This window comes from Rhamphochromis sp. 'chilingali' (assembly GCF_963969265.1).
Source record: "Rhamphochromis sp. 'chilingali' genome assembly, chromosome: 10".
NCBI lineage: Eukaryota > Metazoa > Chordata > Actinopteri > Cichliformes > Cichlidae > Rhamphochromis > Rhamphochromis sp. 'chilingali'.
The window spans coordinates 4,378,556-4,522,734 of NC_137937.1; the positions used below are offsets into that span (position 1 = coordinate 4,378,556).

At 42.6% G+C, this 144,179-nt stretch overlaps 3 protein-coding genes and 1 long non-coding RNA gene across 4 annotated transcripts; 2 read left to right on the plus strand and 2 right to left on the minus strand.

Moving 5' to 3' along the window:
• Window positions 1-1,322: 1,322 nt before the first annotated feature.
• LOC308403907 (glutathione hydrolase 5 proenzyme-like) lies at window positions 1,323-26,572 on the plus strand (the record flags this gene model as incomplete). Its single annotated transcript, XM_080893702.1, has 13 exons — window positions 1,323-1,473; window positions 9,417-9,579; window positions 12,973-13,100; window positions 13,175-13,282; window positions 16,650-16,827; window positions 16,916-17,076; window positions 17,304-17,450; window positions 17,959-18,089; window positions 19,027-19,211; window positions 19,316-19,407; window positions 24,058-24,164; window positions 26,126-26,236; window positions 26,318-26,572. 13 exons carry the CDS (start codon window positions 1,323-1,325, stop codon window positions 26,453-26,455), a joined length of 1,800 nt encoding a protein of 599 aa, XP_080749828.1. The 3' UTR covers window positions 26,456-26,572.
• A 2,394-nt stretch (window positions 26,573-28,966) lies between these two features.
• Window positions 28,967-31,939, minus strand: LOC308404240 (putative nuclease HARBI1). Its single transcript, XM_080894186.1, has 4 exons — window positions 31,293-31,939; window positions 31,104-31,216; window positions 30,907-31,018; window positions 28,967-30,826 (listed from the first exon to the last, which is right to left on the minus strand). Exons 1-4 carry the CDS (start codon window positions 31,723-31,725, stop codon window positions 30,447-30,449), a joined length of 1,038 nt encoding a protein of 345 aa, XP_080750312.1. The 5' UTR covers window positions 31,726-31,939; the 3' UTR covers window positions 28,967-30,446.
• A 38,264-nt stretch (window positions 31,940-70,203) lies between these two features.
• Window positions 70,204-118,719, plus strand: LOC308403908 (glutathione hydrolase 5 proenzyme-like; the record flags this gene model as incomplete). Its single annotated transcript, XM_080893703.1, has 13 exons — window positions 70,204-70,260; window positions 70,460-70,554; window positions 103,400-103,527; window positions 103,602-103,709; window positions 111,143-111,320; window positions 111,409-111,563; window positions 111,792-111,938; window positions 112,073-112,203; window positions 113,072-113,256; window positions 113,423-113,514; window positions 116,685-116,791; window positions 116,961-117,071; window positions 117,158-118,719. The coding sequence occupies 13 exons, from the start codon at window positions 70,204-70,206 to the stop codon at window positions 117,293-117,295; spliced, it is 1,632 nt and encodes a 543-aa protein (XP_080749829.1). The 3' UTR covers window positions 117,296-118,719.
• A 14,907-nt stretch (window positions 118,720-133,626) lies between these two features.
• Window positions 133,627-139,352, minus strand: LOC308403487. Its single transcript, XR_013972914.1, has 2 exons — window positions 135,892-139,352; window positions 133,627-135,809 (listed from the first exon to the last, which is right to left on the minus strand). It is a non-coding gene; the product is annotated as an uncharacterized lncRNA (long non-coding RNA).
• Between the last annotated feature and the right edge of the window lie 4,827 nt (window positions 139,353-144,179).

Sequence of the window (144,179 nt, forward strand, 5' to 3'; positions counted from 1 at the left end):
AGGTACGAAGAACGGGCCCCAGGTCACCTCAGGGTGAGTGCGTGCCTGCTGATTTTATCAATGTTTTTGAGCACAGTGTATCAGACTTTAATTTAGATCTCTTACCTACCATACCCACGTGCATGAGTAATAATGATGATGATGACGACGTTACATGCATAGATTTAGAAGAAGGTTGTATAACAGATTCTCAACTAGCAGAGGCTTATGAAGCCTGCATGGATACCACTGGTGTTCAACTTTCTGACCAGAGTTCTAGCGACCCATCAGCCGATAACATGTGATAGAAGCTAAACTTAACCAACAACAACAAGCATTTTTAATGTCTGACTTTTAAAGCCCTAGCCATGGACCCTCTTAATAAGTTATTCAAACACAGTAATGGTACCGCTAAGCCTGTTAGATGGTTTGACTTTAAGGTATTTAATCAGCGGACTGAAGAAACTTTAACGAAATGTGATATTTTACACAGAAGACTGAATAGTATGCGTGTCTGTGAGAACGCAACCCGTGCCAGACCATCTGACGATGCTCCTGCTGTTTCTGCTGCTCCTGCACACATCAGAGTACATCCCCATTCCTCTAATGTCATCACTATTCCTTCTGCATGAGCCCTCCAACACTGACAATGTGTTATGTGTTAATCCTTCACAGACAAGAGCTGCCCTTACCAAACCTGCACGGGCTTGGTAAACACAGTCATACCTGCTTCTAATGCAAGAGAATTGCGTGAGCGTATTGATTTTAGAGACATAAGCGTGGATATTCCAGACCAGGTACCAGCAAGGGTAAGAGATTGCATAGCCAATGTCATAGACAGGGCAGTGTCTGGCTCTCAGCCAGGCAAATGTTGTTTTGAGAGGCCCTTCCCTGGCTTCTGATGTACAGACTGTTTTAAATGCTGAAGATGAGTACAATGACATTTTCTTGATGAAATAGCGCAGGCCATGCAGAGTAATGATGGTTCTATAGTTATGACGAATTAGTTTATTGTCACAGTAGCGCAGAACAGTAACGGTGGTGCCCGTTTAAGAGTGGCACGCATACCATATGACAACATACTGTCAAAGAAAGGTAAAGATTTGTACATACCAAACAATGCCGCCAACAACTTGTGCTATGTAATAGGCATTGGACGCCCAAAATTTCGTGGGTACACATTCATAGCACAAAACGCACCTGGCTTTGATAACTACATACTTCTGGAGTACTTTGTCAAGCAGGGCATAACACCCAGTATCACAATGAGAGGGAGCCGTGTGATTTTCATGTACAACATGGATTATGACCAGTGATGGATCGAGTCATTCAGCTTCTTGCCCATGGGACTTGCTAAAATACCCGTCGCTTTAGGTTTTGAAGACCTGGAGAAGGGTCACTTCCCATACAAATTTAATACAAGAGTCAATGAGTATTATGTGGGACCCTACCCAGACCCCTACTTCTACGGCTATGACAGGATGTCTGAAAGTGGTGAGATTTATGGAATGGTACCAGACCGTCTCCCAGAATCTCCCAGTCTCCCTCTGATTTTTCCATGCTAAATTGAGGCGTTATTGTGTTATCGATGTTGATAACATGCTTGCTCTTATCTATGATGGTGCATATGTTGACCAGAATAAGATGTTTTCTAACTTCTCTATTTGAATGGCTTCAATATGTAGCCCACACTACCAGCACAGTGGTAAAACACGTGCTCCGAGGAGCCAAACAGAGAGTTGGTCCATATTTTGTGGATGGTTTTGACCCCACAAACAATACGGCTTATGAATTTGCAGGGTGTTTCCACCACGGGTGTGTTAAATGCTACCCCGAGAGTGAGGTTAACTCTGTCAGCAAGGCATCCTACAGATTGCTGCATCACGCGTTTTGTGATAAAGTGAATGCATTGAGATCACAACACAGTGTGAACGTGGTCGTGATGTGGCAATGTGAATGGGAGGCATTGAAGTACACAGCCCCTGCAGTTACGGTATTCTTGCGCACATACAGCAAGCCGGAACACCTGAACCCCCGAGACACCCTTTTTGGAGGGTGCACCAACAGCATGAAACTGTACCACAAGACTACTTGTTATGAAAAAATATTTTACTATCATTTTACCAGCTTCTATCCCACAGTGCAGTCTAAAAATATTATCCTGTCAGGCACCCACACATCATTTACAACAACTTTGACAGGCTGGAAAATTATTTCAGCTTTGTTAAATGCTCAGTACTCCACCTAGAGGTCTGTTTCACCCAGTCCTTTCCTACAGATGCCACAACAAACTGATGTTCCCACTCTGTAGCATGTGTGCTGAAAAGCAGAACCAGCAGACAGCATGCCTGCACACTGACAGTGAGAGGATGTTGTCGGGCACATGGGTGTCGTTTGAGCTTGAAAAAGCTCTTGAGAAAGGACACAGGATTGTTTCTATGGATGAGGTGCTGCATTTTCCCAATAAGAGAGACGCATTGTTTAAAGCCTTTTTAAAACTTAAACAGGAGCCTTCAGGCTATGCAGAACATATTAAAACTCCTGATGACCAGCAGAAACACACTGACGAGTGTTATGAGGAGGGAATAATGCTAGACTCGACCAAGATATGTGTAAATAAAGCTGTTAGAAACTGTAACAAACTTCTGCTAAACGCGTTATGGGGGCGTTTCAGCATGAGGGCAAACATTCATCTGAGTTAATCACAGACCCCTCTAGATTCAGCCAGTCAGTGTTTAGTGACCAGTATGCCATGCGTCAGTTTAGTTTCATCTCTGATGTCGTCATGGTGCAGTGGTGCCATGCTGGTGGTAGAGCGGCCTGTGTGAAGGATGTTAATGTCTTTGTGGATGCCATGACCACTACACATGCTAGACTGATGCTGTATGATTTGCTAAACAAGCTACAGCAGCTCGTGTTGTAATGTGACACAGGCAGTGTCATTTTCACAGCACGCCCTGGCGACTGGATGCCGCCTCTAGGATCTTTCCTCAGGGATCTCACAGGTGAACTAGATTCTGGAGAAGGGGGTGCGGATTTAGTCGATAGTCGAATTTGTGTCCGCAGGGCCAAAATGCTATGCATATCACACCTTGCAGGTCAAGACACACAGGTTAAATGTAAAGGTGTAAAACTCAATGTGCTAAACTCAAAAGTTGTCACCCACGACTCCTTGAAAGGATTAGTCCATGTGTTTGTAGCCAATCAGACATCATACGCACACATAGTAGCTGTATCTGATACTATCAGACGTGATAAAAAGATCTTTCATTTGAAGAGTGAAACCGCTGTGAGGAACGTCAAAGCTGTCTACAACAAGCTCCGTGTGTTCCCAGACTATACAACTCACCCTTATGGATATTAAATTAGATTAAGGGTTTGATGGCAGACTGCAGCACCCTTTTAGCATGGTCGTCAGTGGCCTCAGTAACTGCAGAAAGATTTTTTTTTTTTTTTTTTTTGGTCAAAAACATTGTTGAAAATTCTTCCAGGATTATTTCACATAGTATTGATAGCATTGTGTATATATATGTATGTATATACTCATGCTGGCAGCCGCTATATAACCATTTTCTTCAGATAAGAGACATTAACTTTGTGATATGCCTGAATCTCTGGCTGATGATACCCTCCTACCTACAAACAAGAACAATTTGCTAATTATAGATAATTTAATGAATGATGCCGCCAATAATGTAGAAGTACAAAATGTGTTCATGAAATATGTGCATCATAGGAATCTGAGTTGTATATATCGAGTTCAGAATTTTTTTATTCACGGAAAATCCAGTAGAACCATTTCCTTGAACACTAACTTACCTAATTTTGTTTAACCGCAGAGATAAATATGCTTTTAGGTAGGAAAATGTTTCCAGGTAATACTAAATACTATGTAGAATTATTTAATGATGCCACATCCGCAACATACGGGCATTTTAATAGACTATAAAGCCAAGACCCCGGACTATTTGAGACTCAGAACCAATTTACTGTCAGACCATCCTGTTGTTTATATCCCAAAGCAAAAAACACTGAAGAGGTGAAAGGATGGCATTGCGCATGCAGGGGAATCTGTCTCTGTTGGAACTGATATACAAGTCACCCCCTAGCCTGCGCAGACTTTTTATTAGTAATGCAAACATAGATTTCATTAATGCATTGTGAGATAGCCTTTAACGTACTGCAAGGCAGATCATTAGTGCAAACAACCAAAAAAGAAAAAAGAAACAATAATCAGACTGATCACTGACAAAAAGATCAAAACTTTGAAAAACCTTTCGTAACCAGACTGATAGCAAACAGGTGAACATGGAGCATGTGCAAAAGATGTTTTTGGTACCCCAACATCAGTTGGACTTATGAAAGCAGCAGCAACAGCATGCAGGAACCATCAGGAATGGAGAGCTTATTTTATCAGTGCTGAACCACTCGCCAGACTTGATTTCTTACAATAACAAAGGTGAAATTGTTGTTGATAAACGCACCATCCCGCATTCTCACATTTATGATCTGATTAAAGCATTGACAACTACACACAACATTTATGAGGGTTTGAGACTGTTAAGGAAAATGTTATAAAACACTTCTTCAGTAAAGACTCAGAGAAGAGAAACACACAGAACTTCTTGCTAGCAAGGGCAGCCTCCAGACAGAGAGACTCGCGCCAAGAAACTGCCCCAGTCTTTATTTATACTTCTGTGAGTGTATGTGTGTGTGTGTGTGTGTGTGTGTGTGTGTGTGTGTGTGTGTGTGTGTGTGTGTGTGTGTCCTGCTGATCAAAGGGTCATATAACATAAAAGCACAAAAGGTACATCCTTGGTCATAAAGAGGGTAGTCTCCCCCACCCTAGATGGTTCACCCTAGATAACACGGTGAGGAAGTCCAGCAGTTCATCTATATCTAAAGAAGGCACTTAAACTAAAACAGACATAGCTACGTTAATCCTACCGTAAAACAATAAAACAAGGTACGACCTCTCTCATGCTCCCAGGACGTGGGGGTGCATTCCTGGAGTGCACACCAAGCCTTTTGTAGCCTGCTAGAGATCACACATCCTGTCACTACACAATTGATTATATGCCTCTAAGTATACATGGTTGAATATTTCCTAATACAAATAACTACATGCAGTATTTTACCATATGCAAACTTATATCACTAAAAGATTATACTGACTACTAAATACAATTTATCATTGACAGAGACCTATTGGCTGGAAAGAATACATGGAGCAGACCGTCGAGGCTTAGTACATTAAAAAAAATAAAATAACTGGATTTTAATTCAGAGCCTTTTTTATGATTAGAATGTTGGGTTTTTTTCCCTTTATTTCTGCTAAAAATGTTTGTTGGATGTTTTTTATTTCTGCTAAAATGTTTGTTGGTTGTTTTTCACTTATTACCACTAAAATATTGAATTTTCTTTTATTTCAGCTAAAAGTTCCTTCAAGTTCCTGGGTACAACCATCTCCCAGGACCTGAAGTGGGAGACCAACATCAACTCCATCCTCAAAAAGACCCAGCAGAGGATGTACTTCCTGAGACAACTGGGGAAGTACAGTCTTCCACAGGAGCTGCTGATCCAGTTCTACACTGCGGTCATTGAGTCTGTCCTGTGCTCCTCCATCACAGTCTGGTATGGAGCAGCCACTAAACAGGACAGGAGCAGACTGCAGCGGACTGTACGGGCAGCAGAAAGGATCATCGGCACCCCCCTGCCCTCCAGCCAGGATCTGTACCTCTCAAGAACCAGGAAACGAGCAGGGAAAATCATCACAGACCCCTCACACCCTGGACACAGACTTTTTGATCTGCTGCCCTCTGGCAGACGGTACAGAAGCCTGCAGACCAGGACCACCCGACACAGGAACAGTTTCTTTCCCCTCGCCATCTCCCTTCTTAACAGTTGACCTGTCACACTGCTCCCACTGCCAGACTGCAACTGCACCTTATGTACATTTTGTAGTATTCATTCCACCTCATTCAGTTCTGTATTTTATGTATATAAGTTTAGATTCGTTATTTATAGTTGGTTTACACAGCTTTGTGTATGTATGTGTAATGTGTATATATAGACACGTGTGTGTGTGTGTGTGTGTGTGTGTGTGTGTGTGTGTGTGTGTGTGTGTGTGTGTGTGTGTGTGTGTGTGTGTGTGATTTACATTGCTGTGCTTGAGAGCCACCATCTACCGGAACCAAATTCCCTGTATGTCTGCACATATACTTGGCCAATAAACACGATTCTGATTCTGATTCTGATAAAGAGGGAAACATATCATCATGTAGAATGGACCCACTATCGTTGTACCCCATATACCACACCAAAACATCACTTTTGTTGTTCCAACAGTCTTGGAGGGATCCATCCAATGTGGGTTAGTGTCAGACCAATAGCGGTGGTTTTGTTTGTTAACTCCACCATTCACACAAAAGTTTGCCTCATCACTGAACAAAATCTTCTGCGTGAACTGAGGGTCCTGTTCCAATTTTTGTTTTTCCCATTCTGCAAATTCTGTGCGCCGATCTGGGTCATCCTCGTTGAGATGCTGCAGTAGCTGGAGTTTCTAAGGGTGCCATTTGTGAGTAGCTAATATCCACCGAAGGGATGTTCGACTAATGCCACTCTCCAGTGACATGCGGCGAGTGCTACGCTGTGGGCTCTTGCTGAATGAAGCTAGGACAGCCACTGATGTTTCTTCATTAGTGACAGTTTTCTTGCGTCCACATTTTGGCAAATCCAACACTGAACCAGTTTCATGAAACTTAGCAAGCAGTTTGCTGACTGTAGCATGGGAGATGGGTGGTCTCGTAGGGTGTCTTGCATTGAAATCTGCTGCAATGACCCGGTTACTGCGTTCACCAGATATCAACACAATTTCGATCCGCTCCTCACGTGTTAACCTCTTCGACATGTCAATGGCTGTGAACAAAGAAAAACTTGCAAATAACTCATGAAAGACTAAAGTTACGTTGAAACCAAGAACACCATTGTTTTTCTTGTGATATTACCAATACGTTTGATGTGTCACATGGCCCTCTTCCTATTGAAAAAACAAAAGTTGTATCCAAGATGGCCGACTTCTAAATGGCCACCATGGTCACCACCCATCTGGAGGAGTTTGCCCCCTCACATATACTAATGTGCCACAAACAGGACTTTAATATCACCAACCATTCCCATTTTATTACGGTGTATCCATATAAATGGCCCACCCTGTATATTGGTCTGCTATACAAAGGTGAGTCCCGTGCAGAAAAGACATATCAGATTTTTTCAGTTGTGTAAGCACCTTTTTGCACTTAACAGGGTGATTCATAGACTTAATGTTCCAACTTACAAAGTTGGCTGCATAACCCGTAAGCTTCGCCTGTTTATTGACAGCAGCCATAGAGTTATCTAATCAAAGAGCAACAGTAAGAATGTGTATGTGTGATAGCCACTAACGTCTAATCACATATATGTGAATTAACTTATATTTAAGCTATTTTACTTTAAATGTAAGTGATTTTTTTTTTGGTGGCGTATTCCCTGCCCTATCATTTCTTTCCTGCTTGCAGGCTAGTATTGTGCCAGGAATAGAAAATAAAAGCAGTCACACCGGCTCTTCAGGTTGTTTTGTTGCTGTAATTAATTTATTATTAACAACAATATAAAATTATGCACAAAAGGAATTACTAATGTAAAAAAACGTGGTTTTGTTTATATATGTTTATATATAAATATATAGGGTGGCCCCTAGAGACAAAGCACGTACAAAACACATTTCTAGCGTTAACTGAACTTTCAAAACAGAGCTACCTAGATCACTTAAATTACACAATTGAAAGCATATGTGTATTGTTTGTGTATTTATACACAAGCACTCATATATATTCAAATAATTCAAAAAAGTGTTCATTTACCTTTTACTACCAGTGTGTGAATGCGTGTGTGGATGGGTGGATGACTGGATGTGTAAAGCGCTTTGGGGTCCTTAGGGACTAGTAAAGCGCTTTACAAATACAGGCCATTTACCATTTTACTACCACACACCAAATCCGGTCGTTGGTACTTCCTGGCTTGTGAAGCCACTAGGTAACAAAAGCTCAACACTGTGCCCTAGCATCCTGGAGCACTTTTGTTGTCTTTTGTATGTGCTTTGGAGTTTTTACATGTTTTGGTGTTTGTATGTGCTTCGGGGTTTGTATGTGCTTTGTCTCTGTCTTAAATATACTTTTATTTATTCACTCCACATAAAATGTAATAAATAAATCATATAATACAAAAACCAACTATTTACATTTCAACTTTTAACTATTTAAATTTTCAGCTTTTTCCTTTTAAACAAATTTAAAGTGAAACGACACAAAACACTGCAAACCACAACACAATTAAATATAAATGAAAATCTGAAAACAAAAAGAACATGCACATTCTCTGTCATATGGACCTGCATGAATAAACTTTCTGAATCCTTTATCATCCGCAACTGAAAATAGTTGTGGATGATTACTATACCTTTCTAATGGGACGTTGTTGTCCCTGGCTCTCTTTCTCTCTCTTTCCCTCCCACTCTGTTCCTGTGCTACTGCCAGTGTAACTACCGCCCCTCCCCCCTCTGCCCAGCGCAAAGCACAAGACTCGCGTGCGGAGTGAAGCGGAAAAAAACTGCGAGAGAGAGGGTGAGAAAAACAAAAACCACGGGAGCCGGCTCGCGTCGTTCACTTCAAAGAGTTGGCTCTAAGAGCCGTTTCGTTCGCGACCGACACATCACTAGTGGGCAATCTTCTTCTTATCATAGGACTTTGTGTGCCTTCACCTTGAAGCTTCTACACTGACGCCTTTTATGGCTAAATACTGTCTAGACATCTAAATTGGTACGCTGTTCACTATTATACCTAATATTATTAACTGGCGCTTATGCTTTGCTTGACGTTTTACTTCCCTTTGGCATATCATGTGATTCAGATCTGCTGGGAGTTCTTTTTTCTAGCTACCGCCACTTCCTCTGATTGCTCTTCACTTTGTTTTTCACTTCCCCCTCTGCATTTGCAGGTTGTTGTTTTTTTTTTTTTTGAAGACTGTGCAAGAGCTTAAATAAACAGTTCCTGCCAACGTCCACTGTGTGCATCTTGGGTCCTCTTCCTCGCACTGCACACTGGCTCTGAGTGCTTTCTACAATTTCTTATAGGTTTCTACTGTAAAAGTGAGCTCAGTAAAGATTGTTTATCCACACACAGTGGATACATAAACTCTTGTTTTTTGTCTCTTGTCTCGCTGTCTCCGTTATCCAGGGAATCAGCAAGCGGTAAAGTTTCAGATGAAGTGAACCGACGGTTAAGCAGAGAAGAAAACAGTGATGTCTGTGTTATACAGGAACTTGGAGGGGTGGCAAACAGGTATCAAAACTGCTTCCTCCCCCAAAGTTCCTGAACGAGTAAAACGCGCAATTTGTGTAGGTATAATTGTAGGTGCTCTAGTAGCTGGTCGAGTAGCTTTTGATAACGGATATTGGAAAGGTAAAAGTGAGTGTGGCCTGTCGGACAAAGACCCCAGTCCTAATTGCCCTTTCTCAAAAGCAGCAGTGGCCGCTGACTCCGGGAAATGTTCAGAGATTGGACGGTGAGTACCATTTTAATACTCAGACACATTTTTTTTCACATTACACATAATATTATGCACTGTTCCAAATGCAGACTTTAGCGCTAAAACATCTTTAAGAACTGCATAACCCGCGTCTCATCATTAAGGTGTGCAGTTGTTTTTATTTTCTCTACATCTGCTTACAAAATAACTACTCATAACTAAATTCTAATTTCTCGTTCTTTTACGAAACCAATATGCCATTTCATGAAAAGGCAAAATTCAGTATGTAAAACAGGTCAATACAAAATCTTCACACTATTTCCCTATTTACGAGACATTCTGACATATCACTACTTTATCGTGAATAAAGCTTCCATTTAAAAAAAAAAGAAGAAAAGAATAAAACAAACAAAGAATAAAAAACGAAAAAACATTAAAAGACTTGTTAGTTGCTTTCTTTGAGTTGATTTGTTAAGAAATGCCATTCTTTAGGTTCTCAGATGGCGTTGATAGTCATAGGTCATAATGATAGTAATGCTATTTATAACTATTTAAAACTATGTTTCTTACTAGTGATGGGAATTCGAACTCTTTTGAGAGAGCTGGTTCTTATGGCTCTAAGAGGGTCAAATCTTTTGTTTCTGAAAATAACTTATTAGCAAAAACAAAGTTAACCCTTACCTCATCCTGGGACCATTTTCAGCCACTTGCTTGTTTCAAATTCAATCCATTTCCACTGTGTTGAGTGGAATATAGCCAAACTTGCCAAAGGATTTTTTTTAATTTTAAAATTTCAGTCTGAATTTCTTAAATCAGCCTAAAATGGCTGAGCAGCAAAAATCCTCACACTCATCATCCTAGGGACCGTTTTGGGCCCATTGACAACCATTATAAACGCTATTTTTCATTCCAAAATAATTATAACATAAATTAATGCATTTCTTTATGTATGGATGTTGAAGCAAACCCATGGCCTTGAAGTTGTAATTTTTTTATTTGTTCACCAGGTGGCGCCATTTTTTCACTTTTGGGCAATTGAATGAAATGGAGTAAATTTCCGTATTTATTCCACAGACTTTCTGCTCAATAAATGATACTTCTGTGTCACTAACAGTCTTAGACAACGGTGTGTATGTTTAAAAAAATAAAATAAAAGTCTTTATGCCTAAAAAAAGAAAAAAATGACACACACACACGCGCCACACACACGCACACACCTTTTTTTCCGTTTTTTCTCTTAGGCCACAATGCAATACAAACACAATAAATATAAAAGCTGGAACCAAAACCAAATTAGACTTTATTATGGCTTCAAGCTCATTTTTCAGTTCAGTAGCGGTTGGAAAAACAAGCAAGTACCCCGGAGGTAGTCAGTTTATTGCTCGGCGCGCACCGCGGATGCTGGCACACTGGCACGCAAATTTAATGGTAAAAAAAAGCACCTTTGCCACTCATTTTAAAATTGGGAGCGAAAGGGAGATGAATGAAACAGTAACAGGGTGATTTTTGAAAAATTGAAAAGTATTTTGGTCACCCGCGGACACTGATCCGCCATTGCCTTTGGCGATGCTCTCCGCCATCGCCGATGGCGAAGCGCTGTTCGCGGGTGACAAAATCCCCCCCGCATCAGGATTATGCAGGGAAATACTAATGTTTTCGTTATTTGAAAAATTAGTACCGTTACATTGCCAGTCAGTTTGAGGGTTACAAAAGAAAACGATAGGTTTATTGCGTTGGATCGGACATGTCGTGTACGTAGACCCCGACAAAACATGTAACATGTCACGATGACGCAGCGAGATATGGGATGTTTTGGTTTCATGAAGAAGTAGTAACTGAATGCAACAGCATTACCATTCAGTTTGAGGGTTACAAAACATTTTATATTTAGTATTCTCACGTTCGGACGGGGTTATTGTAATAAACAAAGGACATTTTGCCTGATAATTATTTATATCCTGCTGTAACTTTTCTGTATAAAGAACTAAGCCCTCCAAAGTTTCAGGCGTAAAACGTCATAATAAGAAGTGTTTGTGAACTAAAAATAAAAATTGTGGAATACTGTTTGCGCGTGATTTAGACAGCCCAGCCTGTGCTCCCGACACAGGGAAAAAAAACTCGGCCAGGGACACTCACCGCGGAACACCGGGACCCACCGCAGCAGCCGGCTGCAGGCAGCCGGCTGGAGGCAGCGGAAATCATATTCTTCCTCGATTCCCAATAACATAACTGTTCATATTCATCCTTCTCAAATAAATGTTTTTCTGGTTCAAAGTGATCTTGTATTGTTATTAACATATTTTTGTAATTTAATTTTAGAAAACAACGAGGTAATAAGCACTTAGTATGTGAAAACAAAAAACATAATATACCGTTTTATTATAATCTACTATGGTGCTGCAAAAAATAATGCTGGATCAAAACGAATGTTGGTGCCAATCTTGGGACCATCTAAAGGCCTAATTATAATAACAGTCAAATATTACTTCAAATGTATTTTATGGAAAATATTTAAGTTTTTAGTTTTTTTCGGCTAAAAAAACAGTGCGCTCATGTAACGAAACTGGGGTTTAAAGGGTTAAAAACCCCGAAATATAATTAAAACTTTATATGAATATTTTAGGCAGAAGTAGTTTTAAAAGACTGACTCATTTAAAGTGGAAAAAAATATTAATATATAACATTTTTATAGCACTTTTTGGGGCGGGACCGTTTTGGGTCCCTAGGGTGATGAACGTAGGTTTTTCATGTGTAAAATAAATTGCTAATGAATAAAATATACATTGTATCAAATGTTTATTATTTTATGGCTTAGTGTGGAGGAAGCCTAAATTGCTTTTCTACTGAAGCTTAGCACTCAAAGTCTTAGTTTCATCAGAGAGCTTTCTGCACAGCCTCACAATCCTTCCAGCATCAAACCTTATGCAAAAAATCTTGGTGTGCTATTTGACATATTTAACTTAGTGTTTAAAAACAGCTCCATCTCTGCTCCAAATTGAAATGAGAACTTTTTTTTCTGTGAAAGATGGTGAAATTGTAATTCATGCTCTCATTTCCTCCCACTTGGATGACTGCAAATGACCTTACACTGGTCTCAGTCAGTCCTCTCTGCCCTGTCTCCAGCTTGTCCACAGTCCTGATGCTAGGCTCCTCACAGACAGATGAGAACATGTTTTTGTACATTTAAAGATCTTCCTGCTTTGTCTGCAAACAATCAGGTTAATTTAATAGTGGGATGTGAAGAGATTAAAATTGAGTGAACTGTGCATCTCTAGCACATGCAATAACAAAAAAGACAACACATCGTTGTGTTATTCAGTCATGGCAATTTAATTGTGGGATATTACAGTTTTGATGAAGATTAATATTAATTTAATTGTGCACACATGATAACAATAACACTAAAGTGATAATGGTGAACTGTTTCAGGGACATTCTTCAGAAAGGCGGCTCTGCAGTAGATGCTGCCATTGCTGCGCTGCTGTGCACCTCCATCATCAACCCACAGTGCATGGGGATTGGAGGCGGGGTCATATTCACAGTGATGGACAGCTCCGGTAACAAGACACCCTCGCTACTCTTTGCTCAGCTCTGCTGTGGATTAATGTAGTAATATGTCATCTTTTCAAAGGTAAAGTGAAAATCATCACCTCCAGAGAGACTGTCCCCAGCAACGTGAACTCTGACCTGCTTAAGTCGTGTCCTAAAACCACAGAGTGGAGCATGAAGTGGCCGCAAGGTGGGCTATTTTTCTGCCATAATGCTAATATTTATAATGGTTTAGTCTAATCTGCTCTTGGACTCACCTTTATGCCACAGTTAATTTATTCTGTACAGGTGACTGCTAATGCACACTGTGAGTCATTCCTCATTGTTGTTTCCTCAAGAAAGAAAAACTGGGATAATAGAAAAGAAAAAAGAGATAAACCAAACCACTACAGACAGTTTGGCTGTCAGCAGTTATTAAAGACAATGAGTCAGTGTCCTATATGACACTATCAGAATAATCTACCATACATTAACAACATGAAACACATGCTCCTTGGTTTCAGAAACAACCAGAGAGATTGAAGTAGTCAGGTTTTTCTCCAAACAGGTCTTAACAGGTCTTTCTCCAAATGATACACAAGATGTAACACAAAAGTTTTAAAGGTGTAGCCAGTTATCTGTAGAGGTATTTTTTAAATTCAGCACCATAGTCTGACAAGACAAACTCAAGATATGAAGGATCATACCTTTGTTTTATCATCTGAGATAGGGTTCTTGTCATCAAAGAAGCGAAGGAAAGAGACAGTATGACAGGTATCTTATTAAAATGTCACCCTCCTCCTCACCTCTAACCTCATCTCCTGAACTAAAGTCAGGACTCTAACACACTAAGGAGTACATAAACATTATTATTTAATTACTGTAAGCAGACTGGACAATCAGCACTTCCAACTCCAGGCAGTCAATAATGAACCAGTTAAACAACAACAGCTTGTTACAAGCTAACATTAAAGCAGGCTTGGACTGGACAGAAAGGAAACACAATCAAACACAAAAGCACAAGAAAATTTATTCAGGAACAAAAACATAAATGATCTTATACCTCTTTAAAGAAATAATTAACAAGTCAAGAGAAATTCAAATACTGAGTCAAAAAACCCACAGTTTTATTTGCCAAAGGATTCTAGCTGCTCCACAGTCCTGGGTTCTTTTTGTCATATCTTTCGCTTCATGATGAACCCGATGTGTTTTTTCTTGGTCGGTTTGAACTGCAGGCAGGCCATTTTAACACCCAGGTACTTCTACTGTGAAGCCATGCTATTGTAATAGTCTGCAAGAAACTCAAGATATGAAGGATCATACCTACGTTTTATCATCTGAGATTGGGTTCTGGTCACCAAAGAAGCGAAGGAAAGAGACAGCATGACAGGTATCTTATTAAAAAAAAATCTTGCTGATGTCAACTCGATGGGAGCATAAGTTGCTGTAAGACCTGTATACACCTTTCAGCACTGATGGTGCATTGCCAGATGTGCAAGAAGCCAATTCCATAGTTTTGAAATGGACTTTGGCCCAGAGAAGACAGCTGCATTTCTGGATCATGTTCATATATGGCTTTCTTTTTTGCGTGATAGAGAATTTCAATTTGTGGATGGCACACTGAACCATGAAAAACTAAGTACATGCTTACTGTTGTGGCGTGGTGGTCAGGGGATGTTATGATTAAAATGCAAGAGCAACACCTAGGGGACTTTCAACCCTAGGAAATATAAAGAGAGAGTGTTGCTTGCTTAGGAATAATAAGCTATTGCAGCCCAGAGCACAATGAAAGTTGACTGTGGCATGGCCTCAGTAGTGTCCTAATGTGTCCTATTATATTACATTTGCACCAAATTATGTGTGTTTTAACAACAAAGAGAAATATGACATTAATGATTTCTAAACTCAAAGTAAGCCTTAACCACACGGTTTTTTACATACTTGAAATAGAATTGTTTGTGCAAAACTACAAATTTTGGTATTGCTCTGATAAATAGTAAGTAAATTAAGAACAGTATTGCCAATGCCAATATTTTTAACCTTTTTATCTCTAACGTAATCAGTTACAAACAGAGACACATTTAAAAAGTACAGTTTCCCTCTGAAATGGAGCAGAATAGAATAGAGCAGCGGTTCCCAGCCTTTTTTTGCTGGACCCCCCTTTGTTTTACAAGAAAATGTGCGCCACGTTATTGTTTACATGAGATGAATTGCAGAATGGCAGATAGAGACAAAATACTGTTGCTGTTAATCTGACTATCTGCAGGTTTTACACGCTTACATATACACATGCAGTTACTGTCCCTCCATTTAGAAAGGCAGAGGCTCACGGTGTGATTATTTTACGTGTAGTTGTTTTTTTTTCCTGTGTAATAATATTCAACATTGCTATCAATACTGAATATTATTACACAGGAAAAAAAAACAAACAAAAAAAAACAAAAACATTGCTATCAATACGGGCAGCACGGTGGCACGGTGGTTAGCACTGTTGCCTCACAGCAAGAAGGTCCTGAGTTCAATTCCACCATCAGGCCGGGATCTTTCTGTGTGGAGTTTGCATGTTCTCCCCGTGTTTGCGTGGGTTCTCTCCGGGTACTCCGGCTTCCTCCCACCGTCCAAAGACATGCAGCTTGTGGGGATAGGTTAATTGGATAATCCAAATTGCCACTAGGTGTGAATGTGTGAATGAATGTGAGTGTGAATGGTTGTCTGTCCCTGTGTGTTGGCCCTGCGACAGACTGGCGACCTGTCCAGGGTGTACCCCGCCTTTCGCCCTATGACAGCTGGGATAGGCTCCAGCGCCCCCCGCGACCCTGAAAAGGATAAGCGGAAGCGAATGGATGGATGCTATCAATACATTTCTCAAAAAGTTCCTCCCTGTGCAAAATGGGTTGAAAAACATAAACAACTGTGGGATACAGTTTGTCCGGGATTTGAACCGAGGAAACAAATCGTGGCAGGATCAGCCTGATATTATTTGGATCCCACTGTAACTTTACTGTATAAAGAGCTAACATCTCCGAAATGTCAGGAGTAGTTAGTCATTACAAGAAGTGTTTGTGAAGTAAAAATCAAGAATGTGGGATACTGTTTGTCCGTGATTTGAAGAGCCCAGTGCGTGCTCCCGACACAAGGGAATCTAATTCTGTCGCAGAGACCTACCTCGGCACTTGTGCAGGTGAAGCCAAAGGGAAGATATGCTTCACCATATTTTCTAGCATTTGGCTTGGAATGAAGTTGGTTTGGATATTCAGCGATGCTTCATCTCCTGCTTTGCGTTTGTGTGGGAGCCCCTTCAAAAACCTGTCAATGATGCTAGCAGTGTCCAAGCGTTCTTTTTTTATTTTTCTCTTTTCAAACCGCACCCCCCCCCGCCGACACGCAATGGCTCTGCGCCCCCCACAATGGCGGGCCCCACACTTTGGGAACCTCTGGAATAGAGTATTTACAAAGCACCAAATTATAACAAATGTCATCTCAGATCAATAAAGGTCAGGACCTTACAGTTTACCCAAAACATGAGCAAATGTATGTGGGACTTTCCAGCCCTGACTACCCATTATCTGTCTAACCAGGTAGCAGATGGATTGGGGTTCCTGGGGAAATTCGAGGTTATGAAGCGGCACACCGGCTTTATGGGAAGTTGCCCTGGGCCGACCTCTTTCAGCCGACCATCAAATTAGCCAGAGAAGGATTCCCTATTCCTTACTACCAAGGTCAACACATCCCACGCATTGGTAACACGTCACTACGGTATGAAAAACACCCACAATGTGATTTCAAAAATACAAAGAGCAAACAATGAATGTTTCAGCTTTATTTCACTGTCTTTGTCTTTTAGGGAGTTATATTTAGATAAAAATGGGAACCTGCTTAAGACCGGTGATACTGTGAAATTTGAGAAACTGGCTGACACTTTGGAGATGATCGCAAACGAGGGACCAGATGTGTTTTACAACGGAACAATAGCAAAGAATTTAATCAGTGACATTCAGGATGCAGGTATTATCAGACGAGTTTCATCCTGCTCTCTTTCTGACCGTTTTCTATGTCTGCCAGGCACAATGTTCTAATTACAAATTAGAAAATTAATTGGTTCTATTAAAATCTAACATGATCCCTCACAGGCTGCACTGTGATCTGTCTCGATCCATTCAAAGTCTTGATTATGAAATGCATCGTGTTCATTTTTGCTCAGCAGAATCATTTGTTTCACTGTTTTTGCTCAGGAGGAAAACTCACACTGGAGGACTTAGCATCGTATCAAGCTAGTGTGACTGATCCGTGGAATATTTCTTTGGGAGAGTACCAGATGTACTTCCCTCCGCCCCCTTCAGGAGGAGCCATACTCAGCCTCATTCTCAACATCATGAAAGGTTCCTGATTGTTGCTTATAGCATGTAGAGTTTGTTTCAAGGGCGTAGATTTAGCATGGATGTTGTTAAGTACTTAAAGTCATATTCTTCTATTGTCATGATTGTATTTGAAGCTATTTTTATTTTTGTATGATACCTGATTTATATGAAATATGGCTGAAGTAAACTAAAGTCTAAAATACTTAGTCATTTGTTTAATAGTAATTTGGCATTACATAATTCACATATAAAACTATGAATTGTGATTTTACATGGTTTAAAATGTAGAATAGCATATGTAGGCAAGTATATTTCTCCTTTTTTTTTATCAAGAAGCAAAGACAAAAAGGAAAAAAAAAAGAAACGGGTCAGGGTTCAGTGGTTGAATCATCCGTCCCAACCAATGCCAAAATCAAATCTACGCCCTTGGTTTGTTTCATATAAGAAAATGATCCTTATCAATCTTTACAATTGTGATACACTAAGAATGGATGTTTTAAATTTAAAAAAAAATTACTTATGTTTTCAGGATACAAAATGAATTCAGAACCTAAGACGACTGATGACAAGATTTTGTTTTATCACCGTTTTATTGAAACTTTAAAATTTGCCAATGGATTAAAGAAACATATCAGAGATCCAAGGTTCATCCCAGATGAAGTAAGTATCTCAAAATCTTACAGATTTGCACCTGCTTTTTGACTAAACGAGTAAAAATAGCAATACCACATGAGTCTCTGCTCTGCCTGAACCCTGTGCTCCACCCCCGCCTGCAGCTCATCCACAAACCACATCCCACCACAGTTGGTTTATGCACATTGATACTGAGTTGTAGTTTGATGCAATATTCCCTCTAATTTTTCACGTGTCTGAGCGAACACACAAACTCCCTGAGCGATCCCTTGGACCACTGTGAGTAACATTAGACATGTGCAGCATGAATCCATTCAAGTTACATAGTTTATTAAAATGATCAAATTACACCATTTACATTTATGTTAGACTACTTTTAATTAATTGCTTTAGCCCACTTACAATGAAAATTAAAAAACAGTCTTGTTCATCATCTGTGTAGTATGTTAACACTATAGGAAGTAAAAAATAACTTGAACTCCAATTTTGAAAACACAACTTTATTCTTTTGTTTTGTTTTTTTAATATAAAGCTCTGACTTGTATTATGAGTATGAGTCTGTGGTCTGGGAGAGAGTCCTGTAACTCTGTCTGAAAGATACAGTAAATAATGACCAATGTTGGGCAATTAATTATATAGTTACTTCTTAAAAAAGTAACTGAGTTTTGCAAACAACAAAGTTTTGTGCAGCTATTTACCTAAAAATGCAGCCAAGGTGCATCAAATCTGGTGCAGAATAATTAATTACACCTTCACCTCATATCTGGACAGCATCAGTACCACACATTGGTCTGTGCTGGTTGAAGATGCTCCTGCTGTTTCTGTCACCAGCAGCATCAGTGATGCATCAGTGATCAAAATTCTGTTAATATTTGGCTGTAATTGGTTAATTTTCTTGATATCAATGTATTTTCTGTAATGTATTTATTTATTTAGTTTTCTTAATTCTCTGTATTTCACACAGATGGCAAAGAATTTGACAGAGGATAGCTTTGCCAACCACATACGGAGCTTGATCAGCAGCGACAAGACTCATGATCCCCAGTATTACGGCAAAAACTCGTACCTAGACAGCATCGGCACCACACATGTATCTGTGCTGGCTGAAGATGGATCTGCTGTGTCTGTCACCAGCAGCATCAACGATGAGTCAGTACCTGCATCATTCTGTTTCACTGTTAGAAACCAGCTGACTTTTCCACAACAGTGTCACAGGATTTAGACCTAGTTCATTTAATGTTTACTCTTTACAGATTTGGGTCCAATGTCCTCTCTTCAAGCACTGGAATCATCCTCAACAACCAGCTCTCTGACTTCTGTGGTAGAGCTGATAACATTTTTCATGGTAAGGGATCAGCAGGATTCCTTCTAAATTTAATCTTTAATAACAAATATTCTGGACCTCAATTCGGATTTGTATAGTGCTAATTTGCAGTTTTACTTCATCTACTAAACTAATGCATTAAGCATGGTTAATATAACATATACTTGATAAATATGCACGTTTGTACATATTAGCACGTTGGGGGGGGGGGGGGGGGGGGGGGGGGGCGCAAATGTACGAAATTTGAAAGAAAAAACAACAATATCTGGGGAATCTAATAGTACCAAAATAGTACCATTGAGGAAATAAGAAGAGAAAATGGCATTTCATAATTCATTGTGGCGCATCATGTTTGGTTGAACATGAAAATGGTCAACAAATCTGCCAAACTGAAGCACATCATATAAATTTGGATTTGAATTGCATTTTCTATTTAATGTCATAGCCTGCTGAAATGTTTTGAAGTTCAAGAACAGGCACAGTTGAGCTCTGAGTGAACTTCTATAAACACAAATTACATAAGCTTTCTAAATCTGTCCTTTCTTCCTCACCTCACTCTTCAGCTGGTCACAGCAGATTCAATTCAATTCAATTTTATTTATATAGCGCCAAATCACAACAAAAGTCACCTCAAGGCGCTTTATATTGTACAGTAGATACAGAGAAAAACCCAACAATCATATGACCCCCTATGAGCAAGCACTTTGGAGACAGTGGGAAGGAAAAACTCCCTTTTAACAGGAAGAAACCTCCGGCAGAACCAGGCTCAGGGAGGGGCGGGGCCATCTGCTTCGACCGTTTGGGGTGAGAGAAGGAAGACAGGATAAAGACATGCTGTGGAAGAGAGACAGAGGTTAATAACAGATATGATTCAATGCAGAGAGGTCTATTAATACATAGTGAGTGAGAAAGGTGACTGGAAAGGAAAAACTCAATGCATCATGGGAATCCCCCGGCAGCCTACGTCTATTGCAGCATAACTAAGGGAGGATTCAGGGTCACCTGGTCCAGCCCTAACTATATGCTTTAGCAAAAAGGAAAGTTTGAAGCCTAATCTTAAAAGTAGAGATAGTGTCTGTCTCCCGAATCCAAACTGGAAGCTGGTTCCACAGAAGAGGGGCCTGAAAACTGAAGGCTCTGCCTCCCATTCTACTTTTAAATACTCTAGGAACAACAAGTAGGCCTGCAGAGCGAGAGCGAAGTGCTCTAATAGGGTGATATGGTACTACAAGGTCATTAAGATAAGATGGGGCCTGATTATTTAAGACCTTGTATGTGAGGAGCAGGATTTTGAATTCAATTCTGGATTTAACAGGAAGCCAATGAAGGGAAGCCAAAACAGGAGAAATATGCTCTCTCTTTCTAGTCCCTGTCAGGACTCTTGCTGCAGCATTTTGGATTAGCTGAAGGCTTTTCAGTGAGTTTTTTGGACATCCTGATAATAATGAATTACAGGAGTCAAGCCTGGAAGTAATAAATGCATGAACTAGTTTTTCAGCGTCACTCTGAAACAGGATATTTCTAACTTTAGAGATGTTTCGCAAATGGAAGAACGCAGTCTTACATACACTCAATATAAACGCAACACCTTTGTTACTGCTCCCATTCCCCATGGGATGGACGTAGAGACCTAAAATTCATTCCAGATACACAATATAACCATCCCTCCCAAACAGTGGTCACAAATCAGTCCAAATGTGTGGTAGTGGGCACATCTGCCATATTGAGATAATCCATCCCACCTCACAGGTGTGCCACATCAGGATGCTGATCTGACATCATGAGTAGTGCACAGGTGTACCTCAGACTGCCCACAACAAAAGGCCACCCTGGAATGTGCAGTTTTTTGCGCTATTGGGGGTCTGGGGACCCAGAACCGGTCAGTATCTGGTGTGACCACCATTTGCCTCATGCAGTGCAACACATCGTCGCATGGAGTCTATCAGATTGTCAATTGTGGCCTGTGGAATATTGGTCCACTCCACTTCAATGGCTGTGCGAGGTTGTTGGATATTCGTGGGAACTGGTACACGCTGTCGTATACGCCGGTCAAGCACATCCCGAACATGCTCAATGGGTGACATGTCCGGTGAGTATGCTGGCCATGCAAGAACTGGGACATTCTCAGCTGCCATCTGCCCTGAACAATGTGAACCATGATTCATCCGTGAAGCGCACACCTCTCCAACGTGCCAGACGCCATCGAATGTGAGCATTTGCCCACACAAGTCTGTTACGGCGACTAGCTGGAGTCAGGTCAAGACCCCGATGAGGACGACGGGCATGCAGTTGAGCGTCCCTGAGACGGTTTCTGACAGTTTGTGCAGAAATTGTTTGGTTGTGCAAACCAATTGTTCCAGCAGCTGTCTGGGTGGCTGGTCTCAGACGATCTTGGAGGTGAACCTGCTGGATGTGGAGGTCCTGGGCTGGTGTGGTTACACGAGGTCTGTGGTTGTGAGGCCGGTTGGATGTGCTGCCATATTCTCTGAAACGCCTGTGGAGACAGCTTATGGTTGAGAAATGAACATTCAATGCACGGGCGACAGATCTGGTTGACATTCCTGCTGTCAGCATGCCAATTGCACGCTCCCTCATTGCTTGTGGCATCTGTGGCATTTTGCTGTGAGACAAAACTGCACATTCCAGGGTGGCCTTTTGTTGTGGGCAGTCTGAGGTACACCTGTGCACTACTCATGATGTCAGATCAGCATCCTGATGTGGCACACCTGTGAGGTGGGATGGATTATCTCAATATGGCAGATGTGCCCACTACCACACATTTGGACTGATTTGTGACCACTGTTTGGGAGGGATGGTTATATTGTGTATCTGGAATGAATTTTAGGTCTCTACGTCCATCCCATGGGGAATGGGAGCAGTAACAAAGGTGTTGCGTTTATATTTTTGTTGAGTGTATTTGTTTAATATGTGCGTTGAAGGACATGTCCTGGTCAAAAATGACTCCAAGGTTCCTCACAGCGTTACTGGAGGCCAAGGTAATGCCATCCAGAGTAAGAATCTGGTTAGATACCATATTTCTAAGATTTTCAGGGCCGAGTACAATAACCTCAGTTTTATCTGAATTAAGAAGCAGAAAGTTAGCGGCCATCCAGGTCTTTATGTCTTTAAGACATTCCTGCAGTTTAACTAATTGGTGTGTGTTATCTGGCTTCATGGACAGATAGAGCTGGGTGTCATCTGCATAGCAGTGAAAATGTATGCTATGTCTTCTAATGATGCTGCCTAAGGGAAGCATGTATAATGTAAACAGAATTGGTCCTAGCACTGAACCCTGTGGATGATTGGCCCTCTCTGAGCCTGGTGCTGTTGGCGGTTTCTTGCTGTTAAAAGGGAGTTTTTCCTTCCCACTGTCACCAAGTACTTGCTCATAAGGGACTCATCTTAGTGTTGTTTTTTTGTAAAAAAATGGCCTGGCCTGTATTTGTATAGCGCTCTATTGAAATGGGTTAACCTTATAATATAAATGTGGTATTGTGATTTGACAGCATATGGCTATTTATATCAATTTATACTGTATATAGATAGGGCAGCACCCTGGCGCGGTGTTGCCTTATAGCAAGAGGGCCCTGAGTCCCACCACCTGTGTGGAGCTTGCATGTTCTCCCACAGTCCAAAGACATGCAGTTAGCTGTGTTAGGCTCATCGGTGAATCTAAATTGCCCATAGGTGTGAATGCAAGTGTCACTCTGTGTTAACTCTGCATCAGGCTACCGACCTGACCAGGGTTTACCCTGCCTCTCGCCCTATGGGATAGGCTTCACCCCCCACCCCCCGCAACCCTGAGACGGATAAGCCAAACATAATTGATGGATGAATCTATAATAACTGATCAGAGTGTGTTCAAGGTTCTGTATAATTCAGTTTGCATTAGCTGTTGTATTTCCACTTTAACTTATGGTCAGCTGGAATAAATTGTGGATGGAGAAAATTTCACTTTGGTCATAAAAATTCTAAATAGCGAGTTTTAAAGGAATTACACTGGATCACCATACAGCAGGAAAATATGAGAAAGTAATATGCATTAATTTTTAAGGGAACTGGGACAAATTTACTAAGTGGAACAATTTTTTGTAATAAAAGTAATATGTAATCCACGGTGAGCTAACAGTGTGCTATAATTTATATACAAAGTCCTAACCGGTTTACTTTAGTAATAACCAGCATTACAAACTATTCCACAATATAAACCTGAAATCTGGGTAACAGCGTACCTGTACGTACAGAAGAACACCAAACATTATTAACTGTTAGATCATGAACGGCCCCTGCTTTAATGAAGATACCGTTACTGTGGCATGTGGGGAAATTCACATATTGTTCAGGTTTTTTTTTTTCTAGCACATTCAAACATTAACACCTATACAGTCTCATTAATAGCTGCTTTGACAGACATTTCACTTTTGATTGATACAGATTCTGTAGAGAGTTCTCACTTGTTGTGTATGCATTTTCATCATTTGTTGTTGCAGAGGCACTTCTAAATTTGTTTGTAGGGTATAAACACATCCAGGTATAAAAATACTGCATGAAAATACGGTCACTGATTTGTGTGTGAAACATTTGTATGAATGATTTATGCACGAATATGTGGGTACAGACGGAATTCTGTTTTCTAGTTTTGCTATTTAGGGTCTTTGTTGTATTTCTCAGGGGAGCGGCCTCCCTCAAATATGTCCCCATCTGTGCTGAAGTCTCAGTCAAAGACGCTGATGATTGGAGGGTCTGGTGCTGAAACGATTCCACCGGCTGTGGCCTCGGTATGTATGCATGGTACACACACAAAAGTGCCATTACATACTAACCTCCTAAGACCCGAACGCTTTCATGGCATGCATTTTTAATTTCTCTTTGCTATTGGGCTGATTGGGACCTGATGAATGTAAAAACAAAGAATTACATGATTTTGTTTTTTACCTGATTTATGTTTCTGAGAAAAATGAGATCCACATATGAGGACGTTCGTTTTAAATTTTGATAGAACAGTGGCAGTATAATGTCCTCGTAAGTGGATATCAGACCCTTGTAGGACAAAATTTAGTTTTTTGGTCAAGACAAGGAGGTTAAAATAAATAAATTGATATGGACTGACACCCGTCTTTGCCGTTAACGCTTTCACAAAATTAACATACTACCCAAGTTCCTTTATTTATTTTTATGTGTATTCCATGCTACCTACTGTCCCGATTCGAAATGTTGAGGAATATAAGAAACCACCAGAGGCCCAGAAGAGTGCAGTCAAAACAATGGATTTATTGAACACGCGTGGGAAGACACACACTGCAACAAATCAGCGTAGATCTCCGTCCAAAAATACACTTCAGAATGTTTTTAATACATCAGGGTTTACGCCCCTTCTTGCGTCAAATAAACATCACATACATCAGTTACAGTAAATAGTCAATTTAAAATAGCTAAAAACAGACAAAGAAGTTCCTCTTTCTATCACATTCTCCATACATGGCAATTAGTTTCAAGCCCAGATGGTCCCTATGGGCTTGTCCTCTTCTTGACTCATCTTCTGTCACCTGTTACTAAGCAAACTCAAATGCAGTTAGAAGCTAGATGACTTTCAGGCCTTTGGCCTGGCCTATCTTTAAATCATGTGTGTGTGTAAGCGTATGCGCAGTTTAACCACCTGTTGCTCCAAGTCACTTACACAATAGATCGCGCCAAACGAAGCTTAAGACCTTTAAATAGACTGAGCATCAACTCTATATGAGCACAACCTGCAATGTGTGTATAAAATGACTATAGCTGCACCTATATTTTATAACACTGAATAAGCATATCTCTGCATTTATTTGGAATGGCAAAAGTCCACGAATTTGTAAAGATTTCATGCAGAGAACTAGGCCAGTTGGTGGATTAGCGTTACCAAACTTTCAGTCTTATTATTGGGTAGCAAATATACAAAATGTACTTTATTAGATGAGTAGTTTTACTACAGAGATTCCAGCTTGGCTCCAAATTAAGTCATCCAATTGTGGCAAAACATGCCTATCAGCTTTGTGGAGTTCAGCTCTCCCATTAGAACTGTACACCTATAAATGTAACCCTTTGTTGTATGACTCGCTCAAAATCTGGGTGCAATGTAGGAAAAGGTTTGGGTTACACTCAATGTCAATTAAAGCACCTATCTGCTCAAATCATCTTTCCACCCTTCATGATGGATTCTGCTTTTAAAATATGGGAAAGTAATGGACTTAAAAATATCAAAGATCTTTTTGAAGATGGAATTTTTGCCCCATTCACGCAGCTCCTGAAGCAGTTCAGTGCTCCTCTGCAGCGTTTTTTCTGCTATTTATAAGTTCACCACTTTGTAAAATGTCGCTTTCCTTCTTTTTTAGAATTACCCGAGGAAACTTCTTTGTATAAAATTATTAATATATGAGGTTTACATGAGGTTTTTGCATTTGGAAAAGATGAGATATACACTGGCAAGTTCAACCACCACATTTCTTAAGGCATGGCAGCCATTTCTAATGTACATGGAAACATTTAAAATGACCACCTTATCATGACCTGGTACCAAACCTCTGTATCACTATTGTAGTTACTTGTACACTGTGTGTCCCTTATACGTTTTATTTTTGTATTTCAGCTGTAACTGAAAATAAATTTATTTAAAAGGAAGCGTGCATCATAGTAACAAGATTCTTCACCCTAATTTATCCTGTAATCATCACTTTCTCATCTCAGATGTTTTTTTCTCTTCAAGGCGCTCATGAACCACCTTTGGTTTGGAAAGAGCCTTAAGGAGGCAATTGATACTCCTGTTGTTCTTGTAGACTCTCAAAGTGAAGTAAAACCTGAACCCAAGCTTGAAAAGGTATTATATTCAGTGTATTTAAATGATAAATTAAGACATTTTACACCTTTTGTTCCATCTGAGTCTCTCTCCTCTTTGCAGGATGTAGTTGATGGTCTTGAAGCTCTGGGACATAAAATAGCAAAATTCTACAACACAGTTAACGCTGTGGAAAAGGCGGGCAGCTGTATCTCTGCATGGTCTGATGAAAGGAAAAAAGGTGAACCAGCTGGTTACTGAGACCAAGAGTCAGTGATGTTAGTTATACAGCATGGCTTTAAGGTTATGGACACTGCTGTAGCCACAACATTGGACCTTTATATTCATCTGTTCCCTGATAATACATTCATGCTTCACTCATGTTTAAAAACGTTTGTAATATTGAAAACATAATGCAATGATCATATTAATTAAAATCCAGAGTTTAATGCAAAATAGTGCAAAGACAGAATTGTAAAAACTAGAAATGATATTGTTTGTCTGAAAAGTTTGAAATCAGTCTTTTTTTTTTTAATAAAAACAATCAATATGAGCTTTTAAATATTTGTTTATTTTGGTTCTTGATACATATTGATTCTGAACACAACAATATATAATAGGCTATAAACAAATTTAAAAACTCAGGTTGAAATGTGAAGTCCATGCCTATGTTTCTTTAACTTGCTTTCTTTCTAAGCAGCAGGCCAGCAGGAAGAGACTGACTGCAAAGATGTTTGGTTATATAAAATTCTGCTGGAAAAAGATCTAGAGACTTCATGTTCAATTCCAACAGTAAACAATTCATCCGACTGGATTGTCCAGAAGGGAGATAAAGTAGGGTACACTTTATGGCAGACCTAAGTTATTCATTAATTGATTTGTAGTTTAAACAAAACCAATATAACAAATACACAAACAAAAAACAAACAAACAGCATAACCTGTTATTGTTACTGTCAGGCAGCGCTATGTGGCAGGCAGGAGATGAGGACTCAAAAGGCAGGACTCAGACACAAGGGATGAACTCAAAACCACAGCTTTATTTGCTGGCACGGGAAAACGAGCATACAAAGCAAACTAAACTAAACTAAACTAAACTGGGAAATAACAAACTAAACTCACAGGGCGACACAGGGCAATCCACACAGCATGAGGGACAACACGACACTGACTCAGAGAAACACAGGGTTTAAATACACTGGGAAGTAACGAGGAGAATGAGACACAGAAGGAGGGCACAGCTGGGAGAAATCAGAACTGACAAGACAAGGAAGCAAAGTAGGACACATTCACATTAGACACGGACCTTCAAAGTAAAACAGGAAGTATAACACAGAGACGCGAACTTGACACGGTGGAGACAGCAACTAAGAAACACAGAAACATAAACCATAAGGCAGAGGACAAGAAACTAGACTCGAGGGAGTAACAAAAGACCAACCATAAGAACATAATTCACAATACAGAGTGACAGAAAACACAAGAAATTCAAAACATGCCAACCAACAGACCAAGAAACATGGACTTTACACAGAACAGAGGGGGCACAGAGAACAGAAAGCAAAAGCAGGTCAGAGGAAACACCGGAGCCCAAGAAAATAGCCTAAACACAATTCAGTTCAGGGGGCCAACCGTGCGGACGGCAACGGCGGCGACGTGGAAACAGTTCAGGGGGCCGGCCGTGCGAAAGGCAGCGGCAGCGACGCCGGTGAAGGAGACAACAGAGCTGGTCCGGAGGCTGCCCACGACGGCGAAGGCATCTGGCTAGAGGCCCAGAAAGTGGCCGGTGATGCTGAGGTGCTGGACGTACCTTGGACGGCAGTGTAACAACCGCAGGACCAGGCGAGGCAGAAGCAGAGGCTGGACCAGGCGAGGCAGAAGCAGCTGAGGATGGTGACACTGCAGGTGACGGCTGAATGGGCCCCTCGGACCCTCCAGCGGAGACGAGGAAGTGCTGGCCGGGCTCTCCAGAACCCCCAGCGAACACGAGGAAGGGCTGGCCGGGCTCTCCAGAACCCCCAGCGGATGAGGCAGGTGGTGGCGTGGGAGCCGCGGAGTGCTGGATGGGCTCACCCGAGCTTCCAGCAGGAGCTAATGTAGGGCTAGAGAGTGTGGGGACCCCTGACTGAACATTAGGCTGACTAGGTGGGTGAGTGTGTAGCTGACCAGGGAACTGAAGTGCTACAAGGGACTGAACTGAAGTCTGCACTGGCACAGGGGACTGCACTGATGGCTGTAGTAACGGTTGTGGTGAGAGTGGAGTAGGTGGTGGAGTGGACAACTGAGTTAACGGTGACTGGGCTAATGATTCAGCTAAAGAGTGCATTAATGGCAGGACCACAGGTTGAATGACTGACTGAGCAGCAGCCTGAATGGCTGAGTGTAGTGATGGTTTTGGTGGAAGAGAAGCAGGTGGTAGTGTGGATGATGGAGCTAAGGGCGACTGAGTGGCAGACAGTGTTGGGACTAACGCGTTATTAAGTAACGCGTTACAGTAACTACGTTATTATTGTGGTAACGAGCACGGTAACTAGTTATTATGTCAAAATCAGGAACGCGTTACTCGTTACTGGGATTTAGATAGGGTCGTTATTCGTTACTTCGTGTGGTGGCTATCGCGGAGCTTCGACAGATTCAGTAACATTAGCAAGTGGTGGAGGCCAGCAGGTGGATGAGAGAAAGGGGACGCAGGAGGAGGAGAGACCCGAAGCGGCCGCCCGTCCGAGTGTCAGGTGAACTGAACTTCAGGTAAGACGTTATGACCTGGGCCCTGTTTCAGGAAGCCGGTTTAGAAAACTCAGAGTGAAAAACGATACGCAGGGTTGAGTAACCCCGAACTGTCCAACTCGGAATATTCGGTTTCAGAAAGGCTGATAACAAGTAGTTCAGTCAACGCGGAGTTGCTTTAACCCCAAGTGAAGCGCGCGGACGAGGATACATAAAGCCCTGATCAGTGGAGCACAGATTAAGTGAGTCACCATGGAGACGGAGGGAAAGAAGGCGCGGTCAATGTATTTTACAGCGCTTGAGGCCGAAATTCTGATGGCAGCATATGCCGATAACATGCAAATTCCGCGGAAAAAAGTAACACAGCGACAGCTGCAAAAGAAAGTGAGCATGCATGGCAAAACATAGCCGACAGAGTCAATGCGTGAGTGTTAATTTAAACATTGATCTAGGGATTTCCACCCATTTAACACGTTATTTTATCATATGTTATTTTATTTGTTATTTTATACATTTTATTTTGTGACGTGATGTGAGCGCAGGTGCAACCCAACAGGCCCCAAACGTTCCTGGCAGCAAGTAAAAATGAAATATAAAAATATAGTCCAAACAGGTAAGGTGTAATTGTATTATGAGCCATAGTGCTTGGTCTGTTTGTCCCATGTAAATCAATTGCAGTTAGAGGCTACATTAATTTTCTGTCTGTAAGCACTTATTGAAATTATCTGAGCACATTACAAGTACATATTTGCTTACTCTGTATGCTCAAATGTGGCCCGTTATAGCCAACAGAAAAAAAGCGGAGGCCCGAAAAACAGGTGGGGGTCCTCCACCACCACCACCACTCACAGAGGCTGAGCAGTTGGCCCTCAGCCAAAACAGTGGGCGCCCTGTGGCCGAAGGCATCTCTGCGGGGACATCCTCTGAGTCAATAACCCCGCAAGACACAAGTGCCTACATAGGGGGTAAATTCAAAATAATACATGATGTGCATACATCCTTTCTTCACAGTCACCTTTGCAGTGCTACTCATTCATTTGATAAACTCTTTACCATAATGGATTATTTTGTAGTGAAGTTATTTTCCTACTGATTTTGCCTTCCCTCAGTCTTGGTTGTCTTTGAGAGCATAATGACAATGAAGTGTAAGGTGATTGGTATGTTTGTTAATTGCCATTTGGTCCCTTGTAAGTTATAAGTGACCTGTATAAACCTCATATTCTATCAGTTGATGGTGATGGTGTACTGCATCTGGTGCAGCCTCCTGTTGAGCCAGACCAACATGCAGTTGTGAGTAATACTCCACAGATTATATGAGTTTACAGTAGAACAGCAATGTTGTCTATTTCTTTACTACAGGAAAATAATGAAGAAACATTGACAGCTGTTACAGAGGAGGAAGCAACAGAGACACTTTATGAGGTTTACATCTTTTAATACTTTGTGTACAGGAAACACAGGTGACCAATAAAGCCAGTTGAACAAAAAATCTGTTTATTCTTCTTTCAACATGTTGAGGTGATGGGTCAAAGGAAATGATTGTGACATATGGTGTCTCTGACTGCTCTTCCATCTTGTATGTCCGTGGGAGGGTCAGGATGTTCATGGTTTGGATCACTGCTGTTTGGTTCAGAAGGACAGTGTTCTCCTCTAATTGTGGCAATGTTGTGAAGAATCACACATGCCACAATAATGTCACATGCCCTTTCTGGGGTGACCCTGAGTCTTTGCAGGCACTGGAACCGGGCCTTAAGCATTCCGATAGTCATTTCAACTCTGGCTCTTGTCCTGCAATTAGCCAGATTATATCGCTGCTGTGGGCCCGGTTCAGGGTCAGAGTAAGGGGTAAGCAAATAGGGTAAACATGGATACCCCCTATCACCAAGCAAGTAGCCAGTGAACTCTCCTAAGACAGAAGGATACACTTCAGTTCAAATGTCCCTGAAGCAATTGGTCTTTATATATTTTAAAGTATTTTCAACTCACCATGTCCAAATTTTGTGCTCAGTGTACATTCACGGAATATTTGTGAGTCATGGACAGAGCCTGGCCACTTGGCTTCCACATTTGTGATAATGTTGGCAGCATCACATATGATCTTCACAGTGCAGAGAACACAAATTAGCATCCATTACTATGATGAAATAATTTGTTAGTTTGAAATGCTACAGGGAACTATGTACCTGTACATTAATGCTGTGGAAAGACTTCCTGTTCACATAGTCTCCTTCATTTACTGAAGGAGCAATGATTGGAATGTGAGTACCATCTATACAGCCAATCACGCCTGGGAACCCTGAAAATAAATGTAAAATTTAAGTAGTAGTTCAAGTATCACCACATCAGAAATTAAGTTTTGGTCATCCTGATACCTGCAATTTTGTGGCATCCCTCTTTGATGAATCTTGTGGGTCTATGACCGGGGAACACCACAAACGTGTACAGGAGACGTTTCAGTGCAACTGTAACATTCCTGACTGCCCGACAGACGGTAGCCTTGGAAACGTGCTCAGCGTCACCAATATTATACAGAAAGCTCCCGTTTGCAAAAAACCGAAGTGCAATACAAATAATATGTACAGAACTGAGAGCATGTCCGCGATGTGTCACATGCGTAATATATGGCCTGAGGATGTTATCCAAATAAATTATAGATTGTGCTGAGAAACGGTAACGTTCGCACAGACAATCATCAGGAAATGATAAAATGTCCAAACGCGCTCTGATCACTCTCTCCCGGCGGAGAGCTCTGCGGAGAATTTGGGCTTCACGATCTACTGGCTCTTCAAGGAAGGGACACGCCATGTCTGACACTTCCTACTGTCAGGTTTCCGACAAAGGGGCGGAGACAGTCAGGGTTAGTTGTAGTAAACCTGCTAGGGGGCAGGTTAGCTTCACGGCGTGTGTCGTCATAGTGACTCACTCAGGCTTCAGCTGAACTCGCTTTGTGAAACCGAAAACCCAGAGTTTTCGTTAACTCAGGGTATACTTACTCAGTTTTTCCACTAAACCGGCTTCCTGAAACAGGGCCCTGCAGTCTATCTGGGTCAGATATAAACCAAGTTTAGTTGGAGTTTATTTTCGTTGTGCTGACTTTTTCGTACTGCGTGCTAGCTAGCATTACGGGGTTTCTATACAGCTGGGTGGTGCTATGATGTTAATGATGTTGAACTTTATTTTGTTCATACGGATAATTATTAGAGTTGCCAACCATTCCCTAAAGAACGGAATCGTCTCGTATTCAGAGAAATTATTATGCGTTTCGTATTGAGGTCAAAAGGAACAGTTTGTCCCGGACTTCAGCTACAATGAAAAAGACACAAAGCTGGAGTTATTCTGTGTCTTTGCTGCACAGCTGCCTCTTCTTCTCTCATTCTCTCCCCTCCCTCTCCTGTTGCTACTTTAATCATGAAACTGATCAGTGATCAGCTGATCGGCTTTTCCCTCTTGTTTATTTATCGTCCACTTTGCGCCAGAAAGAGGAAACCAGCGGATGTCGCGTTAAACAACAGCAGCACGTTTGATCAGCTGTTGTTAGAATTTATTTAATATTAATTTCTAGTATCAGCTGATGTTTGTTGGAGCCACAGCTGTAAAGCTGCTGGTCATGATATTGGTTTGTATATCTGGTGAGTGGGAAACCAGATGAAACCAGGAGATGTCCTTACTCAATCATCAGAGCTGAACAGGTGATGGAGAAACAGGTTTACCTTTTAGGTGACATGAATGAGTTGAAGGGAAGTTATGAACTGTTTCTGAGAGACAAATAACACCAGGATCCTTTTCTATGTAGCTGACAGCTGGTAACTGTGCAGGGGCGGATCTAGCAAAGTGTTGCCAGGGGGCAATTTTATTTATATAGCGCCAAATCACAACAAAAGTCGCCTCAAGGTGGTTCATAGATACAGAGAAAAACCCAACAATCATATGACCCCCTATGAGCAAGCACTTTGGCGACAGTGGGAAGGAAAAACTCCCTTTTAACAGGAAGAAACCTCCGGCAGAACCAGGCTCAGGGAGGGGCGGGGCCATCTGCTGTGACGGGTTGGGGTGAGAGAAGGAAGACAGGATAAAAGACATGCTGTGGAAGAGAGACAGAGGTTAATAACAGATATGATTCAATGCAGAGAGGTCTGTTAATACATAGTGAGTGAGAAAGGTGACTGGAAAGGAAAAACTCAATGCATCATGGGAATCCCCCGGCAGCCTACGTCTATTGCAGCATAACTAAGGGAGGATTCAGGGTCACCTGGTCCAGCCCTAACTATATGCTTTAGCAAAAAGGAAAGTTTTAAGCCTAATCTTAAAAGTAGAGATAGTGTCTGTCTCCCGAATCCAAACTGGAAGCTGGTTCCACAGAAGAGGGGCCTGAAAACTGAAGGCTCTCCCTCCCATTCTACTTTTAAATACTCTAGGAACAACAAGTAGGCCTGCAGAGCGAGAGTGAAGTGCTCTAATAGGGTGATATGGTACTACAAGGTCATTAAGATATGATGGGGCCTGATTATTTAAGACCTTGTACAGGGAGTGCAGAATTATTAGGCAAATGAGTATTTTGTCCACATCATCCTCTCCATGCATGTTGTCTTACTCCAAGCTGTATAGGCTCGAAAGCCTACTACCAATTAAGCATATTAGGTGATGTGCATCTCTGTAATGAGAAGGGGTGTGGTCTAATGACATCAACACCCTATATCAGGTGTGCATAATTATTAGGCAACGTCCTTTCCTTTGGCAAAATGGGTCAAAAGAAGGACTTGACAGGCTCAGAAAAGTCAAAAATAGTGAGATATCTTGCAGAGGGATGCAGCAGTCTCAAAATTGCAAAGCTTCTGAAGCGTGATCATCGAACAATCAAGCGTTTCATTCAAAATAGTCAACAGGGTCGCAAGAAGCGTGTGGAAAAACCAAGGCGCAAAATAACTGCCCATGAACTGAGAAAAGTCAAGCGTGCAGCTGCCAAGATGCCACTTGCCACCAGTTTGGCCATATTTCAGAGCTGCAACATCACTGGAGTGCCCAAAAGCACAAGGTGTGCAATACTCAGAGACATGGCCAAGGTAAGAAAGGCTGAAAGACGACCACCACTGAACAAGACACACAAGCTGAAACGTCAAGACTGGGCCAAGAAATATCTCAAGACTGGTTTTTCCAAGGTTTTATGGACTGATGAAATGAGAGTGAGTCTTGATGGGCCAGATGGATGGGCCCGTGGCTGGATTGGTAAAGGGCAGAGAGCTCCAGTCTGACTCAGACGCCAGCAAGGTGGAGGTGGAGTACCGGTTTGGGCTGGTATCATCAAAGATGAGCTTGTGGGGCCTTTTCGGGTTGAGGATGGAGTCAAGCTCAACTCCCAGTCCTACTGCCAGTTTCTGGAAGACACCTTCTTCAAGCAGTGGTACAGGAAGAAGTCTGCATCCTTCAAGAAAAACATGATTTTCATGCAGGACAATGCTCCATCACACGCGTCCAAGTACTCCACAGCGTGGCTGGCAAGAAAGGGTATAAAAGAAGAAAAACTAATGACATGGCCACCTTGTTCACCTGATCTGAACCCCATTGAGAACCTGTGGTCCATCATCAAATGTGAGATTTACAAGGAGGGAAAACAGTACACCTCTCTGAACAGTGTCTGGGAGGCTGTGGTTGCTGCTGCACGCAATGTTGATGGTGAACAGATCAAAACACTGACAGAATCCATGGATGGCAGGCTTTTGAGTGTCCTTGCAAAGAAAGGTGGCTATATTGGTCGCTGATTTGTTTTTGTTTTATTTTTGAATGTCAGAAATGTATATTTGTGAATGTGGAGATGTTATATTGGTTTCACTGGTAAAAATAAATAATTGAAATGGGTATATATTTGTTTTTTGTTAAGTTGCCTAATAATTATGCACAGTAATAGTCACCTGCACACACAGATATCCCCCTAAAATAGCTAAAACTAAAAACAAACTAAAAACTACTTCCAAAAACATTCAGCTTTGATATTAATGAGTTTTTTGGGTTCATTGAGAACATGGTTGTAACATGGAGTAAGTGCATATGAGAGCACGAGGGTGGGAATGGATGTTTGTATCTGTGTGTGCCTGTATGTCTGTGTCTATATGTCAGGTTGGGTATCAGACGCCACCTCTCTGGGGACATCTCAGGCCCTCCAAGGTTTGGAGGCCTATCTCCCCCCACCACCACTTCCCCTGCCAGTGGCGGACTCCCTCAAACATCGGTGCGTTGGTGGTTCTTTGTGTCTGGGGATGGGCGTCCAGGTACACGCCGGCTCACTCCTTGGCGGCCGCTTATCGGGGCCTGGAGCCTGGGGCTCGCTCGGGCCACTTCAGCTTTGATATTAATGAGTTTTTTGGGTTCATTGAGAACATGGTTGTTGTTCAATGATAAAATTATTCCTCAAAAATACAACTTGCATAATAATTCTGCACTCCCTATATATGGATAATAGCAAACACTAAAATATATTTTTTGCAAGCAGCAATCAATTTTGTTCACTCAAATTTAGCTTTTCTTCGCTCAAAATAAATTTCTCCACAAAATGCCACACTTGTACTTGCATTTTTTTTTTCTTTACGTGCGTTCAGAATAGTGGCACAAAAATAACGCCATAGATTACAGGCCTGTGGCACTGACTTCCCACGTAATTAAGAGAGTCTAAAGGTTCATCCATGACCAGCTCCAGCCTATCCGATCTTTAAGTGATGACGTGATGAATCCTGCTTCTGGGGCCAAAGTACTCTGCATTTAATAAGGTTGTTGTGTCCTCTCGTCAGACCCTGGACCCATCCTGCCTGCTTAGGTTGTTGTGTTTTTAATGGTCCATTTACAGCATCCTGTCATCCGAGTGCATTTGCAATACAATACAATACAATATATATATTGTAAAATTGTAATACATGTATTGTATTGCATTTGCCCCTAGCTATTGGGAACCCTCACATTAACTTTTATCAAGTTGAATAAAAGTCCTCCGTTCGTTAGCGTTCGTCCTCCAGCTTCACCGTTTATGTTATGCTAACATAGCTGTGTCGCTAGTGATCACGTAGCACTTCATTATATACCAGCTAGCCCAACTTCAGTAACCCTACAAACGTCACTGCTGTTTACTTTCCTGTCCTCATTTATGTCAGAAGTGATAACAGAGCTGTGCATTTTAATTTGTTTCAGAAATCCCTCAGTCAGAACATTGTATATTATATTTAGATGGAAGCTAGCGAGCTAACTCCCAGCTAACTTCTAACTCTGTTAAATGTAATAAATTCTGTTTTCGTGGATGTCTGGATGTTAAACTTAATTGTTACACCTGGTAAAGTAACCACACTGACCATTTTATTACAGATTAAAAACTGTCTAAATTCTTTCAACTCTCAGTAATGCTGCAGTGATCGTTTGACTTAGGGACTTGCAGCAGAGTTTGGGCCCAGACATGGCTAATGGCGTCACACTTAAAAACCGGATTCTCATGCTACAAAGGAGCCCCTTCAGTTCCCCCACCAGCCCCGCCTTGGAGATGAGGACGCCATCGTCTACCTGCTGGATCAGCTCTCTACCCTCTACACCACAGACTTCAGCCACTGCACAGTGCACTCTGCAGTGATTGGCAGTGTTGGGAAGGTTACTTTTAAAATGTATTCCACTACCGATTACAGAATACATGCCCCAAAATTGTATTTTGTAACGTATTCCATTACGTTACTCAATGAGAGTAACGTATTCTGAATACTTTGGATTACTTAATATATTATCATGCTTTTTACAACAACATGAATGTACTATTGCTGTGTGATTTATTACTATTTATTACTATTACTGAAGGTTATTCGCCATACCAATACCAACTAGATTTTTAAATCTAAATAAAATGAGCAACAGTAGGTTGACATCAGGTAAGGCTGCACTTTTTGCTGTGATTTCGTATAGAAAACTATTCCACGCGTATATAAAAACAGGTCCACGGCTCCAAACCGTAGTAAAGGGACCTCTGGCTAATACGTTGGGCTAAGTGTCGGGCTCGTAGCTAGTGATGTGTGATACCACTGATTTCCTTTCCGATCCGATACCAAGTAATATTCAGGGTGGTATCGACGATACTGATCCGATACCGATACTTTGTACAAAAACTCATTTTATTTATTGTATCTCAAATTATAGCGTCATAATGATTACAGGACATCAGATTTCTTGTTCTTACCACTTAATAATGCAGAGTTCATCATATAGAAATAAAAAAAACTGAAGTTGTGCTCTATTTGAACACCTTGCCTGCCTGCATCACTAAAGGACTCCGTGAGAGACGTCACCTGTCCCTGTCTTCCTCTTCAGTTCATCTCAACATACGCTCGTCATATTCTGTGATATGATTTACTCTGAGGTGTTTGACAAGGTTAGTGATGTTGCCACAACCATACATGCCAACCCTCCTGATTTTTCCGGGAGAATCCCGAATTTCTCCCGATTTTCCACCCAGGCAACAAAATTGAAAAACCATATGCAGAATTCATAGCGCGCCCTAGCCAATTCCAGTTTCCAACAATGGCGGCAGCGACTTAGTTTTAATATTATTCTTATTTCTCTTTCTGGGTCGCAAAAAAACTTTTAACATATTTTCAGGTTTCAGGTTTTCAGAATGTAGCTGTGTAAACTTTAAATATCTGAGCCGATCGACACATCGTTTTCAAACCCCCCTGTCTTTCGCTACTCGGGTTAAACATGATATATAAGTCATTGATAACTTAAAAATGCTATTGTTTGGCTTTTTCAGTGTTTTATTTGTTCGTGAGTAAATCGGTTTGGCTGAAATTAAAGTTATTATATTAGATTAAATTTAACTTTATTAATCCCTCAGGAAGGTTCCTGCGGGGTTTTCACACAGCTGAATAAACGTTAAACAGAAAACTAATTAAACAAAGTGTGAGACGGTCGAGAGTTTACGCCAGCGCCCTGTTATATTTTAGATAGCAAGGAGCAGACGGCAGAGTTTCACTCCACCGAGGGAGCTCATGACGTATACGTGACGGCTTTCTTTAGACCACGAAGGCCGGGTCCTCAGGTGGAAGCAGCCTATGAATTTGGACACCCCCGCTGTTTCCGGGCCGGCCAATAATAACGGTGACATTTAACGTATTTTATCCGATAAATAAACACTGTAAAATGTATTTATCCCCCCCCCCCCAAATCAAATCAAATCAAATCACTTTTATTGTCACATCACATGTGCATGTACATTGGTACAGCACATGTGAGTGAAATTCTTGTGTGCGAGCTTCACAAGCAACAGAGTTGTGCAAATACAATAATGTAAACAAGCAAATACAAGAATGGCTACGTCTGAAACTAATAAATATATGTACAATATATAATAGTATATGCATTTCTGGATGTGTATACTAAATATTTTCTACGTGTGTGTGTGTGTGTGTACACATATTTTACAAATTAAATAGAGTAAACAATAAATAAAATATATAAAAATATACAGAGTTGAGACATGTGCAAAACAGTGGCATTACTGTACAGTGTGTAGTGCATAATGTTGAAGTTCCAGTAGTGAAGCTGAGGTGTCTATGACGTGTTCAGCAGTCTGATGGCCTGGTGGAAAAAGCTGTCTCTCAGTCTGCTGGTACGGGACCGGATGCTGCAGAACCTCCTTCCTGATGGAAGTAGTCTGAACAGTTTATGGCTGGGGTGACTGGAGTCCTTGATGATCCTCCCCGCTTTCCTCAGGCAGCGCTTCCTGTAGATGTCTTGGAGGGAGGGAAGCTCACCTCCAATTATCCGTTCAGAGCACCGCACTACTTGCTGGAGAGCTTTGCAGTTGTAGGCGGTGCTGTTGCCATACCAGGTGGTGATGCATCCAGTGAGGATGCTCTCTTTTTTTCTTTTTTCTTTTTTTTTTTCTTCTTTTTTCTCTTCTTTTTTTTTCTTTTCTTTTTTCCCCTTTTTTTTCTTTTCTCTTTCTTTTTTCTTTTTCTTCTCTCTTTTTCTGTTCTTCTATTCCCATGTTGTTGCAGTATATTAATGACTAACCTTGTATTGTGGATGGATTATCTCAGTTGTTCTCCTGACTGAAGTTTGGTCCGTTTACAGCAACCTGCCATGCGATTGCATTTGTCTCTAACTATCAGGAACCTTCACGTTAACTTTTATAAGTGGAAAAGTGTTAGTGTTCGTCCTCCAGCTTCACTGTTTATGTTATGCTAACATAGCTGTGTCGCTAGCGATCACGTAGCACATCATTATATACCAGTTAGCCCAACTTCAGTAACCCTACAAACGTCACTGCTGTTTAGTTTCCTGTCGTCATTTATTTTGGAAGTGATAGTAGAGCTGTACGTTTGAATTTTTTCAGAAATCTCTCAGTCAGAACATGCAATATCATGCTTAGGTAACTAGCGAAACTAGCGAGCTAACTTCTGCTAGCTTCCTGCTAAAATCTAACTCCGTTAAATGTAATAAATTTTGTTTTCATGGATGCCTGGAAGTTAAACTTCATAGTTACACCTGGTAAAGCAGCAATGCTGATCGTTTTATTAAAGATGAAAGAATTTAGACAGTTTTTAAACTCTCAGTGATGCTGCAGTGTTCGTTTGATATTTCATTTTCCTATCGTTGCCTAACATTATACCGGTATTACCGTGAATGGTATAATATGGCCCAGCCCTATTCTGTTGTAGCGCCATCATCAAGACAGTATTGACACATTTTCTAATGTTAGATGAATACAATTAGAATGCACTGCATGTTTCCTTTCTTCCAGAAAAGTTCACTGTGAAAATGCCAGAATCAAAGACGTGCAATCTGCTGTGTCCTCCCAAGTTCATTGTCCCACTGAAAACCCACACAGCTCCTGAAGGGTATGAATGCTATATGACTTGTGCTATAAAAGGGGATCCAACACCTCATGTCACATGGCTCCGCGACAGTGTCAGTCTGAATACAAACACTAACTACCTAATCTCCAACACCTGTGGAGTATGCTCTCTGCTCATATTGAGGGTTGGCTCGAAAGACACCGGGGAGTACAAGGTTGTTGCAGAAAACTCTTTGGGAAGGGCAGAGTCTGCAACTAAACTCACAGTCAGAGGTAAGCCTTTCAAAGAGACATTTTATGCCTTTCCTCATTTGCTGTCATAATGAGTGTAATATACTGATATAGATATAGATATATCTATATCAGTATATCAGATGTATATACTAGTATGATGTAAATCATCTCTTCATGTTTTAAATAATAAAGGAAAAATAATTCCTGTGGGCAAAATGCTCACTTCAGGCTCCTCTCACCAGTTTCAAACAGTTTCTTTCCAGAATGTGTTTATTTTTGCTTTACCTTTTCTTCACAGAATAATTGGACACACCGAAGATGGCAGACTTCCTTTATAATGCCAGCATAAATCAAGCTCATGATAATGCCACATTGTTTGCAGTTAAGTGAGAACTGTCATGAATGAAACCTTTGTTGTTTTTTAAATTATGCTAGTGATGCCTTCCTTATTTGATTCACAAATTCAAAACAAACATCATCTAAAGTTAAAGTAACAATAAAGCCTTAGGCCTGCAAAAATTGCTTAAATAAAAGTTACCAACATGTGTCTATTTTGATTTCAAGGGTATAGCAGTAATGAAATAAAATACTGAAATATAACTGTGAAAACTATATACAGTTTTTATCTCTGCACAGCACTGATTGTTATTAGATTAGTTGCTATTAGTCCGAAGGTGATGAAACAACTTACTTGTGTCTTAACAGATTTTTAGATGCAAGGATCTTTGGCTTGTATAGTAGGTGTTTGTAGAAGACCCCAGAATAAAACTAATATGAGAAAATATATGAACTGACAGGATATTTACATTACAATGACACTGCTGTCATGAAATGACATCAATATGAAAATTGTGTGAGTTTGATGTAAATAAACATTTCAAACAGCATCGTGACGTGAATTTTTAATGTGACCTGCAAGTCACTTTGACCTGAAAATAATAATAAAAATGTACCGGACAGATTTTTGTTACTATAGACTATTGTGGCCCTGGGTCAAGCCTCAGCATAGCAGACAAGTATTGAAATTCATGTGTGTTGTTCACATTCATGAAACTTTCTGAATAATAACTTATGTCCAGTGTTTCTTATATTACATTTTTAAGCATATTTTGAAAGGCTCAGCCATCATTCCCATTCCAAGTTTAGAGTCAATAAGAACTAGAGGCTTAGGTAAACCCTGAGCCATACATAAATTCTGAATGCAGGGTGACACAGCTCAGTTTCAAATACTGAAATTAATATAAATGCTAAATCTGCTCATATTCATGCTCAGCCTAAACCTGCAATAAAATAACTGTCGCTCATTGGTACCCTAATTTTAGAATGAGGTTTATCTTGCTTTGTTTTGATGAACAAATAAAAATGTATTCCTTTTCTTATATGTTCAGATACATATCAGATAGCATACATGTAAGATCAGACAATGCCAAGGCGGCTCCACCAGTGGCACTACAACCCTCTGTATCAGATCCTATAAGACAGCACAGAAGCACCCTGCTGCCATTCTAAAGTTGACTTTCCAGTTTTGAGGATTATATTAGTGAGCCTTAATGCTGCAATTTATCTGCTGTCACCTTTTCAAGAACTTATAGGAATCCAATACCAGGGCTTAAGTCAGTAACCTCCAAGAACTATGGTAACAAACAAAAGTAAAAAACAGTGGTTAAAGGTTGTTCTGAGGGTCTTTGAAAGGCTTTACTGCATCTCAAAAAGAAAGCCCAGACTCAAGAATCATCTGAAACCTAGCTGACAACAGACAATGGAAATTGAAAATACGGTAAGTAAAATGACCAAGAACACTGTGATGATCGTGTCCACAAACACACAATTGAAAAACTCTAGTATTACTAATTATATTTCACAACCATATAAATCAGATACAGAATAAGGTTTAATGCTGCCAACTTATTTTCACATTTAAGATTTCTTTTTTTTTTTTTTTGGCCTGTCCCGTTTGGCTCTTTTGCCATCAGAATTGTTGTCTAAAGGCAAAGAAAGATGCCCAACGGATTTACTTTACCAAATTGACCATCCCAGCCTTGCCGTAATGGTCCATTTGATTCACCTTTTATTGTTTATTTTATTTTCACTTACTGAATACGGGACAGACTTGACTGGGGGAAAGAAGGGGAGAAAGAAAGAGGGAAAGAGAAACAGCTGAGAAGAGGGACGGGGGAGAAGGGCAAAAGACAAAAACCAACAGAACGGGCAGAGAAAAAAAAATGCATATATCAATCACCTGGATCACCTGCTGAGAAAGAAAAAAGAAAACAAGCAGAAGAGAACAAGAGTAATAGAATAAACAACATCACAATGATATATGGGAATATGACAGTAAATACTAAATATTAAACATTATTGTGCAGCACATAAGATCAACAGAACACAGTGTGCTTTGAGGTAGGAGCCAAAAAGGGTGTAGTTTGTGGGTGTGGATGAGGATGCTCTCAATGGCACAGTGATAGAAGGTCCTGAGGATGCGGGGGCTCATGCCGAATCTTTTCAGTCTCCTGAGAAAGAAGAGGCGCTGCTGCGCCTTCTTCACTGTTTTGTTTGTGTGTACTGACCACGTAAGATCCTCAGCCAGATGTACACCAAGGAACCGGAAGCTGCTCACTCTCTCCACAGCAGCGCCGTTGATGGTGATGGGGGTGTGTACTTCTCTGCACCTCCGGAAGTCCACTATCAACTCCTTTGTCTTTGCGACGTTGAGGGTGAGATGGTTGTCTTGACACCAGTGGGTCAGGGCGCTGACCTCCTCCCTGTAAGCCGTCTCATCACTGTTGGTGATAAGACCCACCACTGTAGTGTCGTCCGCAAACTTCACAATGATGTTGGAGCTGTTAGTGGCTGTGCAGTCGTAGGTGTAGAGTGAGTACAGAAGAGGGCTCAGTACACACCCCTGTGGAGCACCAGTGTTCAGTGTGATGGGGGATGAGGTGATGCTGCCCAGTCTGACCACCTGGCGTCTGTCAGACAGGAAGCTAAGGATCCAGCTGCAGAGGGAGCTACTCAGTCCTAGATCCTGCAGTTTCCTGTCTAGGGAACGAGGGAACGATGGTATTGAATGCTGAGCTGTAATCTACAAACAGCATTCTCACATACGTGTCTCTCTTCTCCAGGTGTGACAGGGCAGTATGTAGTGTCAGGGCTATGGCATCATCAGTGGACCTGTTGTGGCGGTATGCGAACTGTAGAGGGTCCAGTGAGTCGGGTAGTGCAGAGCGGATGAAGTCCCTGACCAGCTTCTTGAAGCATTTGCTCACGATGGGGGTCAGGGCTACAGGTCGCCAGTCGTTCAATGAGGAGATGGTGGAGGATTTGGGTACAGGGACGATGGTGGCCATTTTGAAGCAGGCTGGGACTACAGACAGAGAGAGGGAAAGGTTGAAGATGTGCGTGAACACTCCAGCCAGCTGAGCCGCGCATGACTTGAGGACGCGGCCGGGAATCCCGTCCGGACCAGTAGCTTTGCGTGCGTTCACCTTCCTGAAGCACTTCCGCACATCCTCCTCAGACACAGTGTGCGCACTGACGTCATCCGCGGTGCGCACATGGTGTTCATGGTGTTCGCTGTGTCGAATCTAGCGTAGAATACGTTTAGATCCTCACACAGAGAGGTCGTGGTCTGCGGTGTGCTGGTTTTCCCTCTAAAGTCCGTGATCGTGTTTAGTCCCTGCCACATACTCCGAGGGTTGTCAAACTGTTGCTCCACCCTGTCCCTGTACTCACGTTTGGCTGCTTTGATCGTCTTCCGGAGTTGGTAATGTGCGTGTTTGTAGTCCGATGTGTTCGCGGAGGCAAAGGTGGTGCTCCGTGCCGCGCGAACATCTCCGTTAATCCAGGGTTTTTGATTTGGGAAGGATTTAACTGTTCTGGATGGGATGACATCTTCTACGCATTTCCTGATAAATCCGCAGACTGAGTCTGTGTACTGAGCTTCCTGTTTCAGCTTCTGCCTGTAGGCGGGCAGGAGCAGGATGGAGCGGTGATCTGATTGGCCGAATGGGGCGCGGGGGAGGGCTTTGTACGCATCCCGGAAAGAGGTGTAGCAGTGGTCGAGTAGCCGGTTTCCACGTGTGTTGAAAAGGATGTGTTGATGGAGTTTTGGTGAGACTTTCTTCAGGTTTCCCTTATTAAAGTCTCCGGCTGTGATAAACGCTGCCTCTGGGTGTGCGGTTTCCTCGCTGCTGATCGCGCTGTACAGTTCCCTGAGTGCTCGGTCAGTGTCGGCTTGTGGGGGAATGTAAACAGCCGTAATAATCACTGCTGTAAATTCCCTCGGTAGCCAGAATGGCCGGCACTTAATCATCAGGTACTCCAGGTCCCCAACAGCCCTTTTGAATGTCTTCCTAATTCTGAGGTCTCAAGGTTGGCAAGTATGGCCACAACACCTCACTTTTTTGCCATATGTATCGCAAACCACGTCTCAGCTGTTTGTGGAGGTAAAATACGTCTGCACAATTACGCTCAGCCATTGTTGTGAGTGCGCACGCCAAGGGGCTGCGAGACATTTATACAGCCGTATTTCGCACATGACTATGAAAGGCGGAAGAGGAAGTAGTTCCTTTGAATGTAGACAATCCGAATGTTATAGTTTCTTTCCACTGTGTTCCTGTTAATGATAAACTACAAATTTACCCTAAATTACTAAAATATCGATATTTTAATGTGAGAATCGATTCTAGAACATAAATGATTGGTATCGGAGGAATCGATATTTCAGGATCGATCCGCACATCACTACTCGTAGCCGAAAACTAGCTTTACTTTGTTGTCTGGGTCAACTTTGCTAGTGAGAGACAGAGAGAGGCGATGAAAGGCTGCTGCAACGGAACTTATTGTTTCAGAGGAAAACACAAACACAGTGTACAGTCGAGTCTTAATAGCTTACTTACAGCGGGGCTCGTCAGGCACTCTTTTTGGCTGCAGTGGTTGTTATTATTATATTTACATGCTTCCATCTCCTGCTTCTGGTCGGTGACAACTTGTACTGATCGGCTCTCCTTTTTCTCCCTCCCTCGCGCTCACGGGCGCATAACGGGTATGGCAGTCCATTCTCCCTGCAGCACGGACTACACTGCTCATGAGGATACATTCTTTAGAGCTATGCCTTTAACACTCTGCCTATTGCCTTCATATTAAATCATTAAAAAAAATTTCTTCATGTCATTATGGGGGCCGCAAATAGAGATGACATGAGCCGCCAGATTGACACACAGGTATTAGAGCCTCTTAATCCGCGTTTTGTTTAGGTTTCCTTCAGTGTGGAATTACCAAAAATAGAGAGAGCATAGCCTAATATATGAAACGGGAAAACACCGCCGTGTAATCCATTTATTTCAACAAAGCAACTGTATTCTGAATACTACCCTTTTAAACGGTAACTAACGGAATACAGTTACTCATATTTTGTATTTTAGATACGTAACGGCAGTACATGTATTCCATTACTCCCAAACACTGGTGATTGGATGCATCAGTGAGGGTGATGGTACGATTACTGGGCTGTGATTGACTCCTTTGGTATGTGGTACAAGCAGGATCTTTTGCAATTTGACAAAGAATTGATTGTAGGAGGACCAGAAAACCTGTGACACCTGTTTCACTCCAGGAGGTTGCTGAGGACATTGTGGAAGACTATAAATACCTTGGAATACACACAAAAAATAAACTGGAATGCACTCTATAGAACGGGCCAGTTGTCATTTCTATTTTTGGAGGTGGGTGAGGTCTTGGTCTTCATACAAGAAAGTAATAAGTTCCAATAGTGACCAATAGGAAACCACCATACTCCCATTGAAAATGGGGTACACAAGATTTATTTTTCCTCCAAAGAAGACTAGTGGCTGAAGACACAGTTCTGGCTGGTTCAGATAATATTGATGTAAATATTAAGCCTCCACCAGGGACCTCTCACAGTTCAAAGACCCTAGACAGCACCTTCCCCCGTGACAGCCATTGGGACTGGCTGTGATACAAAACAGCTGTGTGGTCAGAGCCCATTTCATCGCACAGTGCCGAAAAAAATACGGGTTTTTACAGATAGTGTTTTGATGTAGTTGATTGAGGCAATGACATGGTAAAATAAATTGTAAATGGCCTGTATTTATATAGCGCTTTACTAGTCCCTAAGGACCCCAAAGCGCTTTACATATCCAGTCATCCACCCATTCACACACACATTCACACACTTCAGTAATTACATCGCTCAGGTCAGGACTCAGCTGTCTAGATGCCAGTGCTTCGCAGTGTATCATGCAGTGCGTCCACTGCACATTTGGGGAGATGCGCTTGATGAGCGGTTGCAGCCCTCCTCATTTCCCACCCATAGCATGCGCCCTGTCTGTGCAGATCCCCACACAGTCTTCCCATTTTCAGCTCTGCCTCTTTCAAGTAAGATTATATGATTGTAAAAAGCTCTTCTGCAGTAGCTCTGTCAGGAACTTGTTTGTAGAAAAGTAATTCCTCCCTCATCTCCATCAATGAATCTGAAATACGTTATCAGGAAGGGCGTAGATTTGGCATGGATGGAAGGGACATGTCCCCACCAATATCCAGCAATTATTGAATTGTCCCCACCAATAATTTGATCTCTTCGAGTAAAGAAAAACAAACCCGATAGAAAGAAAAAAAACCGATCTGTCAACGTCTCATTCACCCAGTGGTGCAGAAAGAGTTAAATTACGTTCTCTACTGGAGTCCTACGTCATGTGACAAATATGGCCAATATGATTGGCTGTGCCTTTCAGGGAGCTCTGTTTAGTTTTAGCAGCGGCAAGCCTGCGCTATGAGGAGGACGGCAGCAAAGAGGAAGAACCTGGATATAACAAAGTATTTTTCAAAGAAACCTGTCAGTCACTTAAAGTCAAGTTCACTCATAAAATGTGTCCATCTTAATAACGTTACAGGCTATGCTAGGCTTTGGCCCACATCAGTCTAAAATTGTATGTAACCATGAATAACGTGTTTTGGAAACTAACTGCACAACAGGCAGCACTATTAGTTCTCTCAGTCTCCCAGAGTAACATTTCTAATTTGGATTGAAACTGTCAGAGAAAACGGCAGCGTCGAGCAAGCCAGGATATTAGTTTACAGAGGCTGTTAAAATTATGTCTAACGTTAAAATGTTGGTGACACAATAATTTCATCTTAATGGCATTGACATATTCATAGGGTTAATTTTTGAGACAAAATATCATGAGGTAGTCATGATTTTGCAAATATTCCACCTTGTAGTGCAGTTTGCAAAAATTGTTTTAAAAATGCACTCAGCCTACAAACATTACTGATGAGTCAAGATCTGCACAAATTGACAGAAACACTGAAGCAGCTACACATTTTATTCTTATTGTCATGTATGTCCTGTTTGTTAGGTGATAGAGAGCAATGGTGATACAAGATCACAGGTGAAATTGGATGATGACTTGGTGGTTCATTACTGTATTTGAAGCACATGTGTGACTGCATGTACACTCAACAAAAATATAAACGCAACACCTTTGTTACTGCTCCCATTCCCCATGGGATGGACGTAGAGACCTAAAATTCATTCCAGATACACAATATAACCATCCCTCCCAAACAGTGGTCACAAATCAGTCCAAATGTGTGGTAGTGGGCACATCTGCTATATATTGAGATAATCCATCCCACCTCACAGGTGTGCCACATCAGGATGCTGATCTGACATCATGAGTAGTGCACAGGTGTACCTCAGACTGCCCACAACAAAAGGCCACCCTGGAATGTGCAGTTTTGTCTCACAGCAAAATGCCACAGATGCCACAAGCAATGAGGGAGCGTGCAATTGGCATGCTGACAGCAGGAATGTCAACCAGATCTGTCGCCCGTGCATTGAATGTTCATTTCTCAACCATAAGCTGTCTCCACAGGCGTTTCAGAGAATATGGCAGCACATCCAACCGGCCTCACAACCGCAGACCTCGTGTAACTACACCAGCCCAGGACCTCCACATCCAGCAGGTTCACCTCCAAGATCGTCTGAGACCAGCCACCCAGACAGCTGCTGGAACAATTGGTTTGCACAACCAAACAATTTCTGCACAAACTGTCAGAAACCGTCTCAGGGACGCTCAACTGCATGCCCGTCGTCCTCATCGGGGTCTTGACCTGACTCCAGCTCGTCGCCGTAACAGACTTTTGTGGGCAAATGCTCACATTCGATGGCGTCTGGCACGTTGGAGAGGTGTGCGCTTCACGGATGAATCATGGTTCACATTGTTCAGGGCAGATGGCAGCTGAGAATGTCCCAGTTCTTGCATGGCCAGCATACTCACCGGACATGTCACCCATTGAGCATGTTCGGGATGTGCTTGACCGGCGTATACGACAGCGTGTACCAGTTCCCACGAATATCCAACAACCTCGCACAGCCATTGAAGTGGAGTGGACCAACATTCCACAGGCCACAATTGACAATCTGATAGACTCCATGCGACGATGTGTTGCACTGCATGAGGCAAATGGTGGTCACACCAGATACTGACCGGTTCTGGGTCCCCAGACCCCCAATAGCGCAAAAAACTGCACATTCCAGGGTGGCCTTTTGTTGTGGGCAGTCTGAGGTACACCTGTGCACTACTCATGATGTCAGATCAGCATCCTGATGTGGCACACCTGTGAGGTGGGATGGATTATCTCAATATGGCAGATGTGCCCACTACCACACATTTGGACTGATTTGTGACCACTGTTTGGGAGGGATGGTTATATTGTGTATCTGGAATGAATTTTAGGTCTCTACGTCCATCCCATGGGGAATGGGAGCAGTAACAAAGGTGTTGCGTTTATATTTTTGTTCAGTGTATTTGGAATGTCTCACTGTTATTTATCAGGTGACAGAGGCAGCTCTGCCATGTTGCAGCTCGGACAGAGGTGAAGAGGCGAGGTCGCAGGTGACTGACTGATGATTTGGTGCTATAGATTAACTAGTATTTATTATCATGACAGTTGTTAGGCTGCTGATGTAAATTGTTTCATTAGTGTATATTTGACAAAGAATCTGAATTGACATGTCTCACTTTTTATATGGCACGAATCTATGTGTTATTTTATCAGGTGGCAATATGTCCTAGTGCAGTCAGAGGGGAAGAGCCAAAGCCAAAGGTGAGGCACATCAAGCACAGTAATAATTTTAATCTGAGGATAAAACGCATGTACTGAGGCTGAAAGAAGCTTCAGTGCTCTCAGAAGACTAAAAAGATAGCTAAGGTTAACAATGACTCAAATGAGATTAAACAATGTTGCTGTATGCCATGTCCACCAGGAGAGACTGGACAGTATAGATGTAAAACAAATATGCCAGCAATTTATCTCAGTTAACGAGAGGAGAAGGCATGTGTGTGGCCCCTTCACATAGTGGACATTGAGTTGTTGTGTGGGGCACCAGTAGTCCATGTCTGTTGCTGTAACAGTTGTTCATGTTTAGAATAGAAAATCTCAGCTCACTGATTTGATTGGGGCAGTAGTGCCTAAACTGTTGCATAATTTTGCTGAGAGATCTTATACTTTGTGGTAATCTGAGATGAGTATTTTTATGGACAAAAACCACCAGGTCATTCAGTGTTCCCTTAGTGCTATAAGATGTCATGGTTGGTTGTGTGGCAGGCAAGCAGAAATGGTGGACCCAAAATTGCAGGACTCTTGGAGACAGGAATAAACTGAAAACGCAGCTTTATTGCTGGAGGAATGATTCACAAAATAAAACTTACAAAAGCAAAGAAAAACTCTAAACTGAGGTGCTGGAGGACAGGACATTACAAACACACAGCAAGTTGAGGGTACGACACAACGGGGAGCACAAGAAAACACAGGGCTTAAATACACAGGGGAGTAATTAGGAAATGGGCAACAGGAGGGAGACACAGCTGGGAGAAATTAGGCTAACGAGACAGGAGAAAGGTAAAACTGAACACATTGACATGAGACATGAACTTTCAGAATAAAACAGGAAACTAACAGACACAGAGACCCAGAACGGACACTGAACTTGGCAGGCAGACTCACGAGCAGACACAGTGACACCAAGGACAGACAGAGGGAACACAGGCAGGCATGAAACAAACACACTAACACATAGCAACCCTAAACAAAAGACAAGGCAGAATAAACAAGAATATAGAAGAATATAAAGAAACACAAAACACCAAGTCCTCAGACTCAGGACCATGACATAAGAGATGTTGGTGTACTATAACTGAACTAATGTTGTTAAGTCCTTAAAGTCATATTCTTTTATTGTCATGACTGTATTCGAAGCTATTTTTATTTTTGTATGATACCTGATTTATATGGAATATGACTGAAGTAAACTAAAGTCTAAAATACTTAGTCAGTCATTTGTCTAATAGTAATTTAACATTATATAATTCACATATAAAACTATGAATTGTAATTTTAAATGGTTTAAAAGCATGTAGAATAGCATATGTAGGCAAGTATATTTCTCCTTTTTTTTTTTTTTTAATCAAGAAGCAAAGACAAAAAGGAAAAAAAATAAGAAACAGGGCAGGGTTCGATGGCTGAATCATCTGTCCCCACCAATGCCAAAACCAAATCTACGCCCTTGGTTATCAGTAAGCAGTCTTTGTGACTGTCAGTGGCTTGATCCATCTGCAGAGAAAAGCGGCTGTCACGCACCATTGTTCGATAGTGAAATATGTACCTTTAATCTTGAAACTAGAGAAAAACTAGATAATTTTCACTTGTTTCATTGCAGATTATTTTCACTTAATACAAGATGTTTTACCTTGAAATAAGTGAAAAAATCTACCAATGAAACAAGTGAAAAATATCTAGATTTTCTTTTGTTTCAAGATTCACTGTCTTGAAATAAGTTCATATATCTTACTGGAATGTTGCTTTGTAGCTGATTTTGTCTTATTTTAAGTGTAATGAGATATTTTGACTAGAAACAAGACAAATATACTTGGTAAGATTTTGAGTTTTTGCAGTGTACTCTTAAAGGTACGACCAAAAATTCCACATTTCTTTCTCTTCCTCTTTCACTTCCTCTTTCTCTTTCTCCAGTAGAGTCATCTTAAGCCTATTCAGCACTGCTATTCAGCACATATAGCCAGACAGAGAGTCCATATGTCACTTGCTGAGCTTTAAATTAACTTTTCTCTTATATGACGGTTGTCGGTTCGAGTTGTGACAAGGAGCTGTTTGCTTTGATTTTTCCAAGTAATATCAGTCTTTAGTACACGGCTCTAAACACACACATATGCAACAGTCCTTTCTACACTGGCCACAGTCATCAATGGTATTTAGATTTAATTTTAGCATTAAATACATTTTAGATGTCTTAATGCAGCGGTCCCCAACCTTTTTTGCGCCACGGACCGGTTTATGCCCGACAATATTTTCACGGGCTGGCCTTTAAGGTGTCGCGGATAAATACAACAAAATAAAACTAGTACCGGTACCGAAAAAAAGAAGATTTATTCATAACACACGTGAAAAGACCCAGGAAAACCGAGTTAACGATAAAAACGATAACAAAATAACGCTGAAAACCGATAAAAACCCTGAAAACCATACATATCATACCTGAGCCTCAACTCTCGCGGCCCGGTACCAAACGACTCACGGACTGGTACCGGTCCGAGGCCCGGGGGTTGGGGACCGCTGTCTTAATGCTTTGTCCCAATTTTTGGTAAACTTTGTTGTTCTGATAAAAATCTAAATAAAGATTGAAGTGAAATTCTTGGTCACCATCAGCATTTATGACTGTCCAATTTGACTAAAAGTCAATGGCACCTATTTTGTTGTTGAAGTTTAGGAATATATAGGAAGATATATTGATTTGTGTTTTTCAAAAACAATAACATTTCTCTGTTTTGCTATGTATATATTGTCGTTGCACTATTTCAACTGAAAATTGGGGTATAAATTATGTGATCACTGAATTCTCTTTTCAGTGTACCCAACCTTTTCAGACACATTGTCGAAACAAGAGTTTATGTATCCACTGTGTGTGGATAAACAATCTTTACTGGGATGATCTGATATCCTCGTGTTGGTGTTGTTCCCAGACCATCATGAAAATGTTGTTCCAGGTTCAACATTGCAAGTGACCAATCACATTGTTGTGACGTTATTCTTTTGCGCGCCAAGCCATTCGTGCATTTATGAAATTCCAATGTTGCAAGGACAATATCAATTCTGCTTACTGTTTATTAAAGGGTTAGGGTTAGGGTCCGTTGATCGGCGGACAGAGGCGGTTTCACGCAGCTTAAGTACAGTTTTTTGTTTTACGCCGGTTTTTCCCGAAGTCGCAAAAGTATGACGTCACAACATTCTGATTGGTCACTTGCAATGTTGATCCTGGAACAACATTTAGTATGATGATCTGGGAACAACACCAACACGAGGATATCAGATCAACCATCTTTACTGAGCTCACTTTTACAGTAGAAACCTATAAGAAATTGTAGAAAGCACTCAGAGCCAGTGTGCAGTGCGAGGAAGAGGACCCAAGATGCACACAGTGGACGTTGGCAGGAACTGTTTATTTAGGCTCTTGCACAGTCTTCAAAAAAAAAAAAAAAAAAAACCTGCAAATGCAGAGGGGGAAGTGAAAAGCAAAGTGAAGAGCAATCAGAGGAAGTGGCGGTAGCTAGAAAAAAGAACTCCCAGCAGATCTGAATCACATGATATGCCAAAGGGAAGTAAAACGTCAAGCAAAGCATAAGCGCCAGTTAATAATATTAGGTATAATAGTGAACAGCGTACCAATTTAGATGTCTAGACAGTATTTAGCCATAAAAGGCGTCAGTGTAACAAAACAACCTGAAGAGCCGGTTGGGAGCCAAAAGAGCCAGTTCTCTAAAAAGAGCCGGAAATCCCATCACTATTGCCCACTCATTAAACCTCTGATTCAGGAAGAACTATGAGTCATTAAGTAATAACCTCCAGCTTGCACTTGAGACGTCTTGATGCATGCTCAATCACCCATCAGTTTTGAAAATATTTTTGTGATTTTGTTGTCAGCAGATTCAACTATGTAAAGAAAAAAGTATTTAATAAGAATATTTGATTCATTCTGATCTGGAATGTCTTATTTTTGTGTTCCCTTTATTTATTTGAGCAGTGTAATATAACTCAGTGTTGTAAAGCTTCTTACTTTAATTACCCTTTTCCTCACTGTGCTTGTTTCCTTTTTTACTTTCTCAACACTGGGACAAATTCCAGAGATTCGCTCTGGAATTTGTCCCTTAATTTAACTCACCTGGGACACATTATATAAGGACTGCACTCACTTTCAGCCCAATCTTTTCACTCCCACATGGGGCAGCAGCTGAGGTGAGTTTGATTTGGTCTTCTGCGTTTGAACTAGGGATGGACCGATCTGATATTGCATATCGGTATCGATCCAATACTGGACTAAATTACTGGGTCGGATATCGGAGAGAAATAAAAAAAAATGTAATTCAATCCATTAAATATCACAAAAGCTCCTCACAAAACTTGCGACATGGCGTAACCCAGCTCATGACCTTAACTGCTAAGGCTTAGCACATCGGAGCAGTATGTGTCACGTGATAGAGCGGCATGCGAGACCTGTCAGCAGTCTGGATGAGCATTTGGAGCCTCGCTGCCAAACCGGCATTTCATCTCTGAGAAAGGTCTCCCAGAGAAGTAAAGCAAGTGTGTAAGTTCATCTCTAAATGTTTGCGAAGCATTCCCACGTTAAGCTTAACAACCGATATATGGAGCGACTGCCTCTTCTTATCTCCCCCTCCCTCTCCTGTTACTACTTCAATCATGAAACTGATCAATGATCAGCTGATCGGCTTTTCTGTCGCAAGTCCCGTCTCCCTTGTTTGTTTATCGCCCACTTTGCGCCAGAAAGAGAAAACGGCACGGTCCAGCAGCACGTTTAAGCTTGTTAAGCTGTTGTTAGAATGTATTTAATATTACTTTCTACACCAGGATCCTTTTCTATGTAGCTGACAGCTGGTAACTGTGCAGGGGCGGATCTAGCAAAGTTTTGCCAGGGGGGCAGGTAGGGCATTAACAGGGAAAGAGGGGCACAGAGACATACTTTTCTTTCTTATTTTCATTTCAAACGTTTAGCTATTAATTGCGATTAATCGCAATTACTTGATGGTAAAATGGCCTGTATTTATATAGCGCTTTACTAGTCCCTAAGGACCCCAAAGCGCTTTACATATCCAGTCATCCACCCATTCACGCACACATTCACACACTGGTGATGGCAAGCTACATTGTAGCCACAGCCACCCTGGGGCGCACTGACAGAGGCGAGGCTGCCGGACACTGGCGCCACCGGGCCCTCTGACCACCACCAGTAGGCAACGGGTGAAGTGTCTTGCCCAAGGACACAACGACCGAGACTGTCCAAGCCGGGGCTCGAACCGGCAACCTTCCGATTACAAGGCGAACTCCCAACTCTTGAGCCACGATCGCAATTACACTGGCTGCAATTACACTTTTTCAGCTTTATATTTAATCTTGTAATAAACATTTATGCAATATAATGAAGTAAATGGAGAATAAACAAAGAATGTATGCTTAAATTTAAAGAGAATTTGAATAGTTTTTTTCAGTCTTTTAGCACAGGTTCTCCGGTGAAATGCAACTTCTTAAAAAACCTATATACTAATAGGTAAGTATACACTGATATATATATAAGTGCAATCAAACAATTAAAAATTCCCCAAGAGTGACAGAGAGAGAGTGTCAATGTTTACAGAGTTTTTTGTTAACATGAATATTCAAGATGTTCAATAAACGTGTTAAGTACGCATATTCCCCCTATTTCGGGTCACTTTTGCTGGTCCAAGTCCGGATAAATGAGTAGGGTTGGAATTGTGACATAAAAAAAAACAATAATTGCTAAAATAAATTTCATTTGTCATTCTAAATAAATTCTAAATGCATTTAGGACGTTTTTTACTCTCTCTTCGACAATGTTATTTCTCTCTCCAACAACGTAGGTTACAATTACATTAGCATGACCAGTTATGCAAATTGGGTGATGACGTTATTTTAGGACAGCCAATAGCGATTTTTCCTTACTGACGAGTTGGCAACACTGGCCCGGCCCATGCAGCAGTATATTAATGACTACCCTCGTATTGTGGATGGATTATCTCTGTGGTTCTCCTGACTGATGTTTGGTCCGTTTACAGCATCCTGCCATGCGATTGCATTTGCCCCTAACCACTGGGAACCCTCACATGAACTTTTATCGAGTGGAAAAAGCCCTCCGTTCGTTACTCTGTCACTCTGTAAAATCTGAACATTCTTGTCTAAGATTTAACATGTCATAAATGGCATGTCATTTATGACTCAGACTGTTGTTTTCTCTGTGACCCGTTATCATGCAGGGAAGGAGCAGTTCTTGCTAGTGATAGATAAGAGCTGAACAAGCAGTTTCACTCCGTACCAGGAAGAGAAGCCTCTCCTGGCACACACACACACACATCCACATTCCAATGTCATGAACGAACACACCTACTGTTGTATAAATAAAGACCAGAGCAGGAGCAGAGCGCAAGTCCCTGAGCTCCCACTTTCGGGTGCGAGCGCTCTGTGACTGCCCTTGCAAGTAAAAACTGCAGCGTGTGTGTCTCCACTCTCTGACTCTCAGCTGAAGAAGTGTCTTTAGAACACACTTGTCTCTATTCAGTTTAAGTCAATTCTTTTTAACTCTCCACAAAAGTTTCTCCAGCCTTTTATCATGTTGTTGTCTTGTATTTCTCCAAACTACGAGGTAATCTATGTAGACTCTGGTGCCTTTCAGCCCTTTGATCAAGGATTCCATTGCCCTGTGGAAGATTTCTGGTGCTGATTTAATTCCAAATGGGAACCTCAAGAAACAATGCCCAAATGGTATATTGAAGCTAGTGTACCTGCTGCTTTCTGGGTCTAGCCTCAGCTGCCAAAATCTGTGTGACGCATCCAGTTTGCTAAAAAAAAAAAAAACGTAGCTCCTGCCATTTAACTCATTATTTCCTCTCTTGGGGAACTGATAATGCTCTGGGTTTTTTTTTTAAATATTATTTAATATTTTTTTCATTTGGATCTTTGGGATCAAGGCAGACTCTTACTAGAGTTCTCCCAGACTCGTTCACTGACACCCATTTGAGTCTCTTTCAAGCTCTTTTTTTTTTTTTTTTTTTTTTTTTTTTTTTTTTTCCAAAACCTGCCCGTAGTGGAGCAGGCACTTTCCTTGGGGAATGCACCACAGGTACGGCATCATCCTTGAGCTGGATTTTGTAGGTGTAAGGTAAAATTCCATGTCCTTTGAAGACTGAAGGAAATTTACTGATAATGTCTGAACTTCCTTCATTCTCTTGGTGTTCCAGTCTTTTGACTTGTTTGGCTACTTTTATGTCATCAGTAATAATCTGATATATCCTCTTTACTAGTCCTAAGTCCTCAGATGTTTTATCTCCTAAAAGTGACTCGTCCATCAAGCACAATGATGAACAAAATGTTATGCTGTTTGCCTTTTGCCGTCACTTTAAGTCTGTAACCACCTTTTGTTTGTATTGGCTGGTTATTGTAGGCCTTCAGCGGTGTGACTTTTTCTATAAATCTTCTAGGCTTCCTAGTTAATGCCTTGAAATCCTTCTCATTGATCAAATTAGCTTTGGCCCCTGTGTCAATTTTAAATGTTACCAGTGTCCTATTGACTAACAGTGGAGCAGTCTATCTATCATCTGTGACTGAACCAACACTTTGGCCAGTGTTAATTCTTGAAGACTGTGCACTGACATCGTCATGTGACACCATCTTAATGAAAAATGTTTCACTTAGATCATCACTGTCATCTGTGTCTTCCTGCACAGTGTGTACTTTTTGTCCCTTCTTCTTGGAGAGACGTAATGGTTTTGTCCTTTACATTTTGCACATTTTTTTTTTCCATATGCGGGACATTGTTTTGGTCGGTTTCTCTCCACATCTCTTGCAAGTGAACATTTTATTGTCATGTTTTGTTTTTGTTGTCATTGGTTTTGAATTTACCCCATGGCTTTCTTTTAATCTACACTACGTTCACTTCCTCATTTTCTTGTTGATCTGCTCCTTGAATAGGCTTTCTAAAAGTCAGTACATGTTGCGGTGCTAGCTTACTGACTTGACTGATCCTTAAAGCATTTTCTAGCATGCGTTCTGTTTCCCTCAACAGTTTTTCTGAGCTTCTTCTCATTAGTTCCAAACACTATTTCATCTCCTATCATAGTCTCTGCGATCACCAAAATTACAGGACGGAGCTTTAATCAGAAAAGTATCAAATGACTCACCCTGGTGTTGTAAGCATGAGCGAAAGACGTATCGCTCGTACATTTTTCCTTTGACAGACAGTACTCGTCAAATTTCTTCATGACTTCATCAAAGTTATCTTTGTCCTTGGGCTGAGCAAACACAAGTGATGTAGACCTCTATTGCTTCTGTGCCGGTGATGGTGAGCAGCATGGCTATTTTTTCTTTCATCTGCCCGGCGATCCACTCCAACAGCCGCAATATACAGTTTGAACTGCTGTTTGAAAGTCCTCCAACTTGCAACCACATTTCCAGTCAGTTTCAACGGACTTGGCAGTTTTATTGTATCCATCTTGTTGTGTTTGCTTCTTATTCTTCACCCAAATCCTGGTACTACGTAATGTTCTTATTCCTCCCCACATAGCAAAATTGGTATGGCTCGGATCTGGCCCACACAATGTGCTTACACATGGCCCACATACCGCAAAGAATGAAGGCCCTTTGGTGGCCCAGATCTGGTTTGCCAGAGGTAATCAACACATGGGCCAGCACAAGACCAGTTGCAGACACACTGCTGGCCCTGTGCTGGCTCAGAACCGTTTCAGCTCTGGCCCCCAGATGTCAGCCTAATATGTACCTTACCTTACCTCGAGCCAGGGATCGAACCATTACGCTTCCGATCAGTAGGTGACCTGCTCTACCTCCTGAGCTACAGCCACCCAGCGATAAACCTGAGTAAACCCTCACTAGATTTTGGATAAAGTGTACACTCACAAACCTGCATTGAAACATTGGCTAAGATAGCAGTATAGTATTGCAACTTTTGGGTCTTCTAACTTCCATCATTGCCAAACCTGGCCCACATCTGGTTGACATACACCCAGCCATGACACCAGTCAGTCAGAAGTGCCAGCTTGATGCCAGATCCAGGTCAGACCTGTTTTCTATGAACCTGGGCCACATAAACCAAACCACAATCGGGCCAGATGTGGCATGCCATCACATAAATGGTGCCATCTATGCCAGGCCTCGCCCACATCTGGATGACATACCACTTACCATGCCAGAAGTCAGCCAGCGGTGCTGGCTTGATACCAGATCTGGGCCACACCTGTCTGCTATGTGGGTCTATGAATAAACTGGTGAAATCAAAAAATGTGACTCTCACAGTGCACCCGGTGCTCTCCAGATGAGAGAAGGCCCAATGCACTGTGTTCAGTTTTGCTCAACAGAATCATTTGTTTCAATGTTTTTGCTCAGGAGGAACACTCATACTGGAGGACTTGGCCTCTTATAAAGTCGCATTGACTGTGTTATGGCCCTAGCAGGGCCTCCTCCTGAAGGTGCCTGTGTGGGCGAGTCCTTCAATCTCTTCTGCCTGAGGTGCCACCTTTCTCTTTTACACAGCTGACTCACATCAGTAATTAAAGGGATTTAAGCTCAGGGACAGGTGAGCTCTTGGCCTGTTTTTTTTTTTTTTTTGTTTGTTTTTTTTGGGCGTCGTTCCAGACCGTACTCCATACCAGTTGGTGGCGGTAATGCACCTTTCACTTGTTTGCCAACCGCCAATATAACTGTAAGAAAGAAAGAAAGAAAGCTCTTGGCCAGAGTGCCATGTGAATGGTTACAGCTAGTGAGCTGTGTGTTTGATGGTTGCTGCTAGTGAGCTGTGGGTGTTCTGTTGCCACTAACAAGCTGTGCGTTTGGGGTGTTTGCAGCTAGTGAGCTGCTCTCTCTTTTTGATTTACGTTTTACTTTATTGACCAACGCTTGAGATTTGTTTGTTTCCTTAAATGGTGATAGCGGCTTGTCCGTCTCTTTTAGTTGAGCTACTTTAATAAAACTCTTTACTTTAACCATTTTGCCTCTGTCTTTTCACCAATTTTCAAGTGGTGTAACAATTGACAGAAATGAGTAGCAAACTTTCTAAAAGCCCAAAGCTCAACCACTAGAAGCTCTGCCCTGGGGTTCCACCAAGAGGAGGACCCAGGGCAGACCCAGAACATGCTGGAGAGATTATGGCTGTGTCCCAATTCAGGGTCTGCAGCCTTAAAGTACACAGCCTTAACGGTCCTCAAGGGCCGCGTACTCAAAGACCGCTAAGGCCGGAAGTGCGAGTCGTGTAGGCTTGTGAAAAGGGACGGTCTAGCCTCCGTCGCGCTGCCCAGGTTGCCTAGCAACCATGACACTAACCGCTGGAAATGTTTCATACAGCTTTGTTTGACATAAATGAAGGAGAACATATTTTGTATATTTGTTTCTACATGAGCTCTGTGTGATTTGTTTAGTATCTGAGGCTGAGACCACGGGACTCTAAAACGTGATTGTTGGGCTTCATCTCTGTACTGAACAGTCATTTTAAGTTTAGTTAGTAAATAACAATTAGCTAATGTTGTTCATGAGGCTAAAGTCATCTCACTTTGGTAATGTAAATATAATATGGCCAATATTATAGTTATTATATTAATCATTATTAGTCATTACAGCAGTGAGTTTGAACTCAGTGTCAAATACTGAGTTTCAGTAAAGATTCAAGTTGCATTTATTTATATGTCCTATTACCTTAAATCTTCACTCAAAGACAAGTATCTGTGACAGTGTATCTGTAGATGTATTATATATAAGAGACATATTGTTCTTTTAATATGTTGGCATTACTAAATTTGGCTCAATGCTTACATATGTGGAAAAAGAAAATGTTCGAGCTGTGATAACTGTTTCTGATAGAATGAAGAGTCGACTGATATATTAAATATTCCTTTATTGGGTGAGAAAATCATACCATGTCATAACTGCTTTAAGTCATACAGAATAGATATCAGAGCCTTAAACAGGCTGACTTCTGCTAAATGGGTCAAACTGGGCAGAAAGTCTACAAACACATAACATCCTTATAGAATATGATGTAACACTATAGATCAACTTACCTCAGAATATATAAAGCATATAAACAATTACAGCAATATGATGCAACAAACACAGCAGCTACTGATCCAAAATACTCAAAGCTTCATAGAACTGAAACAAACATGGACATTTATGATAAACACTTTAGGTTTCTGAATATCAAACTTGTTTCTGCCTTTCATAGTGTGTAACTTGAAGGCCCTGAGTACTTTCTCCCACACTGAAAACACTGGGAGGATAAAATTATTTGAACATTACCTAATAAGATTGATTCAGGACAGACAGTTATGTTAAACTTTTCTAGCAGTCCTTCACAAACAGGGAACAGTCTGTCTATTCTCTCCATCTGTCAGCTGCTGCTGGCTCTTCCTCCTCCTCTTCCTCACACACTGCTGAGTTTGTCCTGGTGGATCATCAGGGATGCAAAGCCTCACAGATGATGTACAGCAGTGGGTCCCTCAGTCTGTCCTCACTCTGGACACTTGCAGTTGTCACACATGGAAATCAAATGTGTGATAAGCTGCAGGATTCAAACACAAGTGTAACTTATAAATACATGTTCATACTTTTATTCCACGATCAGAGAGAAAGAAACAGAGAGAGAGTGCAGGACAGACAGACAGGTGGCAGTCTCAGGTGTACACACTGCTACAAAACAGCACAAGAGAAGGAGGATTTAGTGTTTGTGTTATTACGAGTGCTAAACAAGAAGAGTTCCAGATGGTACAGTGGACACATGTGTGACTGCTGTGATTAAAGCATCTTTCTTTCAGCTTAACGAGTGAACCGTCAGCTCGTTCAAACACACGTTAAAGTCCGTTTGGCTCGACACCAGCGAACAGAGGCAGCAATATAACATAGCTAACATTAACAGTGCAGTGAATCCTGCTTGTGCTGTGATATTCAGGACTGCAAACCGAGCAGCATTCACTGACTTTCAGCTTGTGTTTGTGGATATATGACTGACTTTAATTATCCAAAAAATCATCACATTCTCTGTAAGAATAAGGTCAGCTATTGAACGGTGTATATTTTAAAGTAAAGGCTTTAAAACCAAGTTAGTACAAACATCACTAATGTCACATAACTTTCCCGACACGTGACCAACAGTAATGTTTTAATGTTCTTCATTATGAAACATTTGCACATAAATAAGTGACATAATATTCACTACTTACTTTTAAAAGTTTACTCTTTGGCTGCTCCGCTTCCACCGTTTGTTTTGGGGGGGGTTGGGGGTTTTTTCAGCAAAATTATCCACACCCACCGCCGTGCTATGAAGTCTGGGATATGTTGGGCCACGAAGTCTACACCGCCACATCCTTAAAATTCAGGGAAATCAAGGACGCATTTGAGATACAGCCTATAAGTCGCAGCTAGACTGGGAACGCCTTGGTGTTCCCCTGGACAAGCTGGAGGAGGTAGCTGGGGAAAGGGAAGTCTGGGCTTCTCTGCTTAAGCTGCTGCCCCCACAACCCGCTCCCACAACTCATCCCCAGATAAGTGGAAGAAGATGGATTTTCTTTTCTTTTCAGTATTGCTTATTGTTTTGACATTTCTGTATTTTCTGTAATGTGTTTGTTTTTGATTCTCTGTATTTCCTACAGATGGCAAAGAATTTCACAAAAGAGAGCTTTGCTGATGTCATACGGCAAAAAATAACTAACGAGACTCATCAAAACGATTATTAGAAAATCACCTCAAATCGAGACACCACTGGTACCACACATGCATCTGTGCTAGCTGAAGATGGATCTGTTGTGTCTGTAACCAGCACCATCAATAACGAGTCAGTACCTGCATCATTCTGTTTCACTGTTAGAAACCAGCTATCAGATATTTTTCTTTCTTTGATAAAAATTTAATATTTCTTTTGTTTACAGATTTGGCTGCAAGGGCCTCTCTTCAAGCACTGGAATCATTCTCAACAACCAGTCTGACTTCTGCAATAGAACTAATAGCATTTCTCCTGGTGAAGAGATGCTTTCTACATTTAATATTTATATACAAGTAATCAGATGAGGAGGGCAGATTATTTCAATACTAATACCACAAAGAGTTTAATTTTTTTTCCTGAAATTATTTTCCTGAAATTCCTTATTACATTTCTTTAAGTAATGTGTCAGCTCACCTATCCATATAAGCCTTTCATAACTTTCTGACACATATTCCACACATTAGGGTAATAAAGGTGTTACTCAGTTTGGGGATAGTAATTTAGGAGTCAGTCAGCCAGTTTCAATTGCTGTGATATTGTGATTAATATTCAGTTTATAGACTTGTAACAGCCGGGCCTTCATCATTTATTCGTTGCTCATTGTCTGTATGCACGGTAAGAGGGACTTCTGAAGTTGCTCCTAGAGTTTTAACAACTTCCCATATGAAATTATTTAATCACTGAAGTCCAAGTCAAGTCAAAGATCTTGGTCATTGGGGGGGACCGGTGGGACTATGATCACAACTGCACTGGCCTCAGTATATGTCCATAGTAATCACACAGAGTGCCATTAAGATAAACTGGCACAGACTAATGCCCATCTTTGTTGTTGTAGTAAGTGTCATGGTCGCAACTTGCTTCATTTTAATCCATCCTGTAGTCCTCACTTTCCCCTCGCTAAGATTGATATTCTTTTATTTCTCTCCAAGGCACTCATGAACCACCTTTGGTTTGGAAAGAGCATTAATGTCATGAACTGGCTGTGTGGAGGCAGATGAGGACCCAAACGCAAAACTCACGGAGGCAGGAACTGAACTCAAAATCACTGCTTTATTGCAGGGTTCACAACGAAACAGAACTAAACTGGGAATACTAACAGAAGACCGAGGGAACACAGAAAGACACACAGGTTCGGGGAGGAGACATTGACGACGCGACACTGACCTGATGGAGACATGCACATAAATACACAGAGGGTTAACGAGGGAAGTGGGAGCACACGGGGAACACAGCTGACACAGATAATCATAACGAGACAGGGCAGGAGTGAACACAACATGTTCCTCTTCACCATCTACACTGCAGACTTCTCCCACAATTCCACCCAGTGCTTCCTGCAGAAGTTCTCTGATGACTCTGCAATAGTCGGCCTCATCACTGATGGGGACGACAAGGAGTACAGAGGTCTGACCCAAGACTTTGTGGACTGGTGCCAGCTGAACTACCTCCAGATCAACGCCAGTAAAACCAAGGAACTGGTGGTAGACTTCCGCAGGCACAAGCATTCTCCACTGCAACCACTGAACATCCAAGGTATGGACATTGAGGCTGTGGACAGCTACAGATACCTTGGTGTTCATCTGAACAATAGACTGGACTGGACTCATAACTCAGACGCCCTCTACAGGAAAGGGCAGAGCAGGCTGTACCTGCTGCGGAGACTCAGGTCGTTTGGAGTGGAGGGCCCACTCCTGAAGACCTTCTATGACTCTGTGGTGGCTTCTGCTATCTTTTATGGTGTGGTCTGCTGGGGCGGCAGCATCTCTGCTGGGGACAGGAAGAGACTGAACAGGGTGATCCGAAGGGCCAGCTCTGTTCTAGGATGTCCTCTGGACCCAGTGGAGGTGGTGAGTGACAGGAGAATGGTGGCTAAGCTGTCATCACTGTTGGACAACATCTCCCACCCCATGCAGCAGACTGTGACAGCACTGAGCAGCTCCTTCAGTGGGAGACTGCGGCACCCACGGTGTGGGACGGAGAGATTTCGCAGGTCTTTCCTCCCCACTGCTGTCAGACTCCATAATAAAGACTTTAACTGATCAAACACACACATCCACACATATGCAATAATACTAAGTGCAATAATCCTTTCTGTCATCGTTGTATTTTTACTCAGTTGTATATAGCATTTGTATTTGTATTCTATTTTTATCTTATTGTATATTTATTTTATTTTATTCTACTGTATATAGTATTTTATTTTATTCTATTCTGTACAGTTGTGTACTGTATTTATTCTTATTGTATCCTAATTTTTGCCTCATAACTTTTGCACTGTCCACTTCCTGCTGTGACAAAACAAATTTCCCACGTGTGGGACTAATAAAGGTCATCTTATCTTATCTTATCTTATGACGCATACTGACGAGAGACTGTCAAAGTAAAACAGGAAGTACACAGAGGTTCAGACAGGAGGAGAGAGAGCACGGGGAGAACACAGACATAACAGGCTGGGGAAAACATGGAATAAAACACAAAGAGAGACGAGGGCTCACAGATACACAGGAGGTAACCAAATAAGGAACATCTTAACTAAATAACCTAGGAACCAAGGCATAAATAGGGAACAAAATACAAAAACTAAGAATACTGGGCCAACATGGCCCAGGACCATGACATCACCCCCCCCCCCCCCCCCCCTCAAGGGCTGGCTCCCGACAGCCCAAACCCGAGAACCAAAACAAGACAAACAGAAAACAACCCACCCAGGGCGGGAGGCGGGGGACCAGGACGGAGGGAACGAAACCAAACAAAAGACAAGGAGCACGAGAACAAAACTGAGTCCACAAATACACAAAAGAGTTCAAAACAGGGAGGCAAAAGTCCAAAGAGGCCAGAAGGTCGACTCGCGAGGTGACAGCACAAAAGTTCAGTTCGGCTCTTCCGGGGGCCGGCCACGTGAAAAGTGGCAGTGGCAGCAGAGCGGGTCCGGAGGCCGGCCGCGTGGAAGACGGCGGCGGCTCCCAAGCGTCGGGCGTACTGGTTGAGGCTTGGTGGGCACAGGACCAGACGAGGCAGGACCAGACGAGGCAGGACCAGACGGTGGCGTGGCAGCCACAGGCGAGGGAGCCGGACCAGGCGAAGGCGATGCGGGAGCCGGACCAGGCGAAGCTGAAGCCGAGGCCGACGCTGGACCGGGCGACGTTGAAGGCGATGCAGAGGCCGGAACGGGCGTGGCGGGGGCCGGACCAGGCGAAGCGGGGGCCGGACCAGGCGTCGCTGAAGCAGATGCAGAGGCTGGACCGGGCGTGGGTGCAGCTGATGCAGAGGCTGGACCGGGCGTGGGTGCAGCTGATGCAGAAGCCGGACCGGGCAATGGCTGAACGGGCCCCTCGGACCCCCAGCGGAGACGAGGAGCGGCTGGATGGGTTCTCCTGAGCCGCCAGCGGAGACGAGGAGCGGCTGGAGGGGTTCTCCTGAGCCGCCAGCGGAGACGAGGAGCGGCTGGCCGGGCTGAGCAGAGCCGCCAGCGGAGACGAGGAGGTGCTGGAGAGGTTCCCCTGAACCCCCAGCGGAGACGAGGAGGTGCTGGCCGGGCTGAGCAGAGCCGCCAGCGGAGATGAGGTGCTGGAGAGGTTCTCCTGAACCCCCAGCGGAGACGAGGAGCGGCTGGAGGGGTCCTCCTGAACCCCCAGCGGAGACAGATGCAGAGCCAGCAGGTGCGGGGACCTCTGGCTCAGCGGACGCTAACTGTAGCTGCACAGGGCACGCAGTCGGCTTGGGATGCAACGGCTGGGGCTGTGCAGGGCAAACAGTCTGTCCAAAGTCCGTCAGTACCACGCAGTCCTCAGCTGGCGGAGAAAGCCCACAAAGGCTCCCAGCTGAGGTTGACAGTGTCTGAGCGGGTTGCTGAGCTATGAACTGAGCTGGTGACAGAGGTAATGACAGAGCTAATAATGACTGAGCCGTTAACTGAACAGGCAATGGAGTAAGACACTGAGGTGGTAACAGAGCGGATGACTGAGCAGGTAATGGAGCTGATAACTGTGCTAGAGACTGAGCTGGTGACAAAACAGGAAACTGTGCTAATAACTGAGCTAATGACTGCGCTATGGACAGAAGTGCAAGTTGTAGTTGTGGTTGTAGTGATGGTAGAACAGCTGGTAGTTGAACTTGTGATTGAGCAGCTGACTGGCTCTTGGCTGCTCTCCTCCGGGGAACAGGAATGGGTGCTGGGCCTGGCCGAACACCAGCCATCCCCACCCGAGGAACAGATACGGGTGCAGGGACGAGCTGGGCTCTGGCTGCCTTTACCCTGGGGGCCGGTGTAGGTGCAGGAGCTAGCTGGACCTCTGTCGCTTCCACCCGAGGAACTGAGACGGGTGCAGGAGTCGGCAGGGTCACGGCAGACCTCACCCGGGGAACCGGAACAGGAGCAGGCAAAGGCTGGGTGTCCATCAACCCCACCCGAGGAGCAGGTACGGGCGCCGGGATGAACGGAGCCTCTGCCAGGCTGGGGACAGAAGCAGGGACCAGCTGGACCTCAGCCACCCTCTCCCGAGGAACTGATACGGGAGCAAGGGAAAGCCGGGCCCGCGCTGCCCTGGTTACAACTGGAGTTGGAGAGCTGAGTTCAGGAGCAGTAACAGACACTGGGAAAACCAAGTTAGTGGAGCCAAACACAGTTTTAGCAAACAGAGACTTATGGCTGGCCACTTTTAGCAACTCTGCTGTTCTTAAGCTGTCCATGTTAGAAGTAGCAGTCTTTAAAACAGTCATTGTACAGAAGGACCCAGGCCTAGCAAAGTTAGAGTCCGTTATTCTTGGCTCAGAGGGGCCCGTTAGAGAAACAGAAGCATTCTTATAGACTGTTTCCAAATACGCTGGTTGGAGAGCAGCATAGTCCAGGAGTGAAGAAACACCGTCCACAGTCTTATACACAGCAGGTACAGGGGTAGGGGAGTTAACACAGGTGGTGTCCGAAGCAACTGGGTGCGACACTAACTCTGAAACATTCAATCTGAGCTCCCCTAGCCGTTTACTCATGACGGACGGTAGCTTGTTTCCCTTAACCTTAACAATCGTGATTGAATGCACAGTCTTAGTGTTGTCAACACCTGAGTTACCAGACTTCACATCTGCCATCGTTAACTCGAGGGGAGCAACATTCTTTAACCCTGGAGAAACAGATTCAGAGCTAACAGACAAGGCAGGGAAATCTAAATGTGACAGAGGGTCAAAAGCAACCTGAAGAACAGAACGCGCAGCCTTTGAAGGTTGGAAGACACAGGTCAGTTTCCAGGTGGTCCCCTCCGGTTTCAGCAGGAACCTCAGGACTGTTTGTTTTAATATTTAGTTCACAAGTATGCAACCCAAAAATAGTCTTTTGCTTTTCTAAGGTGAGATTATCAGTCTGTGTGTTAATTACTGCTGACCTGGGAGGAGCAAAGGAAAAACAGTCATTCTCAAACATGGGCGTGAGGGTAGGTAATGCAGACTCTGGATTAACTGACCCAGAATTACCAGACACAGAGTTAACGGTCTCTGGGATGACGCACACAGAGTTTACAGTCCCAGAGTTTTTTAAGTCAGCCTGAACAGCAGTCTCTAGGGGGGCAATGAACTCAGTCTCATGCTTAATAGGTGCAGAGGTGAACTTAGAAATGTTATGAAGCCTGGAAACACAGTCATTTTCAAACTTACTGTTCATCTCTGATGAGTTACAGATGTGAAAAACTGCGGACTCAGGAACAGAATATTGTCCGAGTCGGTCCGACTTGGAAGTGGCATGGAAGAAACAGTCAGATTCACTCACCACCGGAGTTTGCTCAGTAACTTTAGGGTGGCGACGGCGTGAGCGTCGTCTTTTCCTGGGAACTGTGCCGTGAGTTCCCGAGGCCGTAGACGCAGGCACCTCAGAAACGTCGGCTGACTGAGCCGATGACGGGCCGGGCTGCGTTGAAGAGACACGGAGCTTGTGCAGCTCCGAGCGTGGAAGTCCCAGGAAGAGCGCAAAGGACTGCAGCGGGGATAGGCTGCTTGTCGGAGGCACGAAATCCCTCCTCGGCCGCCGAGTAGCCCTCTTCTTTGCGCGGGACTTGGGCGGCGACTGGGGAGGTGAACCGGAAGTTGAGAAGGCCGGAGGAGTTGTGGCAGGCGATAGGCTGAATCCTCCAACTCTTATCACCGTGGGACGATGTGGGGAAAAGGCAGCAGCGTTTGCAGTTTGGAGGCTGCGCGGCCCACCTAGAGCCAATCGAGTCCCATAAAAGGCAGACTCGCGCTCCCGGGCATGCCGAGCCTCCTGCCTTCTCCTCTCGTTAGGGAAGGCAGGGTCTGCACGCTGCCGGTTCCGTAGGGAGTTTGCTGGGTCCATTACTGGTCTCCTATTAAGGAGACAATTGCTACTCCAGTTGTTTATGTTCATTTATTTCATTTCATTTCATTTATTTATAAAGCACATTTAATAACAACAGAGAGTTGACCAAAGTGCTGTACAAAGTAGTAAAAGAAGTGAAGCAAAGAAGTGTGTGTGTGTGTATGTGTGTGTGACACTGTCATGGTCCGTGGTCCTGTGTCTGTGGAATGCGTGATGCTCGGGTAGCCACACCCCCGGGCTGGGCCATCACCGGCACACCTGCTCTCCATCACGGTGACTACACGAAGATCTACTTAACCCGGCGCTGAGGATGCTCCACGCCAGTCCGTTAGTCACCCCACAGTGGTTTCGACTCGGCATCTGCCACCTGCCTGTCCTCCGGCTCAACTGGATCATTCGGTGCATCATCTGGCCCATTCGCTATCCCCACGGACTTCCTGCTCACGGACTGCCACACTTCCCTCCCAAGCTCCCACGGTCCCGATCCCGGCTTCCTCGTGTCATTGTTTCCCCGGGTTTTTAGTTTCTTGTTTTGCTCCCTAGTTTTCCCGGGTCGCCTTTCGTTATTACAACAAAGTGTCTTTTCTGTTAGCGCGGAGTCTGCGTCTGGATCCTTTTGTGCACGCGCGCCGCGGCGCATGACAGACACACACACACACACTCACTCACTCTCTGTCTCTCGCTCTCTCTCTGTCTCTCTAAGAGAGTCAGTTATGTTAGACAGCATAGCTTTAAGTGTCAGACCTTCCTGCATTAACAAAGCCACAAAATCTGTAGCAGATTCTGTACTCCTGGAAAATATTTGAACAAGTCACCGAATATCACTAAAGATGATCAAGAAGAAACAACAACCCACATGTTTGACTGACATTCTTTCCCTCTTCTGCTCAGATTATTTGTGCACATTCTCATCTATCTTGTACAATTTCTTACTTGTTCTTCCATTGTAAAAGTCAGGACAATACAGATCATATACTTATAATTCAATCACATGTCTAAAAAAGCCTGGATATACTGAGAGTATAAATCAATGATCAAGTCATTTAAATAATTAATTATTATATAATTAATTATTTAAATGTAATTTAAAAAGTGCATAGACAACATTGTAAAAGCTCAGAAATGTTATTTTATTTCTTGAAATTTTTAGGTAAACACTCATATATTGGCTGTACAATACATACTGACCATCGGCTATATTGTTATTGTTATCATAAATGTTGCTATTTTGCAGTTATGCATTCCTGTTTTGATTTTGATTCCAGCATGTTTCAATATTGGGATGAGGCACCAAAAGACTGAAAATCTATATAATGCAGTGCAGATACAACTACATAATTTCCAGTTAGAAAAGTGACAATGCGACTTAAACTTGCATTCTTTCTAAGCAGCAGGACAACAGGAGGAAAATCATCTACAAAACTGTCTGGTTGTATTGAGGTTTTGCAGACACGTGTGTGTGTGTGTGTGTGTGTGTGTGTGTGTGTGTGTGTGTGTGTGTGTGTGTGTGTGTGTGTGTGTGTGTGTGAGAGAGAGAGAGAGAGAGAGGATTAAGGAATGAGCGGGGCACTAAGGGGCTACTAATCCAAAAATGTCTGACTATAAAATGTTTTATTTAAAAAAACAAATTGTATTGAGTGAAGTGTGATTGACAAACACAGGGTTTTGTGGGAAAAAGTGAGAAAAAGTATTCATATGTATATAAAGTAAATAAAGAAATTCATGTGACTGAATGGTTGTCAGGCCCTGCGACAGACTGGCGACCTGTCCAGGGTGTACCCCGCCTCTCGCCCTTATGACAGCTGGGGTAGGCTCCAGCGCCCCCCGCGACCCTGAAAAGGATAAGCGGAAGCGAATGGATGGATGGATGAATGGTTGTCATTGTAAGCCCATCACAGACTAGAGTCACCAATATTACAGGTTAACCCCGTATCACCGCAACATCGGCACTTCATGGTTCCACTGGTCAGTTCCACAGAGAGAGGCAGAGGAAGCAGCGCTAAACATCGTAGAAGGTAGCTCTGCTTACCAATGAACAAACACACGTCTCCGCTACGCTACGCCTACCAGTACCCACAGCGGATATATGTGCGCATTACGTCACTGTGCTATCTTGGAAAATGAACAAGCTGTAAACTTTCAGACGAAGTGAATTACGTAGAGAAGAAAACAGCGATGCCTGAGTCAGGAGAAGAAAGACTAGGATGCAAAAATATGAAATGCTGGGTTATCTTCTTAAGTGTACTCTTAATTATTGCTGCAATTATAATTGGTGTAATTTGCGGAGTATGTTTTTTTTACCCCGTCGCGCAAGGACCCTGATTGCACGTTCTCAAAAGCTGCAGTGGCCGCAGACTCCGGGAAATGTTCAGAGATTGGACGGTGAGTAACATTTCAAACTTCTGACACATTTTTGCTTTCACATTACGCATAATATTATGCACTGTTCTAAATGCAAACTTTAGCGCTAAAACATCTTTGAGAATGGCGTAACCTGCGTCATCATCATGGATTTATGTTTTTTCTATATCTATTTACAAGATAACTACTCATAACTACATTCTAATTTCACCTTCTTTACAAAATCAATATGCCATTTCATAAAAGGCAAAATTCACTGTGATGTGCATATTACAGGTCAATGCAAAATCTTCACGCCATTTCCCTATTTACGAGACATTCTACCGGACATGTGTGAGTGCGCGCCTGCGATCTTTCTGTCTGCAAACACAATAGCAATAGTTTTGAATGAATTCTGAGTTGTAAGGCTGCACAGTGTGGTATTATTAAAATTTATTAAAAATTTCCATCCTTCCATTATTGTTCAAAAATGGAGAAATAGCCTTATAACTAAGAAACCATTATTCTTACAAGTTTGGTGTATTGTCAACAGTGTTGGTCAAGTTACTTGAAAAAAGTAATTAGTAAATAATTACTGATTACACTGGGACAACCTTTAGCACTACTCTCCCTGAATGGCTGACTTGGTCCAAAAAAAGACATGTTGGAGGATGTATTTACGATCAGAATGCTCTCTGCAGTAGTGACATCATGTAGTATGAGCAGATATTGTTCTCCACATGTCCCACAGGGCTTCTTCAGAGTGCAATTTTCTGGGGAATGTCCGCTCCCACATTTCCAACATCATTTTTTTTCCTTTATCCAGGTGGCTCTGGCAGTACAGGTGAGTGTGGCAAAGTCAGCATAGGCACTGAGGTAGTGAAGGGCTTGAAACGATCCCTCTTCTTCAAGTGTGGTACAGTGGCAGGGCTAGGAGAAGGATAAGAGTGCTTCGATGCCTGCTGACTGCCAAGCAGAACAGTAGGAGGTTTGGCTCTCTGTTGTTTCACTGCTTTCCGATGCTTATACTCAGTATGTGCTGGTGCAGCTGGGAAGGGGCCTGCGATTTGGCACATGCAAAGTCTGGACCTTCCTTTCCAGCCACTCAGCTAGATTAGGTAGAGTGTATATAAGATCACTGCCACTTTGGATAATTCCTCGGTTAAAGCAATGTTCAGCAATTGGAGATTATGTATTGGAATTTCAGGAGCAGGACCACGCCTCCAAACACGCTCCTTCCGGTTGTTATCTATTTAGGTTCCCCCAGTTCATCAAGCTGTTCATTCTCGTTTATGTGCAAACAGGGTCCATTCTCAGCGAATACTTTTAAGCACAGCTTATCTCACAGGAGTAACATAATTTCACTCACCCTTCCATTCGCTACAATCGCCCTCTCATCCGTCAGCCCATCAGACGAACAACTACTCAAGCTCTCCGTTCATCGCTTTTCCTCTGGCAATCCAAGAAACACACCGAACTTTACGGCAACGTTTCCGAGAGACCGAATGCTGACAACCTTATAGCAGTTTTCTTACCACCTGACATACGGTCTGCTACGTTGATCCATCCAGTTGTCTTATCTCCGCTAAATCCAGTTATGAAGTAACTCTGGCCGCCCACCACTTCAGCAAAAGCCAGCAGGGTTGCCCACCAGCAAACCCATAACTTCTCTCACATTGCTCCGAAATGGTCCCACAGGCCGGCGCAAGTTAGCCGGAAAGCCGACGGACATCAGCGCCAAACCCAGAAGGCACGCCATACCCACGCGCCCAACAAATCGCCGCTCCAACAGCAAAAGCTACAGCATGCTTTGTTATAATAATAAATGAATAAATAAATTTTTATTTATATAGCACCTTTCAAGACAGAATCACAAAGTGCTGCACATAAGATTACAAGTCATAAAAAGATTTAAAAAGAGAAAATAAAACAGGCAAAAAATTAATCAAAAGCAGTTTTAAAAAGGTAAGTTTTGAGTTGTTTTTTAAAAACAGCTACTGAGTCCACAGTTCTTAATGCTTGGAGGAGAGAGTTCCACAGTCTAGGGGCCACAGTGGCAAAAGCTCTGTCACCCTTAGTCCTCCTCTTAGTATTTTTTATAGTAAGTAAGCCCTGATCAGATGACCTCAAAGACCTGCTTGGGACATAGGGCTGTAGCAGGTCAAAGATGTAGGCAGGTGCCAGTCCGTGCACAGCTCTGTAGGTCAAGACCAGGATCTTAAAATCAACTCTAAATTTAACAGGAAGCCAGTGTAACTGAGATAATAACGGTGTCACATGTGAGTACTTGGAGGATTTTGTCAAAAGCCTAGCTGCAGCATTTTGCACAACCTGCAGACGATCCAGAGAACCTTTGCTTAGACACATAAACAGCGAATTACAATAATGCAAGCGTGACAAAATAAATGCATGTATAGCAATCTCCAGTTCAGCACGAGATAAAACCGGGCTTAGCCTAGCCACATTTCTCAAATGATAAAAACAAGACCGAACCATAGATTTCACATGCCCATCCAATGTGAGACTCGAGTCAAAGGTGACACCTAAATTCCTGATAGAGGATTTAACATAAAGTGAGAGAGGACCAAGGGCTTTCACTATCTGCGATAGAAACCTATCAGGGGCGCATACGAGGACTTCGGTTTTCCTCTCGTTGAGTTGGAGGAAATTTGCAGCCATCCAACGTTTGATCAAATCTAAGCAATCATTCAGACGCTGAAGCTTAGATAAATCCTGGGGCATAAAAGAAACGTACAACTGAATATCATCAGCATAACAATGATAAGAAATGTCCTCAAAAGAGCTCATTATATGCTGGAGGGGGAGAAGATAAATTAAAAACAATAAAGGCCCCAAAACTGACCCCTGAGGGACACCATAAGTAAGGGAGGTAGAGGATTACCTAAAAGATTACCTAAAATCGGAGACTGCCACAGAAAAGGATCGGTGATGGAGATAAGAGGAGAACCACTCTAAAGCAATTCCAGATACACCAACCCATTTTTTTCAGCCTTTCAATGAGGATGTGATGGTCAACTGTGTCGAAAGCTGATGTGAGGTCCAGCCACCTTCCAGCACCAGGTAGCAGGGACGAGCTCAGCTCATTGCTCCTTCCTCCTAACAGAGGAGGTGGCTGTAGCTCAGGAGGTAGAGCTGGTCACCTACTAATCGGAAGGTTGGGGGTTCGATCCTGGCTCCTCAAGTCTGCATGCCAAGTATCCTTGGACACGATACTAACCCCAAGTTGCCCTCCGATGCATCCATCGGAGTGTGAATGTGTGTGAATGTGGTTAGACAGCACTCAGTTTAGAGTCAGTGCTTGTGAGAATAGGTGTAATTGGGTGAATGTGGCATGCTGTATAGAGCGCTTTGAGTACTCCGGGAGAGTAGAAAAGCGCTATATAAGAATCAGTCCATAACATCATTTAATGCAAGCTGGAAATCTGTCGCTAGCTCCATGCTCTACTGTTTCTCCATCGCCGTGATGTTTTCCATCACTCCTTTCGCTAAATGCTCAAGCAAGTTTGCACTGGGATGCCCGGTTCTTCCCTATCCGTCATTCACAAACGCAGCAGGAAGCTTCCTACCAGTGAACTGCCAGTTTCTCAGCAAAGACAAAAAAAAAAAAAAAAAGGCACAGAGTCGCCAGTTCTCCATCCCTCGGTAGCAAAATGTAGCATGCTTCGGCATCAAGTTGCCAGGTTCCCTGCCTCTCATCCCTCCTCGGCTAAACTCTGCAGCAAACGTCAGCACCGGGTTGCCAGGTTCTCAGCCACTCATCCCTCCAGTGCTAAACTCTGCAGCTAATGTCGTCACCGGGTTGCCAGGTTCCTCTATCCCTCATTCACAAAAGCAGCGGCAAGCGTCGACCATCGGGTTGCCAGTTTCTCAGCATAGTTTAAAAAAAAGGCACTGGGTTGTCAAGTTTTCCTTTATCCCTCATTTAAAAAAGCAGCAGCAAGGCTTCTACCAATTCGTTGCCAGTTTCCTTTCCCTCTATCCCTCCTTCGCAACTTGTGCTATCCCCCATTGGCAAAATGTAGCAGCATGCTTTTGCCACTGGGATACCAGGTTCTCTTCCTCTATCCCTCCTATGCATATACAGTAGCAAGCTTTGGCACCGGGATGTCAGGTTCTCTTCCTCTATCCCTCCTATGCAAATACAGTAGCAAGCTTTGGCACCAGGATGCCAGCTTCTTTTCCTCTATCCCTTCTTTGCAAATGCAATAGCAAGGTGGCACCGAGATGCCTGGCCCTTCTTTACCCCTCATTCTCAAACGCAGCAGCAAGCTTTCTAATATAGAGTTGCCAGTTTCTCTGAATTTATCACAGCAAAAGCAGCAGTGAATCTTTCTACCGTCAGGATGTCAGCTTCTCCGCAGCTAGCCCTCATATGCTAAGCAGCAGATGTTTCGGCACCAAAACGTCAGGTTCTCTGTCTCTATTCCTCATTCGCAAATGCAAAAAGCTCTTTGCACCAAGATGCCAGGTTCCATTCCCTAAGGAGCTCACCCTTCCGGTACTGGATTGACAGTTTCTGCCATCAATAACTTGCTCAAAAAAAAAAATAATATCCTCTCACCAGGATGCCAGTTTTTCCATTTTGTCCAGTCTTCCACAAGAATCAATCAATCAATTTTCCTGTAGACTCCTGGTGGATCATAGGTCCGCAACAACACCACGCCAACGGACTTTGTTCTGTGCCTTCAGCTGGGTCCATGCCATTCCAGCGGCCTTCACTTCACTCTTGACAGATCTTCTCCACGTCTGTTTGGGTTTCCCCACTTTCCTTTTTCCTTGTGTGTTTCAGTCCAGTGCTTGCCTTTTGACGTTGTCAAATGGTTCTCGAAGTGTGTGGCCTATCCAGCCCCATTTTGATGTCTTGACTGACCGGGTTCTGGCTGGTTCTCTTCCACAAGTCTCTGTTTGAGATCTTCTCAAGCCATCTGATGTTGAGGATGTGTCGCAAGCACTTGTTGATGAAAATCTGTGTCTTGCTGGTAGTGGTGTTGGTCACCCGCCACGTCTCGGACCCATACAGGTGGACTGCTTTCACATTGGTGTTGAAGATGCAGATCTTGATGCACTGAGATAAGGCTTTGGAGTTCCAGATGGGTCGCAGGGTGTTGAATGCAAGCCTTGCTTTGTTGATCCGGCTCCTAACGTCTTCATCTGCGCCGCCATCGCTGTTGACTATGCTTCCTAGGTAGACAAAGCAGTCGGTTTCCACCAAGTCTTCTCCCTGTAGCTTGTCGAGATGAAATATTATTTTACATCCATAATCTATGTTACTATTCATAATCCTTATTATTACTGTTGCATCATTTATGATTTATCATTGTTATCATTTCATTGACACATTTATTGAAACTGGTGAGGTTATATTAAAGTCTGTATTTCAGGTGTTAGCATAAGCACATAATAATCTTTCATTGCAGGTGCAACTGTAATCATGTTATACACATATTGCATAATTAAAGGGTTGAAGCTCGGTTAAGTTAATTAATGGTTTGAAGCTACGGGCAGCGCGATGTCTGGCCGATCAATGGAGCAAAGTTCAGCTATTGAAAGGTTGCCTACATGTTTACAGTATAATTTACTACATGTTGCCTGTGTGCATTCAGCAGGCTGCACTGGAGTTTGCCTGGTAACAGATGACGTAGAGGGAGGTCATGTACTGAGGTTAACGACACAGACACATAGCCTGTCTGGGTAAACTGATTGCAAGTGTTGTTTAAGTCTAGACAAGTAGAATAACAGGAAGCATCTGGAGGAACAGAGGAAGTAGCGGTTCCTTTTTAGAATATGTCCTCGCTGGAGTTACTGGTCATCATAAGTATAAATATTACACCCACCTATTGTCAGGGGGAGATGGAGCCTGATGTTTTGCAGAGCCTATCTTCACCACCTATATGTGTTTTAATAAAATCATTTGTGTTGACCCACTATGGACTTTCAGTCGTATGTCTCTTCCTCAAAAATTCGAACCGCGACAAGCTGCAGTGGATGTTCTTGTCGGTTGTTCAACCGCATCACCTCAGTTTTTCTGACATGCAGCCTTGCCTCACTCTGGTTTTCACTATGAAGGGGTTGGTCAATTTTCCATTGTGGATGATCTAACAGGACGAGTCTTCATAAAGCTGTTGGATGATGTTGATGAGCTTCTACGGGATTGCGTAGTGCTGCATCAGTTTCCACATGGTCTCCCTGTCAATACTGTCGAAGGCTTTTTCAAAGTCGACGAAGGTTGTGTACAAGAGAGACTGCCATTCGATAGACTGCTCGATGATGATGCACAGAGTGGCGATTGTCCCAAATTCGAAATGTTGAGCAGCAGAACAAACCAACAGAGGCCCAGAAGAGTGCAGTCAAACAATGATTTTATTTAAACACACGCGCGGGAAGATGTCTGCTGCAACACATCAGCGTCAATCTTCGCCCCAAAATACATTTCAGAATGTATTTAATACATCAGGGTTTACGCCCCTTCATGCATCAAATGAACATCACATACATCAGTTACAGTAAATAATCAATTTAAAAGAGCTAAAAACAGACAAAGAAGTTCCTTTTTCTATCACATTCTCCATACATGGCAATTAGTTTCAAGCCCAGATGGTCCCTGGGGGCTTGTCCTCTTCTTGACTCGTCTTCTGTCATCTGTTACTAAGCAAACTCAAATGCAGTTAGAAGCTAAAGAAATTTCAGGCCTTCGGCCTGGCCTATGTTTACAGTTTTTTACAGCCGCTAGGACACATTTCTCAATACTTAGGTCACTTTTGCAAAACTCTTCACACAATTCTCCTAACTGACCTTCAGCTTGGCAAAGCAGTTCATTTCACATTCAAAATGCACTACAACTACCAAAACACTTTATTCAGGTCTCAAATAAACTCATTCTTCCAGAACACTAGCAAAGGTTGACAGCCGACAAACACACTTTGTCACCCACAAAACAATGACCTAAAAAACACTAACAACATGTAGCATTACACAGTGTTTTCTTGTGTAAAACAAGGACACATCTCTGTTTATAATTTCAATATATGTTACTGGAATGAATCAGACATCATGCAGAATTCGTTAATATTTGTTTATGTATTTTTATTTTTTTGCACTAAGTAATCCCAAAATACAAGAATTTGTATACACACCATCCACTGATACACATACAATAGTAATGCTAATCTACTCGGTCTCCTCCATTTGGCCACAGGTTCTCATCCACATCACATCTTATGTCATCTAGGGCAACACACCTAGGAAATAATCTTCTGCCATGCCAGAATTGAAGGAGTTGAAAAATTGAAGGAGTAACACCTGTGTAGATGTTCATCTACAATGAGAATCAGCTGTGGCTGGTTAAACTGCATTTTTAGATTTAAAATATGTTTCAATAAAATATTGCTGTTGGATTTTGCTGTCTTTTTAAGTTTTGCATTGTGTTATTGTTTTGGCCATAAGTTTAACAGTTTTGAAAACAGTATGTAAATACATGCAAAATGTCCTGTACGTACAAAGATTTTTGGCAGTTTTTGTGTCTGAGTGAGAAAATAATTCATGAAATTTGAGAGATGTAGTCATTGAATGCATTTTGTGCCAAAACAATGATAACTGATCCTCAGTTTAGCCCACATAGACTTCTGTTGTACTCACTGTGTGAGGAGTTTTGCAAAAGTGACCTAAGTATTGAGAAATGTGTCCTAGTGTCTGTAAAAAAAACTGTAAAGCATATATGTCTGTAAGCGTGAATGCTGTTTAACCTTCTATTGCTCCAAGTCACCTACAATAGATTGTGAAAACATCGCGCTCCACAAAGCTTGAGACCTTTTATTGACTGAGCAGAATACACTTCTTAATAAGCCCAAATGCAATGTGTGTATACAATGATTATAGTTGTACATGTAAGAGAAAGGTTAATCTGAGGCCAGCAACTTTAATAAACATCTTAATGCAATATCAATGCTGTGGGTTATATTATTAATGCAAGGTTAATGATGAAAGTTGTATTGTAGCTGTAAAATAATTTCTGCATTCCCACATTCCCTCTCTTGACATTTTGAAAGAAATGTCACCACACGCCATGTTGTGTCACTCCTCAGCCCATTCGGCTGCTTCTAAGTCAATTAATGGCATCATGGTCACCGGAACCACCGCTCCGGGGTCCACTGCCCTCGCTATGACCTTCTCCAACAATCCTCTGGCACAAGGAATGAGACAACACCCACAGGTGACAAAGATCCCCAAAAAAGTGGCAATAGAAAGCACTGCAGACATAACAAACCCCTTCTGTTGAGTGTTGCAGCATCGACAGCGATCAACTCGAAGGAAAATTACGACGGAGGCAAAAATGTCCTTAATATTTTGGGAACTTTATTCCTCATCAACACGCAGCAAAACTTTCCTCATGGGTGCCATTTTCGTTGTGGTATACTTTTCTTCTTAGGGGCGTGATGACGCAGCATCCGTGCTCTTACAATGAAACAGTGCCTCCTTGTGGTGACAACTAAAATACTGTCTCTGTTAAACCACAGTAACCATAATGCAGTTAAACTCTGTACAACATGAGTACACACAATGAATATCTTAACACCCCCTCTTGTACTCAGGTTGCTGGAATCTAAAGAAAAGTTGTACAATAAACGATAAACAGTTGTACAATCTCTACCACACTTCCTTTTTCTTTTTCTCTCTTTTTTTCTTCTTTTTAAGCACCAAACATAACGTCAGCAAACTTAGCAAGTTTTAGCTTAGAAACAGGTTTGGTCATAACATCTGCAACCATTTCTTCAGTGGTGCAATATAACAGACACATTTTCTCTTCATTTACAATGGACATTACAAAATGATATTTAATGTCTACATGTTTGCACCTCTGTCGGCTCACAGGGTTTTTAGCCAGGGCAATTGTTCCCTGGTTGTCCTCGTACACTATTGTTTGAGTGTATCTGTAGTCATCTATACCTTTCGAAAGCTGTTCTAAATATATACACTCTTGCATTGTGGAAGCCAGAGCCATATACTCTGCTTCACAGGTAGAGAGCGCCACAGTGGGCTGTTTCTTGGTCTTCCATGAAACTAAAGAACTGTTGTTACATAGACGTACACAGTAACCAGTAGTGCTGCGTCTGTCAGCAGTGTCACCTGCCCAGTCAGCATCACTGTAGGCCACTAGACCCAAATTTTCATCTGTGTTTCTTCTAAAACACAACTTCTTATCTTTGGACCCTTTGAGATATCTCAACACGTTTCAGAGTTCCCCACTGTTCCTCTGTAGGCTCATGGAAATGTTGTGATAACTTGCTTACCACAAAACTCAGGTCAGGACAGGTACCTGATGCGAGGTATATAAGACTGCCTACAGCCTCTCTATACATCCTCACATCTCTTATCTTAGTAGCACCTTCTGTGTAACACAACTTCTGATCACAGGGGGTTTCTCTGGGTTTACAGTTCTGCATGTTAAACCTCATCAGTATCTTGTTGACATAGGTTTCTTGTGACATTGTTACACATCCATCAGACTGAGTGAAATCAATACCCAGAAAATGCTTAAGTCTGCCCAAGTCTTTCATCTTAAATTTGACTGAAAGCATTTCTTTCACATCCTTCATTACCTTTTCATTGCCAGCAGCAATTATCAGGTCGTCCACCCAGATGATCATAATCACCATGCCATTTTTTGTCTCTTTGGTATAAACACAGTGGTCTGCTGGGTTTTGCCTGAAACTGTTCGCTGTTAGGTATTCATGCAAGATCCTATTCCAGTTACGACCAGATTGCTTTAACCCATACAAGGATTTTTGTAATCTACAGACTAGCCCTTCTCCCTCTTCATAACCTTCTGGCTGATCAATGTAGATTTCATAATCAATGGGATCGTGTAAATATGCTGTCTTCACATCCATTTGATGGAGTAACAGGTTCTCCTGCGCTGCTTTCTGTAACAAAACTCTTATGCTGGTTAAGTTGGCTGTTGGTGAGAATGTCTCTCCATAATCTATCCCCAACTGTTGGCTGTAACCCTTGGCTACGAACCTTGCCTTGTATCGGTCGTTTCCCTCAATGTCACTCTTAACGGAATAAACCCACTTCCCCCCCACTGTTTTCTTTCCCTTTGGCAAAGTGGTTAGGGTAAAAGTGTCATTTTCCCGTAACGAGTGTATTTCTTCATCCATGGCTTTGATCCAGTTCTTTGAGTTAGCTGATTCTATGGCTTCCTTAAATGTGTTTGGGACACCACACACTGCCCTGTAGCAGTAGTCCATGGTAGTGTGGATCTCATCGCTGCCACTGTTGGCAGCTACAAAGTCATTTAAATGTCCCGGTTTTCTTCTCTCCCTAATAGGATACCTTTTGTTGACAAATCCATCACTTGTCACACTTGTCCCTTTTCGTTCACGCTCATCAGGTATACCACTTTGTGGACTTTTGTCTGTCACAATAGGTTCTGGAACCTCCTCATTGTCCTTGTCACCTTTCTCTGAAGGTCTGTTAGCCATAGGCTGTCTTACTCTGCTACAGTCATCATTTAGTTCTCCCTCATCTGTCTGTGTTTGTCTTTCTACATTTACTTTGCTCACAAACTTAACAAGTCTATGATTCTGAACATTCTCAGTTTCGGGGTGGTAAACTAAGTAGGCAGGACTGTTTTTATTATAACCTACAAAGAAACCTTGGACACATTTTGAATCAAGTTTCCCCTTGTCCTGTTTGTATGCATAGCACACAGACCCAAATTTCTGCATCTTTGACAGGTCTGGCTTTTTACCTGCCAGCATTTGGTAGGGTGTTTTCCCTGTTCGCTTATTAAAGCATCTGTTCCATGTTACAGCAGCAGTTTGAATGGCATAGTTCCATAGGCATTTCGATAGCTCACTCTCAATTAGCATGCACTTGCCCATCTCGAAAAGAGTACGCCACCCCCCTCTCGGCTGTACCGTTCTGATGGGGTGAGTACGGGGCTGATGTCTCATGCTTAATGCCATTAATGCCACTCTTGCATTGTGGAAGCCAGAGCCATATACTCTGCTTCACAGGTAGAGAGCGCCACAGTGGGCTGTTTCTTGGTCTTCCATGAAACTAAAGAACTGTTGTTACATAGACGTACACAGTAACCAGTAGTGCTGCGTCTGTCGGCAGTGTCACCTGCCCAGTCAGCATCACTGTAGGCCACTAGACCCAAATTTACACACAATGACTATCTTAACACCTTCCATTGTCCAAACACGGATGTCATCCAGCTCTCCAGCGGGTTGTCAATTCCTGAGTGTTCATGCAGGGTTTTAGACAGAGTTTTCAGCCCTTCCAGAGCTCGAGTTACTGAGCCATCTGGGGCAGTGTTGTTGGGGATAAAGGTACAACAGAGGTCTCCAAACATGGCGCACACGCCCCCTTTTTCCACCAACAACATGTCAAGGGCCATTCGATTTTGCACTCCCATCAGCGAAGTCGGACCAAACTGTTCTGTAAACCCCTCCATGGCGTCTCTGGTTAGGTTAGAGAGTCTCAGCAGTAGTCAGTAGTCTGTAAATGATCGATCTTGTCTAAATCCTGCCTGCTCTGATCTCAGTCTCTTGTCCAGTGCTTCCTTCAGTCTCTCTAAGATGATTCTGGTCAACACCTTGCAGGGGATGGAGAGCAGCATAATTCCTCTCCAGTTGCCTCACTGGGATCCGTTGCCTTTCCTGGGGAGCTTCACCAGGTACCCACACTTCCAGTCAGGAGGCACTTGCTCCTGTTCCCATATCTTCACTAGGAGAGGATGTAGCATCTCAGCTGCTGATGCCGCGTCTGCCTTGTGAGCTTCTGGAGGGTTGCCGTCAGGCCCTGGTGCCTTTCCTTATTTCACGGACTTGAAGGCTTTGATGGTGGATTTGTGTTGATACAGAGGGGCTCTTCTCCTTGTGGTATGTCAGGAACTGTTTGCGGTGGTGGTCGATTCAGGATCTTTTCAAAATGTTCCACCCATCTTCTTCTTTGTTCTTCGTCACTTGTGATGGTTTTTCCATTCTTGTCCTTGACTGGCTTACTTGGGTTGAAACTCTTTCCTGGCAAGGTCTGGGTGATCTCATACTCTCGCTTTATGGTCTTCTGCTTGGCTGCTGTTTCTGCCTCTTCTGTCATACTTTCCACAAATTGTCTTTTGTCCCAACTGGCACTCTTCTTAACTTCTCTGTTCACCTCCCAATATTATGCTCTGAGGTCTGTTTTCTCATGTTGATTTTGACATCTGTTAATTTTCTGCTTCACCCCCTTCCTCTTCTCTATCGTCTCCCATGTCTCTTTTGTCATCCACTCTTTCTGCTCCCTCTCCTTGTTCCCCAGGACTTTGGTGCAAATGGCCTTCCAGGTCTTCTTTATTTCTGTCCGGTGGTTCTCTATTGTCTCTTCAACCAGATCCCCCAGCGCCCTGAATCTGTTCCTGACTTCACAGTTAAACTCTTTTGTTTGCTTGCTGTCTTTCAGAAACTGGATGTTGAACTTGTGGAGTGGTCTTCCTGAAGAGTTGCAGAGGGATCTCAACTTGGTCTTCAGTGTTGCCACCAGCAACTGATGGTCTGAGGATGCATCCGTGCCGCGCTTTACTCTGACGTCCAGCATACTTCGCCTCGACTTGCGGTCGATGGTGAAGTGTTCGGTCTGGTTGTCAGTCTTCCCATCTGGCAAGGTCCAAGTGGTCTTATGGATCTTCCTGTGTGGTGTAGATGATGCCACCTATGACTAGGTCATTGAAGGAACAGAAGTCTGTGAACAGCTCTCCATTCTTGTTGCAGGTGCCTATGCCGTGTCTGCCCATGATGAGTTCTCTGTCTGTGTTGAAATCGGCATAGTAGTTATCGCTACCTTATTAGAAGTAATTAACCTGCGCACAGGTGTTTAATTCGAGTGCCACTGCAGTCAGCTGTTGAGTGCACCAACCAAACATCATTGATCAGGTTTGCCCTGCTCAACACTTGCTCAATCACAAACAAATCGTTTATTTTACATGATCTTTTTATAAAGGAATCTCTCAACTTCATGTGTTTAACTGAGACGTGGCAACAAAACATGGATTATATACATCTGAAGGAAATTTGAAAATCATCGGAACTCCACGTCTTTCGGGACGTGGCGGAGGACTCGCTGTTGTGCACCAGGACAGATTCACATGCAGACTGATGAATTCAGATTCCTTCACTTCATTTGAGCTGCAAATGATTAAGGTCGGCTCTTTGCAAACCTTTTATTGTATTTTAATCTACCGACCCCCTGGACCTGCCGGAGTCTTTCTAACTGAATTTAACGACCTCCTGTCATCCATTATTAAATTGGAAAAGGTTGTAATGTTGGGAGATTTTAACCTTCATATTGATGGTGCATCCTGTAACATGGCTGCTGACTTCATGACTATCACAGAGTCTTTTAACTTTAAGCAGCATGTTTCTGGTCCCGCAGATATAAAGGGTCACACATTGGATTTTGTTTTCTCCTTGGGTTTAAATGACATTTGTGTGGAAGATGTCCATGTGAGTGACCATAGCTGCATTTATTTTAACTTGTTTCATTTGGAGCCTCCGGCTCCCAAAATAATGATTGGAAGGTGAATTATAAACCAGAACGCTACCAAAATGTTCTCTGGCATGTTTAACGCTGAAATGACTTATGATTTGGACTCCCTTGTCTCATCTTTTAATAATCAGTGTAATTTTATTTTAGACATGGTGGCACCTCTGAAAAAAAGTACTGTGCTATGTTTGAAATCTCGTCCTTGGATAAATGAAAACATTCGTAATTTCAGGAGATATTGTCGCAAGCTAGAACGTTTGTGGAAGGCTTCCAAGCTTTAGCAACTATGGATTATAGAGAGACATAAACCATAAGACAGAACTCTAACAAAGAAACCAAAGACTAGAAATGATAAATAATATAATAAACTCAAAACCGTGGGTCAAAGACCCAGGCATCCTAACACATACTGCTGCTCTGGCGGGGCATGTTCAGGCTGTAAAGGTGTGGTAGAGGGCACTGGCTGAGGCACATGTGGTTCTGGCTGCATTGAAGCAGGAGGTACAGGCTGCTTTGGCAACGGAGGCAAGCAGGCTGGAGGAGCTGTGGATGCGGAGGCCGGTATAGGCTTCTGAAGCAGGTTGTGTGTTTGGTGCAGCAGTGTCAACCTGCACTTGAGGAGCAGGGACTTCTGTGGAGTGTGTAGAGCCTGCTGCTGAATGGTAGGTGCAGCTCTTGGACTGGGAGGCCGAACAGGGTAACCCAGTTCTAAATGGGGGACGCTACTGTAATGTGGCTGAAATGCGGCATAGTGGTATGAAGGGTGAGGCAGATGTGCACTCTGTGGATACGAAGGCAATCTGACCCTGTCCATTTCCACTTCAACTTCTTTCATTTGCTGGCTTATTGTTCATCTATCCTATCCTATTCATCTATCTAGCCATCTATCCTCTGGACTTGCCGTACCATAGCGAATAGCTGCAGGGTAGCTAGGGGAACACCCAGGGCTGAGTGGTGCAGAATAAGTTAGACTCGGTGGTGATGCTGGTCTTACTGTGGGGCTATAAAGACGGTGAGCTGGGTAGGTGAGTTCGAAGTCCTCCAGATGTCCAGAAATGCATTGCACCCTGCTGGGACGGGGACTCAGTGCAGGCTGGTCATCGTTGAACTCTCTGGGTGTAGCCATAGCGCAGCATGTATAGATCTGGCTAGATGGACCACTTGTAGAATATATATATATATATATATATATATATATATATATATATATATATATATATATATATATATATATATATATATATATACTGGAAGTGCTGGGTATACACTTGCAGTATATATATATATACAGGGAGTGCAGAATTATTAGGCAAGTTGTATTTTTGAGGAATAATTTTATTATTGAACAACAACCATGTTCTCAATGAACCCAAAAAACTCATTAATATCAAAGCTGAATGTTTTTGGAAGTAGTTTTTAGTTTGTTTTTAGTTTTAGCTATTTTAGGGGGATATCTGTGTGTGCAGGTGACTATTACTGTGCATAATTATTAGGCAACTTAACAAAAAACAAATATATACCCATTTCAATTATTTATTTTTACCAGTGACACCAATATAACATCTCCACATTCACAAATATACATTTCTGACATTCAAAAACAAAACAAAAACAAATCAGCGACCAATATAGCCACCTTTCTTTGCAAGGACACTCAAAAGCCTGCCATCCATGGATTCTGTCAGTGTTTTGATCTGTTCACCATCAACATTGCGTGCAGCAGCAACCACAGCCTCCCAGACACTGTTCAGAGAGGTGTACTGTTTTCCCTCCTTGTAAATCTCACATTTGATGATGGACCACAGGTTCTCAATGGGGTTCAGATCAGGTGAACAAGGTGGCCATGTCATTAGTTTTTCTTCTTTTATACCCTTTCTTGCCAGCCACGCTGTGGAGTACTTGGACGCGTGTGATGGAGCATTGTCCTGCATGAAAATCATGTTTTTCTTGAAGGATGCAGACTTCTTCCTGTAACACTGCTTGAAGAAGGTGTCTTCCAGAAACTGGCAGTAGGACTGGGAGTTGAGCTTGACTCCATCCTCAACCCGAAAAGGCCCCACAAGCTCATCTTTGATGATACCAGCCCAAACCAGTACTCCACCTCCACCTTGCTGGCGTCTGAGTCGGACTGGAGCTCTCTGCCCTTTACCAATCCAGCCACAGGCCCATCCATCTGGCCCATCAAGACTCACTCTCATTTCATCAGTCCATAAAACCTTAGAAACACCAGTCTTGAGATGTTTCTTGGCCCAGTCTTGACGTTTCAGCTTGTGTGTCTTGTTCAGTGGTGGTCGTCTTTCAGCCTTTCTTACCTTGGCCATGTCTCTGAGTATTGCACACCTTGTGCTTTTGGGCACTCCAGTGATGTTGCAGCTCTGAAATATGGCCAAACTGGTGGCAAGTGGCATCTTGGCAGCTGCACGCTTGACTTTTCTCAGTTCATGGGCAGTTATTTTGCGCCTTGGTTTTTCCACACGCTTCTTGCGACCCTGTTGACTATTTTGAATGAAACGCTTGATTGTTCGATGATCACGCTTCAGAAGCTTTGCAATTTTGAGACTGCTGCATCCCTCTGCAAGATATCTCACTATTTTTGACTTTTCTGAGCCTGTCAAGTCCTTCTTTTGACCCATTTTGCCAAAGGAAAGGACGTTGCCTAATAATTATGCACACCTGATATAGGGTGTTGATGTCATTAGACCACACCCCTTCTCATTACAGAGATGCACATCACCTAATATGCTTAATTGGTAGTAGGCTTTCGAGCCTATACAGCTTGGAGTAAGACAACATGCATGGAGAGGAGGATGTGGACAAAATACTCATTTGCCTAATAATTCTGCACTCCCTGTGTGTGTATGTATATATATATATATATATATATATATATATATATATATATATATATATATATATATATATATATATATATATATATATATATATACATACACTCAACAAAAATATAAACGCAACACCTTTGTTACTGCTCCCATTCCCCATGGGATGGACGTAGAGACCCAAAATTCATTCCAGATACACAATATAACCATCCCTCCCAAACAGTGGTCACAAATCAGTCCAAATGTGTGGTAGTGGGCACATCTGCTATATTGAGATAATCCATCCCACCTCACAGGTGTGCCACATCAGGATGCTGATCTGACATCATGAGTAGTGCACAGGTGTACCTCAGACTGCCCACAACAAAAGGCCACCCTGGAATGTGCAGTTTTGTCTCACAGCAAAATGCCACAGATGCCACAAGCAATGAGGGAGCGTGCAATTGGCATGCTGACAGCAGGAATGTCAACCAGATCTGTCGCCCGTGCATTGAATGTTCATTTCTCAACCATAAGCCGTCTCCACAGGCGTTTCAGAGAATATGGCAGCACATCCAACCGGCCTCACAACCGCAGACCTCGTGTAACCACACCAGCCCAGGACCTCCACATCCAGCAGGTTCACCTCCAAGATCGTCTGAGACCAGCCACCCAGACAGCTGCTGGAACAATTGGTTTGCACAACCAAACAATTTCTGCACAAACTGTCAGAAACCGTCTCAGGGACGCTCAAACTGCATGCCCGTCGTCCTCATCAGGGTCTTGACCTGACTCCAGCTCGTCGCCGTAACAGACTTGTGTGGGCAAATGCTCACATTCGATGGCGTCTGGCACGTTGGAGAGGTGTGCGCTTCACGGATGAATCATGGTTCACATTGTTCAGGGCAGATGGCAGCTGAGAATGTCCCAGTTCTTGCATGGCCAGCATACTCACCGGACATGTCACCCATTGAGCATGTTCGGGATGTGCTTGACCGGCGTATACGACAGCGTGTACCAGTTCCCACGAATATCCAACAACCTCGCACAGCCATTGAAGTGGAGTGGACCAACATTCCACAGGCCACAATTGACAATCTGATAGACTCCATGCGACGATGTGTTGCACTGCATGAGGCAAATGGTGGTCACACCAGATACTGACCGGTTCTGGGTCCCCAGACCCCCAATAGCGCAAAAAACTGCACATTCCAGGGTGGCCTTTTGTTGTGGGCAGTCTGAGGTACACCTGTGCACTACTCATGATGTCAGATCAGCATCCTGATGTGGCACACCTGTGAGGTGGGATGGATTATCTCAATATGGCAGATGTGCCCACTACCACACATTTGGACTGATTTGTGACCACTGTTTGGGAGGGATGGTTATATTGTGTATCTGGGATGAATTTTAGGTCTCTACGTCCATCCCATGGGGAATGGGAGCAGTAACAAAGGTGTTGCGTTTATATTTTTGTTGAGTGTATATAACACCCAGCACGCCCCTGCGGGCGGTTTATCCTTCAAGCTCGGGTCCTCTACCAGAGGCCTGGGAGCTTGAGGGTCCTGCGCAGTATCTTAGCTGTTCCCAGGACTGCGCTCTTCTTGACAGAGATCTCCGATGTTATTCCCGGGATCTGCTGGAGCCACTCGCCTAGCTTGGGAGTCACCGCACCTAGTGCTCCGATTACCACGGGGACCACCGTTACCTTCACCCTCCACATCCTCTCGAGCTCTTCTCTGAGCCCTTGGTATTTCTCCAGCTTCTCGTGTTCCTTCTTCCTGATATTGCTGTCATTCGGAACCGCTACATCGATCACTACGGCCGTCTTCTTCTGTTTGTCTACCACCACTATGTCCGGTTGGTTAGCCACCACCATTTTGTCTGTCTGTATCTGGAAGTCCCACAGGATCTTAGCTTGGTCATTCTCCACCACCCTTGGGGGCATCTCCCATTTTGACCTCGGGACTTCCAGGTTATACTCGGCACAGATGTTCCTGTACACTATGCCGGCCACTTGGTTATGGCGTTCCATGTATGCCTTGCCTGCTAGCATCTTGCACCCTGCTGTTATGTGCTGGATTGTCTCTGGGGCATCTTTACACAGCCGGCACCTGGGGTCTTGCCTGGTGTGATAGACCCCAGCCTCTATGGATCTTGTACTCAGAGCTTGTTCTTGTGCTGCCATGATTAGTGCCTCTGTGCTGTCTTTCAGTCCAGCTTTGTCCAGCCACTGGTAGGATTTCTGGATATCAGCCACCCCCTCTATCTGCCGGTGGTACATACCTTGCAGGGGCCTGTCCTTCCATGATGGTTCCTCGTCTCCCTCCTCTTTCTTGGGTTTCTGCTGCCTGAGGTATTCACTGAGCACTCGGTCAGTTGGGGCCATCTTCCCAATGTATTCTTGGAAGTTCGTTGTCTCATCCTGGACTGTGGTGCTGACACTCACCAGTCCCCGGCCCCCTTCCTTCCGCTTAGCGTACAGCCTCAGGGTGCTGGACTTGGGGTGAAACCCTCCACGCATGGTAAGGAGCTTTCTTGTCTTTATGTCAGTGGTTTCTATCTCCTCCTTTGGCCAGCCTATTACCCCAGCAGGGTACCTGATCACGGGCAGGGCGTACGTGTTGATGGCCTGGATCTTGTTCTTTTTTTTTTTCCAACAATATCTTTATTGCGTTTCAAAATTACATACAGAAATTGGAGTACTTCCACAGCAAAGGAGACATCCAGGGCAGCTAAATTATTGTACAACAGTCACTCGCCCTCCCTTGCAAATCAGACACTGATAAGATGTTAGAGAGCAACAGTTAAGTGGAAGTACAAACTATATGACCTGTAAATAATAACTTAGTCAAACAAAGGAAAAAGAAAACACAACCCCCCCCCCCCCCCAAAAAAAAAAAAAAAAAAATACATATAATAATAATAATAATAATAATAATAATAATAATAATAATAATAATAATAATAATAAGCTTCTCTATTTCCAAGGGTTGCTCAACACCAACTCGGTTACACTATTGTGCATGGTTCAAAGTTACAAACTCAAATGTATAAGTCACACAGCATTAAAGATCAAGTATAAAAGAGATTAATTTAGGAAACTGCAGAGGACCACCAACATTTACACCCCATCTGCCCCATCCACCATACTGCCAAGATCCATATTTCCCATATATTGCATAAAGGGACCCCAGATGTTTTGAAAAAGTGGTAGTTTCCCCTTGATAATGTAAGTAATTTTTTCCATAGGTAAAGTTGTGGACAATTCCTTAATCCAGTTAATGTATTTTGGTTTACTGGTCTTCCTCCATGAGAGTGCTATGACTCTTTTTGCCAGCAGTAGACATAGGTCCAGGGCGGTAATTACCTTTCTAGACATAAGATGTCCATCAGGATATAACCCTAAAATAAAAATTTTAGGGTCAAGAGCTAGTTGTGTACCCAATATAATATCCAGAGCTTGTTTAATCTCTTTCCAAAACCGTTGTACTTTATTGCATTCCCAGACACAGTGGAAAAACGTCCCTTTCTCCTCACCGCACCTGAAACACAAGTCTGGGATATCACCATTATACTTATTAAGCTTTTCTGGAGTCACATACGTCCTCATTAGCCAATTATATTGCAATACTTTGAGACGAGTACTGGTAGTTTGTGTTTGTGCTTCAGCACATGCCTCCTCCCAGTCTTCGGAGGATAAGTCCTCCCGTAAATCTTCCCTCCAGGCATTAAGTTTTCCTAAAGAAGATTCAGGGGAACCCTCTACTAACATATTATATAATTTGGAGATTATTCCCTTTCCAAAGCAATCTCTTTTCATTTCTGTTTCCAAAGTGGAAAACGGAGGGATTGACAAACACTGATTTTGAGATGATCTAATAAAGTTTCTCACTTGTAGATATTTAAATCGATGTTTGCATGGGATATCATACTTGGAAATCAACTCCTCAAATGACATCAAAATCTCACCCTCTGATCCCGCGAGATCCCCTATTGTCTTTAAGCCTTTGTCAGCCCACTTCCTAAAACCAGGGTCTGCTCTGCCTGGAGGGAAAAATAGATTACCCCATATTGGGCTAAAGCGTGCGAAGGAGGTGGGTTCACCCAGGTATTTTTTAACCTGATACCAGATCATAATCATATTTCTGACTATAGGATTTTTTGTCTTTTTTCTCAACATTTTGACTTTCGCTGAGTATAGGTACTGGGGAAGGGGAAGAGGTACTGAACTGTTTTCCATATTTGTCCAAGGCGGGGGGGATTTATCTGTAAAATAATACATCATAGTCCTCAATTGGGCTGCCCAATAGTACCAAAGTGGATTGGGACATTTGAGGCCTCCTCTGTCATACGGTAAGTACAAGAGTGATAAACGGAGCCTTGGTCGTCTATCATTCCACAAAAAACGTACAAAAATTGTCTTCAGGTGTGAAAATAAGTTAGCAGGGGGTGACAATGGGATGTTCTGGAACAGGTACAAAAGTTTGGGCATTATGTTTAATTTGAGAACATTAATTCTCGCTATAAGTGACAAGGGCAAGGGCTTCCATCTATCTAGGGATTGAGTCTACCATAGGGGGTGTAGTTAACTCCAACAATATCTCTCAAACATGGCACTATCTTAATCCCCAGATAAGTAAAACAGTCTACCATTTTGAATTGGAAAGGATTTCCAGCACCCTCTCTCTCTCCTGAGTTAAGTATCATTAGTGAAGATTTTTCTTTGTTCACTTTATATCCTGATATCCGTCCAAATATGTGTAGTAGATCCAACAAGGCTGGGATAGACTCCTTCAGCTTTTCCAAGAAGAGAATAACATCATCTGCAAACAAAGCAATTCTGTGTTCCTGTTGGTTTACCAATAGACCAGTTATACTCTTATGGGACCGCACCGCAATGGCAAACGGTTCAATTGCTAAAATAAACAATAAAGGGGACAAAGGGCACCCTTGCCTACAGCCCCGTTTAATTTCAAACGGTTTAGATATAATTCCATTTGTCAGTATTTCAGCATATGGCTCATTATATAAAAGTCTAATCCACCGACAGAAATTATCCCCACAGCCAAATCTTTTTAATATTTCAAATAAATAGGGCCACTCAACTCTATCAAAGGCCTTTTCGGCATCTAATGATAGTAGAGCAGTGTCCGGTTTTCCCTCCTGACTATGAAGAATATCCAACACTCTCCTCACATTATGAAATCCCTGTCTGCCCGCAATAAACCCATTCTGATCACAGGTAATTAGGTCAGGTAAAGATCTCTCCAGTCTTCGAGCCAAAATTTTGCAAAGTATCTTTAGATCCACATTAAGAAGACTTATTGGTCTTAGGTTACCACATTTATTGCACGGTTTACCAGGTTTGGGCAATAAAGTTATCAGGGCTCCTCTTAATGAGACCGGAAGGATTCCCTTTTCAAATGAATCCGAAAACATGTCAAAAAGAGGGGACAGCAGTTTAGTTTTAAATTCCCTATAAATTTCTGTCGGCAGCCCATCTGGGCCTGGGGCTTTACCTGTTTTCAAATGGTCTATTGCTATAGATATCTCCTCCTTTGTTATAGGTGTATCAAGATCTGCGCTCATTAGTCCTGAAATGCTGGGCAACTGAAGGGTATCCAAGAAGAGATCTTGCTCTTGTCCCATGTGTGTTATGTCTGAGTTATATAATTTTTCAAAAAAAACCTTAAAAGTTTCATTAATTCCTAGAGGGTCAACAATAACCTGTCCATCACTGTTTTCAACTGAGGCAATGTTTTTCTCATTCGGTAATTGACGGAGGCGCCAGGCTAATAATTTCCCGGGCTTTTCCCCTTGATCATAGAATGTCTGTTTAAGACGCAAAAGATGTGAGGCTGCCTTAGAAGCAGAAAGTTCATTATACTGTGTTCTTAGTAACAGAAGCTTTTGATGGACTCTTGGACAAAAACTTTGAAAATATTCTCCCTCAAGCATCTCAATCTCTGCCTCCAACTTTTTTGTTTTCTGATAAGTTTGCTTTGTTCTATAACTTGTGAAGCTAATAATCTGACCCCTTATGTAGGCCTTAAAAGCTTCCCATCTTGAGCAGGGTGATGTTTCATCCCTATTAGTATCAAAAAAAATGTTTATTTGGTTATCTATGAAAGATATAAATTCTGAGTCTAGGAGCCACTTTTGTTTAAATCTCCACCTAGGGGGATCTCTCTTCAGTCTCAGATCTTCATATATTAACGAGTTTGGCGAGTGGTCAGATATTAAAATATTATCATAGTGACAGTCCTTTATTTTATAGCTCAAATTGGCAGAAACTAAAAAGTAATCAATACGCGAGTATGATTTATGTGTATGTGAATAGCAGGAGTATTTTAAGACCTTAGGGTTCATATCCCTCCAAATATCCCTCAGATCAAGTTCTTTCATAAAATGTTGAATAGTTTGCCTACTTTTAGGATGAGAGAGATCAATACCTGAGCTCCTATCCAACTCTGGGTTCAACGTACAATTAAAATCCCCTGCCATAATAAGGCTACCAGACAGACATGATACTGTAAGAAAAAGATTATGAAAAAACTTTGGGTCGTCAATGTTTGGAGCATAGATATTTATCAGGATTATTTTTTCCGTAATAAGTGTGCCCTGTAAAATAACATATCTCCCAGCCTTGTCTTTAATAACCTTTGTCACCTGAAATGGTATAGATTTGTGGATCAAGATCATAACACCTCTTGCCTGAGAAGTGAAGGGCGCAGAATATATACTGCCTTGCCACCTCCTCCTAATCTTCGCCTCTTGACTAGACAACAGGTGCGTTTCCTGCAGCAGCATGATATCAGAGTGCATAGAGTTCAGTCTAGACATTACCTGTTTTACCTTCTCCAGTTTTTGTAGCCCTCTGCAGTTCCAAGAAGAAATTTTAATTCTTATCCCACCAGACATAACATATAACACTGAATGAGCTTCCCAACACATTTGAAATATTAAAGGACAGAGAAATAAATAATACCTGAATGTCAAAAACTACATCCATAACAATGAATACTGAATATGCCCCTTTAACTTGAACTTGGGCACCCATTTCCCTCCCCCTATACATATTGGCACCTGTCTAACAGCTAAAGGTTGTTCCACCCAAAAGTGAGGATCAACCGACTGTGCCTGAACACTTTCCCCTTACCCCACCCCGCTATGCAACCAAAAAACTCGTTATTGAATACGATAAGAAAATCAGGGTACTAATAGTGGCTGTGAGCCTCTGGACCAATAAACAAATAAGTATAACAAACTGGTCTTTCTCTCTCTCCCTCTCACTTCTTTCTAAACTTAAAGCTCAGTAATCATCCCTCCATGCCAGCACACTGTAGTATGACCATGATTACATCATCTCACCCCGGTTCACTTTCCGACCTCAGAGCCTTCACAAAGTTCTCCGCTTCACCTGGCAGGTTAAAGATGCGGGACTGTCCGTTGTGTGTCACTATCAGTCGCGCAGGAGGAATCATGCCGTACCGGATACCCATGGAGCGAAGCTTTTGTCTCACGGCGTCAAACTCTTTCTGTCTTTTGTGCACTCCGGTCGCTAGGTCCTCATAAAATCTCACCGGGCGATTCTTGAAAAGAATCTGTCCCTTTGCCCTGGCAGCTCTTATCACGGTCATTTTATCCTTGTAGTTTAGAAACTTCATGATCATAGTCCGTGGTGCAGCGGTATTTGACATATTCTTCTGGCCGACCCGATGCGCTCTCTCCAGCGTCAGAGCGGTTCGTAGCGGCGCCAAGTTCAGAGCCTCTGGTAGCCAGTTTTCCAAGAAAGCGCACGCGTCTTCTCCTTCTGCGTCCTCGGGCAGGTTAACAAGTCTCAAGTTAGATCGTCGCGATCTGGTCTCCAGATCCAGCACTTTGTCCTCGAGGTTTTTGTTGTTATTTTCAAGAGTCCGTACCTTTGCTTCCAAGGTGGTAATGCTATCTTCTGCTGCAGATATCCGGGCCTCCGCCTCGCTGACCCGCTTGGCACACTCATTAACATCCTTCCTCACGGTCTCTATTGCTGACAAAATACCATCAAGTTTGGAGGAAAAGTCGGATTTCAAGCTTGCAATAGCCGCCAGTATTACGTCTGAGCCTTCGGCCGTCTCTTCCCTCTCAGTCGGCTCATCATTTCCCTCCTCCATCGCCTGGCTAGCGTTGATACCAGTCTCGCTATCTTCACGGCTAACGCTAGCTTCACAGCTAGCCTCAGAGTTCAACTTAGAAGTGAAGTTAGATAATTTCGATTGAGTCGGTCTACTAATGTTTTTCCCGGGTTTCCTTTGCGAGAGAGGCATCACAGCTGTCCTAGGTGTCGTTCAATGTCTAACAAACGAGTATTATTCAGGATTTTACAGAAAGATAGCAGAGCAGAAGTGGGCACGTCCTTTCAGCCAGCCGCCATTACCGGACTCCCTGGATCTTGTTCTTACCGGTCAGCTGACTCCTCAGGACTTGCCTGACCCTCTGCAGGTACTTGGTGGTTGCAGCTTTTCTAGCGGCCTCTTCATGGTTCCCATTCGCCTGCGGGATCCCCAGGTACTTGTAACTGTCCTCTATGTCTGCAATGTTGCCTTCTGGTAGTTCAATCCCCTCAGTTCTGACTACCTTCCCTCTCTTTGTTACCATCCGACTACACTTCTCCAATCCGAACGACATTCCAGTGTCATTGCTGTATAGCCTGGTAGTGTGGATCAGTGAATCGATGTCTCGTTCACTCTTGGCATACAGCTTGATGTCATCCATGTACAGGAGGTGGCTGACAACTGCTCCGTTCCGTAGTCGGTATCCGTAGCCAGTCTTGTTAATGATCTCACTGAGGGGGTTCAGGCCTATGCAGAACAGCAGTGGGGACAGAGCATCTCCTTGGTAGATCCCGCACTTGATGGTGACTTGTGCTATGGGCTTGGAGTTGGCCTCTAGTGTTGTACGCCACATCCCCATTGAGTTCCTGATGAAGGCTCTTAGGGTCCCATTGATCTTGTACAATTCTAGGCATTCCAGTATCCAGCTGTGGGGTATTGAGTCATAGGCCTTCTTGTAATCAATCCAGGCAGTGCACAGGTTGGTCAGTCTGGTCTTGCAGTCTCGGCTGACTGTTCTGTCTACCAGTAGCTGATGTTTTGCTCCTCTGGTATTCTTGCCAATTCCTTTCTGTGTCCCGCTCATGTATTGACCCATGTGCCTGTTCATCTTAGTCGATATGATGCCTGACAGGAGCTTCCATGTAGTACTGAGGCAGGTTATTGGTCGGTAGTTGGAGGGGACCGGTCCCTTCTTGGGGTCCTTGGGGATCAGGACCGTCCGGCCTTCGGTTAGCCATTCCGGGTGTCTCTCGTTAACTAGCAGCTGGTTCATTTGTGCAGCCAGACGCTCGTGGAGTGCAGTCAGCTTCTTTAGCCAGTAGGCATGAACCATGTCGGGCCCTGGTGCTGTCCAACTCTTCATACTGGAGACCCTTTCTTGGATATCTGCCACTGTGATGGTTACTGGACCCTGTTCAGGGAGGTCGCTATGGACTGCCCTCAGATCCACTAGCCACTGAGCATTGCCGTTATGGGTTGCGTCCTTCTCCCATATGCTCTTCCAGTATTGCTCCGTCTCCAGCCTTGGTGGTGCTGTTCTCTTATTATTGTTCCCTTGCCACTGAGAGTACACCTTTGCTGGTTCTGTGGAGAACAGCTGGTTTATTCTCCTGCCTTCTATCTCTCTGGTGTACCTCCTCAAGCGGCTGGCCAAGGCTGTGAGTCTTTGCTTGGCAGTTTCCAAGGCCTCAGGTATGGACAGCTTGCTCTATTTCTTATGCACCTTCTTTGTCGCACCTTTCTGCAACTCCGTTAGTTGGCTAACCTCCCTCCGTGCTACTTTGATCTTGCCCTCTAGCCTCCTTCTCCATGGAGGGTACTGCCCCTTGTGGCTGTTCAACTTGTAGCCAAGCATCTCACTGATCACTGCTGCCGTATTGTAGATCAGCTTGTTAGTGTCGGTAATCGTGGTTGTAGGTATTGTCCGTAGTGCTGCATTAACATCATCTAGCAGACCTTCTGAGGGTACTTCACGTAATCTTGGTAACCGGCTACGGAGGATCCAGGTTTCAAGCTTGGCCATGATCCTATTTTTCAGGTCAGTTCCTCTCGCACTCAACGATCCTTCTCCTATCGCACTTGGGGCTATGTACCCAATCTCGAGTGGGGGTGATGACATCTCCCCCCTAACCTGGCATCCTGACTCCTCCTTGCCGTAGCATTTATGTTGTACCTCGTCAATCTCTAGCTGTGAGAGCAGTCCCTTCTTTTGAATGTTGGAACACTGAGCTACTAGTTGTTTCGCCGTCATTGTGGATATTGTTGGGTATCGAAGAATCCATAGGTCCCTCATCCTATTCGTGTAGCCCCTTCCGCCGGGGTTACTTGCGTAGTAGCATTCCAACAATGCCCTGTTTTCGTCTCTTGCCCATCAATGCCTTCTTGTTCCAGTAGCCCACTTTTCGTCAGGGTGCCCTGGTTCCTCAAAACCTGACGCGGACCTTGTTGATCCGGGCGACGTCCGAGCCGGCATGCCTTCATATATGAACTTATTGTTGTAGAGGACACAGTATATGTGACCATAAGCATGGTTGTCTGGAAACAGAAAGAGGCAATTCTGTAATTAGTAGCATCAAAGATAACTAAGAAACAATCACAACACATCATCTGCTCAGACACAACAATATTTTACAATGTCCACAAGGGGTCACTGTAGACCATAAGTTGGCTAAATAGCACGTCTTACATGTTGCTAGTAGTAAGGCAAGAACATGGCAAGCTAACAACAGTTAAACTAAACAATAAAAAACAGAAAAATTCTTTAACTGTTGGATGTAATCTTAGCGGGAGATTGTGGCCACTGCTATTAACTTAGTAAAAAATAATTAAATAATTAAATAATCCTACCAACGTGGCATCAATAAATTTAACATGCACCAACAAGTATAACCAAGTGTTATTACCTTTAACTTGTCAAAGGTAATAACACTTACAGGTTCATTAACACACATGTAATCATACAACAGTGTTACTACTGCGATGCTCTGCCGCTGCTCCTTTCATCTCTCCCTCTGCATGCTGCGCACATGACCACTGATGCGCTTATTCCTCTTGGGTGCACTTGATTCTTGCCTCTAGACATATTGAGGCCAAGTCAGCAGGGAATTTAAACAGCGGTCATGTCAATGGGAGGACCCGGGGGTTTCTCTGTAAATTTCACAATCCCGTGGCAGCGTGCTAGGTACTTGCTCAGAAGTTTAGTTGTTTTTATTGCTGTAAAAAGAAGTTTTCTTCCCACGCAGTGTACAGCGGACGCTAATGTTTTTGTTACTTTTTATGGAATCAAACTCAAAGTAAGGTCAGTACTTTCACGCTTTAAACATAGGCTGCATCCTCCTGAGGATCCTGCCTTCGCGGCCTACATGGGCCAGGCCCTCTGAATAGGGCAAGCAATTGCGTTCAGCGGGAGCGTTCAAGGCGCCACTCTCTGGCATAAAATACGGCAGTTTTTGGGGTCAAAGTAGTTTTTTATAGCATTCTGAATTATTAGACACCATTTTTTACACCATTTCTTAACCAGCCGTGTTAGAAAATTCACAATATTTGGCTGAAATGGTCTGCCATATCCAAAGAACGGATAAACCAGAAGTGAGCGGCTGTGAAATTGGACAGTCTAGCATTCTGTTTTGCGTCACCAGCTGTCTTGATGGAGTCTAATAAACTCAGCCATCTGCTCCTTGCTATGTAAAATATAACAGGACACTGGCGTAAATTCTCGATCATCTCACACTTCTGTTTAATCAGTTCGCACGGGGGGGGGGGGGGGGGGGGGGGGGGGGGTTGAAAACGATGTGCCAGGAGTTCGCTTTTCTTAACCCGGCTAGCTATCGAGCTGGTGGGTAACAGACATCTCCGAAAACGTTGGAGCACTTTTGCAAATATGTGATGTCTTGATAAACCAAGCAGATATTTGAAGTTTACACAGCTACATTCTCGCCTGAAAATGTCTTCAACGTTTATTTTATGACCCAGAAAAAGTAATAAGAGTAGTATTAAAACTGTAAAAGTAGCTGCCGCCATTGTTGGACACTGGAATTGGCTTGGCCATGCTATGAAATCTGGGATATGGTTGGCCATGAAGGATACACCCGACCCATCCTTTAAATCTGGAGAAAGGGAGGATGCATTTTTCGGCTGCATTTGGAGGAGTCTACAAATTTGGACAGCCTTAGTCACGTCACTGTAACGTAATCAGCCTATAAATGTGGCCTCAGGAGGATGCAGCCTATGAATTTGGACACCCCCAACATACACACGTCTGTTTCTACGAACGTCGCACGCACTTACGTCATTGTCATGAGACACTCTCACAAACAAAATCACGGTTTAGTAACACAGTAACACAGCGTGCTTATGGGAAAGTAACAGTAATCCAATTACTTTTTTGCAATAGTACTCCCTTACTTTACTCATCACTTGACACATTACTAACCTTCTCTGATCGTCAACATATAAAAAGTACAATATAAAAATTAAAAATATCATGCCACATTTGACCTTTGACCTCTTCTTCAAGGTCAATATATTGGTCTGAAGGTCATAATAATAGTAATGCTATTTAGAACTATTTAAAATTATGTTTCTTACTAGTGATGGGAATTCACAGGGAAGACACAAAGGATAACTGTTTGCCTTTCCTGGACTGCGCTGTGCACATTGAAGAGAATGGCAACCTCAACATCGAAGTTTACCGGAAGCCCACACACACGGACCAATACCTCCTCTTTGACTCCCATCACCCTCTGGAACACAAACTTGGAGTAATTAGGACCCTACACCACCGGGCAGAACATGTTCCTTCTAAGCCTGAAGGAAAAAAGAAGGAACACACGCATGTAAAGGAAGCACTCAAAACGTGCGGCTATCCTAAATGGGCGTTCTTAAAGTCATCAAAGAGGCACAGAAAAGAAGATCAGACACCAGCGAGGGAGGATAAGGACAGACGCAACAACATTGTCATCCCCTATGTAGCCGGTGTATCAGAAAAACTCAGGAGAGTTTTCTCCAAGCATGACATCTCGGTGCATTTCAGACCCAGCAACACGCTCAGACAAAAACTGGTTCACCCAAAAGACAAAACTCCAAAACACAGACTTAACAATGTGGTGTATGCTGTACAGTGCAGCGAGGAATGCCCAGACCTCTACATTGGAGAGACCAAACAGCCACTTCACAAGCGCATGGCACAACACAGAAGAGCCACCTCCACAGGACAAGACTCAGCAGTCCATCTGCATCTTAAGGATAAAGGACACTCTTTCGAGGATGCCGATGTTCACATTTTGGACAGAGAGGACAACATGGTTTGAAAGAGGAGTGAAAGAAGCATCTATGTCCACTGTGAGCGACCATCTTTGAACAGAGGCGGTGGTTTACGACACCAACTGTCTGCCATCTATAATCCAGTTTTGAGTTCCCTCCCCAGACGCCTTAACGCCCACTCACATCCTGGGCCATCTGACCTCAGGAATTCGCATGATAGGGTGGGGCCAGGTTTCACAATGAGCTCACCCGAAACCCTGGCTGATTGTGACCCACACCCAGTTTCACACCTTGGCTCAGGCGATTAGAGGATCATCAGGGGGTCCTTTTGTCCCTCTTGGGGGGAATACTCCCACTATTTTTCTGATTCTTTCATTTCTTTTTTTAATTACTCAGCTTTTTCTAAGTTAAATTCAGGTAACTTAAACCTAGTAATCTTCAGACTTATTTTACCTCTTTTTGCTACAGCTTTCAATATTTTTCTCAGTTTATTTGTTTGAAACACTATGTAACCATTTTACTTCCACCGTTTTATTTATTTGCTAACACAATGCGACTGTCTTTCCTGCTTCTTTGGATACAAACTTTAACACATAGGGATTAAATCCACAGAGCACTCCTTTCACTTTTAAATTGTTGTTTAATTAATTAATTGTTTAAATTTCTTTTCTACTGAAACTGAGCACTCAAAGTGCTTAGTTCCGTCAGAGAGCTTTGTGGTCAGCTTCACAATCTGTCCAGCATCAAACCCTATGCAAAAAATCTTGGTGTGATATTTGACAAGGCGCCTATAAATAAAATGTATTTATAGTCAGCTACCTACTCGTGCGTAACACAAGCAATGAGACACAATGTGCATTTATGATGGTCAAGTCCAGAGGGGCGCCTCTCAGACCTCCTACCATATCCTGTCTGGAATTGACTGTGGCTACAGTAGTCATTAGGATGGTTAGTGTCCTGAGAAGAGAGCTACAACTGAGCCTTGCAGAATCAGTTTTTGGACAGACAGTACGGTGGTGCTCCAGTATCTCCGGAATGAGACCACATGTTTTCGTACATTTGTGGCAAACAGAGTTGCAGCTCTGATGTGGAACAGTGCAAACACATCAGCACAGACAAGAATCCAGCTGACTGCGCCTCGAGAGAGCAAAGAGTAGATGAATTTATGAAGAACACAACGTGGGTGTCTGGGCCAGATTTTCTTCGCAGTCCGGTAGAGTTTTTGCCTAACATGCCATTGAATTATTCAGAAATCACTCCTGTCGATCCTGAGATCAAGAGAGTCACAGTAAACAAGATAAAGGTGTAAGAAAATGTTGCTCTATTCAAGAGACTGATAAACTACCTCTCCTCATGGATAAAGTTGAAAAGATCAGTGGTGTGGCTTCTGAAACTTAAAGCCTTACTTTGGAGTCTCTGTCAAAAACATAAAGAGCTTTATATAGCCAGTGTGGACAATAGCCTAGACAATGATTGACAGCTGATACAAAGTCAGATTGACAGTTTCAAGACAAGCTTTAAGCCTACACAAATTTCAGTGGAAGACCTGGATCAAGCATAGCTTGATATAATCAGATTTTGTCAAAAGGAGAAATTCGCAAAAGTTTCAGCTCAACACATGGGACAAAGTATGAAGCGCACTAGCCACTTATACAAACCCAACCCCGTACTACAAGAGGATCTGTTGAGAGTTGGTGGAAGGCTGACTTGGGCAGCTATGCCAGAAATTGCTATGTAGCCTATTATCTTGTCTAGAGACTTTCACATTTCTGATTTAGTCATCCAACAGATACATGAAGAAACTGGGCATGGAGGGCGCAATCACATGATCTCTGAATTGCGACAGAAGTTTTGGATCCAAGCACCAACACAGCCATTAAAAAGATCATTGCAAAGTGTTTGACATGTCGTCGCTTACATGGGAAAGTTGGAAAACAACTGATGGTTGATCTTCCACAAAAGCGAGTGTTGCCAGATGATCCACCCTTTTACCCGGGTTGGTGTAGACTACTTTGGCCCATTCGAAGTAAGATGTGGAAGAACCATCTTAAAAAGATATGGCATTATAGTCACTTGTTTAGCAATTCATGCAGTGCACACAGAGCTGGCATCATCATTAGACACGAAACTCATGGATTATGGGAAACATCTCCAAAACAGTTCCAGACAAGAAGGGTCTCGTCCGCCGAGTCCCCGCCAAGACTAATGTTTTGGACAGACCCATCACCAAGATTTGTTGCTTGTGGAATCTGAAAGGGCAAGTGGTAAAGACTAAGCCCCAACAATGAGCCAACAATGAGCAATGAGATTCATATTATGTTTGTAAAGTTAAAAAAAAATGTGGCAACTGTTCTCAGGCAATACATTGTTAGAACAATTAGGGGCCGGTAATGTAGCTGCCAAGCATCTGCTTTATATTTTAATTTACGATGGAGTTCATGTTTGTTTTATAAATCATAGATTTGCTACATAAGTCATCTAGTCAGGATTAATAAATTTGAACATTTGTAAGGTAATGACATGTCACTGTTTGGGATTAGAATCTAAAAGGTGTCTACCACTTGAAGTATGTAAGTGCAATAGCAGCATGTGTAATTGGAAAGAGGAGGAGCATGGACAGAGAGGTTCGGAGTCTCACAGTTTTCTGACCATGTGCAAAGGTATTTCTGGATAAATGCTCATTCTTTGGAACTTTTCATGCTTATTTAGGAGGGAGTTCATTGTTACTTCTTCAGTTTGTAATAAATAAACAATGTTCAAATCATAATTCAACTGGAAGCATTTCTTTTGGAAACCAGGAACACACATCAGCCATAGACTCTTTTTTGAACTTGGACTATTGGAAATTACCCCACAGTCCTGATGCTAGACTCCCCACAGAAACCCAAAAAAGTGGTTTATAGATTTCAAGATCCTGCTGTTTGTCTGCAAACAGTCAGGTCACTTTTATCGCGGGACGTGATTGAGATTAAAATTCAATGAAGTGTGCATCCCTAGCACATGCAGCAACAACAAAGACAACACATCATCATGTTATTCAGTCATGGCAATTTATTGTGGGACATCACAAATTTAATAAAGATTAAAATTAAATTAATTGTGCACCCCTAACACTAATGATAACAATAACACTAAAGTGATAACAATGAACTGTTTCAGGGACATTCTTCAGAAAGGCGGCTCTGCAGTAGATGCTGCCATTGCTGCGCTGCTGTGCACCTCCATCATCAACCCACAGAGTTCGGGGATCGGAGGCGGGGTCATATTCACAGTGATGGACAGCTCTGGTAACAAGACACCCTCGAACCTCTTAGCTCAGCCCTGCTGGTGATTAACGTAATAATATGTCACCTTTTCAAAGGTAAAGTGAAAATCATCACCTCCAGAGAGACTGTCCCCAAAAACGTGACCTCTGACCTGCTTAAGTTGTGTCCTAATACCACAGAGTGGACCGTGGAGTGGCCGCACGGTGGGCTGTTTATCTGGCATAATGCTAATATTTATAATATAATAGTCTAATCTGCTCTTGGACTCACCTTTATGCCACAGCTCATTTATTCGGTACAGGTCACTGCTAATGCACACTGTGAGTCATTCCTCATTCCTTAAGAAAGCAAAACTGGGATACTAAAAAAAAAAAAGGAAAAACAGATAAAGAGATAAAGGAAACCACCGGAGGGTTTGGCTGTCGGCAGTTATTAAAGACAATGAGTCGGTGTCCTATATGACATCTGTCAGAGTAATCTAACATAAACACAATGAAACACATGCTAATTAGTTTCAGAAAAAGCCAGAGAGATTGGAGTAGTTAGATCTTTCTCCAAACAGGTCTTAACAGGTCTTTCTCCAAATCATGCACAAGATGTAACACAAAAGTTTTAAAGGTGTAGTCAGTTATCTGTAGAGGTATTTTTAAAATTCTGCACCTTAGTCTGCAAGACAAACTCAAGATATGAAGGATCATACCTACTTTTTATCATCTGAGAGGGTTCTTGTCGCCAAAGAAGTGAAGGAAAGAGACAGTATGACAGGTATCTTGTTAAAATGTCACCCTCCTCCTCACCTCTAACCTCATCTCCTGAACTGAAGTCAGGACTCTAACACACTAAGGAGTACATAAATATTATTATTTAATTACTGTAAGCAGACTGGACAATCAGCACTTCCAACTCCAGGCAGTCAACAGCGAACCAGCTAAACAACAACAACAACTGGTTATAAGCTAACATTAAAGCAGGCTTGAGTTTCCTAAAAATCACATTTTCCTTCTGATAAAAAGTTCAATTATGTTGTAATTTTGTATGAGAATTTATGAAAGCTCTGGACGTCCTAAACAACTCACCTCAGTATCATTATTGTATGGAAGCGAGCTTCACTCACACACACACACACACACACACACACACACACACACACACACACACACACACACACACACACACACACACACTTAAACTAAGACAAAACAATTGGACAAAAGAACAAAACACTAAGATACTAAAGACAGGACTCTCAGATGAGACAGAGACAGACTGGACACAAAGGAAACATCATCAAACTCAAAAGAACACGAAAATAATTTACTCAGGAACAAAAATATATTTAAATACTAGGTCAAAAAAACAAACAAAACAAAACCACACATACAAACATTTTTGTTTGCCAAAGGATTCTAGCTGCTCCACAGTCCTGGGTCCTTTTTGGCATATCTTCCGTTTCATGCACCCAGTGTTTTTTCTTTGAACTGCAGGCAGGCCATTTTAAAACCCAGGTACTTCTACTGTGAAGCCATGCTATTGTAATAGATGCAGTATGCCATTTAGCTTGGTCTTGCTGATGTCAACTTGATGGAAGCATAAGTTGCTCTAAGACCTGTGTACACCTTTCAGCGCTGATGTTGCATTGCCAGATGTGCAAGCAGCCAATTCCATAGGTAATAATGTAATCCCATAACTTCAAAGGTTTTGAATTGAGTATTGATAATGTGGTGGTGTGAAGTCAGATAACCAGTAAAGGTAACAAAATGGTGTTGACAACGCCACCTGGGGAGGGAGTAACACCCCAGGAGAGATTACAGTATTACAGAAGCCCACAGGCTCGTTATTAACAAGCAGAGGCAAGGCAAGTAAAAAAAAAAAGGTTTATTAGACAAAACTACTAAAATCTGCAAAACCGGAGAATCTCTTAAGTAGCAGGGCTGACAACACAAAAACCGTTAATCAAAACACTTTATTAACAAACATTAATTAAAAGGACAAGGTTCGCTGCAACAATGCTACCCTTGTTGAAATAGTAGGTCAGTAAAATAATTAAACAAAATGGTGGAGACCGGCCATTGGGGAGGCAACCTACAGGGAGGAGTGCCCAAGGATGCCACCAGTTACTCACCAGTGTAGTCTCACTGCATTCCTAGCTTCATACCTACAGGGAGTGCAGAATTATTAGGCAAGTTGTATTTTTGAGGAATAATTTTATTATTGAACAACAACCATGTTCTCAATGAACCCAAAAAACTCATTAATATCAAAGCTGAATGTTTGTGGAAGTAGTTTTTAGTTTGTTTTTAGTTTTAGCTATTTTAGGGGGATATCTGTGTGTGCAGGTGACTATTACTGTGCATAATTATTAGGCAACTTAACAAAAAACAAATATATACCCATTTCAATTATTTATTTTTACCAGTGACACCAATATAACATCTCCACATTCACAAATAGACATTTCTGACATTCAAAAACAAAACAAAAACAAATCAGCGACCAATATAGCCACCTTTCTTTGCAAGGACACTCAAAAGCCTGCCATCCATGGATTCTGTCAGTGTTTTGATCTGTTCACCATCAACATTGCGTGCAGCAGCAACCACAGCCTCCCAGACACTGTTCAGAGAGGTGTACTGTTTTCCCTCCTTGTAAATCTCACATTTGATGATGGACCACAGGTTCTCAATGGGGTTCAGATCAGGTGAACAAGGAGGCCATGTCATTAGTTTTTCTTCTTTTATACCCTTTCTTGCCAGCCACGCTGTGGAGTACTTGGACGCGTGTGATGGAGCATTGTCCTGCATGGAAATCATGTTTTTCTTGAAGGATGCAGACTTCTTCCTGTACCACTGCTTGAAGAAGGTGTCTTCCAGAAACTGGCAGTAGGACTGGGAGTTGAGCTTGACTCCATCCTCAACCCGAAAAGGCCCCACAAGCTCATCTTTGATGATACCAGCCCAAACCAGTACTCCACCTCCACCTTGCTGGCGTCTGAGTCGGACTGGAGCTCTCTGCCCTTTACCAATCCAGCCACGGGCCCATCCATCTGGCCCATCAAGACTCACTCTCATTTCATCAGTCCATAAAACCTTAGAAAAACCAGTCTTGAGATATTTCTTGGCCCAGTCTTGACATTTCAGCTTGTGTGTCTTGTTCAGTGGTGGTCGTCTTTCAGCCTTTCTTACCTTGGCCATGTCTCTGAGTATTGCACACCTTGTGCTTTTGGGCACTCCAGTGATGTTGCAGCTCTGAAATATGGCCAAACTGGTGGCAAGTGGCATCTTGGCAGCTGCACGCTTGACTTTTCTCAGTTCATGGGCAGTTATTTTGCGCCTTGGTTTTTCCACACGCTTCTTGCGACCCTGTTGACTATTTTGAATGAAACGCTTGATTGTTCGATGATCACGCTTCAGAAGCTTTGCAATTTTGAGACTGCTGCATCCCTCTGCAAGATATCTCACTATTTTTGACTTTTCTGAGCCTGTCAAGTCCTTCTTTTGACCCATTTTGCCAAAGGAAAGGACGTTGCCTAATAATTATGCACACCTGATATAGGGTGTTGATGTCATTAGACCACACCCCTTCTCATTACAGAGATGCACATCACCTAATATGCTTAATTGGTAGTAGGCTTTCGAGCCTATACAGCTTGGAGTAAGACAACATGCATGGAGAGGATGATGTGGACAAAATACTCATTTGCCTAATAATTCTGCACTCCCTGTATTTCCTAGTGTGTATGTACACGCACATGCATCAGGTGGGATTCCACCACACACGCCTAGCCCCCACAACAAGCTGCCGAGCCTCCACTAAAGCAAAAAAACAAAACAAAAAACCAACAAAACCTATAAATCAAAACATAAAATATCAAACAACTCAGTAAATAAGATATAAACGAAACAAGAACAAATACGAGACAACAAGAAAAAACAAGATACAACTCCTTTTAAAAACATGTTTAAAATATAACAAACAATCAAGAGTAAAATACCACAAAACAAAGAAAAAGTGAATGCCAGTTTATAAATTACAGTAAAACAACAACAAGGCTACAACAAGACAGCAGCAGTGAGTAGGCCTGCAACAAAACAGGGGAAACAGTCATTCAGGGTCCACCCTACTACATGCCAAACTGTAGATAACCCATGATAATCCTACTTACAACCCTTTAGCAGTTATACAGAGTAAGCAATTTCCAGGGGAACTGAATCCAGTCTGCAATACTTAACAGCCTGTGATCACCTTGAACGGGAATGAAGTTGCTAGAACTCAAGAGTGGACCACAGCTGTTCCTTATAACCAACCTCTGATAAACAGCTAAGGGAAGGGTGAATGTTCATGCTGCGTTCACAGACACCATGTATGTAATTTCCAGGGGGGTTGAGGGGGTTATGACCCCCCCAATAATCAGACCCCCCCCCCCCCCCCCCCCCCCCCCCCCCCCCAATAAAATTACAAATTATCTTGCATAAATACGCTGTTGATTTTCTTTCCTCCTCTCAGGTATTACCAGCAAAATAGTTGCATGTTTAACCATCTGGGAATTTACCCAGATTTATTTATTTATTTAGACAGAGCTCTTGACGCTCCCAATGTTCAGCACAAAGTTACGCCGATGTATGAACCAACATCCACCAAATCCAACCCACTACAATAATAAGCTGCACTTAACAATGTTAAAGCCCTTTCCTGTTTAGCCCAGAGGATGCGGGATCCACATTTTTTTAAAAACTAAAAAAATGTGTTTGTCTGATGTCGGAGCAGTTTTCCACTTTGCCTCAGTCCTTTTTAAGTGAGCTTTGGCCCAGAGAAGACAGCAGCACTTCTGGATCATGTTCATGTGTGGTTTTCTTTTTTGCATGATAGAGTTTCAATTTGTGGATGGCACACTGAACCACGAAAAACTAAATACATGCTTACTGTTGTGGAGAGGTGGTCAGGGGGTGTTATGACTAAAATGCAACAGTGCCACCTAGGGGAATTTCACCCCTAGGAAACATAAAGAGAGTGTTTTCAGACTAAACAAAAGAATTACATAGGTTTGAAGATGCACTACTGAGGCAAATTGGTTCCAAAATTAAAATACCGTTATTAAATACATTTGCTAAAAGACAAAAAAGGATTAATAAGCAATTGCAGCCCAGAGCACAATGAAATTTGACTGTGGCACAGCCTCAATAGGTTAGGCTAAAGTGTCCTACTATATTACTTTTCCACCAAATTATGTGTGTGTTTTAACAACAAAGAGAAATATAATATTAATGATTTTTAAACTTAAAATAACCCCTAACCACACGGAAAGACCATCTCTGAATCGAGGAGGGGGCCAAAGGGTATAAGATTGGGAAAACCTGCAGTCAGCTGAGACTGAAGAAGTCACTTGGATGAGTGACAAAACTGAAAACGTTACGTCCAGATGAACAGAATCAACTTTTGGGGGCTTAACCACACAGCTTTTTACATACTCGAAATAGAATTTAGTCTGCGTAATACTACAAATTTTGGTATCTCTCCTATACTAAGTAAATTAAGATCAGTATTGCTGATACCAATACTTTTAACCTATAAAGGGAACTTATGTAGGGGAGAGCAATGTGTCATGATTTTTGAGCTGATTTATTGCACATTTGCCAAATTCGACCTGTCCAGGGTGTACCCCGCTTCTGACCCTAAGACAGCTGGGATAGGCTCCCAGCTGTCCCTCGCAACCCTGAATTGTGATGGAGAAAGTACGAATGGATGGACAGTGGGACACATACTGGACTTTGAACATAGAAAAGAATTCAAATCCAATCCAACTGCGTTAGGATCGATTCGATACTGATACCTGTGATGGTATTGATACTATCGATATTTGCAGAGAATACATAAAGTCTTCATACAGTAAAATATATAATCATCACATTAAACGTTTTCTATGAGAAAGATCAGTTTCTGAATGGGCTGTTCAACAATAGACAGCTTGCCAGGATGCTGTCCCATCTTTCCCATTTTCTGGTTTCCAGAAAATATAAATTCTACCCCAGGACGAATCTTAACTTTCCTCACAAGTCCATCTTTTTTTTTTTTTTTTTTTTTTTTTTTTCGACATTACGTTATGGCAGAGCTTCAGTTCATCCTTTGTCATTTTTTTTTTTTTTTTTTTTTTTTTTAATAAATAGGACAGGGGGAATGAATGAGAGAGAGAGGGGGAGAGAAAGAAAGAAAACCAAAGGGGAGAAGAGACGGTGAGAAGGGGGGGGAAGAGAGAGAAAAAAAAAAAAACTCCTGGGTCACCTGTATGGAGAAAAAAAACAAAAAAAACAAACAAACAAACAAACAAACAAAAACAAACAGAGGAGACAGCAAACAACAAAGAGCAACATAAGTCCACAAGTCCATCTTAATCAGTCATTGTTTCTGCTTTGGCTAATTTCTACTGAAGCTGGAAATCTTGTGAAATGCTGAAGTGGGGCCAGAGACACAGGTTACTGTGGATGCACATGTCCCTGTCCCTTTTGTTGCTGTCAGCAGAGTACAAATGACCTTCCTGCATTACTTCCTGATTGTCTGTAGTGTGTTGACTTTGAAGGGAAGCTGTAGATCCATATATAGAATGAGCATAGTCTCTGTTAAGAAGCGTCTTTATACAGCAATAAGAAATGGGAGTGTGTGAGAAAGATGGGTCAAGAAAAGAAAGGGGCTACAGACACCTTTTATTAATGGGGCCCAGAGTTCTGTGCTACACCCCTGCACACAGGGTGCATAAACAGTAAGAAAAGTAAGCATAAGATATGCTAAATGCTTCTATAAGCCAGAAATAGTGTAAATATGCAAATATAGTGAAATAAACTAAAACTAAAATGCAAAATGTTATCTCCAACATAATTAGTTACAAATGCACACACACTTAAAAAGTACAGTGTTTCTGTTACAGTTCAACGTGGGGGACTCAAGCGCAGGACTCCAGGATCAACTATAGACAAGAATTTATTTACATAATCCACCAGGTGTATATACAGGAAGTGCAGGGCAGTGCTATATACAACAATGTGAGGGATGGGGCTCCAGGGAAATCCAAAGGGGGAAATCACTCGTTCTCCAACTCTCCACACTGACAACCACAGATCCACTCCTCACACTCGACACAAAGTTTCACACAGGGAAGGTATCCAGGAGGTCTGTAGACGAGGAAACGAGAATTAATTACAAAGTTCACTATAGACTCTTGACTTAGCTGTGCTGTAGTTTCGACTCTCACTGACGCATGGCAGACAACGATCCAGCAAACACCAGCAGTCCCGTCCTGGCTTAAATGCCGATCACCTTGATGGGCATCAGGTGTGTTTCCCTTCCGTGGGCGTGGGCATGGGCCGAGGGTGTGAACCCACAATGAGTTCCGCCCCAGCGACAGAGAGGAGGAGAGAGAGAGCGAGAGAGAGAAAAATGTAGAAATAGCCGATCAGCGTCTCGCTGATCCCCCAGGCCGTGACAGTTTCCCTCTGAAAATGGAGCAGAATATAGTATTTAAAGAGCACCAAATTATAACAAATGTCATCTCAGATCATTAAAGGTCAGGACCTTACAGTTTACTTAAAACACGAGCAAATGTATGTGGGACTTTCCAGCACTGACTACCCATTATCTGTCTAACCAGATAGCAAATGGATTGGGGTTCCTGGGGAAATTCGAGGTTATGAAGCGGCACACCGGCTTTATGGGAAGTTGCCGTGGGCCGACCTCTTTCAGCCGACCATCAAATTAGCCAGAGAAGGATTCCCTATTCCTTACTACCAAGGTCAACACATCCCACGCATTGGTAACACGTCACTACGGTATGAAATACACCCACAATGTGATTTCAAAAATACAAAGAGCAAACAATGAATGGTTCAGCTTTATTTCACTGTCTTTGTCTTTTAGGGAGTTATATTTAGATAAAAATGGGAACCTGCTTAAGACCGGTGATACTGTGAAATTTGAGAAACTGGCTGACACTTTGATCGCAAACGAGGGACCAGATGTGTTTTACAACGGAACAATAGCAAAGAATTTAACCAGTGACATTCAGGATGCAGGTATTATCAGACGGGTTTCATCCTGCTCTCTTTCTGACCGTTTTCTATGTCTGCCAGGCACAATGATCTAATTACAAATTACAAAAATCTATTGGTTTTGGAAAACTGTAACATGATCCCTCACAGGCTACACTGTGATCTGTCTCGATCCATTCAAACTCTTGATTATGAAATTCATTGTGTTCATTTGTACTCAGCAGAATCATTTGTTTCACTGTTCTTGCTCAGGAGGAAACCTCACACGGGAGGACTTGGAATTGTATGAAGCTAAAGTGACTGATGCGTGGAATATTTCTTTGGGAGAGTATAAGCTGTACTTCCCTCCGCCCCCTGCAGGAGGAGCCATCCTCAGCCTCATCCTCAACATCATGAAAGGTTCCTGATTGTTGCTTCTAGCATGTAGAGTTTGATTCATATAGGAAAATGATGCTTATCAATCTTTACAAATGTGATACACTAAGAATTGATGTTTTCAATCCAAAAATTATTTTTTTTTAAAATATTTTTAGGATACAAAATGGAATCAGAACCTAAGACGACTGATGAAAAGATTTTGTTTTATCACCGTTATATTGAAGCTTTAAAATTTGCCAATGAATTAAAGACAAATATCAGCGATCCAAACTTCAGCTCAGATGAAGTAAGTATCTCAAAATCCTACAGATTTGCACCTGCTTTGTTGCATAAAGAATGATTCTATTTAAGTGACTAAACAATTAAAAGTAACAATACCACATCACAAAACACAAAACAAACCACCCCTTGCCTGCAGCTCATCCACAAACTACACCCCACCACAGTCAGTTTATGCACACTGATAATGAGTTGAGGTTTTTTTGTAATATCTCTGAGTTTTGCACAGTTGGACTTTAGGTTAATTTGTTGGGTTGAGATTGTGACTTTGTGTTAACAAAGTGTTTTTACAGAAGTGTTCACCTTTGTTAATGATCAATCAGGGGCATTTGATTATCAGTACCTGGCTGCTACTTACAATTAAAGTTCTTATAGAAGCACTAAGGGTGTAGAAAACCAGTAGAGTGCTGTAAGAATTTCTTTGAGTCTCAGCATTTTCATTTCAGCATCATTCTGAGCAGTGATGTAGCTTTTAAAACATATACATATAAATACAAGTTTTAAAAGCACATAAACCTAAATTGGCTTAATATTTGTCTTTAATTTAGTATGTATATATTATTGTTATTATTATCTTAGTATTTAAATATAAGTATAATTTTGTGTAATGTGATGTTTTCAGATACTCTGTAGTTCACACAGATGACTGAATTTCAGAGACTCTATCTTTGGCAGTCATATGTTGAGCTTGATCACTAACCAATATTATAACCTCTAGTATTCATTCATTCATTCATCTTACATCAGTGATGGATCAATGATCAAAATTCTGTTAACATTTGGCTCCAATTTTATAAATTTCTTGACAGCAATGTATTTTCTGTAATGTGCATATTTATTTAGTTTCATTAATTCATTTTATTAATTCTCTGTATTTCACACAGATGGCAAAGAAACTGACACAGGATAGCTTTGCAGACAGCAAACGAAGCTTGATCAGCAGCGACAAGACTCGTGATCCTGGCATCAACTTGTATCTGGACAGCATCGGCACCACACATGTATCTGTGCTGGCTGAAGATGGATCTGCTGTGTCTGTCACCAGCAGCATCAACGATGAGTCAGTACCTGCATCATTCTGTTTCACTGCTAGAAACCAGCTATCAGATATTTTTCTTTCTTGAAACTGAAGATTTAAGAGATTATGGAGGAACTTATTTTTAGACTATTTCTATACTACAAAGAGTGTCTTGGCTTTGTAGTTAATTTAGTTTTTTTGTTTACAGATTCGGCTCCAGGGTCCTCTCTCCAAGCACTGGAATCATTCTCAACAACCAGCTGTCTGACTTCTGTGGTAGAGCTGATAGCGTCTCTCCTGGTAAGAGATCAGTAGGATGCTTTTTACATTTATTATTTATGAAATACAAGTAATCAGACGAGGAAGGTGGATTATTTCAAAACTAATACCACAAAGAGTTAAATTTTTTTCCTGAAATTATTTTCCTGACAGGACATATTTCTTTAAGTAATTTCTATTAATGGCAAAATAGTGCCATTGAGGAAATGAGAGGAGAAAATGGCATTTCATAATTCATTGTGATGCATCATATTTTGTTGATCATGGAAAAACTAAACTTGTTGATCATTTCCACGATGTTTTGCCAAACTGAAACACATCATGTGAATTTGGACTAAAATTGCATTTTCTGTTTAATACCATAGCCTGCTAAAATGTTTGAATGTTCAAGAACAGGCACAGTTTTACTACTGCTGTAGTAAAATCTGTTTCCATGTCAACGTGTTGTTGTGTGAAGTTTTTCCTTCACACTGTCACCAAGTACTTGCTCATAAGGGGCTCTTCTTATTGTTGGGGGTTTCTCTCTACTGAAGTGGGTTAACCTTATAATATAAATGTACCATTGTGATTTGACGGTATATGGATATTTATATTCATTTAAAATTATATAGAGGACAGCACACTGGCACGGTGTTGCCTTATAGCATAGGTGTCAAACTCTGGCCCGCGGGCCAAATTTGGCCCGGAGCCTAATTACATTTGGCCCGCAAAGCCATACCAAATTACTATTAGAGCTGGCCTACTGGTATTATACAGCTAATAGATATATTGTTTAGTATTAAGCTTTGTTTGTTCCATATTCAGTTTTTCAGCAAAACGTGTTTGAGTCCATAAGAAAAGATTCATTCTTATATCTGGAGGAATAAATATATTTCAATAAATATTAATGTTAGCCCGCGACTTTGTTCCAGTTTTGAATTTTGGCCCACTGTGTATTTGAGTTTGACACCCCTGCCTTATAGCAAGAAGGCCCTGAGTTTGATCCCACTTGTGTGGAGCTTGCATGTTCTCCCCATGTTTGTGTGAGTTCTCTCTGGGTACTGCAGCATCCTCCCACAGTCCAAAGACATGCAGTTAGTAGGGTTAGGCTAATTGGTGAATCTAAATTGCCCATAGGTGTGAATGCGAGTGTCTCTCTGTGTTAGCGCTGCATCCGGCTAGCGACCTGACCTCGGTTTACCCTGCCTCTCGCCCTATGGTAGCTAGGATTGGCTCCACCACCCCTGCAACCCTGAGAAGGATAAGCTGAAGATAATCGATGGATGAATCTATATATAGATCTATAATATTGATTCAAGTGTGTTCAAGGTTCTGTATAATTCAGTTTGGACATAGCATCATTCAAACATTAATCTAACACACTGACAGAGTCTCAGTAATAGCTGCACTTTGAAAGACATTTCACTTTAGTTTGATACAGATTCAGTAGCGATAACTCACTTGTTGTGTGTGCACTTTCATCATTTGTTGATAAGCATGGGCGGATGCAATTCTAAACTTGTTTGTAGAGCACAGGTGTCGAACTCCAGGCTTTGAGGGCCAGTGTCCTGCAGATTTTACATGTGTCCTTGATCAAACACAGATAAATTACCTCCTCAGCGGCTGTATCCCAATTCAGGGTCTGCAGCCTTAAAGTACGCAGCCTTAACGGTCCACAAGGGCCGCGTAATCAAAGACCGCTGAGGCCGGAAGTGCGAGGCTTGTGAAATGGGACGGTCTAGCCTCCGTCGCGCTGCCCAGGTTGCCTAGCAACCATGATACTAACAGCTGGAAACGTTTCATACAGCTTTGTTTGACAGGAATGAAGGAGAAACCTTTTTGTTCATTTGTTTGTTTGTTTCTACATGAGCTTTGATCATTCTCTGTAAGATTAAGCTCAGCTATTGAACGGCGTATATTTTAAAGTAAAGGCTTTAAAACCAAGTTAGCACAAACGTCACTAATGTCACATAACTTTGCCGACATGTGGCCAACAGTAATGTTTAATGTTCTTCGTTATTAAACATTTGCACATAAATAAGTGACATAATATTCAGTACTTACTTAAAGTTTACTCTTCGGGCGCCCCTCATCCGCCGTTTTTTTTTTTTTTTTTTGGCAAAATTATCGACACCCACCGCCATGCTATGCATTATGGGATATGTTGGGCCACGAAGTCTACACTGCCACATCCTTAAAATTCAGGGAAATGAAGGACGCATTTGAGGGCAGCATTTCGAGCAGCCTTTGAATTGGGACAGCCTTCGTCGCGTCGCTGTGACGTAATCTGTTGGGTCTAAACTCAGACCCTGCTGTATCCAGGACTTATTCCCGTGAAAGAAAAACAAGGCAACAGCGATCAATCGATTTACTTGCAAGGGAGGCCTCGTCGGTATCTCAGAAACGCACTTCGAATCTCCTTACGAGTGACCCCGATGATGGCCTCCTCTCGCTGCCTTTTATTGAAAACGTTCACACAATAAACAATAGTTTACAAACACCTCCCCTCATAACCCCCCTTGGTTACAAAGACAAGGCACTGTATGTGTGTGTTCTCCTGCTGACCAAAAAGGGTCATAAAAGCATAAAAGCAGGAGCAACATCCTTGGTCATAAAGAGGGTAGTCTCCCCCACACCCAATTCATGGTTCACCCTAGATAACAAAGTGAAGCCATACAAAGGGGAGGAAGTTTACCAACATCAAACAGACCTTCACAAGGATGTGCCTGTGATAAAACACTACAGCCCCCACCCAGAACCTCGAGAATCTGGGGAGGGGGGAAGAAATAATTTCTTTCATCACAGAGTTAAAACAATGTAGAGATGGTAAGCATAAAAATGACAAACATTTAACAATTCACTTTAACATAATCGGCCTTAAAATGCGGCCTTTAAGGCTGCAGACCCTGAATTGGGATACAGCCAACATGTCTTGGAGTTCTCCAGAAGCCTGGTAATGAACTAATCATTTGATTCAGGTGTGTTCACCCAGAGTCTTATCTAAAACCTGCAGGACACTGGCCTTCGAGGCCGGGAGTTTGACACCCCTGTTGTAGAGTATAAAAAATTCAGGTATGAAAATACTGCATGAAAATACAGTCACTGATTCGTGTATGAAACATTTGTGTAAATGATTTATGCACAGATATGTGTGTACAGACTGATTTCTGTTTTCTAGTTTTGTCATTCAAGGTCTTTGTTGTATTTCTCAGGGGAGCGGCCTCCCTCCAATATGGCCCCATCTGTGCTGAAGTCTCCGTCGAAGACGCTGGTGATTGGAGGGTCTGGTTCTGAAACGATTCCACCGGCTGTGGCCTCGGTATGTATGCATGGTACACACAAAGGTGCCGTTACATATTAAATAAAATAAATTGATGTGGACTGATGCTGGTCTTTGCTGTTAAAGCTTGCATCATAGCAACAAGATTCTTCACCCTAATTTATCCTGTAATCATCACTTTCTCATCTCATTTTTTTTTCTCTCCAAGGCGCTCATGAACCACCCTTGGTTTGGAAAGAGCCTTAAGGAGGCAATTATTACGCCTGTTGTTCTTGTAGACTCTAAAAGTGAAGTAAAACCTGAACCCAAGCTTGAAAAGGTAATTTATTCAATGTATTTAAATGATAAATTAATAAGTTCTACTTCTCTTGTTCCATCTGAGTCTCTCTCCTCTTTGCCCTGCAGGATGTAGTTGATGGTCTTGAAGCTAAGGGACATAAAATAGCAAAATTCTACAACACAGTTAACGCTGTGGAAAAGGCGGGCAGCTGTATCTCTGCATGGTCTGATGAAAGGAAAAAAGGCAAAGCAGCTGGTTACTGAGACCAAGAGTCAGTGATGTCAGTTATACAGCATGGTCTTAAGGTTATGGACACTGCTGTAGCTACAACATTGGTAAATCTATATTCGTCTGTTAACTGATAGATCATTCATGCTTTGCTCATGTGTATAAAAAGTTTGTAATATTGAAAACATAATGCAACGATCAGATCAGTTAAATCCCAAATTTCATGCAAAAATGTGCAAAGATAGCACTGTAAAAACTAGAAATGTAATTTTTTTAAAAAGTAGGGATTGCTGTTGATATCCGCCTCAATTTTTTTACAATCAATATGACCTTCTAAATATTTGTTTATTTTGGGTTTTGATACATATAGAATTGACTAAACAAGGAAACAGCTTTCAGGTCAAAATGTGAAGCCCATGCCTGTTTCTTTGACCTGCATTCTTTCTAAAAAGCAGGCCAGCAGGTTGAGACTGACTGCAGAAATCTTTGGTTATAGTAAACAATTCATATTTTCAAGTCTCATCAAATTCATGTTTACTTTGTAGATTTTAGCCCACTGGATAGTCCAGAAGGGAGATAAAGTAGGGTACACTTTAGGGCAGCCCTAAGTTATCTATCAATTGATTTGTAGTTTAACCCCCCAGCCCCCACCCAATGTTTTTTATTATTATGTTTTTATATTTAGTTTTCATATTAAGATTTTGAGCTTCATTAATCCTGCTATGTTTTTGCTCTTATAAAGTGTGGGTAATTCTGCTGATGTGCTCAGGGTAAAAGTTAATCTGACAAGCAGTTTGTGAGGCAGGTTTTCTTTTTTACCTCAGTATCTGTCTGAGCTCCTGTCTGTTTATGATTAATAAAGTATTCTGATTCTGATTGTTTCAGGATGACCTGCCATTATTCAATGACACATCTGCTTACCTGCATCTTTTGCTCGTTTCTCCTCCTCTTCTTTTCTCTTTTTTCTAAACTGAGGACCTGATGGCTTTGAACTTTTCTTGTCCATCTTCCATTGGTTTTAATTTTGCACTCCAATATGAACACCCTTCCCCCAACCCAAGGATCACCACAACATGATCTAACACACCTACACCTTAGTTCACAGATTCACTTTGTCTAGGGTGCATTTCTGAGATTTCACACAACCCAGGATTCAAATCATGAATACATAATGGGCTTGGATTTACAACATTATAAATGAAATGTGCTCTATTTGGAAGCAGCCGGCCCCCCTCCCCTTTCGACGGCTTGTGTGTGAGACTTTAAATCATCAAACTATAAATTTTAAACTGTTATTGATCCCTTTACCCCTGGTCCTAAAGTGTACATTTGTTTTCTTACTCTTCTTATATATATTGTTTGTTTACTTGCACTGCTGTAACTGGAGCCTTGTCGTCTCGTCTCTCTATATACTGGACTGTATGTAGCGGAGATGACAATAAAGTTTACTTTGACTTCAGCAGCGAGCAGGCGCAAATTATAAATCTGTATCATGATGTCTGGTGTGTTTGTGTTTGTTGGTTTGTTTTTATTTTGTTTTACTTTGCGAGATGGTTATTAGATGCTGCTCCAGCCGGTCAGAAAATCCCCCGCCGCCCCGCCCTCTCCTCTCTGCGCCGCAAGCAGCAGGCGCACCTCGCAAACGAAGGGCGCCCTTACTCCCAGCAAATGGGCGATAGAAAACCGATCGGTGCCTGTACCATTCCCAATATGCGCTGGCTGACGTCGGGGCAGCATGAGTACGAGAATTTTTATTTTTTTTTGCCGATGCCCGTGATGCCGCCCCCCACCACGATGCCGCCCCGGGCAACTGCCCGTGTCGCTCCTTATCTAAAACCGCTACTGATTGTAACTGACTGTAAAAAGTCAGCACAACGAAAATAAACAACATCTAAACTTGGATTATATCTGACCCAGATAGACTGCAGTTCATAACTTCTTACCTGAAGTTCAGTTCACCGCCTTGGGTCTCTCCTCCTCCTGTATATCCTGAGTTATTTTTACACATCGACCAGCATCTGGCCAATCCACCACCTTTCATTGTTTATACCGTTACAAAAAAAAAAAAAAAAAATCATCGGCCCATAAAAATTAAATATCAAATCGGCCCACCGGGCAAATAAATGCCCGCTGGCCAGTCCAGCTATGGTCGTGCCATTATTTAACCCTTCGCGTGCCAGCTGTGGCACGTGTGCCCAGGGTTGCCAACCCCTGTAGTAGAGCAATCTCAAGATGATGGGCCGAGGAGGATCACTTTGTTTGGGACGTTGGCGATTCACTCTATGTGCTCGATCGATAAGTAGCTTCTCCTCGAGAGATAGCGCCTCTGCCAAAAGTTGCGAAACAAACTCCCTCTGTGCCCTCTGGTATTCCCACGATTCTTACATTATTCCTCCTGGAGCGTGCCTCAAGATCTTCACATTTCTCATCTAACTTCTTTAACTCTGTAGACAAACGCTCCACAGTGGCCTCGAGAGTGCCAATGGTGTCAGAGTGGTTTGAGGCACAGGCCTGCAGTTCAGTTAAAGTGTTATCATGCCTGGCCACATCGCTTTTTATGTCCGAAATTGAGGCCTGGATGCTCTGGTTCAAGGATGATATCTCGCCTCTTATGGTGGTAGAAATCTCTAATCTGCGAGTGTCCCGTGTAGCGCACAATTCAGACTTGATGGAATTTATCTCTGAACGTAAGCTAGTTATAGCGGTTAGTAGCGCTTTATTCGACGGCTTGCATTCATCCTTTTCCAGTGCAGGCGGGGGGGCGCACCAGACCAGAGTCTGAAGAGGCTTCGAGGCCTACATCGCTCGCATCGTTCTTCTTAAGTTTGGGCTTCACCATTGTCGAGAGGCTCCATGAAATATATCCACAGTAATCAATGGAAATGTGCTATATAAATAAATTTGACCTTGAACTTTTTAGTTGTTTTATGTGTTTTACTGATAGGAATAGATAACCTGGACTTAAACTGGATATGTTTTGTTTTGAAACTGTCAGCTTTGTGTACAATAAATTCTTTTCTTCAGTTTTTAATGTCTGCCTTGTTTTTATTGTTGGATTGCATCCAAATTTCCCTTATGGAAATCACAAGTCGGAAACTTTATGAAGCTGCAGAAGCTTATAGAAAAGAATGCCGTTCAAAACACACAGGTCACATGATCACAACTAAATCAAACGCTTTGGTGCGCTTCACCCCAGTTTTAACTGATGAAACAGTTTTTCAGATAATTGTCTACATAGAATCACTGTCTGATGGATTAAAAACCTTACATCCTCTGTGGGTTTGCTGTGTAGGACGACATGTTGATAGCAGGTTGAAAAGCAAAAGATGCACAACATGGTCTACAGGTACTCCCAAATGGAAGGACCTGCTATCCATGTATGGATGGGGGCTCATCTCTGTTTATGCACCAAAGAAACCTCAAGAATTGTTTGTCTTTGGAGAGTAGGCACACCTGGTGAAACATGCCCCTACATCACTGATGCTGTGCTCCTTGAAGCGCACTCCAACCGGGGAAGAACTCAAGACAGGCAATAGAGTCTTGTTCAAATTAAGTTCCTTGTAATGAAAGGAGCAGTTCAAGACCATTCTATTTTTGCCATTGCGCTGGACCATGTGATGAAGTATTTACCATCTCTCTTTGCTCTTGGGAGGTAACATCCGGTTGCAGTTTGGCTACAACACCACAGCTTACCAGTTTTTCAATTTCTGCATTGTTTGCAGCACCCATTGCTTAGATGTTTCTCTATACTCTTATAGTTTGGCAATATTGCCTCTTGGGTTGCTTGGAAAAATGGCATATCCTTTCTCCTCAACAAGGGTTTGGCATACCGGTACAGTATCTAAAGGGCTTTCTGATCCTCCTTGGACATTGTTACCTCCTTTTCACTTTTTTATGGTAGAATGTCAACTTGCCACTGTTTTTCAACACGCCTCTGAAGCTCAACAGATAGGGGGCTGCAGGAGGCACAGTTGCAGCTCTAGCTGTGACTCAAGAGTCTTTGCTGTGTCTTGCAGTGTCCAACCCTTGCAGCTGTCCCCCCCTAGTGATTCAAAGTGCACAGGTTCTGCAGGGTTTATAAGGTGCAGCTGCGAAACTTGGCTGAAGGTTTGTAGGCGTAAATACTCGAGAAGTCTGTAGATTGCTTGAGGAAAGTAGCTGGATATGAATGTTGAGCTAAATCAAAACGCTAAGTAGTGAAGGCATGAAATATTTGCTAGTTCTCATGGAAAGGTCCTCAGGAGTGCCTGTTAATCCTAGCTGCTAAGCTGAAGATAAACGTAGCATGGTGCAGTCAGAGCCATCATGCAAGACAGCATAAGTGTCCAGTGTCATGTCTCCATGTTTCAGTAGGACTTTGATCACTTTAAGCAGAACACAGGAGAGGTCTGAAGGTTTGTCTAGTTGGAGGACTTCGGTGGCAGAGCTCACCAGGAAAGTACCTTCCTTCACACTCTTGATGTTGACCTCATGTAGGATCCCGAGATGTTTGACTTGATGTATGGTGCACACTTTCTTCAGGTTGCACTGTACTGCTAGATGTGATCTTTCACATCACCAGCAATGTTGGTTTGTCTTAACCCAGTCTATGATTTGAACCTTATCAAAGGATTTGAATGTTAGTCCTCTGTATTGCAGTATGGACAGTAGGCTTTCAGTGGGCCTTTCTTGCTCTGAGCAGACGATTTGCAGTTCAGTAGCTCAATAGACTGCTTTGCCAGCAGATTCTCTGTGCCATGGAGTATAGTGGCTGTGCGTGTTACTGGCTTTGACTCTTTCAGGTGCTGATTTCTGGATGGTCCTCTCTCTGTCCTTTTGCTATAAACTTACCAAGTATCTAAATGTTTCCATGTTTTCAGCTTCAACCAGTCACATGTGTCTCCAAAACTCAAACCTCATTTCAGCTGGCACCTTACGAAGGAGTCATGACATGTGAGAACCGCAAATCAGTTTCACTTAACCATCCAGACCAAGGGTCTTCAGCATACCAACAAGAGCACAAATCTGCAGCACAAAATTCTCAAAAGTCCCCACATCCCCACGACGGCTATCTGGTGCATCCATGACACTTGCAATCTTTCTGTGAGTTTAACTGGTGGGGCTGGAATAGAAGGAGTTTTACATTCTCTTTTGTGCAGTTATGTATGATGGCTGGTATGCAAGGGAGGAATGAGGTTTATACTTGTTTTGTTTTGTTCTTTTGTTTGTTTGTTTTGTTTTACTCTTTTGCTTCGAGCTCTATCTACATGAGCTGCATGCTAAATGATCTTTTGTTAAAAGGCTTGGCATAATAAGCATGTGCTTCAGCCAGTACCTTTTTGATTAGCCTCATCTCGTGCATTCTTACTTTGTGGTAGATCTTTATTCTGTATTCATTGAGAGATTTGAATGCTAATCAAATAAATAAATTTTAAAAAAAAATACTGGAATGATGTTATGATGGGTTTTTGTGCTGCTAAAGAATGGTGCTGGTCCCAGATGGTTGGTGGGTGCTTGAGTCTGATAATTGGGATGGACACTGGCAGCTAACTGCCCATACAGGCGAGACTTCTAACTCTACTGGATGATAGGTGGATGGATGAATGCTCACACTGTTGGGCATCACCTCAAATCTCTTGGAACCCTGACGGAGTAGGTACTAAAAAAGTACCAGGTATCAGGTACTATCACCTGGCTGGTGGCTGGTGTTTTTAGAGACACGGCTGCAGCCTTTCAGCTTGCAGCCGAACATACACACTACTAACAACAACACTCAAGACCCAATACAGCCTTTTAATACAGATGATCACTGATGCTACTCAGGTGTGTCCACCTTGCCGCAGCTGCACCACTGACCACACCCCGCCACATAAATATTAATGGAAGTGACTTGAGCCACATGCCTCTATGTCAAAGTTGCTAATGGTAACATTACGTCCAGCAGTTCATGCAGCAAGTCCTCCGGCAGGCCAGGCAGCAAATCCTCCGGCGGAGGTGGCAGGTGATTGGTTGCAGTTGGTGAGTGAAGATGCAAAGTGTTAAGGAGAAAATCCTGTATAAGCGGATGAAGGGAACTCAGTAGCCAGGGGAGACCGGAAACCAAGCAATACTTCTCCTCAGGATGATCCAGCCACTTTTGGGTCCATTGTTTGGTCACATTGTTCTGTCATGATACGGCTGTGTGGCAGGCAGGATGTAGACCCAAATGCAGGACTCGAACTCAAAGTGTTAACCAAAGGAGGCTGCTTTATTGCACTTGCAAAACACCATGAAAAAACACTTGCAAAAAACAAACCAAAACTCGAAACTAAATGCTAACAGAGCTAGGGAACACGGAAGGAAAAACGCATACACATAGGAGTGGTGAGGGGACGACGCGACACTGATAGAGAGAAACCCAGGGCTAGGAGCACCGCTGGGAGTAATAAGACATAACATTCAAGGGAAAACAAAACTAGACACGCTGACATGAGACACGGGACCGTCAAAGTAAAATGAGATGAACACAAGAAACACAAAGGAAGCACAGAGAACACCTAAACACTGGAAAAAACAACAACAAACCTGAAAACTCTAAATATTAATAAACACAAAACATGAACATGGAGTCACCAGACTCCAGACCATGACACTTTGAGCTCTACTTTCTACTGTCCTCTACAGTCATTTCATCATTGTTCATTAGCACGTCTTTGAAATTACCAGGTTTTATATCATGACAGACATCACAATTTCGGCATCATTAAACTGTTCTTTGAGACCCTCTTCAATCTGGTGACAGATGCTGTTATAACTGATGTCTGATCCCTGGTGTCCAATCTGGTGACTATCGCCCTGTAGCCCTCACCTCAGTAGTGAAGAAGTGTTTTGAACGCCTGGTCAGAGACTTCATCATTTCTTCACTACCAGACACACTGGACCCACTACAGTTCGCTTACCGTCCAAATCGTTCCACAGACGATGCCATCTCTCATCTCCTCCACACATCACTCACTCACTTGGACATTAGAAGGGGGAATTATGTTAAAATGCTCTTCATAGACTACAGCTCTGCATTTAACACCATAATTCCCTCCACACTCACCACCAAGCTGGAGCATCTGGGACTCAGCTCATCTATGTGTCAGTGGATCTCCAACTTCCTAACTGGCAGACCACAGGCAGTAAGGATGGGCGGACATGTCTCAGGCTCCACCACTCTCAGCACTGGAGCCCCCCAGGGGTGTGTTCTGAGCCCCCTGCTGTACTCTCTGTACACATATGACTGCGTGGCTACTACCAGCTCCACCACCATCATCAAGTTTGCTGACGACACCGTCGTGGTGGGCCTGATCTCTGATAACAACGAGACGGCCTACCTGAAGGAGATTAGGAATCTGGAGAACTGGTGCCAGAGGAACAACCTCCTTCTAAACGTCAGTAAGACAAAGGAGCTGATAGTGGACTTCAGCACTAAGCAGGAGAGGAACTACCAGACCCCCGTCATCAACGAGTGCCCAGTGGAGAGAGTGGACAGCTTCAAATACCTCGGAGTTCACATCACGCAGGACCTGTCATGGTCCTGTCACATCAACTCCGTGGTGAAAAAGGCCCGTCAGCGTCTCTACCACCTCAGACGCTTGAGAGACTTCCAACTGCCCTCCAAGGTGCTCAGGAACTTTTACTCGTGCACCATAGAGAGCATCCTGACGGGAAACATCTTAACCTGGTTCGGGAACAGCACCATGCAGGACAGACGAGCTCTACAGAGGGTTGTGCGGTCAGCTGAGCGCACCATCCGCTCCAAGCTCCCTGACCTGCACTCAATCTACAGCAGGCGGTGCTGGACCAAGGCCAGGAAGATCGTGAAGGACCTCAGCCATCCCAACAACGGACTGTTTTCTCTGTTGAGGTCAGGAAAGCGATTCCGCTCCCTGAAGACCAACACAGAGAGACTGAGGAGGAGCTTCTTCCCGCAGGTGATACGGTCTCTCAATCACACCACCACACAGTACTGACCCACACATATAGTTCTTACACACACACTGGACATTCTGGACATTGTTTTCACTTCATCACTTAAATCACTGCTGCTGTTATTGTGTATATATTTATTTATACTTCTTGTGTATTTTGTTCATACATTCTTATATAGTTCTATATTGTGTATTTTGTTGTACAGTTATTTTATTTTCAATTTAATTTATATATTTTATCTTATTCTTTCCCAGTGTGTTGTACAGTTATTTCATTTTTAACCTTAATTTATATTTTATTCCTTCCTAGTTAAATTTACCCTTTTTAATTTTTCATATTTATTTCCTATCTTATTCATAGCCTTTTCCTTTTTTGTTTTCTTTAGGTCACGAGCAGTTGTCAAAGCATTTCACTACATATCGTACTGTGTATGACTGTGTACGTGACAAATAAAAATTTGAATTTGAATTTGAATTTGGTCCATGTGAATCTGAAGAAGAAACACTCAGTGCATCATGGGAATCCCTTAGCAGCCTACACCTATTGCAGCATAACTAAGGGAGGATTCAGGGTCACCTGATCCAGCTCTAACTATATGCTTCAGAAAGGAAAGTTTTAAGACTAATCTTAAAATAGAGATAGTGTCTGTCTCCCAAATCCAAACTGGAAGCTGGTTCCATGGAAGAGGGGCCTGAAAACTGAAGAACTCTCCCTCCCATTCTACTTTTAAATACTCTAGGAACAAAAAGTAAGCTTGCAATGCGAGAGGGAAGTGTTCTAATGGGGTGATTCGGTACTATAAGGTCATTAAGATAAGATGGGGCCTTATTATTTAAGACCTTGTATGCAAAAAGCAGGATTTTGAATTCAATTCTGGATTTAACAGGGAGTCAATGGAGGGAAGCCAATATCGGAGAAATTTGCTCTCTCTTTCTAGTCCCTGCCAGTACTCTTGCTGCAGCATTTTGGATTAACTGAAGGCTTGTCAGGGAGTTTTAGGACATCCTGATAATAATGAATTACAGTCGTCCAGCCTAGAAGTAATAAATGCATGAACTATGTAACCCACCTAAAATTGCATCATGAAATTAACTGCAGTTCCCAAAGAATGTCAGTAGGTGGCACTCTGAGATTGTGTAGTGCTTGTGAACTTGAATCGTTATCGCGAAGGAGAACAACGTTAAGGCTACAAATGCTGGTCGGAGCAACTCACCAGGAATTTTTCCCTATTTCTTGTAAAAAAAAATGGATTTTACTCTTCCGCTTGTTGGGAAATGCGGACATTTTTGGTTGATGCCGATGTACCTCTTTTATGATCCCTGTTCATTTCCGGTGAGTTGACTCACTACGTTAGCATAGCAAGCTAATCGTTAGTTAAGTGTAGTGTAAATTCTATGTGTTTTTTAAGTGCTGTATTATCTTTGATACTCTAAGCCAATCGGAGATGTTTTTTTCTGAAAGCTAGGAAGTAAGTTTTATTTCCTGTAAGGAGATGATAATCAATCAATGATAATCAATGATATAAGTGACCATTTACCAGTCTTTGCATCTTATAATTGCCATTATAAAATTAACAGAAATGAACACAAGATTATTTACAAAAGAATTCGAACAGAGAAGACATTTAACTGTCTTAAAAATTAACTTTTAAAGCAAGAAACTTCTTCATGTTCATGTTTATGAACACGAAGAAGTTAATAAACCTTATGAAGCATTTTTAAGAACACATTAAACACACATTAGTAACACATTACTTGGTAAAAACTGCCAGGTGATTGAAATCAACAGGAAACACAACTATGCAGGAAGACCATGGATGACTAAAGGACTGCAAAATGCCAGGAAAAAAAGAACACCCTATATCTTATATATATATATATAATATTTTATTAAAAGGTTAGAACACAATAAAGAAAACACAAAAGGTATATGGAATGTCATAAACAGTACAATCAAAAATGAATCAAGGAACAATGATTACCCTGGGTACTTTATAGAAGGGACAAAAAGCATTAACAAAATGAAAGAGAAAGCAAATGGTTTTAATGAATTCTTCTTAAATATGGGGCCAAAACTGGCAGAGGAAATAAAGGCCGATGGAATAGAAAGGAACACTGGTGAAAATATTGAAAGGAATAGAAGCTCAGTGTTTCTAAGAGCAGTGGAAGAGAATGAAATATATGACATCGTTAGAGGACTTAAGAACAAAACCAGTACAGATTGGAATGACATTGATGTTGTAACAGTAAGAGAGTTGCTGATTATTTATGGTATTGGAAAACCGTTAAAATACGTTTTCAACTTGTCTTTTCAAAAAGGTTTTTTTCCTGAAAAAATGAAAGTTGTTCAAGTTATTCCAATTTACAAAACAGGTAAAAAGCATCACTTTGCAAATTATAGACCAGTGACTATTTATAAAAAGTTTATAAAAATTTATAAAAAGATTTGACAGTTTTGTGGACAAATGTGAATTGCCTACATAATAAGAAGTACACACTTGGAGTTTTTTTAAATTAAAAAAACTGTTCAATACCAGGGCTGCCACGATTAGTCGACTAGTCACGATTACATCGACTATCAAAATCGTCGAAGACTAATTTAATAGTCGACACGTCGTTTGAAGCTTTGTAAGATCCCAAAAGACACAGGAATAAGTAGTAGGATTTAAGAGTGTAATAACGGACTGAAACAGAAGATTCCAAAAATGGCAGCAGCTAGTTAGTTTTAATATTACTCTTATTATTCTTTCTGGGTCACAAAATAAATGTTTAACATATTTCAGGAGAGAATGTAGCTGTGTAAACCTCAAATATGTGCTCAGTTTATCAAGACACCACATATTTTCAAAAGCGCCCCGACATTTTCGGAGACGTCTGTTACCCACTAGCTCGATAGCTAGCCGGGGTTCAAGGCTCGCTAGAGCCGGTGAGAACACCGGACTCCTGGCAAACCATTTTCAAACCCACCGCCGTCTTTCGCTACTCAGGTTAAACATGATATCCAAGTCACTTAGATAACTTAAAAATGTTATTGTTTGGCTTTTTTCAGTATTTTATTTGTTCCTGAGTAAATTGGTTTGGCTGAGATTAAAGTTATAGTTTTTACACAGCTGAATAAACGTCAAGCAGACAGCTGATCATCAGAAGTGTGAGATGCTTGAGAATTTACTCCGGTGCCCTGTTATATTTTAGATAGCAAGGAGCAGACGGCTGAGTTTATTAAACTTCACCGAAACAATCTGCAAATTTAATTAAAATTTAATAAACTATCATCTTGTCTTTATTTTTTAGTTAGCACATACACTTAAAGCTGTAAGCTAATGATAGTTATATTAGAGCAGATGCATGCTGGTGCAGTAAGCTCTATGTTGCATGATCTGATTAGTGGACTAATCGCAAAAATAATCGGTGACTAGTCGACTATCAAAATAAACGTTTGTGGCAGCCCTATTCGATACTGTCAGTCATGAAATTCTAATAAAAAAAATGGAAAGTATGGGTTTAGGGGAGTGGTTTTGGAGTGACAAAAAGCTATGTAGTGAATATGCAACAATATGTACAAATAAATGAGTAGGAATCTAAATTGATGGATGTTGCTTGTGACATACCTCAAAGATCAGTATTAGGTCCAAAAGAATTCATGGATTCTTTATTGTCATTCGCATCACATGTTTACATGAGGTGTAACGAAAATTACGTGCACGTGGTCCCGGAGCGAAAGAAACAGAGTAACGAAGAAACAGAATAAAAAGAAAACAGAATAACAAGTAATAAGTATTTCAAATAAATTAAGTGCAGCAACCTGAGTATTATAAATGCAAGTATTAAAATAATACAAATAAAATAAATAGAGTGCAACAACCTGAGTACCAGTATGGAGTATAGATATAGAAATGTAGGTATAAATACTTTAGCAGCAAATGGCATGATGTCTAGCATTGATAAAGTGACGATGTCAGTAGTGATTAGGTGCTACAATAACAGTTCTTGTCCATTATTGACTGAGAAGTCTCACAGTTTCTGGAATGAAGCTGTTTCTCTGTCTGGTGGTTTTGCATTTAATGCTCCTGAGCCTCCTGCCTGTGGGGCAGAAGGTTTATTATGTATAAAAATTATATTTGCCAAGTATCGAAGATTCTAAAGTTTGTAATATTTGCAGATGACACAAATATATTTTGTTCAGGTGTGGAATTGCCACAGGTTTTGGAGGTGATCACACAGGGATTAAAGATATTAAAGAAGTGGTTTGATATAAATAAATTATCATTAAATCTAGATAAAAGCAAATTTATGTTATTTGGAAACCATAAGAAAAATATCGAAGTAGAAATATGTGTTGACAATGTATATTTAGAAAGAGTAAATGAAATAAAATTTCTTGGTGTGATCATTGACCACCATCATTGTTAGGGGGAAATTGGAAAGGAGGCATTGCCGTTCTGGGGAAAACAAAGCAAATCTTGGATCAGAAAGCACTTCACATATTATACTGTGCTTCACTACTACCATATATGAGCTATTGTGTAGAGGTCTGGGGAAACACATGCAGAAGTAATACACAAACAATAACTATAATGCAGAAAAGGGCCATTAGAATAATAAATAATGCAGGGTACAGGGAACATACAAATGCACTCTTTATCAAAATGCATGAAATTCCAAGACTTGGTGAAGTTTGAAACAACGCAAATAATATATAAAGCAAGAAATAAAATGCTTCCAAAAGACATCTGTAAATTGTTTATAGAAAGAGAAGGGGGGTATAACTTAAGAGGAAAATGGAATTTAAAAATACAAAGTCCTAGAACGACAAAGTATGTCTATCTCAATAGCGGGAGTTAAATTACGGAACAGTCAGAACAGAACAAATAAAAGAAAGTAACAACATAAACTAGGGCTGGGCGATATGGCCTAAAATTCATATCACGATATAATTTGAAGCATGTGCAGTAACGATATATATCGCGATATATTCTTTTCTTCTGTATAACGTATTTTCCGCACTATAAGGCACTTAAAATCCTTTAATTTTCTCAAAAATCGAGAGTGTGCCTTATGTATGAATTCTGGTTGTGCTTACGGACCTCGAACCGATTTTGGCGTGCAGAAATCTGTTAAAAAATGTTTTAGTACAACTTTGTTAAGCCGCACTGCTTGATGGATTGTCAGAGCATTACAGCTGCCGTAGTGAGGAGCCTCGCGGAGTAATCTGGGTCCAAAACTCCGTCTGCTTCAGGTCCCAAAGTCAAACGAACACTGAGAGTTAAAAACGGTCTAAATTCTTTCATCTTTAATAAAATTATCAGCGTTGCTGCTTTATCAGGTGTAACAATTAAGTTTAACATCCATGCGTCCATGAAAACAGAAGTTATTACATTTAACGGAGTTAGAAGTTAACAGGAAGTTAGCTCGCTAGTTTACACCTAAACATGACATACCATGTTCTGACTGAGAGATTTTTGAAACTAATTCAAACGTACAGCTCTGCTACCACTTCCAACATAAATGAAAACAGGAAACTAAACAGCAGTGGCGTTTGTAGGGTTACTGAAGTTGGACTACCTGGTATATAATGTTGTGCTACGTGATTGCTAGCGACACAGCTATTTAAGCATAACATTAGCACAGTGAAGGATGAAGGATGAACGCCAACTTTTTTTTATCACTCATTAAAACTTAACGTGAGGGATTCTGGTGGTCAGGGACAAATGCAATCGCATAGCAGGATGCTATACACGGGCCAAACTTCAGTCAGGAGAACAACTAAGATTATTCATCCACAATACGAGGTTAGTTATTAATATACTGCAACAACATGAGAATAGAACAGCTGCGAGAGAATTCAACATTAATGAATCAATGTTACGGAAGTGGAGGAAGCGCAGTTTTTGGCTTTCCCCATATTTCAAAAGTGCTTCATCTCTTTGCTATGACTGTCGCCCAGCATAATTTGCAGATGATAATGGTTGTAGCCGCTGCGATGCTTTCAACCAAAACAGGCGCAGTTTGATGACATCATCAACATGCGCCATCACGATAGAGTGATATAGTCAAAATCTCTATCGTTGGCCAAAATTATATCGTTTATCGTTTATATCACCCACCCCTAACATAAACCAGTTTAAAATAAAATATAAAAAACAAATCTTAAACAAATATAAGAATGAAGAAAACGGGGTAAACCCAGGACCGTAATTGAAGTGATGTTTTGGTTTGTTTGTTTCATTATTTGTGAATCTAATTTACATATTCTGTCTTTATTTATATGAAAGAAATGATATTGTCATTTTTTTGTTTGTTTTGCTGTTGTTTCATTTGTTTGTTTAATTTAAGACTAAAAGAAAATTAAATGAATGAGATGTAAAATTTGAGGGGGTAGGGGCAAATAAGTGTATACTTCTGCCTACTCCTTTTCAAACAAAAGAATTGAATGATATTATGTAATGATGGTGAATGTACATGTTTGAAATAAAAATGAACTGAAGTGAAATAAATATGACCAGTCTTTGAATAAATAGTACTGCGACCACGTTTTGTACTTCTCTCGTGCATCGATGAGGTGCATTCTCACAATTCAGTAAGCGCTGGATTATTGTTACTGCTGTTCACAAAAGAGGAGATGTGAGTTAATTTTGTGTGATAAGTGCCTATGGAAACCGTTTTAAGGTTCTTTAATTCTGTTATTATCGATTGCATTAAGTTGTCATTTACGAAAATGAGAGGTGTATGGTCACTAGTGTTGATTAAGTTGTTTTATAATATTAATGCAAAATGTGTTCACTGCCCTGTGCAGGTTGGTCTTTTTGTTGGAGTGTGAAATTGTGCGAGTGAGACCAGTAAATTCACCTGCAGCGAGCCAGGATTCAGGATCCCAGCTGCGATGGAGGAAGGTTTGCAGCCTACTTAGAAGTGACAGACGCGTTACTTCCTGACAGATAAGCTTATGAGATCTCAAAACAATACACTGCCTGGGTAGTACTACTAACATTAACACTATCCACACACACTTCACACACCTGAACAGAAAAGACTGAAAAGAACTCTGAACTGAGTACACAGGCTGACAAACATGGACTATTGGAATTTTCTCATTGTGAATTGTTGAATGACTATTTATGGTTTTGTTTAAATAAATGTTAACTGTTCTTTTAGCTGTGTGTCACGTGCTCCTTAGTCGATTTCTAGAGAACATAAACCCAAGATCCTAACTTCCTCTACGTTCTGTAGTGGTAAAGTATCATGTGTTACAACTAGGTTTTTAGCGTCACGTTGAGACAGGATATTCCTCATTTCAGAGATATTGCACAAATGGAAGAAAGCAGTCCTACATATTTGTTTAATATGTGCATTGAAGGACATATCCTGGTCAAAAATTACTCCAAAATTACTTTCCTGCAACCAGGAAAGAAATTACTAGCCAGGGAGACGTGGCTAGTCGTTGCTCCATTATTTATTCCAATTCAAGCTCATGCAGTCTTTTGTTACTTTATAGTAGTACAACTGTGTATTTACTTTTTCCAAAAATAGCTCACATTATGATGATGATGATGATGATGAAGCTTTATTTGTCACTTGCAGTTGCCTGCAGCAAAATTGGACCCCTTCTGACCATACATACATTACACAAACATCACATTGGGGAGACAGGTCAGAACAGGGAGCTTACAGAAAAACAGTGAAATGTACAACACAATAGGGGAGTGGAGGAGGAAAAAAGAGAACTCTACTCAGACTGAGCTCCTGGTAGGGGATCAGTATGAGAACAGAAAACAAAAATTCCTCAGCACAAAAAGCACATGAATCTTCACACTGTAACACCATGAAAACACATGACAAGCAACAGGGATGGGTAAATGGGGTGAGAGGTTGCCAGTGTAGACAGCAGCATGATTCCACGCTGGCCCGGTCAATCGCCGTCTGCATCGGGTGGGTGCAACCATTGGAGGCGTTTGGAGGGGGGAGAGTGTACATCTGCGTCAGTGTACGTGTGTGTGTCCTGTTCAACTTGAGAGAGAGTGTCCTTTTACCTGGTTAAGCAAAGTCAACAGTCCTGATCCGACGCAGGTGTCCTTGAAGGATACGATCAGAGAGAATTTCTTGTTCAGGAGCCAAATGAGTGAAGGAGATGATTGTTTGGGTTAATGTGAACAACTGCATGCAATTTCACAGTTGGTCTAATGTCCATCACTGGTCACTTGATCTGTCAATTTCCCATTGCAGAGCCGTGAGCTTCTCTAAGGTCTTATCCATATTGCGTTCAATAAACGCAGTGTGAGTACTCAGAGATTGCCCATCGTCAATCACGTCGGCCAGCCTTGTGGGACCGCTTTCTTTGTTTTCGATAAGCCAGGTTCAAGCCAGCTCCGATCAGCCAGAACTCTGTTATCATGGTTCCAAATGGGTAGATCTCGTTCAACGTCCTCTATTGAGAGTGTCGCCAGACACACGACGCAACCGACCATCAAGTATCCGGCAGCAAGGGGCTCTGCAGGACAATCAGGCTCTCCCGAGCCCAGGCTTCTCATCAAAAATAGGGTGTCAATTTCGTTAAGGGACCAGTTGATCAAATTCATAATTCTTTAGGTCTTAGAGAACAAGACTGAGAGACTCTCTGAGGGTTAGAAAGTTACACGAGAATACACAAGGACATGAGAAGCCAAGCAGGAAAGATAAGGGAAGGGAGAGGGAAAAGATGCAACTGCTTCCGTCAAGAGCGAGATAGGATTTCACATATTCTCAATACGTGTTCCGTTATCAGATAGACAAAGAGAATGAACATATTCCACTGTCATAGACAAAGCCGATTTTCTTATGAAACTCGCTTCAAAATGAATGCTAAAAAGATAATCCATGAATTTCGAAAGATTCCGAAAGAATGGTGTAATCACTACCATCTTGATATGTGCACTGAATTTAAGTAAATACTTTATGGCAGAAAACAAACAACTAAAACAACACACTATAAAGGTGGAGCCGATCAGTAACATTACAGAACGTTGAATTTACTAGACTAAACAATGTTTCTGTGCTTTCAGTTTCTGACCTTAATAACTAATCTATGCAATATATCGGGTGTGACTGCTTTTATTTTCTATTTCTGGTACAATACTAGCCTGCAAGCAGGAAAGAAATGATAAGGCAGGGAGTACATGTAACATTATGAGAAAACAGTGCTGAGCATGCTTCTGACTACTAACAACAGGCCAAACCATGGTCTCACACTGCCACCTACTGGTACAAAAATGGAGCATCAGCTACAAATATCCCAGACTAGTTACCAGGTCTATAGTTAAAACTAGTTAATTTAGAGGATTTTCAAAAGAAAATATCACTTACATTTAAAGTAAAATAGCTGAAATATAAGTTAATTCACATAAGTGTGATTAGACGTTAGTGGCTATCACACACACACACGTTCATACTGTTGCTCTTTGATTAGATAACTCTATGGCTGCTGTCAATATACAGGCGAAGCTTACGGGTTATGCAGCCAACTTTGTAAGTTGGATCATTAAGTCTATGAATCACCCTGTTAAGCACAAAAAGGTGCTTACACAACTGAAAAAATCTGCTATGTCTTTTCCACAGGGGACTCACCTTTGTATAGCAGACCGATATAGATTGAAGACTGGTTGGGTTGGCCAAATAGTCCATTCCAACTTTAACTCTAAGACAGAGGGGTGGCCATCCTTATGGGTAAAAACGTCCCATTTCCTGTATCAACCATTTTATCTGATCCTATGGGTCCTTATTATGGGTCCGTATTACTGTGGTTGGCCAACATTATGGACTTTATGGACAACTTTATGAACTGATTTAAGCCAACATTTACGCCCCCAAATGGGATGATGAAACCTTAATTGTCTATTAATTCTCGTGAATTCTGGATATGACAACACACAATCTCATTTTAGCTGGAGGTACAAGCTGTGTGCTCTCTAACCTAGAAAGAAGCTCTAATAAGGATACTCATCCAGGACATGCTCCGACTATATTCCTGTCCACAAAATGTTCTATTGGATAAATTCATTTGTCACTGATAAATGTCCTCTTCCACTTATTGAAACTTGCAATTATCAATCTATTGTTATTTCAGATCATACCCCCCTATTGATGAGATGGGGGTTGGATGCCTCACTGCCCTCCGCCTCTGGCAGTGGCCCTTTCTACTAAGGAGGCAAGAGTTCTGCATGTCCTGGTGACCCTCCACCTGTTTCACAGGTGGGTGCAGCCTGATCTATCTAGTGAAAGTCTAGACAGACCAGACCAGCTCAACCACACAGACACTTCCTACCCGATTTGAGGACAAAAGCAGAGTATGCAATATGTGGGACAAACAAACACACACACACACACAAATGGCAAATGTGAGATCATGGGAATCTAAGCAGCTTGAACCAAAAGTGACTAAAAATTGTCAAGGCTGAGCAGGACTCAAGCACAGACTACGAATCACAATAAACATTTTTTTTATTTACATGACACAGAGTGCACTATATACAAGTGGGGAGAAGGGGTCCAGCGAATCCAGAGGTCCATGGAGGGTGGGGGGCTCCACAGGCTCACTGCAACTGCCACACTCACGAACAGGGTCTCAAGGCGGGGCACGGAAAATCTATATACAAGGACAAAATGTTAAATGCCAAGAAAAGCACAAAGAGAAATCAAAATATTTCCAAAGCTAGAATTGCACTAACGAATGTTACACAGTAGTCCAGCGACAAAGGGCTCCAAGCAACTGCCTTCAGAAGTGGCTGGTAAACAGGATGATGAACCTCAGGTGAGAAATTGCTTGCAGGTGTGAGGACAGCAACCGGGAGCCCATGATTAGGTCCGCCCAGGCATCGCGTTGTGAGCAGGGAAGCAAGAAAGAAAGTGAGAGAAACAAAAACAAATACATATACATGTAGCGTAACTGGACCATGACAGTAATATTTCAGTTTGATCAACCATCTCAACAAGTTCAATTACTTTCTTTCAAGCTGCTTACACTACATTGACTTATGTTTTTACACAATCTCAGAAGAGGAGAGCCACTGAGGGAACGCCTTCCGCCCTCCAACGCCTCCACCGTGACCTCCACTTCTGAGAGGAATTGCCTACAGATCAAGCATGGAGTGTGCCTGAATGGACATACAGAACTCCAAGGTTCGGCCCAGTGTTGAGGGTTTTCCCAAAGGAGAGGGCCTGGCGGGCGGTGCCTCACAGCCCTCCGCCTCTGGGAGTGGCCCCTTTCTACTAAGGAGGCAAGAGGTGGCCAGGAGTCTGTCAGCGAGTTCTGCATGTCCTGGTGACCCTCCACCTGTTTCACAGGTGGGTGCAGCCTGATCTATCTAGTGAAAGTCTAGACAGACCAGACCAGCTCAACCACACAGACACTTCCTACCTGATTTGAGGACAAAAGCAGAGTATGCAATATGTGGGACAAACACAAACACACACACACACACACAGAGATCAGTTGAAAGGGACAGAAGAAATGGCAAAAGTGAGAATATCTCACACACACACAACAGAGGGGGAAGAGATAGAGAAATTGGCAAATGTGAGATCATGCTAAGCAGCTTGAACTGAAAGTGACTGGAAATGTTTACGTTTGATCAGCCACCCATCCATTCTCTGCTGTGTTTCTTTTCCAGTGTCACAGGGCAGCTCGAGCCTATCCCAGCTATCTTAGGGCGAGAAGCAGGGTGCACCCTCGACAGGTCACCAGTCTGTTACAGGGCTAACACATAGACGCAGAAAACCATTCGCACCTATCGCCAATTTACACTCTTCGATTACCTATTGCCACTAACTGGAGGTCGTTGGACTGTGGCAGGAAGCCGGACTACAAGGAAAGAACCCACGCAAAAACAGGAAGAACATGCAAACTCCACACAGAGCGACGGTAGAGCTGAACTCAAGACCTTCTTCCTGTGCGGTAACGGTGCTAACCACTGTGCCGCCCGCGTGTGAGCAACCGTCTCCCAGAAATTTAAAAAAGTTCAGTTACTTTCATTTCAAGCTGCTTACACTACATTGACTTATGTTTTTACAGAATCTCAGAAGAGGAGAGCCACTGAGGGAACGCCTTCCGCCCTCCGACGCCTCCACCGTGACCTCCACTTCTGAGAGGAATTGCCCACAGATCAAGCATGGAGTGTGCCTGAATGGACATACAGAACTCCAAGGTTCGGCCCAGTGTTGAGGGTTTTCCCAAAGGAGAGGGCCCGGCGGGCGGTGCCTCACAGCCCTCTGCCTCTGGGAGTGGCCCCTTTCTACTAAGGAGGCAAGAGGTGGCCAGGAGTCTGTCAGCGAGTTCTGCATGTCCTGGTGACCCTCCACCTGTTTCACAGGTGGGTGCAGCCTGATCTATCTAGTGAAAGTCTAGACAGACCAGACCAGCTCAACCACACAGACACTTCCTACCTGATTTGAGGACAAAAGCAGAGTATGCAATATGTGGGACAAACACAAACACACACACACACACACACACACACACACACAGAGATCAGTTGAAAGGGACAGAAGAAATGGCAAAAGTGAGAATATCTCACACACACACAACAGAGGGGGAAGAGATAGAGAAATTGGCAAATGTGAGATCATGCTAAGCAGCTTGAACTGAAAGTGACTGGAAATGTTTACGTTTGATCAGCCACCCATCCATTCTCTGCTGTGTTTCTTTTCCAGTGTCACAGGGCAGCTCGAGCCTATCCCAGCTATCTTAGGGCGAGAAGCAGGGTGCACCCTCGACAGGTCACCAGTCTGTTACAGGGCTAACACATAGACGCAGAAAACCATTCGCACCTATCGCCAATTTACACTCTTCGATTACCTATTGCCACTAACTGCAGGTCGTTGGACTGTGGCAGGAAGCCGGAGTACAAGGAAAGAACCCACGCAAAAACAGGAAGAACATGCAAACTCCACACAGAGCGACGGTAGAGCTGAACTCAAGACCTTCTTCCTGTGCGGTAACGGTGCTAACCACTGTGTCGCCCGCGTGTGAGCAACCGTCTCCCAGAAATTTAAAAAAGTTCAGTTACTTTCATTTCAAGCTTCTTACACTACATTGACTTATGTTTTTACATAATCTCAGAAGAGGAGAGCCACTGAGGGAACGCCTTCCGCCCTCCAACGCCTCCACCATGACCTCCACTTCTGAGAGGAATTGCCCACAGATCAAGCATGGAGTGTGCCTGAATGGACATGCAGAACTCCAAGGTTCGGCCCAGTGTTGAGGGTTTTCCCAAAGGAGAGGGCCCGGCGGGCGGTGCCTCACAGCCCTCTGCCTCTGGGAGTGGCCCCTTTCTACTAAGGAGGCAAGAGGTGGCCAGGAGTCTGTCAGCGAGTTCTGCATGTCCTGGTGACCCTCCACCTGTTTCACAGGTAGGTGCAGCCTGATCTATCTAGTGAAAGTCTAGACAGACCAGACCAGCTCAACCACACAGACACTTCCTACCTGATTTGAGGACAAAAGCAGAGTATGCAATATGTGGGACACACACACACACACACACACACACACACACACACACACACACACACACAGATCAGTTGAAAGGGACAGAAGAAATGGCAAAAGTGAGAATATCTCACACACACACACACAACAGAGGGGGAAGAGATAGAGAAATTGGCAAATGTGAGATCATGCTAAGCAGCTTGAACTGAAAGTGACTGGAAATGTTTACGTTTGATCAGCCACCCATCCATTCTCTGCTGTGTTTCTTTTCCAGTGTCACAGGGCAGCTCGAGCCTATCCCAGCTATCTTAGGGCGAGAAGCAGGGTGCACCCTCGACAGGTCACCAGTCTGTTACAGGGCTAACACATAGACGCAGAAAACCATTCGCACCTATCGCCAATTTACACTCTTCGATTACCTATTGCCACTAACTGCAGGTCGTTGGACTGTGGCAGGAAGCCGGACTACAAGGAAAGAACCCACGCAAAAACAGGAAGAACATGCAAACTCCACACAGAGCGACGGTAGAGCTGAACTCAAGACCTTCTTCCTGTGGGGTAACGGTGCTAACCACTGTGCCGCCCGCGTGTGAGCAACCGTCTCCCAGAAATTTAAAAAAGTTCAGTTACTTTCTTTCAAGCTGCTTACACTACATTGACTTTTGTTTTTACAGAATCTCAGAAGAGGAGAGCCACTGAGGGAACGCCTTCCGCCCTCCGACGCCTCCACCGTGACCTCCACTTCTGAGAGGAATTGCCCACAGATCAAGCATGGAGTGTGCCTGAATGGACATACAGAACTCCAAGGTTCGGCCCAGTGTTGAGGGTTTTCCCAAAGGAGAGGGCCCGGCGGGCGGTGCCTCACAGCCCTCTGCCTCTGGGAGTGGCCCCTTTCTACTAAGGAGGCAAGAGGTGGCCAGGAGTCTGTCAGCGAGTTCTGCATGTCCTGGTGACCCTCCACCTGTTTCACAGGTGGGTGCAGCCTGATCTATCTAGTGAAAGTCTAGACAGACCAGACCAGCTCAACCACACAGACACTTCCTACCTGATTTGAGGACAAAAGCAGAGTATGCAATATGTGGGACAAACACAAACACACACACACTCACTCACAGATCAGTTGAAAGGGACAGAAGAAATGGCAAAAGTGAGAATATCTCACACACACACAACAGAGGGGGAAGAGATAGAGAAATTGGCAAATGTGAGATCATGCTAAGCAGCTTGAACTGAAAGTGACTGGAAATGTTTACGTTAGATCAGCCACCCATCCATTCTCTGCTGTGTTTCTTTTCCAGTGTCACAGGGCAGCTCGAGCCTATCCCAGCTATCTTAGGGCGAGAAGCAGGGTGCACCCTCGACAGGTCACCAGTCTGTTACAGGGCTAACACATAGACGCAGAAAACCATTCGCACCTATCGCCAATTTACACTCTTCGATTACCTATTGCCACTAACTGCAGGTCGTTGGACTGTGGCAGGAAGCCGGACTACAAGGAAAGAACCCACGCAAAAACAGGAAGAACATGCAAACTCCACACAGAGCGACGGTAGAGCTGAACTCAAGACCTTCTTCCTGTGTGGTAACGGTGCTAACCACTGTGCCGCCCGCGTGTGAGCAACCGTCTCCCAGAAATTTAAAAAAGTTCAGTTACTTTCTTTCAAGCTGCTTACACTACATTGACTTTTGTTTTTACACAATCTCAGAAGAGGAGAGCCACTGAGGGAACGCCTTCCGCCCTCCAACGCCTCCACCTTGACCTCCACTTCTGAGAGGAATTGCCCACAGATCAAGCATGGAGTGTGCCTGAATGGACATGCAGAACTCCAAGGTTCGGCCCAGTGTTGAGGGTTTTCCCAAAGGAGAGGGCCCGGCGGGCGGTGCCTCACAGCCCTCTGCCTCTGGGAGTGGCCCCTTTCTACTAAGGAGGCAAGAGGTGGCCAGGAGTCTGTCAGCGAGTTCTGCATGTCCTGGTGACCCTCCACCTGTTTCACAGGTGGGTGCAGCCTGATCTATCTAGTGAAAGTCTAGACAGACCAGACCAGCTCAACCACACAGACACTTCCTACCTGATTTGAGGACAAAAGCAGAGTATGCAATATGTGGGACACACACACACACACACACACACACACACACACACACACACACACACACACACACACACACACACACACACACACACACACACACACACACACACACACACACACACACACACACACACACACACACAGAGATCAGTTGAAAGGGACAGAAGAAATGGCAAAAGTGAGAATATCTCACACACACACAACAGAGGGGGAAGAGATAGAGAAATTGGCAAATGTGAGATCATGCTAAGCAGCTTGAACTGAAAGTGACTGGAAATGTTTACGTTTGATCAGCCACCCATCCATTCTCTGCTGTGTTTCTTTTCCAGTGTCACAGGGCAGCTCGAGCCTATCCCAGCTATCTTAGGGCGAGAAGCAGGGTGCACCCTCGACAGGTCACCAGTCTGTTACAGGGCTAACACATAGACGCAGAAAACCATTCGCACCTATCGCCAATTTACACTCTTCGATTACCTATTGCCACTAACTGCAGGTCGTTGGACTGTGGCAGGAAGCCGGAGTACAAGGAAAGAACCCACGCAAAAACAGGAAGAACATGCAAACTCCACACAGAGCGACGGTAGAGCTGAACTCAAGACCTTCTTCCTGTGGGGTAACGGTGCTAACCACTGTGCCGCCCGCGTGTGAGCAACCGTCTCCCAGAAATTTAAAAAAGTTCAGTTACTTTCTTTCAAGCTGCTTACACTACATTGACTTATGTTTTTACATAATCTCAGAAGAGGAGAGCCACTGAGGGAACGCCTTCCGCCCTCCAACGCCTCCACCGTGACCTCCACTTCTGAGAGGAATTGCCCACAGATCAAGCATGGAGTGTGCCTGAATGGACATGCAGAACTCCAAGGTTCGGCCCAGTGTTGAGGGTTTTCCCAAAGGAGAGGGCCCGGCGGGCGGTGCCTCACAGCCCTCTGCCTCTGGGAGTGGCCCCTTTCTACTAAGGAGGCAAGAGGTGGCCAGGAGTCTGTCAGCGAGTTCTGCATGTCCTGGTGACCCTCCACCTGTTTCACAGGTGGGTGCAGCCTGATCTATCTAGTGAAAGTCTAGACAGACCAGACCAGCTCAACCACACAGACACTTGCTACATGATTTGAGGACAAAAGCAGAGTATGCAATATGTGGGACAAACACACACACACACACACACACACACACACACACACACAGAGATCAGTTGAAAGGGACAGAAGAAATGGCAAAAGTGAGAATATCTCACACACACACAACAGAGGGGGAAGAGATAGAGAAATTGGCAAATGTGAGATCATGCTAAGCAGCTTGAACTGAAAGTGACTGGAAATGTTTACGTTTGATCAGCCACCCATCCATTCTCTGCTGTGTTTCTTTTCCAGTGTCACAGGGCAGCTCGAGCCTATCCCAGCTATCTTAGGGCGAGAAGCAGGGTGCACCCTCGACAGGTCACCAGTCTGTTACAGGGCTAACACATAGACGCAGAAAACCATTCGCACCTATCGCCAATTTACACTCTTCGATTACCTATTGCCACTAACTGCAGGTCGTTGGACTGTGGCAGGAAGCCGGACTACAAGGAAAGAACCCACGCAAAAACAGGAAGAACATGCAAACTCCACACAGAGCGACGGTAGAGCTGAACTCAAGACCTTCTTCCTGTGTGGTAACGGTGCTAACCACTGTGCCGCCCGCGTGTGAGCAACCGTCTCCCAGAAATTTAAAAAAGTTCAGTTACTTTCTTTCAAGCTGCTTACACTACATTGACTTTTGTTTTTACAGAATCTCAGAAGAGGAGAGCCACTGAGGGAACGCCTTCCGCCCTCCAACGCCTCCACCTTGACCTCCACTTCTGAGAGGAATTGCCCACAGATCAAGCATGGAGTGTGCCTGAATGGACATACAGAACTCCAAGGTTCGGCCCAGTGTTGAGGGTTTTCCCAAAGGAGAGGGCCCGGCGGGCGGTGCCTCACAGCCCTCTGCCTCTGGGAGTGGCCCCTTTCTACTAAGGAGGCAAGAGGTGGCCAGGAGTCTGTCAGCGAGTTCTGCATGTCCTGGTGACCCTCCACCTGTTTCACAGGTAGGTGCAGCCTGATCTATCTAGTGAAAGTCTAGACAGACCAGACCAGCTCAACCACACAGACACTTCCTACCTGATTTGAGGACAAAAGCAGAGTATGCAATATGTGGGACACACACACACACACACACACACACACACACACACACACACACACACACACACACACACACACACACACACACACACACACACACACACACACACACAGATCAGTTGAAAGGGACAGAAGAAATGGCAAAAGTGAGAATATCTCACACACACACAACAGAGGGGGAAGAGATAGAGAAATTGGCAAATGTGAGATCATGCTAAGCAGCTTGAACTGAAAGTGACTGGAAATGTTTACGTTTGATCAGCCACCCATCCATTCTCTGCTGTATTTCTTTTCCAGTGTCACAGGGCAGCTCGAGCCTATCCCAGCTATCTTAGGGCGAGAAGCAGGGTGCACCCTCGACAGGTCACCAGTCTGTTACAGGGCTAACACATAGACGCAGAAAACCATTCGCACCTATCGCCAATTTACACTCTTCGATTACCTATTGCCACTAACTGCAGGTCGTTGGACTGTGGCAGGAAGCCGGACTACAAGGAAAGAACCCACGCAAAAACAGGAAGAACATGCAAACTCCACACAGAGCGACGGTAGAGCTGAACTCAAGACCTTCTTCCTGTGGGGTAACGGTGCTAACCACTGTGCCGCCCGCGTGTGAGCAACCGTCTCCCAGAAATTTAAAAAAGTTCAGTTACTTTCTTTCAAGCTGCTTACACTACATTGACTTATGTTTTTACATAATCTCAGAAGAGGAGAGCCACTGAGGGAACGCCTTCCGCCCTCCGACGCCTCCACCGTGACCTCCACTTCTGAGAGGAATTGCCCACAGATCAAGCATGGAGTGTGCCTGAATGGACATACAGAACTCCAAGGTTCGGCCCAGTGTTGAGGGTTTTCCCAAAGGAGAGGGCCCGGCGGGCGGTGCCTCACAGCCCTCTGCCTCTGGGAGTGGCCCCTTTCTACTAAGGAGGCAAGAGGTGGCCAGGAGTCTGTCAGCGAGTTCTGCATGTCCTGGTGACCCTCCACCTGTTTCACAGGTGGGTGCAGCCTGATCTATCTAGTGAAAGTCTAGACAGACCAGACCAGCTCAACCACACAGACACTTCCTACCTGATTTGAGGACAAAAGCAGAGTATGCAATATGTGGGACAAACACAAACACACACACACTCACTCACAGATCAGTTGAAAGGGACAGAAGAAATGGCAAAAGTGAGAATATCTCACACACACACAACAGAGGGGGAAGAGATAGAGAAATTGGCAAATGTGAGATCATGCTAAGCAGCTTGAACTGAAAGTGACTGGAAATGTTTACG

Coding starts and splice junctions, on each gene's coding strand:
- LOC308404240 (XM_080894186.1), bottom strand. CDS start 31,725: ATGGCGTGTCCCTTCCTTGAAGAGCCAGTAGATCGTGAAGCCCAAATT. Junction 31,217..31,292: donor GGGATGCCACAAAATTGCAG/GTATCAGGATGA, acceptor ATTTATTTTCAG/GGTTCCCAGGCGTGATTGGC. Junction 30,827..30,906: donor GAGCACAAAATTTGGACATG/GTGAGTTGAAAA, acceptor CTTCTGTCTTAG/GAGAGTTCACTGGCTACTTG.